The sequence below is a fragment of the Hemiscyllium ocellatum genome, chromosome 42, assembly GCF_020745735.1.
Source record: "Hemiscyllium ocellatum isolate sHemOce1 chromosome 42, sHemOce1.pat.X.cur, whole genome shotgun sequence".
NCBI lineage: Eukaryota > Metazoa > Chordata > Chondrichthyes > Orectolobiformes > Hemiscylliidae > Hemiscyllium > Hemiscyllium ocellatum.
The window spans coordinates 15233963-15355858 of NC_083442.1; the positions used below are offsets into that span (position 1 = coordinate 15233963).

The 121896-nt window shown below is 43.5% G+C and overlaps 3 protein-coding genes across 3 annotated transcripts; all 3 read right to left on the reverse strand.

Annotated features, from left to right (window-relative positions):
• Nucleotides 1-11461: 11461 nt before the first annotated feature.
• On the reverse strand, nt 11462-43804 carry kti12 (KTI12 chromatin associated homolog). Its single transcript, XM_060853654.1, has 9 exons — nt 43570-43804; nt 33200-33251; nt 27717-27769; nt 23113-23168; nt 20090-20169; nt 17229-17388; nt 14592-14654; nt 12627-12697; nt 11462-11665 (listed from the first exon to the last, which is right to left on the reverse strand). The coding sequence occupies exons 1-9, from the start codon at nt 43712-43714 to the stop codon at nt 11524-11526; spliced, it is 822 nt and encodes a 273-aa protein (XP_060709637.1). The 5' UTR covers nt 43715-43804; the 3' UTR covers nt 11462-11523.
• Nucleotides 43805-66997: 23193 nt separating this feature from the next.
• On the reverse strand, nt 66998-70560 carry nmba (neuromedin Ba). The gene is made up of 3 exons (XM_060853946.1): nt 70299-70560; nt 68143-68330; nt 66998-67097 (listed from the first exon to the last, which is right to left on the reverse strand). The coding sequence occupies exons 1-3, from the start codon at nt 70462-70464 to the stop codon at nt 67041-67043; spliced, it is 411 nt and encodes a 136-aa protein (XP_060709929.1). The 5' UTR covers nt 70465-70560; the 3' UTR covers nt 66998-67040.
• Nucleotides 70561-87965: 17405 nt separating this feature from the next.
• sec11a (SEC11 homolog A, signal peptidase complex subunit) lies at nt 87966-108852 on the reverse strand. The gene is made up of 6 exons (XM_060853703.1): nt 108682-108852; nt 104418-104527; nt 100885-101034; nt 98016-98135; nt 90427-90484; nt 87966-90342 (listed from the first exon to the last, which is right to left on the reverse strand). Exons 1-6 carry the CDS (start codon nt 108730-108732, stop codon nt 90292-90294), a joined length of 540 nt encoding a protein of 179 aa, XP_060709686.1. The 5' UTR covers nt 108733-108852; the 3' UTR covers nt 87966-90291.
• Nucleotides 108853-121896: the final 13044 nt, after the last annotated feature.

Consider the following 121896-nt stretch of genomic DNA (forward strand, 5'->3'; position numbering starts at 1 on the left):
TCATGTGCTAACAAGGCCAGGTTTGTGGGGTGGGGTAAGGAGATGGGAGAAGGTGCTTCAAGCCCTAAAACTGTTGAACTCGATTCTGAATCCAGAAGACTGTAGAGTTCCCAAGTGGAAGATGAGCTTCACTGGAGCACTGCAGCAAGGCTGAGACAGAGACATTGGCCAGGGAACAGGGTGGGGTGTTGAAGTGGCAGGCAACTGGAGGATTAGCATGTTTTTTTTTGCAGGCAGAACATAGATACTCTGGGAAGTGATCACTCAGTCTACACTTCATTTCCCCAAGGTACAGGACACCACATTGTGAGCAGTGAGTACAGCAGGTTAGATTGAGTGAAGTGCAGATAAATCACTGCTTCACCTGAAGGGCCTGTTTTTGGGCCATGGTCAGTGAGGAAGTAATGAGGAGATGATGTACCTTCTTCAATCACAGGGGAAGGTGCTGTAGGGGGGGTGTGTTGAGAGTGATGGAAGAGTGGACCACGGTGTCCTGGAAGGAATTATCTTTGCAGAAAGCTGACAAGGGAGGGGAGGGGAGGGGAGGGGAATATGTAACTGGTGGTGGAATCTCAATGGAGGTGGTGGAAATGGTGGCTAATGTGTTCTGGATGTAGATGCTGGTAGGATGGTAGGTAAGGACAAAGGGAACCCTAACACCCTAACACTGCTGCAAGAGGGAAGAGAGGGGGAGGGATAATGTGCAGATGGGTCAGACCTGGTCGAGGATCCTGTCGACAACAGTACTGGGGAATCCTTGTTTGAGGAAGGAGGTGGACACTTTGGACACTTCCCTTGTCGAACTTGACATCAGAACAAATGCGAGGGAGACGGAGGAACTGAGAGAATAGAATGGCGTCTTTACAGGAAGCAGGGTGCGAGGATGTATAGTCCAGGTAACTGTGGGAGCTGGTAGATTTACAGTGGGCATTGGTGGCCAGCCTATTCCCAGGAATGGAAACAGAGATGTGGGGAAGGGAAAGGAGGAGTCAGGTGATGGTGGGAGCGGGGTGGAAACTGGAAGCAAAATTGAAAATCTTTTCCAATTACTGAAGCAGCACTGATGATATATATCATTGACATACTGGAGGGAGAGTTGTGGGTGAGGGCTGGAGTAGGACTGAAACAAGGAATGTTCATGTATTCCACAAAGAGACTAGCATTGCTGGAGCCCATGGCCACACCTCTGACCTGAGGAAAGAGAGGGGTGTTAAAAGGGAAGTTATTCAGGGTGGGAATGAGCTCAGTCAGGAGGGTGGTGGTGGAGGGATAGTTCAGGCCTCTGCTCCAGGAAGAAGCAGAGAGTCCGGAGACCACCCTGTTTGGAGATGAGTGTGTAAAGGGATTGCACGTCCATGGGAAAGAGGAGGCAGCTGGAGCCTGCAAACTGGGAATTCCGAAACCAATGTAAAGTGTAGAACAAACAGAAACAATGGGCCTGCCCGGTCAGTCCTGTGGGTGGGTTTTGAGAAGGAGATAGGAGCGAGCTGTGTGTGGGGTTGGGACACTATGAACTTTGTCCTTTCAAGTTTTATCCTTTTGATTAAACACAAACCACTTTGGCCAAAGAATTTTCTTTACAGAAAGCCAATCTCTCCAGAGAAATCAGTTACTTTCCTCTGTTCCTGAAGAATAAATGTGTACTTTGGGACAATTATAGATTTAAGCACTTGTACTTCATACATTTTAACCAAATATTAACTCTTCATCGAGTCAGGTTTATTTTAATAATAAACATGGTTGACAGATCTTGTTTAAAATCCGATCTTGATAAGGTAGTAATGGTGATCTTGGTAACTGTCGGTCTTGGATTCAGGACGAAAAAAGTATTCCTCTTTAAATCAGAATTTTCTTTAGAAACTAAACTGAAAAGTAGAGAGAAGTGTTTTATAAGCTGTTTATTTTCTTTCCCACATTGGATGAGGTTTGAAACAATTGCTGCTCACACCCTGTGGTCTCAGCTGAAGTCTATCTTGGGACAATTACCTCTGAAAGTGCAGAACAATTGTCTAAAGTGTGATAAAATAATAACTCCCAAACAAACACTGCTGCTTCTGAAAGGCTCGGATCGCACGCAATTCCTGTCAGTCCCAGGAGGCAGTGACACTGATGGAGATTAAATGGACCATCAGATTGTGTTGAGCAGTCCCAGTAACAGAGCCGGGCTGTCTGAGATATCTGTCACCTATAAAGATGATAAAGTGCAAGACTGAAATAGTCTATCCCAGGAGACGTGGCTGGACAGCGGAAGGCAGAAGCTCCCGAGAATCTCAGAATCACAAAAGCAAAGTTGAAAATGACCTGCCAATAGAGACAGCCAGACAAACTGACACTTAGACCATTAACAGAACAGAAGGAGAAGGAAACTGAAAAATCCAGTATCCCTCTAGAGGCACTTCACGCAAACAATTTCAACAGCAAAGAACTGTATAGTAAAGGAACAGGCCTTTCGGCCTACCAAGACTACATCACCACTCAATGCCTTTCTAAATGAAAACCTTATTCCTCTATGGGCATCGTATCCCTCTAGTCCCAGCCTGTTTAGATATCTGTTAAGATGCCTCTTAAATGTATCTGCCTCTACCACCACCTCTGGCAGCCCATCACTCATGAAGTCAGAGAGTCATACAGCAGGGAAATAGACCCTTCGGTCCAACTTGTCTGTGCTGACCGGACATCCCAATCTGGCCTGGTCCCATTTGCCAGTATTTGGTCTCCACCTCACAGCTCGGTCCATACGCACACCACCCTCTGTGTGAAAATGTTACCCCTCAGGTCCTTTTTAAATAAGCGCATAAGACAGGAGCAGAAGTTAGGCCATTCAGCCCTCCAGTCTGCACACCACCCTCTGTGTGAAAATGTTACCCCTCAGGTCCTTTTTAAATAAGAGCATAAGACAGGAGCAGAAGTTAGGCCATTCAGCCCCTTCAGTCTGCTCCGTCATTCAATCATCGCTGATAAGTTTCTCAATCCCATAACCCTTGATGGCCTCAACAATCAAGAACCTATCTATCTCAGTATCAAATATACTCAATGACCTGGCCCCCACAGCCTTCTGTGACAATGGCTGAAGACGTTTCTCCTTATCTCCGTTCTAAAAAGTCTTCCCTTTATTCTAAAGCTGCGCCCATGGGTCCTAGTGTTCCCTACCAATGGAAACATCTTCCCCACATTAGGTGGCTCAGTGGTTAGCACTGTTGCCTCATAGTGCCAGGGACCCAAGTTCAATTCCAGTCTCGGGTGACTGTCTGTGTAGAGTTTGCACATTCTCCCCGTGTTTGGGTGCGTGTCCTCCCACAGTCCAAAGATGTACAAGTTAGATGAATTGGCCACGCTAAATGACCCAGTGTTCAAGGATGTGTTGGTTAGGTGCATTAGTCAGAGGAAATGTAGAATAATAGGGTAGGGGAATGGGAATGGATCTGGGTGGGTTACTCTTCAGAGGGTTGGCGTGGACTTGTTGGGCCGAAGGGCCTGTTTCCACACTGTAGAGATTTGATTCTATGATAGATTCCCTCTTCATCCTTCTAAACTCCATCTAGCACAGACCCAGAGTCCTCAAACGTTCGTTATATGTTAAGCTTTTCATTCCTGGGACCATTCTAGTGAGCCTCCTCTGAATCCCCTCTGAGGCCAGGACATCCTTCTAGAGATATGGGGCTCAAAACTGCATACAATCCTGCAAATGTGGACTAACCAGAGCCTTATAGCCTCAGAAGTATATCCCTGTTTTTATATTCAAGTCCTCTCAAAATAATGTCATTGTTCCATTTGCCTTCCTAACCACTGACTCAATCTGCAAGTTTACTTTGAGAGAATCATGGACTAGAACTCCCAGGTCTCTTTGCACTTCAGAATTCTGAATTTTCTCGCCATTTAGAAAATAGTCCATGCCTCTATTCTTCCTACCTCACACTTTCCCACGTTGTCCTCCATCTGCCACTTCTTGGCCCACTCTCCTAACCTGCCCAAATCCTTCTGCAGCCTCTCCACCTCCACAATACTACCTGCCCCTCCACCTATCTTTGTATCGTCTTCAACCGTAGTCAGAATGCCCTCAGTTCCTTCATCTAGATCGTTACTGTATGAAGTGAAAAATTGTGGTCCCAACACTGACCCTTGCCGAACACCACTTGTCACCAGCTGCCATCCTGAGAAGGACCCTTTTATCCCCACTCTCTGCTTTCTGCCAGACAGCCAAGTTCCTATCCATGCTAGTACCTTACGTCTTAACACCATAGGCCCAAACCTTATTCGGTAACCTCCTGTGCAGTATCTTGTCAAAGGCTTTCTTGAAGTCCAGATAGATAACATCCATTGGCTCTCCCTGGTCTAACCTGCTCGTTATTCCTCAAAGAAATCTAGCAGACTTTTCAGGCGTGACCTCCCCTTGATGAAACCAAGCTGACTTTGCCCAATTTTACTATACACTTCCAACTATTCAGAAATCGCATCCTTCACAATGGATTCCAGGATCTTACCCACGACTGAGGTTAGGCTAATCGGTCTGTAGTTTTCTGTTTTTTTGCCTTACTCCCTTTTGAAACAGAGGTGTCACGTTAGCAACTTTCCAGTCCTCTGGAGCCCTCCCTGATTCTAGCAATTTCTGAAACATCACCTCTAACGCCTCCACTATCTCTTCAGCTATCTCCCTTAGAACTCTGAGTGATTACTGGACCAGATGATTTATCCACCTTCAGGTCATTCAGTTTTTCCAGCACCTTGTCCTTGGTGATGGCTACCACACTCAGCTCTGCCCCCTCACTCACTTGAATTTTTTGGGGATATAACTTGTGTCTTCCACTGTGAAGACTGATGTGAAGTAATTACTCAGTTCCTCAGCCATTTCCTTGTTCCCCACTACTATCTATCCAGTGTTATTTTCCAGCAGCCACTTTTGCCTCTCTTTTGCCCTTCATATATCTGAAGAAACTCTTACAATCTTCCTTTATATTACTGGCTAGCTTATCCTCATATTTAATCTTCTCCCTCCTTATTTCTTTTTGTTGCTCTCTGTTGGTCTTTGTAAACTTCCCAATCCTCTGGCTTCCCATTGCCCTTCACCACATTATATGCTTTCTCTTTTGCTTTTATGCTATCCCTGACTTCCCTAGTCAGCCATGGTTGCCTCATCCTCCCTGTACCATGCATTTTTTTTTCCTCAGGATGAATCTCTGCTATGTTTCCTGAATTACTCCCAGAAACTCCCGCCATTGCTGTTCCACTGTCTTTCCTGCTCGGCTCCTCCCCCAGTCAATTCTACCCAGCTCCTCCCTCGTGCCTCTGTAGTTGCTTTTATTCAGCTGCAATATTGTTACTCTGATTCTATCTTCTCCCTCTCAAATTGCAGACCAAATTCAATCATGTTATGATCACTGCCTCCTCAGGGTTCCTTCACCGTAAACTCCTTTATCAAATCTGTCTGATGGCACAACACTAAATCCAGTATTGCTTGTTCCCTAGTGGGCGCCACCAAAAGCTGCTCCAAAAAGCCATCTCATAGACATTCCACAAATTCCTTTTCTTGTGAACTACTACTAACCTGATTTTCCCAGTCCACCTGCATATTGAAATCCTTCATGATCACTGTAACCTTCCCTTCTCATCTTTAAACCTATGTCCTCTACTTTGGAACTCCTCCATCCTTGAACACATTGGATGGATCAGCATTATGGGTGGAGTTCAGGAGGAGGAAAGGTGAAATAACCATGTTGGGAGTTTTCTATAGACCTCCCAACAGCCCACGGGAGCAGATATATACTCAGTTTCTGTAAAGATGTGAAAAAAGCAAGATAGTTATAGTGGGTGACTTCAACTTTTCTCTTCTTGACTGGGAGTCGCTTAGAGCCAGGGGCTGACATGAATGGCAATTTGTTAGGTATGTCCAGGAACACTTTTTAAGACAGTACATTGATAACCCAACCAGAGAGGGGGCCATACTACACTTGTTATTAGGGAATGAGCCAGGACAGGTGATCGATGTTTCAGTAGGAAAGCATTTTGGGCTTAGTGAACATAACTCCATAAGATTTTGAGCAGTAATGCAGTAGCCCTTGGGTGAGGGCACTTAATTGGGCAAGGGCCAATTACACCCAAATTAGACAGGAACTGGGGAATGTGGATTGGACGCAGTTATTTGAGAGGAAATCTACATCTGGCACGTGGAAGGCTTTTAAAGACCAGTTGATTGAAGTGCAGTACATGCATGTCCCAGCAAAACTGAAGAGTAGGAATGGCAGGATTCAGGAATGGTGGATGACAAGGAAAGTTGTAAGCTTAGTCAAAAGGGAAAAGGAAGCATACAATAGGTTTAGGCAACTACAAACTGATGAAGCCTTTGGGTATAGAAATTAGGAAGGAACTTAAAAAAGGAATTAGGAAGACTAACAGGAGCCATGAAATGTCTTCAGCAAATTGGGTCAAGGCTTTTAATGCATCTTTTAGAAGAAAAGGGTAGCAATGAAAAGAGTAGGCTCACTCAAGGACAAAGGAGGAAAGTTATGCATGGAGCCACAGGAAGTGGAGAGATCCTTAATGAGTACTTTGTATCGCTATTCACTGAGGAAAAGGACATGACTGAGGTGGAGATCAGGGATGAATGTGTGAACACTCTAGACAACATCAATATATTGAAGGAGGAAGTTTTAGGTAATTTAAATTGCGTTAAAGTAGACAAATCCCCAGGACCACATGGGATCTATCGGAGGTTACTGTGAAAGGGCAGGAATAGCTGGGGCTTTAGCAGATACCTTCACATCCTCTTTGACCACAGGTGAGATTGCAGAGGGTTGGAGATTAGCCAATGTTGTTCCCTTGTTAAAGAAAGGAAGTCAGAAAAATTCAGAAAATTATAGGCCAGCGAGCCTGATGTCTGTGGTGGGGAAGCTCTTGGAGAAGATACTGAATGACAAGATATATGCACACTTGGAAGAAAATGGTCAAGTCTCACCAACCTGATTGAATTTTTTTTTTGAAGAGGTGACAAAGATAATTGATGAGGGAAGGGCTGTGGTTGTGAATTATATGGTCTTTAGTAAGGCATTTGATAAAATCCCACATGACAGATTGGCACAAAAACTAAAATCACATGGGATTCAGGGTAGGCTGGTTGGATGGATCCAAAACTGGCTTGGTCATAGAAGACAGAGGTTAGCGGTGGAAGGATGTTTTTCAGAGTGGAGACCGGTAACTATTGGTGTTCCATAGGGATCAGTCTTCGGTCCTCTGTTGTTTGTAGTATAGATAAATGATCTGGGGGAAAAGAAATGGGTGGTCTGATTAATACATTTGCAGGTGACACAAAGGTTGGTGGAGTTGCTGATAGTGATGATGATTGTGATACAACAGGATGCAGACAGATTGGTGACTTGGGCACAGAAATGGCCGATGGAATTTGATCTAGACAAATGCAAAGCAATGCATTTTTGAGGATCAAATTTAGGTGTGAATCACACTGTAAACAGCAGCCATTAGGACCATGAACATACAGACGGATCTGGGCGTGCAAGTCCACAGTTCCCTAAAAGAGCCAACACAGGTGGGCAACGTGATTAAGGCAGCATATCACATGCTCGTCTTCATCGGCCAGGGCATGGAGTACAAGGATTGGCAAACCATTTTGCAGCAGAAAAAAAAACACCCTTGCAAGGTCACATTTGGAATACTGTGTGTAGTTTTGGTCACCACGCTACCAGGACATGGAAGCTTTGGAGAGAGTGCAGAGAAGGTTCGCCGGAATGTTGCCTGGTCTCGAGGGCATTGGCTATGGGGAAAGGTTAAAAAGACTAGGATTGTTTTCACTGGGCAGATAAATAAAAAATCTGCAGATGCTGGAAGCCAAAGTTGACAGACAGGAGGCTGTAAGAACACAGCAAGCCAGGCAGCATCAGGAGCTGGAGAAGTTGATGTTTCAGGTGTAACCCTTCTACTGGACAGGGGTTGCGGGGGGAGGGGGGAGAGGGGTTTGATTGTAAAGGGAACTGCAGATAAAGGGGGTGGAGGGGGCAGGGTAGTGAATGGGGACAGGTAGAAGGTATGACCTGGTTGGTCATACCTATTCTTTCCAAACTCAACCAACCATCCCCAATAATGGCATAACTTAAATTACAGACTTAGCCAGTAGAGGTTAGCACTGAAGTTCTTTGGAGGTTATGATCCGGCTGGTGACAGGGAGGAGTGGAAGGAGTGGGGAGGGACTGTGAAGGGAGGTTATTCGAAATTAGAGAATCTGGCCTTCTCCATTGCCACAACGAACCACATCGCAAATTGGAGGAACACCACCTCATATTTCGCCTGGGCAGCCTATAGTCTGGAGGACTCAACATAGAGCTCTCCAATTTCAAATATCCTCCGGTCTCATCCCCAGTCCCTCCCTTCCACTCTTCCCTACCAACTGGATTCATTCCTCCAGTTGACCAACCAGGTCATACCCTCCACCTATCTTCACCTCTCCCCACTTCACCCCCTCACCCCCTTTATCTGCAGCTCCCCCCACACCCACCCCCAGTCCTGAAGGGTCACACCAAAGCGTCAACTTCTCCACTTCCTGATGGTGCCTGGCTTGCTGTGTTCTTCCAGCCTCCTGACTGCCTGCACTGGAAGCACAGCAGCTGAGAGGAGACCTGATAGAGATCTACAAAATTATGACATATAGATAGGGTGGATAGTCAGAGGCTTTTTCCCAGGGGGATTACAAACAGGGGCAAAGATGGAAAGTGACAGGGGTAACGTTGAGGGGAGATGTGCAAGTTAAGTTTTTCCACACAGAGTGGTACAAGCCTGGAATGCCAAAGACATGGTAGAAGCAGATACATTGGTGACATTAAAGAGGCGTCTGGATGGTTACATGAATGGAGGGAATAGAGGGATATGGATTGAATAAGGGCAGGTGGTTTGATTTTTTATTTTAGTTAGGGCATAATGATTGGTACAGACCTGAAGGGCTGATGGGCTTTTTCCTGTGCTGTAAATCTTTGTTCTTTTGTTTGAAAAGGACTTTGGCTATTCACCCCATGTCTCTTTGTTCGGCAACACTCCCCAGGGCCCTACCATTAACTGCCCTGGTTTGCCTTACCAAGGATCGTTCCACATGCCCCATAAAAAGGCAGCATGCAGTCTAACTGGGACTGCATGTCTCTTTAGGGGGTATGCGGAACAATCCTTGTTCCAGTCTTACACAGGCCCCTCCCATTACATCAATTACTGCTTTGGTGCCATTTCATGCTCCTGCCAGGTCCTTGAAAACAATTTTGCCTCCATTTTCCATCCCTCTATGACTTCAATGTTTTTCAAAATACCTTTTTTGATATTGCCATGCCCTAGAATACCAACAATGAAGGGTACGTAGATTACTCTGATCTTAGAGGAGGAGAGAAGATTGGCACAACATCGAGGGCCGAAAGGCCTGTACTGTTCTATGTTCTATACCCTTCTCTTGACTCTCATTCCACCATATCTCCCCCTTGGAACATTGATGGAAAGTATTTAAGGACCGCAACCACATCCTTTGGCTCCATGTATAAATTCCTTTTGTGCTAGAGTGGACCTACCCTCACCCTAGCTACCCTCTTGCTCCCAATAGGTTTAAAACATTTGGGATTTTCCTTAATCCTATTTGCTAAGGTTATTCCATGGCCCCTTTAGCACTCTTTATACATTGTTTAAGTTCTTTGTTTTTTTTATTCTTCCAGGGCCCAGTCTTCAGTTTCCCAAACCTTACACTTGCTTCATTTTACTTTCTGGCTAAGTTTACAATCTCTCATCATCTAAGGTTCCTGAATCTTGCCATCCTTATCCTTCATTTTCATAAAAACATGGTGGTCCTGCACTCTAACCAACCAGACCTTTAACAGGGTCCCACATGACAGATATGAATGTTCCCTTAAGCAGCCGCTCCCAGTCTACATTACCCAGTTTCTGCCTAATATAGTCGTGGTTTGTCTTCCACCACTTTAGTATTTTCACCCGAAAACAACTTATGGAATTATGGTCACCGTTTTTGAAATGCTCCTCCACTGAAACTTTGATCACCTGACTGGGCTTATTCCCCAATACCAGATCTAGAGTGGCCCCTTCCCAAACTGGACTATATACATTTTGCTTCAAATAAAAATACCTGTCCTGGACACATCTAACAAATTCATCCCGTCCAAGCACTTGGCAATAAGGGAGTCCCAGTCAGTATACGAGATGTGGCCTGACATGGGCTCAGTGTGGACAATCAGTCTCGAGGGGACACCTTACTGATCCCACCATGGCTGCACTTAAACTGTAATATTTGAACTTTCAGATTTATTTCTTTATTTTCTACTTATAACTAAAAGTCTGCGAGGTGTAACTTTTAAACTTGTATGTTTTATACTATAATTACTGCAATGTTTGATTTTAACTTCCCTTTCTACCTCTTAAGATTCTATACCTAGATATTTGTACCAGAAATGGCACCTGGTGTAGCAACATTATACATTTTCCACTGCACTTCCGTACTGGAGTACAGGTGACAATAAAATCAAAATCCAGTTCAAATCACCCACTGCAACAACCCTGCTGTTTTCACATTTTTCCATGATCTGCCCATACCGGTTCCTCTATCTCTCACTGGCTGTCGGGGGACCTGTAGTAAAATCCCTAACTGATTGTACTTTTCCTATTCTTGAGCTCTACCCATACGATTTTGCTGGATGAACCCTTCGAGGTGTCCTCCTTTGTACAGTCGTGATATTCTCCCTAATGAGTAACAACTCCCCCACACTTTTTACATTCCTATCTCGCCTGAATTATCAAACTGCCGGTCTTCCGTCTCTCACAACCAAGTGTCTGCAATAGTTACAATATCATAGTTACTGCACTAATCCAACCTCTAAATTCATCTGCCTTTGATCCTTGAGGAGAAGTTGGGCCCATAATCACTGGAGCTTAGCCGAATGAAAGATGAACTTGTCAGAACACACAAGATTGTAAGGGGACTTCTAAGGATAGATGCAGGAAGGTCTTTTCCCCTTAGTGGGGAGAATCTAGGGCTAGAGGGTATAATCTCAGAATAATAACTCATTTAAGACAAATGGAGAAATCGTGTTCTCTCACAGGCTAGTGACCTTGTAGAATTCTTTCCTGTAGAGGGCGGTCAGGCTGGGTCTTAGTATATTCAAGGCAAAGGTAGACAGGTTTTTGAATCAGTATGGGAATGAGTTATTTGAAAAATGGAATGGAGGATTATCAGATCAGCCAAGTTCTCTGAATAGCAGAACAGATGGACTGAATGGCCTGCTCCCATGTCTTACAGTGTTTATCAAAACGTTAACAGTCTCTCTCTACAAAGATACTGCCAGAGCTGCTGAGTTTCTCCAACATTGTTTTTACTTCTTCACCCTCCAGTAAATAGTAAGAAGACCCTTGCGAGACAAAAGTGCCCTGGTTTGAAGCATCAATATTTTCAACTGGACAGGCAATCAAGAAAATGACCTTGGTCTAAAAACATTTTAATTATATTAAAGTAATCCATGTCACAATCTGCCACTTTGCTCGCTAGTGTAGGCTGCGGTTAATGTACTGTACAAACATATTTGCTATCTGTCCGATATTCTCGGTTGGGTGCATCTTGGTGTAGCTGATGAACTGCCGCCTCAGTTTACGAAGTTCAGCCATTTGCAGGTTTCGGGTCAGCTCAATGTGTCATCAAGATTAAGGAAAGAAATCGTTTCATTGAATAACCTGCTCCACCAAACAACATTTGAAACTTTCGGCAATTGCTATAGTGTCACAATTTGGGGAAAAAGCAAATATCTGTTGACTCAGAAGTAAATAAAATTTGCACTTCTGTCATGCCTTTGGACAGCTGTTACAGACTTTGTAGACAGTGGAAACATGTGAAGTGCAGCTTTCCCATTCCTCTCCAAATAGTGGCAGAACTTATAAATCCACCCAAGGAAATCTGACAAACTCCCTGTTTAAAGGTATCAGTACTGCACTAGAAGAGGCAGCTATGCAGATCTAGTCTCACCAACCCAGTCCTTAACTTAATCTTAAGCCCAAAAAAGGGCTCCCGTGACGGAGTGGTAGTATCCATATCTCTGGGCAAGGCAGCCCACGTTCAAGCCCCACCAGCTTCGAGGCTTTGCCATAACACGTCTGAACAAGCTGATGAAAATGTCTAAATCTGGTGAATTTTCTGCTGCAACACTTCCATTATAGTATTACATCTCGCCTAAAGTGCTGTTCCCAGAGCTGAAAGCTATATCCCACTCACAGCTGAGAAAGAATGTCACACAAAAACAGAACCCTTGAGATAATGGCGAGACTCCATTAGCTCTCTGTGTGTCTGCCTGGAGGCTTTTAGTGACTTCTGTATCTGGCACCTAAATCTCTCAGCTCCTGACAGCCCCCAGCTCCTCAGCCTTTAGAGGATGTGATCTGTTCTGCCAAAAGCCAACATAGATGACCTCACAGTTCACACAGTGAACTCTATCAAACAGTTTTCTTCCCACTCAATCAAGTGTTAGCGAGATGCTGTACTCGAGCCCCTCAAGTGTAGCTTCAGCACACACCTTCTGACTCAGAGGCAAGTGTGCTATCATTACAAAAGGATCCAAAATGATATTTTTAAAATTTAAAAGCATTTTATAAAGGATATCTTCACATTGGCTCCAGGCACCGTTATCAGGTCTCCAGGTACACTCGTCTTCTGTGTGTTTAATATGGTCTAAAAGTTTAAAGGAACAACATTTCAAAATGCATATTTTGACAATTAACATTAAAAAGTGAAGCAACAATGGTATGCTAATGGAAGACAGTGTAAACAGGGCGTAGTGGATTAGGTTCTGACCCATTAACGTGACCTGTATTTAAACCCAGCTCCCACTCTGTCCATTAGCTGGAAAGATCCTGTACGAAGGTAGTTTGGGTCATCTCTCAACCACTTTTATGGGATGTGTTTTTTAGATTAGATTAGACTTACAGTGTGGAAACAGGCCCTTCGGCCCAACAAGTCCACACCGACCCGCCGAAGCGCAACCCACCCATACCCCTACATTTACCCCCTACCTAACACTACGGGCAATTTAGCTTGGCCAATTCACCTGACCCGCACATCTTTGGACTGTGGGAGGAAACCGGAGCACCCGGAGGAAACCCACGCAGACACGGGGAGAACGTGCAAACTCCACACAGTCAGTCGCCTGAGTCAGGAATTGAACCCGGGTCTACAGGCGCTGTGAGGCAGCAGTGCTAACCACTGTGCCACCGTGTTTTCTCTGCACAAAACTGCCCCCAAAATTTGTCTCTAAATTCCCACCTTGCTCAGGCAGGCCTTTGGACAACAGCGACAGGAAAGAAAGTCCAGGGAAGTGGGTTAATGGGAATAACATCTTGGTACATGAGGAAGCAGTGTTGTGAAGGCGTGGGATTCAGGTTGACAGCTTGAATATTCATCCTACTCCCAGCTCATACACCATGAGGAGACAGACAGAGGAGGAGGAGGAGGACACCATCAAAGGAACAGTTTGATTATCCTTTTCCCACCCAACTTGAGCACAAAAAGAAAAGCAAAGTACTGAAAGGGCTGATAGCAATGATGGGTGACAATAATGCGCCGTCACCTCAATCAGCCAAAACTCCCTCAATTACAAGGTGGAAACAGTTTAGATCCAGCTCCCCAGTGAGGCATTGAATCAGTATCCACTCAGAACGGCTAGTGAGAGAAATGGAAGCAAGTGATTCATAAACTTAATAATGATGAATAGGGTCTAAACGATGACTGATGTGCAACATTATCCACCTGAAGTTTACTGAAAATAACTCTTTAAATATGTATTTATAAAACCCTTTCTTGTGACCACTGGACATCACAAAGCACTTAATGTAGGAAATACAGTAGCTAATTCATGTACAGCAAGCTCCCAAAGCCAGCAATATGATAACCTGTTTTTGTGACATTGGTTCAAGGTTAAATAGGGTCTGCAAAATAACAATAGAATGTTTAACATCCACTGCGAGGACCAGTTTAAGGTCTCAGCAAAAGGCAGCAACTCAATCAGTGGAGCAGAGAGAGAGACAGCGTTCAGTTTTGTGCTCAAACCTTGGAGTGTGACTCTACCTGGAAGGTGACTGACTCAGGTAAAAGAATATGACCTACTGAAGACAGCTCAATGTGTTTCAGAGTAAACAACACTTTTTTGAAGTTTGTTTTTAAATTATTTGATTCAAATGAGAGTTGCTGGCAACAGAATCATTAGCTGCCCATTCTTAATTACCTTTGAACTGAGTAGTTTGCTGGGCCATTTCAGAGTCAACCATGTTGCTGCAGGTCTGGAGTCACATATCGGTCAGACTACTAGGTAAGGATGGCAGATTTCCTCCCAAAGGAAATTCGTGAACCAGATGAGATTTTGTGTCAATTAATAAAAGCTTATTACTAAGCTATCTGTAGAACTAGCTTTCAATTCCAGATTTTAAAAAAAGTAATTGAATTTAAACTCCACCAGCTGCCAATGTCCTCAGCATTACTGGAGCAGTGACATTACTATTACCCTACTGTCTCTCCCTGAGGAATTACTTTTCCACCCAACACGAACAATTCCTCCCAAAACAAAACTCACCGTGACCATCTCCTGTGTAACTCGATCCAACTCATACAAGAAGTTTGTTGATGAAAGTGGTTGCTGAAAATGAACATTAAAAGGATAAACATTAATTGTGGCTTAATTATTGGAACTAAAGAACAGAAAGACAACAATCGCACATGCCCTACCCAGTACCTCTAGCCCATGCCTGATGATCTGTAAAAGGCCAACACTTCACACAATTCATGGAATTCAACTTTTAAGGGAGGCTGTTCAGTCCATTGAGCCCAGCTCTTTAAAGGAGCTTTTCAGTTAATCCTACACTGTTCAGTCCCTTATCCAGCATGCACTGAAGTTCCTTTTGACCTTTTCTGTTAAACCTGCTTTCAGCATTATTCTAGATGATAAACCCATGGGTGAAAAAAACCCTCATTTTCTCCCTGACCAATTATCTTAAATCTGGATCCTCTGGTTACCAGGTTTCCTGCTAATCAGATCAGCTTTTCTTCATTAATTCCATCAAAACTCCTCAAATCATACGGAACGGAAACAGACCCCTCGGTCCAACCTGTCCATGCCAGCCAGTTTCTAAAATGAACGTGTCCCATATCCCTCTAAACTTTTCCGATTCATGTACCTGTCCAAATGTGTTTTAAATGTTGTAACTGTACCTGCAACTACCACTTCCTCTGGTAGGTTATTCCACACACTAACCAACCTTTGAGAAAAAGCTGCCCCTCAGGTCCCTTTTAAAATCTTCCTTCTCTCACCTCAATGATATGCTCCCCCTGTTTTGAAATCCCCCATCCAAGGGAAAAGATCATTGCTATTCACCTTATCTTTGCCTCTCATGATTTTACAAATCTCTATAAAAGGTCTCCCCACAATCTCCTATCCTCCAGTGGAAAGAATCCCAGTCTCTCCTTATAACTCAAACCCTCCAGTCCCAGCAACGTTCTGGCCAATCTCGCAGGGCAATCAGCACTGTACACAGTACTCAAAAAGTGGCCTCACATGACATCTCAAGGCCTGTACTCAATGGTCTCAGTAATGAATATACTAAACGCTGCCTTAATGACCTGGTCTACCTGTGATGCAACTTTCATCTGTGCTCCATCAAATGCCAATTTAAAAACAAACCTTCAACCAATTCACAAGCAATATGCTAGATTGAGGCATTTAAGAGGCACTGGATGATTATTTGAATGAAAATAGTTTGCAAGGATGTGTGGAGAAAACTGAAGATTGACACTAGGTAATGATGTTGATTTGATGAGCTGCTGCAGGCATGATGGGTCCAATGGTTGTCTTCTATGATTCAACCTTTCATGAACATAGAGTCAGAGATATACAGCACGGAAACAGACCCCTTGGTCCAACTCATCCAGGGCAACCAGATACCCCAAATTAATCTAGTCCCATTTGCCAGCACTTGGACCATATCCCTTTCTATTCATATACCCATCCAGATGCATTTTAAATGTTGTAATTGTACCAGTCTCCACCACTTCCTCTGGCAGCTCATTCCATATACACACCACCATCTGTGTGAAAAAGTTACCCCTTAGGTCCTTTTTAAATCTGCCTGTATTCTATGTGATCTAATCTTGTAAACCAGTCTACCATGTATAACCTTGTCAAACGACGAAGGCAGTATATCTGCAGGTTTGTCCCTGCCCTGGTGCTCAGTTATCTGCTGACAACAATTGCCAGGACATTTCCTTCTGTAAAGGGTATTAGGAACAGAAGAAATTGGATCAGGAGGGAGCCATTTGGATCCTCAAACCCTCTCTGCCATTCAACTAAGCCATGGGTGGCCTTCTACCTCAATCCCACATTTTCCTGTACTACCTCCGTGTCCTTAGATATCGTTAGTATCTAGAAATGTAGAAATGTATTAATCTTTGAAAAGCATGGCCCTTTTTCTGATAATCGATGATAGTTCTTTGAAATGGAGACAGAGACCTGGTAACCACGTCCTAGCAACAATTGAAGGAGAAATCAGGGGTAAGAAGAGGGAGAAAAATTTTAAAAACCAGGTATAAAAACAACATTGAGTCATGGAACGAGGGAGGCTTGAAGAAAGCCAGGAGTAGAGGCTGTTCTACTATAACAGGATAGCTTCTTTCCTCTGCTACCCTGCACTATTGAAAATCGTGCTATGGAAAAGCTATTATATAAAATTGCATTGCACAAGATCATGATAGAAAATCGCTATACTCATTCAGCAGAAAATTTGCGTTATCCAAACACGGTTCACAATTTGTCAAATCGCATTACAGCCAATTGTGTTACCGAAACGCATCATACCAGAGTGACCTGTATGATGACGCAACAATCCCACAGGTCACAGTGACAAAAACAAATGAGGGTTCTGAAAGAGACATCACAAAACCACAAGCCTTCAACTGCTCTTTAAATTCTACGCTCAGTATTAATAGAATCCAACTTCCACCAGATGATGTGGTAGATTTTGACCTTGTGCCCTCAGCATTAGCTTGAACCTCTGGATTAATAGTCCAGGTACACTACCAATCTACAATCATCTCCCCTTGCTGACTTGACTCACAGCACTGCCCTGGAGGTGTGTCTCTAATCCCTGGATCAACCAGGCCATACTAGATTACTAGCAATTCTAAACACATACAGGCACCGCTCGCTGTCCTCACTCACATTCAGTGTTGACTGGTTGGGTGGTGGGGCTTTCCTATGGAAGACTGCATCATATATCGCTTCAAAGGGGAGGGCATCGTCTTTCTGGATGGTGAACAATGGACTATCCCACCGGTTCCGGGAATCTGGGGCCTCAAATCGCATCACCAGCTCATCGAAACTTAAGGAATTGCAAAAACAGAGAAAGAGAGAACTGTAATTAACCAACTCAAAAAAGGTTTAGAGAGCAAACAGTGCATGGACTGGGAGGGCTTTACAGAACAATGTAACATCGAATTCATACTGCACCTTCCATAAACTAGTAACACGTAACCAAACATAATTAGACAATGGGCCATATTAGAACGAGAAAGACTTTGACTATAGGGCATATCCAGTGTTCACATGAAGAGCCCTTAAGTTCTTTTGTATAGCTACCATTATAATAGCACAAAAGAACTGCAGATGCTGGAAATCCGAAAAATAAAAACAAAAACAAAAATTGCTGGAGAAACTCAGCAGGTCTGCAACATGCATAGAGGAAAAGCAGAGTTAATGTTACAAGTCCAGTGACAAAAAAAACAAAAGGTCACTGGACTCTAATGTTAATTCTGGTTACTGGCTGAAATGCTGTAATGTATAAAATGCAGCAGCCAATTCGTGTAATCAGACTTCCCACAATTATAATGACCAGACAAGTATTTTCTCCCTCATGTGGATCCAGGCATAAATACTGACCATGACACAGAAGATACTCCTCTTATTTTCTTCAAAGTAACGTCAAGAGAATGTTTGCACCCAGAGGGAGCAGGGTCAGAGGATATTAAACATTAACGGTGATTTTCTCTCCATAGATGCTGCCAGACCTGAGATTATCCAGCACTTTGTTTCAAATTCCCAACATCTGGAGTTTTTTATTTTAGTGAGACCATGTAGCATGCCTTCAAATAGGACTCAGATGGCCCACGCAACTACAAAGCAAGCAAAGAACGATGTGGAAGGGGACACTGTATAAAGTAAAAGTCAAAATGGCTGGGAAACAAGATTTTGAAACAAAAACTGAAATTGCTGGAGAACCTCTGTCCATCTGACAGCATCTGTGGTGGGAAAACAGTTTACTTTTCAGTGGCCCTTCTTGTGAAGGGGACACCTGTACAGCAAACACTAGCTTGACTGAATGGTCAGTTTCTGTGCTGTTAGTCCTACGATCCCATGACTGGTCGGCATAAAATGGAGGACATTAAATATCTGAACTCATCTTTAATTTCTAAAGAACCAGGTGGACTACAACTAATGGGTTATGAAAATCCACATTTTATACCAGGTTTAGAACCCCTTATTCATCAACTTATGGATTGGACTTTTGATTCTAATGGAGAGTAGAGAGTGTGTTGCTGGAAATGCACAGGTCAGGCAGCATTCGAACAGGAGAATCAATGTTTCAGATTCCTGATGAAGGGCTCTCGTCTGAGAGGTCGATTCTCCTGTTCCTCGGATGCTGCCTGACCTGCTGTCCTTTTCCAGCAACACACACAACTCTGATCTCCACCAGCTGCAGACCTCACTTTCCTCTAATGGAGAGAAGTTACAGATTCAGACCACACCATTCAGGTAGGCTTTGGGTAGCAGAAAAAGACAGTACACATCAGATAACCTGAAGCAATAACTATTCAACAAGGATCACAATGTCAGCATTTCTAGCACGTTATCAAGAAAGCAAATGCAAGTTGTGAATGGTGCTGAACATTGGACAATCATCAGCAAATATCCCCACTCTGACCTTATGGTGGAGGGAAATGCATTGATTAAGCAGCTGAAGGTGGTTGGGCCTAAGATACTACCCTGAGGAACTCCTGCAGAGATTCCTGGAGCTGAGATGACTGACCTCCAACTACCACGAATGCCTTCCTATGTGTCAGATATGATTCTGACCATTGGAGAGTTTGTCCCCAATACCCATTGATTCCAGTTTTCTAGGGTTTCTTGATGCCACACTCAGTCAAATGTAGCCTTGATGTTAAATGCTGTCACACTCACCTCACTTCTGTCCATGTCTGAACCAAAGTTGTAATTTAGGTCAGGAGCGGAGTGGCCTTTGCAGAACCCAAGAGCATCACTGAGCAAGTGCTACTTGATAGCACTGGTGATCACTTGACTGATGATTGAGGGTAGTCTGATGGGACAGTAATTGACAGCTTTGGAATTGTCCTGCTTTTTATGTACAGGATATACCTGGGCAATTTTCCACTGAAGCCAGTGCTGAACTAGAACATATTGGCTCGGGGAGCAAGTTCTGGAGCACATGTCGTCAGTACTATTGCCAGAATGTTGTCAGGACCTGTAGCTTTTGCAGTATCCAGCGTTTTCAACTGTTTCTTGACATCACGTGAAGTGAATTGAATTGGCTGAAGTTTGCTATCTGTAATGCTGGAGACCACTCTCTCGCCAGAAAGCAGTGGGAAATGGGTCATTTCAGATTTTTAAAGGCAAAGTTAGATTGATTCTTAATTGACAAGGAAATTGGAATTGCAGCACAACCAGATAAGCTATGATCTTAAAGAATGACAGAGAAGGCTGAGTGGAGCAAATAGGCTACTCACGCTCACAATTCATGTCTGTTAGAACAGTTATGATTCTAAGTAACATGCGAACGCACATGTTCACTGAAGAACCATCTAAATGATAGTCTCAGAATTTACTTGTGATCTCAAGATGGTTAAGAAAATGACATCTATCTAGCACTACAGGAGGCAAGAGTGACACCAAGTCAAATAGTGGCTTCCCAGCGGAGACCAATGCGCTGGTCCAGCTGTTGGATGTCACTAGATTGGTCAACATTGCTTTAACACTGAACAGGACAACAACAGCAGTAGCAAGCTCACATTTTCTGGGAGTACTGCTCCTCTGGCTCTCTGTTCCGGTTCCACAACGAACAGACATCGACAGCAGTGTCACAGTGAATCTAGAAACAAAAATAAAAATCCAATCTTATCCTTAACAGGAAATAGGCTTCACTAACAAAAGTACAGTACTCCAGATGCTGAAATTAAAAAGAACATGTCAGAAACACCCTGGTCAGAAGTTCTGTGGGAAGTTAGACAGTTAACATTTCAGATTGATGACATTTGATTGGAATTGGGAAAAAGTTATGAATGGAACAGATTTTAAAGAGGGAGACAGGAAGAACAGGGGAAGGGATGAAAGGAGCAAAAGATCAGTAATAGGTGGAAGTGTGGAGATAGTAAATGACAAATGGATAAGGATGCAAAGTGAACGTGGTGATAATGGGAAAACTAAAAGTTTGGGTCGACACAGGTATAAATGGAATGGCAGAATCAGGATTAACACCTGCTATCTGGAAAAGTGGGGCAAGAGTATGGAATCCAAATAAACTGAATTCAGTTATTAATCCCGAAGGAGGTTGAGACCAAAATCAAAAAACAAGATGGGGTTCCTTAAGCTCACCCTATTCTAATGAACATCTGCAAGGAAGTTATAGGTTAGGAGGGCTGCTTTCTAGTTATTGCTCATGAAGCGGTTTTCATGAAATTAGGAGGCCAAACCTTTTGGCGAATTTCCCCGTTCAGTTCGATCACTTGTGTCAATTCTCCTTTCCACTCTGATCTTTCTGTCACTTAGACAGACAAGAGCAGCAGGCACATGGAACATTACCACCTGCAACACAATCCTGAAAAGTATCTTTTTAAAAGAAAAATGCGCTATTATCCAAAGGGAGTGCTTGGGGCCCTGGACAGTGTGAACAGAGGAGATAAAAGGGTAGATGCAATATTTCTTGTGCTTTGTGGGTTCGTTAAAACAAAAGAAAATCATTCATGGGATGAGAGCGTTGCAGTACGACCCAATCCCAATTGTCCTACAGAAGGTAGTCGTGGGCCACTTTATTGAATCAAGATTACAGTGTTGCAGGGAAAGCACAGCAGGTCAGACAGCATCCGAGGAGCAGGGAAAAAAAAAAATCAACATTTCAGGCAGAAACCCTTCATCAGGAATGTTGATGAAGGGCTCCTGCCCGAAACGTCGATTCTCCTGCTCCTCGGATGCTGCCTGACCTGCTGCGCTTTTCAAGCACCAGCATCTGCAATCTTCACTTTCGCCACCTTCTTGAATTGTTGCAGTCTGCAATGTAAGTATTTAAATAGTGCTGTTAGGAAGGAAATTCCAGGCTTTTCATCCAGCAACAGTGAAGGAATTTGATATGTTTCAAAGAGCATAACTGGCTGCAAAGCTAGTGGTGAAAAGCACAATATAATTGCAAAATTTTTTTTAATATTTAAAAAAGCACCATATTTTGCACTTCAAATGTTTTCTCTTATTTCTCTTCTCAGTAATCACTGTAGTATTGTTCTTCCAGTGCCTGTTTCTATCACTTCACCCAGTGGCCAGGAGATAGTCTAGAAGGACAGGTCAGGAGAACATTGTCCCTCAGTAGCATTTTGGCTCAGCTCCAGCCCTTCATCTGAATTGCAATATGGTTTCAACGGAGACTCAGCAATCTGAGAAACACCCTCGGGCAGTAGAGGGAAGACTTCAAGAAGTTGGGATGGGGCAATGTCCCCCGCAATCTTTCTTTGTTGTGCATTGACTATTTAGTGCTTAACAGTCCCATTACAATTGCTGTACGGAGAGACAAAAAAAGGAAAACGGATTGCACGCAATCTGTGCATTGAGGTGAAGATTCTGTGCCACTGGCTGTGTGACTGCGTATGTGTGGAGCTCAGGGACAGCAGTGGCTGTGGTCAGAGAGGCAATGTTTCAATGAATGACTGACATTGAACATCACCATCACACTACCTCACCAACCTCCTTTAGGATAGAATAAGATAAGACAGACGTAATTAACTCCCTCTGAAATATGGAGGAGTTCGCCTGACGTTCACCAAAAGCCAGCGTCTGATGTTTGTGGGATCTTACTATGTACAAATTGGCTGCCATGTGTGTCTGTAGAACAGTGGTGGCTAAATTTTGTTGCTTGGTGATAGAGAATTTGAGTATTGCTTATAAAAGCAAAAGTCGCCAGAACTTTCCCAACTCATTCTCACATTCACAAGAACACCAAATGTCAAAGGGTACAACAGATGAGGAAAACAAAACTGTGCTGATTGATCAGCGAGTTACCAGGGACAACTCATAACAGAGCTACTGTCCTTCCTACTTTTGTTCAATTTAAAATGGAGCACAATGCATGTACAATTCCTTTTCCCTGCAGAGATTGTTGTGTGTCTTAAATTAAGTTCTCTCAAGTGTAATCAAGTTTGAATTAAACAAAAGCCTGGAGAAAATTAAATATAGGCAAGGTGCTATGGAGTTAATAAAGAGAAAGAAACTCACTGCTCATGAAACACTGATGCTCACATCTTGTAGATGGCAATGGCTTGAAATAAATAAAAAAATTCTTTCCACATGGGGTTACACTCGAAAGAGGAGGATGAGGAGACAAAAAGGATCTTTTTAAATTATAAAAAGCAACAATTCCTAAAGGGATTTTATTCAAAGTATGTCATTCCATTTACAAAATATTGTGAAGATACATCAGAAAACATAAGTGAATACAATTAGCTCCAATTCACATTTTCCAGTACAATTTGCTCAATTCAAAAAAAGTGTGGGTGGGAAGACGGACAATAATTCAAGGGTCTTGTATTCTGAAGGACAGTTACACCCAAAAGGTCAACTTCTCCACCTCCTGATGTTGCCTGACTTGCTGTGTTCTTCCAGCCTCCTGCCTGTCGGCTTTGGATTCCAGCATCTGCAGTTTTTTTTGTCTAGATCCTTGGATTCTACCATACTAGAACTAGCAGCTGTACAATAAATTCATTTTCATATTGTATAGATCTTTCAATACCTTTCACACGGGTTCCCAAAAAAAAAATTAATGACCCCTTACCAGACAGTGTGGAGTCTGAGCATGCTTTACCAGGCAGAAAAGTTCATATCTGTAGCCTATATTTAAGAAGAACAACAGTTACAGAGATGCATATCATTGGAACAAAATTAGGCACGGTGAGTCAATATTTTCACTTCAGAAGAAATGTTACATGCAAAGTCACTTTGGTCTGGACTTTTGTTTGACAGATCCCATTATCATCTCAGCTGCTAATTTACCACTGGTTCTCTGTCTGTCTGACTCAACAGTTTAGACAAATTTAATTGGTGGCTTCAACACACACATTCTTTGGATATTGTCCTCAGCTCCACAACCCCCTCACTACCCCCACTGTACCCAGTTGGAGTCTTCTCCTTGTATCAATGGCCACTGGCCCAGCAGAGATGGCAAGTTATAAACATATAAGAACATAGAAAACAAGAGTGAAAATATAAATTACTCTAAATTAAGGCTGTCTTTTTTTCCTGAGAAAATCCTCCTGTTAAGAGTTGGAGATTGAACACATGTACGAGACAAATTCTGTCCAGCAAATCACCAGTCGGATTGGATAACAGAACGTGGAGCGAGAGCAATCCTTTTTTTATTCCTGCTGAATACACGTGATTTCCATGACCTCCTTTTATATTCTTAAAAATTACTTTATTAGGTGGTGGAGTCATTTAGTAACATCACCTTCTGTATTTCATTAGTTTTTTTTAAAGAAAAAAAGGATTTCCTTTAGATGAGGTAGCTCAAACACTATGTACAAAGACTTTAATGTATTAAACTTTTTAACTTGGGAATCTGTAAAGATGACATTTTGTTAACTCACTGTAAATAAATCTACATTTAATCTCCAAATGAAAAGTCTAATTACTTGAGACAAGTTAACTTAGTGGCAACAAATCTCACATCTGTCCTTTCTAAAAATTAATTGCAAGCATTTAGCACTACTTGACTTTGCCCAGCCAAATCCAAGGGATTTTTTTTTCCCATCCCTTGATACTTCTGCATTAAATATGTACTTTAAAAAGCCCAGTTGGACCATGGGCTTCCAAATGGTCCAACTGCACAACAAGTGGAATACAGAGAAATTATTACTACCACTGCTTTAAGTGAAACTGTCGGAATTTTTTTCCAAGCTAATGCTTTTTTATTTGATCATGTCAGTTTTAATAAAGGCTCTTTTAAATCCTTTAACACAGAAGCATCTTACCTACCTTAAAAGAGACACACCACTCTTTATAGCTGGCTAAATCTAACTGGACATCCCCAATGCCATACTCTTTACTATGGACATCGAAAGTCTTTGGACAAACATTAAATCAGACAGGGTACAGGCTGTCAGAAGTATCTTTTTAAAACTTCTCCAGTTAGGCACACCAAGTGAAGCTATAACCCAGCTATTCCATTTAAGAAAATTTAATAATTAATCTTCAAATCAAAAGCACAACTACGTGTAGGATATTTGCTCATATAAACATATACATGGTGGTGGACCAGAAAGTTTGCTTTGAAAAAGCAGACTCCAAACATTATGAAGCTATGTGGATGACAGATGAGATGTCTGGGCTTTCACAAAAGCAGAATTGGAAGAATTCTGCAATATCCTCTGCAACCATCACCCATCAATGAAGCTTAAAGCCACAACATACGGGAAAGCATATATTGCTCAAGACACACACAACGTCATTTCCCTGAATCCCAGGTCTTTTTTTTTGGAGAATCTCATAAGGAACCTTTACTAACCAAGCCAAACTCGGGATATATATTGCCCTCAAATGCTGTACAAACTCAATGCTTTGAAAAAAAAAAATTCTTGGAGCTTTAAATAACTAAATTTATCTATTTTATCTACCATCAAATGTGAACCTCAAATGCAAACCTAGTCCCAATTTATTGCAGTTATCAGTGTCCAACAGCAGGAGCCATTTCTTATCTTTCATCAAACCTGCCTCCTCTCCACGTCACTAGTGATGGCCACAGCAGGAGCAGTCAGAATAACTGCTCCAGTTCCTCCTCGCACAAGTCCCCACACACCAGCCCTTGGCACTTTTCCAATCACACAGTGGGTCTCGAGGAGCAACAGCAGCAAACGTAGGGCAAACGAGTGAGTGGTGAAGCTGGAGCAGTTGGCACAGGAGAGCCAGAAACTAAAGTGGAGGAGTGTATTCCTCAGATTCTGTCTCACTCATACAGGGGAGCATTTTCGCTCACTTGCCACCCGTCAAAATTTCCTGTGGGCTTTTTAGGGCAAATTCACCTGCCGTCCATATTTTGAAACCTGATCAGGTCAGCCAAATTCCTTAGCTTCTCACGCCCAGCTCCAGAGAACCCTACATGGTTCAGAGAAGTCAGAAACAGCTTTACAGATGTGTGAAGGCAGACTGTATTTTTATTAAAAGACTCAGTTGCATTATCCCTGCTCACAACTGTCAAAGGAGACGAAGTCATGTTGGACCGGTCAACGTCTACCTACCCTTCACATCTTAATTGCATTTGCCCCTAAAAAGAGAAGATCCACAGAGTGTGACAGAGGACTATCTGAAGCCTGCAAGGATCATGGTAGCTGGTTTGGGAAACTTGTACTGTACTTGTATCATGGATAATCAGGATCCAGGAACAATCAAATTAAATTCACATCACCCTCATGAATCAGCAAGGTGTGAGCTACAAACTAAGAAACACTTGAGATTAGTAAATTGATGCTTCTATGTTTTTGCAGGTAAATTATCCTTCAGTAGAAGATAGGTACTAGAAATAAAATAGAACTCCTCTCCCCGACTTTCCTTTCATTGTGGTTCTTATATTTGAAGCTGTGGTTACCAGAAACCTGACAGCTTGTCTCACTTTGAGCAGAGTGGGTTACAATGGCACTGTTTATTTACAGCTTTATTATTGGAGATAGTCAATAACCAAGCAACTAACTTAATGGAATTTAACATATACTATTGATAAAATACACCAGCAGCAGACAGTGAATACATGGCACAGATCCTCCAGACAAATACCGAATCAATCTTTCTCAATGGGGGTGGGTTCAGAAGCAAAAGGCAGAGACCTAGAGTGCTGACGCTCCAATGCGACACAGACTGAATACTGTGCAGTTCCTTTGTTAAGATCAACCTTTAAATCAAAGGTCTACCTATTCCCTCAGCTGGGTGTAAAAACAATCCCATCACTGTTTTGAAAGAAATATGTTCAATTTCTCCTCAATATCACAGCTACTTTTTCTCTCAACTACTAAAGCAATACTACAATGGTGCTTTCAGAAACTTGCTGTGCTCCCCACCCTTATTCTTCAAATAGTGGCGGGAGATGTTTTGTGTTATTAAAGGTAACAGATGGGGACTCAGTTGAACATCTCATCCAATAGATGACATCTCCAGCAGGGCAGAACTCCCTCAGTACTGCAATAGTACTCAGATGTTTAGGCAAAGATACACAATACTCTGTCATAGGCATAAGCATGCTACAAACAAATCAAATTTAATATCTGAAATAGAACTGTTCTGTACCTTGAATTATAAAAGATAATTACTATAAATGGACATATTCTGAAAGCCAAGACACCTTTATGTTTATTCCAGACCAAGGTTTCATTGTAACTTGGCAGCTGCTTACAAAACCCCAATGTTAGAAATAAAAGCAAAAATGGTTAGCTCTCTTACTTTTAAATAAAATGCTTCAAGTTCAAAGATCCTTAGGCAGCTCCTTCCAAAACCTATGACCACTTCCACCTAGAAGGAGGAGGACAGCAGGTACATGGGAACACCACTCCCTCCATGACTTGGAAATATATCGCCATTCCTTCACTATTGCTGGGTCAAAATCCAGAACACTCACCCTATGGGCATTGCGAGTCAAACTACAGAATGAGGGACTACAACAGCTCAAGAAGGCAGCTCACCTCCACCTTCTCAAGGGTGACTAAATGCTGACCAGCCAACGACACGCGCATTCCACAAGTGCATTAAAAAAAAGACAAGTTTAGGGAGCATATTAGAGAGATATACATGTAATCTACATTATTACAGCATCATACATCATAAAATAAACCTGAAGTGCTTTCTGGTCAAGTATCTCATTGTCATTAATGCTTACAGGTAGTCACAGGAGTCCTATTCAAGCCCTTGATGAAATCATTTGCTATTTGATGGTGAACCTTCTCTTGCTCACCCCTTCTCACGCATAGGAACCCTGTTACATCAGTAACAGCCTGTACTACCACTTCGAAGCTGCAGCAAAATACCAGCTCAAGGACTCAATCGCAGAACTGACCTTCCATTCCCACTTCCCTCAACCTCTCCCAAATCAGCCGACAGCAGAAATACAAGGGTGGAGGTAGCTCCTTGCTGATGGGGCATATCACTGCACACAAACTTGGTTGAGCTATAGCATGCTCATCCCTGTGCGTGCAAATCTCACACTTGAAACCCAAGCTCAAAAACATGTAGGTTGATCTTGCAGTACTGAGGGAGTTCGGCCCTGTTGGAGGTACCATACTTTGGACGAGCTGTAGGTAAAATACCTCATCAGCAATGACCTATTCTACACTGTTCAGGAACTTAAAAAAAAATTAGGAATAAATCCAAACAAAGAATTAGATCAATTATTAGTCATACCTTTGATGTAATTTAGAGAATCCATAATTACTACATCATCTTTATTGATTTTCCTGAGGGAAAAAAAAGAATTGTACATAGTGACTGGGATGTGTGACATGAACATACACGTATTGTTTAAAATGTTCACTATTATTGGGCACATTATTCCAAATTCCATTTAAAGCAGCTGCAATCTAAAAATTACAATCAACTTTGCGAAAAACACAAGGATGTTGAACAGGATTAGGTTATTTAGCCCCTTATGCTACAGCTGATCTGATTGTAAATTCAACAACACATTCCCATTAATTATGGATGACCTTTCACCCCCTTGTTTAACAAGAATCCATTCATCTCGTCCTTAAAACTAGTCAAAGGTTCTGCTTCCAAATAGTTATAGGAACAGCAAGTTCTAAACACTCCTGGCCCTTTGAAAAAAGGGCCTTAACTCTTAAAAATAATGGGTTACCCATTTAAGAATGATTCTGCCACAAGAGGAAACACACGCTCTACATCTACCCTGTCAATACCCTGAAGATCTTACATATTTCAATTGAGTTGCCTCTTACTCTAAGCTCCAGTGGATACAAGCCTAGTCTGTTCAGGAAAGTCCTTTGCGACCGGTATTAGTGTGGTAAACCTTCTCTGAATTGCCTCCAATGTATTGGAATCCTTCCTTAAAAATAACATTTAGTACTGGAGACCAATACTAAACAGTGCTCCACATGTGGCCTTAACAATGCATAGACTCGCTACTTTTGCGTTCATTGTTCAAACTCCTTTTTCATTTCCATCCCAATCCAAAAAGGCTTGCTATGTTCTTCTCCATGACAATGGCCTCTTTCCAACTGTTCACCAATGGTATTTCAAGAATGTCTTTTCACACTTTGCTGTGAGCCAGGAGAAAAATGGCTGTTCTGCCTAGTGATTGCACTAAACGAGAATTAGTAACACGGGCAGGGGTCAAACCAAATTTCTATTGATATCCGTCCCATCTCCTCAATGACAAATGATTTGTTGATTCATGCATTAGTAGGGTATTGGGTGTGCCACTCAACAGCAATCTAGTATGGCAACTTGCATTCATAATCTAACAGCACTGCCATCCCACCCAAACGCAATTATCTCTCAGCCTCCTTGGGCCACCCCCTCATTCCTGATGACGAGCTTATGCTCGAAACATCGACTCTCCTGCTCCTCGGATGCTGCCTGACCGGCTGTGCTTTTCTAGCACCATACTCTTCGACTCCCACCCAATCATGAAAGGTTGAACTTTCTAAGTTTGGTAGAGCTGGGGGAAAAAAAACATGTCTGAGGGGGAGGTAAAGTAAAGTCGCCACTCAAATACATGCTGTTGGCAAATGATTGAATGCAGTCAGCAGACACAGACAGAAGTAATGTTTTTTGGTTTTTCGAGGAGTCAGTTCTGAAGCCAAACTCTGAGAAGTTTGTCTCCATTAGTCAGACTGAATCAATCATCAAAAAGAGTAATTTAACCGTTTATGGGACTGATGGATTTCAAACCCAACAATATATCCCAAGCCCGGAAGGTGCATTAGATTATATTTTTAGTGTCATACAGCCTGGAAACAGACCCTTTGGTTCCAATCAATCCATGCGAAACATAATCCCAAACTAAACTAGTCCCAACTGCCTGCTCCTGCCCCATATCACTCCAAATACTTCCTATTCATCCTTATCAAAATGTATTTTAAATGTTGTGATTGTACCCACATCCATCACTTCCTCAGGAAGTTCATTCCACAGGCGAACCACCCGCTGGGTATAAAAAAATCTGCCCATCATGCCTTTCTAAAATGTCTCTCCTCTCACCTTAAAAACATGCCTGCTAAACTCGAAATCCCCAATTCTACAGAAAAGACACCCATCACTAACCCCATCTATAGCCCTCATGATTTTATAAACTTGTAAAAGGTCATCTCTCAACCTCCCACGGCTCCAGCGAAAGACGCCCCAACCTCTCTTTATAACTTCTTGATTCGGTTTTGAATCTGGTTGAGATTAAAGTGAAAGAAAGACAATTTGCCCAAGATCCTTAAACACCGCGTTCCAAAACCATGATCATGTCCATCCAGAAGGACAAGGGTAGCAGATACATGGGTACATCACGACCTGCAAGCCCCCCTCCAATCCAGTCACCATCCTGACTTGGAAATAGATCACGGTTCCTTCACTGTCGCTGGACTAAAATCGTGGATGACAGCACTGTGGGTCGACTTGTGCAAATGGACTGTAGCAGTTCTAGAAGGCAGCTGACTGATCAATAAATGATACTAACAGCATGAATTCAAAGAAATCCCTCTGGTCTGTTTAGCCACCCTGCTTCCTGACCTCCTTTTTCAAATTTATCATCTGTATTGTACATTAAGTGCTAAATGTTCTGTTTTCATATTTCCTCCCAGATTTATTAGTTATTGAAGCTCCAGTCTTTCATTTTAGAAAAAATTGGAATTGATCATCTTTCATTTTTGATGAGATTAAATAAATTTAACTGAATTGTAATAGCTACGTACTAAAAAAACAAATATTTTTTGCGACTGTTGTAACTCAAATTATAAAAATAATTAGTTCTCAGTTTCCTTCCCTCTTCACACAAGCTTCAGTATTGACTACACAGTACAGCAAAACAGCATTCCTGCAAACTACACTTCAAGTACCAGTTGAAACTACGAGAGCAATTTACTTCATCAATTAGTGACAATAAATCTCAAGTGACTGATAAAGCACTGCCCTGATGGAAGAGTGGTACAGAGGATCTCCCTGATGACTATTTTACTTGTCTAACTGATGTTTGAATTGCAGAAATTTCTGCTTTGTTGCAAAATTGTCCCTTCCACTTGTCTGATTGCTTTGCAGTGGGGAGAAAAAAAGTATAAATTATGAATGATCTTTACTGAACCAGAAGCTGTTTATTGGATATTTTTAATCTTCTACTGTTCTTCTGGATTTTTAGACACTAGACTTGGGTTTAGGGGCCTCTTTTTCATTTTAACTAGCTCATTTAAAATCAGTAGACTTAAAGTACCTTCCGTATTGATGCTGATTATATCTTTAAATTTGCATCAGGGACAGTAGCACAAAATTCAAACTTCACAAGACAAATGACCAGTAGTGCATCTCTACCACTGCACTAGGGCATGAAGTCGGTTATTAAAGCCATCCACCTGCACCCAGAACTGGAAAACCAGCAACCCCTCTGCCCAGCAGTGCACTCAGTGTCTCAATCCCATCACTACCACCTTGAAGTGTGATCACTGACTTGCTTGTCACTGCAAAACAAAAAAATCACTGGATACAAAATATTGCAGAGTGCTTACTCACTGAATAACCAGAATTTTAGATTAGATTAGATTCCCTACAGCGTGGGGACAGGCCCTTTGGCCCAACCAACCCTCCAAAGAGTAACCCACCCAGATCCATTTCCCTCTGACTAATGCACCTAGCACTATGGGCAATTTAGCATGGCTAATTCATCTGACCTGCACACCTTTGGACGGAGAGGAAACCAGAGAACCTGGACGAAACCCTTTAGTTTATAATATAATAGTTTTAGCCATCACTAGGTTATGGATGGGGTGTCAATGGCAGTGAGATCACAGACACTGCAACTGTATGGGCAGGGAGTCCATTCCTTGCAGGTGTGAGACAGCAAACTCAGCCAATGAATTAAGCTGATCCATTTTTGTCACACTGAACTGTCCAGGAGACCGAGAAGAGCCTTGCTCTTTTACTTGAAAACAGCCCTGGGGTTGGAGGTTTGTGATTCAAGATCTTAAGAGAAAGACAAGTCTTAGAACTCCGAATGCTGAGAGAATTGTCAGTAAAGCACCAGCACAGATTATAAATTCAAGATTCTGGAATGAGATTTGTACAACCTTTTCAATCAGAGGGACACAGCTACCAGGAGCTTTCTCAGAATCCGAGTCAATAAAATGTGGAGCTGGAAAAAGCACAGCAGGTCAAGCAGCACCTGAGGAGCAGGACAGTCGACGTTTTGGGCAGAACCCTTCATCTCAGAGTCTATTCTCTGTCACAATTCATTACACTCTTCAATTATAGAGTCATACAGCACAGAAACAGACCATCCAGTCTAACTCATCCATGCTGACCAGACATCCTAAACTGATCTGGTCCCATTTGTCAGCATTTGTCCCACATCCCACTAAATCCTTCCTATTTATATGCCCATACAGACACCTTTTAAAACGTATTAATTGTACCAGCCTCCACCACTTCCTCTGACAGCTCATTCTATTCACTCACTACCCTCTGCATGAAAAAGCTGCCCGTTTAGGTCCCTTTTAAATCTTTCCTCCCCTCACCTTAAAACTATGTCCTCTAGCTTTGGACTCCCCATTCGGCAGTATCATAGTGGGGGAAATGGTGGTGTACACCACCAACCACAAGGGATGAACTTAGATTTGTCCAGTTTCCTCATTCCCCCTCCCCCCACTTGGTCTCAGTCAAATCCCTCGAACTCAGCACCGCCTTCCTAACCTGCAATCTTCTTCCTGACCTCTCCCCCAAGTCCCTCCTCCCTACCTTTCATTTTAGTCTGCTGGACACATTTTCCTCATTCCTGAAGAAGGGCTCATGCCCGAAATGTCAACTCTCCTGCTCCTTGGATGCTACCTGACCTGCTACCCTTTTCCAGCAACATATTTTCAGCTACACCCTATCTATGCCCCTTATGATTTTATAAACTTCTACAAAGGTCATCCCTCAGCCTCAAACTCCAGTGGGAAAATTCCCAGCCCATTCAGCCTTTCCCTACAGTTCAAACTCTCCAAACCCGCAACATCATGGTAAACCTGATATGGTTCAGAAAAAAAATTACACAACATCCCTCCTATAGCAGGGAGACCAGAACTGAATGCAGTATTCTAAAAAGTGGCCTCATCAATATCCTTTACAGCTGCAACATGACATGCAACTCCTATACTCCATGCACTGACTAATAAAAGGTAAGTATGCTAAACACCCTTTCATCACCCTCTCTTCTTGTGACCCCACTTCCAAGGAACTATGTACCTACATCTCTAGATCCCTTTGTTCAGGAACATTCTCCATTAACTGTACAAGACCTGCCATGATTTGCCTTACTAAAATGCAATACCTCACATTGACCTAAATTAAACTTGATCTGCCACTCCTTGGGCCATTGGCCTATCTGATCAAGGTCCCATTGGACTGGGGCTCTAGATCGCTACTCCAATAATATTACCTGTACACCACCATTTTCCCCACTATGATACTGCCGGGGGGGTGGGGGGAGATCAAATCGACAAAGGATTGGCATAGGTAGTAATTGTCTTCTGCTGCAAAGCAACAAACAAGGGACACAGCTGTCAGGCGAAGTACCAAAACACAAATGGACACTGTCTTTAAAAATACACAGTGTCAACTTAAGATTGCACCATATTTGTCTCCCAATAGCAATGACAAAGAAATAAGCTGCAGTTGTGTGCTGCATGTGGTACCTTTCCACTTCAGCTTTCAGTGCTCCTCGCAGATCCTTCTCCTTCCGAGAATCTATAATACATAAAACAACCAATAATTCGTGTTTAGTCTCATTCTTGTGAGACTAAATTCCAGACAAACATGAAGTTACATTAATTACGCTCTTTCAGCAATACATTAATCTCTCCTGTACAAAAGGTTTCATTAAGTAAAAACCAGGAAAGTCTATTAAGCAAAGCGGTTTCCAAATCACCCCTCCCACCAAATACTGCATTATTACATACAAAACCACCTAACATAAGATCCAACCAACAATGTCTCAACTCAGAAAAGTGCCACTATGTGCGAAATGAGACTTAAGATGAGCAAATTTTTCATTACTTATATTCTTAACTTTGACAGGGTCTGTTCACTTTTTTCCCTCCCAAACTTATTAATTTGTTTTGACTGAAAAGCTATCAAAATGTTTCAAATAACCATGTACTAAGGGATTGATGCATTGACACCATTTATCCATGAGCTGGTTCAGTGCTCGCATCTTCTGGGCATCTGATGTCCCCTCCTACCAATCCACACAAAAACAGGCCATTTGTTAATAAACAAGAAAACCTAGGAACTGGAGATTTTATTTCTCACTCTGTAGTGGTTACACAGCATTTTGTAATAAAAGAATACTGCATTATCGAAGAACATTGTCACCTGTCCACGAGAAATGTAGGAAAGGACGTTAGAAAACTCAAGTCACAAAAATCTTAATTCTCTCAAAAAAAAGTCACGCAAATTCTCAAGTACTGAAATTGTTTTGCCCCAGTTCAGAAGGAAATTTCAAAATTTTCAGCACCTACTTCATCTCTTTCCCTTCCCTGCTTTAATAAAAATAATCTCAGTATCTCACCAATCACTTCACAAGAACTGTATCCTCACAAGTGTACGTTGCACACAGTCTAATAGCCTGCATATGTTGTAGTGGTAAAAACTGCATATAATAGACAAATTGTGGCCAACCTATTACCTCAGACATATTGAACACTCTCTCAGCAGTCCTCCAATCTATGCCTTGACATATAAAACACTTCGTTATTCTGTGGCTTTTAACTCCTTCAAGTGCATGCTTAGTTTGGGTCGTTCAAGGTGTACATTAATTGGCTTGGTAACAACCAGTTAAAACCATTCAACAAATTGTTAACTGTATCAACAGCACCCATTACACTCCAAAATCTGTAATCCTCAGCCTGTATCGCCCCTTTGCTCCAACCAACTATATTCAGCAAGCGTTAGCGTTTAACTAAAATTAGAAAATGGAAATATTAAAATATGAAATAAACACATGGCAGTTTTTGGTAAATTACTCAATTTAAGATAAATAATAAAAAACGAGGCTCATGTGATGCACAATCATAATAGAGATGGCCAGAATTTTTTTTGTTTTGCAGAGATGAAGGAGGTGTTAACAATTAAGAAATCACAAAATTAAAGGGGGAAAAAAATACTATAAAATGGGTCATTAAGTCTACTTAGCTGTTGGGCTCAAAGCTGGGTGATAATATTTCTGCTGATCTTTTACTTAAGTCTTTGAGATATAGAGAGTTAGACTGATTCTAAAAATTCCATAGACTATAAGACAAAAATGTAGAGCTGCTTGAAACTGCAGGAGCAAAAAAAAAAGAAAGGACACAAAGTCACATATAGAAAAGGAAGCGTCAGTATTTCGACAGTTTGATCAGAGTTGAGAAGCTACAGAGATCTCTTCTAGAGGGCGAAGTGGGAGACTGTGGAAGGTGGTGGTTTGACTTGGGCGTTGCTGGGTGTGTGAAGATTGAATCAGACGGATGAATGTGGCCCCACATGTGATGATGCTGCTCCTTTAACAAGTTTATGTTGTCCTTGGTTCCTCCTCACCCCCTATTTTCTAAATGGGGAGAAAATTCAGAAATCTGAAGAAGTGCAAGGAGACTTGGGTGTTCTAGTCCAGGTTCTGAAGATAAACTTGCAGGTCAAGTCAGTAGTTAGGAAGGGAAATGCAGTGACGCCATTTATTTTGAAAAGACTTGAATGTAAAAGCAGGGATGTAGTGCTGAAACTCTAAGATTCTGGTCAGGCCACATTTGGAGTATTGTACGCAGTTGAGCCCAATAGCTCAGGAAGGGCATACTGGCCTTGGAGAGTGTTCAGAGGAGGTTCACGAGAATGGTCCCAGAAATGAAAAGCTTAGCATATGAGGAATGTTTGAGGTCTCTGGGTTTGTACTCAATGGAACTTAGAAGGATTGTGGTGGGGGGGGGGGGGGGGGGGGGGGGAAGAGAATCTAATTGAAAGTTGCAGAATACTGAACAGCCTGGACAGAGTAGATGTTAGGAAAATGTTTCCATTAGTAGGAGAGACTCGGACCTGAGGGCACAGCCTCAGAGTAAAGGGAAGACACTTTAGGACTTCGACACGGAGAAATGTCTTCAACCAAAGAGTGGTGAATCTTTGGAATTCACTGCCACAGAAAGCTATGGAGATCAGGTCATTGAGTACATTTAGATTAGATTCCCTACAATGTGGAAACAGGCCCTTGAACCCAACATGTCCACAACGACCCTCCAAAGGGTAACCCATTCCCCCACTGTATATTTACCCCTGACTAATGCACCTAACACTATGGGCTATTTAGCATGGCCAATTCACTTAACCTGCACATCTTTGGACTGTGGGAGGAAAGCAGAGCACCCGGAGGAAACCCACGCAGACACGGGGAGAATGTGCAAACACCATACAGACAGTCGCCCGAGGCAGGAGTCAAACCCGGGTCCCTGGCACTGAGAGACAACAGTGCTAACCACTGATAGATAGGTTCTTGAGTATGAAGGGTTACAGGGATAAAGTGGGAGAATGGGGCTGAGAAACTTATCAGCCATGATTGAAAGGTGGAGCAAAAGCGATGGGCTGAATGGTCTAATTTCTGATCATCTCTTTTAACCTTTTATTCTTAAACCACTCAAAATGGTGCTGGATTGTGGAAACAGTTGAGCCTTTTCATTGTACTTTACTGTATTATTCACTGTAAAATGCAAGTGGCAGTAAATCAATCCGTGAATTATAAATCTCTGCCAATTGTGCTGTATATTTTTATTTAATCATTATGGCAATTTGTCAATTTTGAGAAACTGGAGGAATTATGGGACTGGATGACACAAGAGTATTCAACAAACAGAGTCATTGGGGTTACATTAACCTCCCCAGATGGGACGACCACTGCATCAGACAAAGTGAGTTGCACTCCCCATCCTAACATTACTCAACAAATTTAATGGATGGTAAAAATTGAGCAAAGTGCAAAACCAACATTGCGCCAAATCTTACGAGATAGCTGACTGGCAATTTTGATTAAAATTGGGCACAGTATAAAAATCAATGTAATCAACATTCATTCAATAAACTAAACTCCGTGTTAATAAAACTAATGTGAAAAGGGTATTTTTTTCCCTTTTGTCTCCATCTCAAAACACTCAGTTATAGCAAAGCGGGAACCACTAAAATTCAAATATCAATTGCAGTTAAAACAAGTCATATCCTTCCTACCAAGACGTAGCTCAAATATGCTGCACCATTCTTACTGCAGTCTTCACAATTACACCATATTCATGGAGAAATGCAGATAGAGCACATTTAAGAGCCTGATCCACCACGTTTCTAAAAGAGCTGGAAATTTCCCAAGCCAAGTTAATGACTGAATCTAGCATCAAACATGTCAATGGATAAGAGACAAGCTAAAAGCCATTGGTTGTGTTACAGAAGGGTAATGAGATTGGGAAAAAGTACTACACAAGAATCCTCGTGGGCCAGTTTTGGGGCCCATTATATCCGAGTAATGACTCTGGATTCAGAGACTGAGTGTAAAGATCAAAATTACGTGATCAGCTTGCCCATAGGGAAAAGTTATAAAAAGGTGATGCAAGTAGCACCAGCATGATGGTAAAATAGGTTTAAGAGAAGGCAAAGTACAATCAACAGTGAATCTGAATAGTGCCTAGCAGAAACAAAGCAAGTTTAATTTTACAGAGATACAGTGGTCACATGAACAAATGCATTGACAGCAGGAGTAAGCAGTTTGGTCCCTTCAGCCTGTTCCTCCGTTCAATAGGAACGCAACTGCTTATGGCCTCAACTCCCCAGTTTTCCATCTGTCCCCATCATACTTGAGTTGACAGGTGTCCAGTCATTATTGTAACATAGGAAAGCAATAACTTTCCAAACATAGACTGGGACTGCCATAGTGTTAAAGGTTTAGATGGAGAGGAATTTGTTAAATGTGTACAAGACAATGTTCTGATTCAGTATGTGGATGTACCTACTGCAGAAGGTGCAAAGCTCGACGTTTTCTTGGGAAATAAGACAGGGCAGGTGACTGAGGTGTCAGTAGGGGAGCACTTTGGGGCCAGCTACCATAATCCTATTAGATTTAAAATAGTGATGGAAAAGGATAGACCAGATCGAAAAGTTGAAGTTCTAAATTGGAGAAAGGCCAATTTTGATGGTATTAGGCAAGAACTTTCAAAAGCTGATTGGGGGCAGATGTTCACAGGTAAAGGGATGGCTGAAAAATGGGAAGCCTTCAGAAATGAGATAACAAAAATCCAGAGAAAGTATATTCCTGTCAGGGTGAAAGGAAGGCTGATAGGTATAGGGAATGCTGGATGACTAAAGAAATTGAGGGTTTGGTTAAGAAAAAAAAAGGAAGCATATGTCAAGTATAGACAGCACAGATTGAGTGAATCCTTAGAAGAGTATAAAGGAAGTAGGAGTATACTTAAGAGGGAAATCAGGAGGGCAAAAAGGGGACATGAGATAGCTTTAGCAAATAGAATTAAGGAGAATCCAAAGGGTTTTTACAAATACATGAAGGACAAAAGGGTAACTAGGGAGAGAATAGGGCCCCTCAAAGATCAGCAAGGCGGCCTTTGTGTGGAGCCGCAGAAAAAGGAGGAGATACTAAATGAATATTTTGCATCAGTATTTACTGTGGAAAAGGATATGGAAGATATAGACTGTAGGGAAATAGATGGTGACATCTTGAAAAATGTCCAGATTACAGAGGAGGAAGTGCTGGATGTCTTGAAACGGGTAAAGGTGGATAAATCCACAGCACCTGATCAGGTGTACCCGAGAACTCTGTGGGAAGTTAGAGAAGTGGTTGCTGGGCCTCTTGCTAAGATATTTGGATCATCGATAGTCACAGATGAGGTGCTGGAGAACTGTAGGTTGGCAAACGTGATGCCACTGTTTAAGAAGGGCAGTAAGGACAAGCCAGGGAACTATAGATCAGTGAGCCTGACCTCGGTGGTGTGCAAGTTGTTGGAGGGAATCCTGAGGGACAGGATGTACATGTATTTGGAAAGGCAAGGACTGATTAGGGATAGTCAACATGGCTTCGCGCGTGGGAAATCATGTCTCACAAACTTGATTGAGTTTTTTGAGGAAGTAACAAAGAGGATTGATGAGGGCAGAGCGGTAGATGTGATCTATGTGGACTTCAGCAAGGCGTTCGACAAGGTTCCCCATGGGAGACTGATTAGCGAGGTTAGATCTCACGGAACACAGGGCGAACTAGCCATTTGGATACAGAACTGGCTCAAAAGGTAGAAGGCAGAAGTTGGTGGTGGAGGGTTGTTTATCAGACTGGAGGCCTGTGACCAGTGGAGTGCCACAAGGATCGGTACTGAGTCCTCTACTTTTTGTCGCATACATAAATGATTTGGATGTGAGCATAACAGGTACAGTAAGTAAGTGTGCAGATGACACCAAAATTGGAGATGTAGTGGACAGCGAAGAGGGTTACCTCAGATTACAACAGGATCTGGACCAGATGGGCCAATGGGCTGAGAAGTGGCAGATGGAGTTTAATTCAGATAAATGCGAGGTACTGCATTTTGGGAAAGCAAATCTTAGCAGGACTTGTGCACTTAATAGTAAGGTCCTAGGGAGTGTTGCTGAACAAAGAGACCTTGGAGTGCAGGTTCATAGCTGCTTGAAAGTGGAGTAGCAGGTAGATAGGATAGTGAAGGCGGCGTTTGGTATGCTTTCCTTTGTTGGTCAGAGTATTGAGTACAGGAGTTGGGAGGTCATGTTGCGGCTGTACAGGATATTGGTTAGGCCGCTGTTGGAATATTGCGTGCAATTCTGGTCTCCTTCCTATTGGAAAGATGTTGTGAAACTTGAAAGGGTTCAGAAAAGATTTACAAGGATGTTGCCAGGGTTGGAGGATTTGAGCTACAGGGAGAGGCTGAACAGGCTTGGGTTGTTTTCCCCCTTCAAAGAAGGCAGTCTGTCCAGTTCCTCCCTTCCCATAGTCCTTATTATATCTGATATTTTACATACCCCCTTTATCTAGAATGCCTGCATCATTGTTCTCTTTTGTGAAGTCAAAAACAAAATACTCATTAAGAACCTTGCCCACAAATTCTGCATCCACACAAAAGTTATCCTGTACATCACAGACAGACTTATCCTTTTCTTTTAGTAATCCTCTTATTCAAATGTACTGAAAAAAACACTGTCAATTTTCCTTCGTTTGACAATTTTTTTGTGTACCCTCTAATTGTTTTTATAATTTCTTTTTTCACCTCACCCCTGTACTTTCTGTACTCTTCAAAAGCTTCCTAAAGTATTATCATTTTTGAGATTCTCATAAGCTGTATTGTTCTGTTTTATCTCACTCCATACATTTCTGGGTAACTAGGGGGAGACTCCAGATTTAGCAGCAGCAGCAAACTATAGCAACTGCATGCGGTAGTCTAGTTGGACCACTTCAACTCTGTGGTAGGATCTTTCTATCAGGCAGGACGCTGCAATTAACTCTCTTGCTCACTCGCTCAAAGCAGAACATAGGTCCAACTCAGAGATTGGATGATAAAATCCAGGCTGATGCTCCAGGGGAACACCGAGGGGATCAGATCTATCACTTTCAGCTCAGATGTTTAATTCAAGGCTCTGCCTGCTCCAGCAAGTAGGGGTGAAAGATTCTGTCTTATTGGTTCAAGAGCAGTTGTGCCTGCAAATGCTTAAACTTCAACATGGTCATAATGATATTGCTGATTTCTTTGGAGCCTTGCTTTGGCTGGCAGCTACATTTCCCGCAACACTGACGTACTTAAAATATTTTATTGGTAATAAAGTACTTGGAACATTCCAAGGCTGTGAAATGCACTCTGAAAAATGCAAGATGGATGAATGAGCCGAGAGGGGCCAGACTGCTTCAACAAAAGCAAAACCTCAGATGATGGAGGTCAGAGATAAAAATCGAAGTGCTAGAGAACCTCAGCAGGTCTGAAAGCATTCGGGTGTTGAGAGAAACAGAATTAATGCCGAACTGAATCAAGACTCTTCTTTGGAGCAGAGGCTCAGAATGCTTACACTTCTTTCTCTCTCGCAGATGCTACCAGATCAGAGGGGGTCTCCAGCATTTTCTCGTTGTATTTGAGCCCCAAGAGCTCTCCTGATTTCTGTCTGTCTATCTTGCTCAGTGTATGCACCACTAACAGGCATATTAGACTGTAGAGTAGGCATCTTTCTCTTTAAAATGCATTCTTGGAATGAAATTTTTTTTCTGCGCAAGTCAAGAGTTTTTTGCTCATCCCAAGAGTCCATGTGGTGCATTGGCATGTGTAATAAGGTCTCTGAACAGGTTGGTTAGAATTTTTTGTTGCCCATGCTACTCATTCCTGATAGTATGGTGTAGGCCTTTCTGAAACCGTACTGCGAATCCTCTTGCAAGGATGCCTGCCTTGAAGAAGATTTCCTCCTCTCTCTACAAGAATCTCAGGGAGTCCCTCTCCCACTGCAACTCCCAGGTCATTTCCTCTGCCCTGAAGCTCTTCGACCATGTCGTGAAACACTTGTCCGGACTTGTCCGACCCGCCTATCTTGTTTTCCACCTATCCACTCCACCCTCTCCTCCCTGACCTATCACCTTCATCTCCTCCCCCACTCACCCATAAAACTCTATGCTACTCTCTCCCCACCCCCACCCTCCTCTAGCTTATCTCTCCATGCTTCCAGCTCACTCCTTTATTCCTGATGAAGGGCTTTTGCCTGAAACGTCGATTTCGCTGCTCGTTGGATGCTGCCTGAACTGCTGTGCTCTTCCAGCACCACTGATCCAGAATTCTTTCTGAATTACTGCATGTCTTGAAGCTCCCACTGAGTTGCTTAAGGGAAATCCAAGATTGTGTCCTTACAATCACAAAGGAATCATAATATATTTCCAACTTGGAACAATGTAGAACTTGAAAGAGTTCAGAAAAGATTCACAAGGATGTTGCCAAGGTGGAGAACTTGAGTTATAGGGAGGTGCTGAATAGGCTGGAGCTGTTTTCCCTGGAGTGTCGGAGGCTGAGGGGTGACTTTATAGAGGTTTATAAAATCATGGGGGGCTTGGAGAAGATAAACAGACAAGGTCTTTTCCCTGCGGTAGGGGAGTCCAGAACTAGAGGGCGTAGGTTTAGGGTGAGAGGGAAAACAAATGAAAGGGGCAACTTTTTTCACGTAGAGTGGTGTGTGCATGGAATGAGCTGCCAGAGAAAGTGGTGGAGGCTAGTACAATTACAGCATTTAAAAGGCATCTGGATGGGTACATGAATAGGAAGGGTATAAAGGGAAGTGGACCAAATGCTGGCAAATGGGACTCAATCAGGTTAGGATATTTGATCAACATGGACGAAAGGGTCTATTTCCGTGCTGTACATCTCTATGACTGTTACTACTCTGGAGTCAGAAAGGGGAAGAGAAAAGTAATGTAAATAAAAAGGTTACATCCTAGAAGTTGGGCCAGGACTACCTTAAACAGACTCATGACAGCAAATTAACCATCTAACTCATTACCTTCAAAGTTATTACTAAAAGTTCAATTTCTAACTTCCGAATGTGAAGTTAACATACAACCAGTTAGGAAGACCGGGAACAACTGCAAGTAATTTTACTATTGTGGATTTCTACAGTCAGCGCATCTCACTAAGATACCGGAGATGAACTTTGAAGAAACAAAATCCCTGAGAAAGATAGAAAGCTTTGTGGCCTTCCTTTCTGAAAGGATTCCTACGAAAGATACTAACCTTCAAACAAATTACCCCAGCTGAACCTGCACAACTGCCTGCAGCCAGAGGGGAATGTAAACAATCTGAAATTTTTCATTACCTGACAGTGAAATTTGAACGCACACCATTCTCTCAAACATATCTCTTTCAAGTTACTGGGAATACAGTTAAAGCTGCAGCTCCAACAAACTTCTGAACTCCCCACTGGATTGCCTCAAGCAACTTTTCACTTCACACGTTTTAGCCTTGTTACCAATCATGCTCAAAAACATCAACGAAAAACTGACAACTTCACCTCCATTACACTTCCAGCTGCATTAAGGTGTGTAGTAGCTCAGCGGGTAGCACGCAAGCCTGTAAATTAGGTGGCAGTAGGTTGAAGACCCACTAGTTCAACAAAGATCACGATCACACTGTCGTGGGGTGCCATCATTTTGGCATCAAGGCTCCTATCACCCTTCTCTCCCACCCCCCCGCCCCCATACCACCTCACCCCCTTTCTCCACCCCCATCCCATTTTCCCACAGACACCCTCACCCTCTTTTCCCACAACCCCCACCCCACCCCCCCGAACCAGTGCTTCCCCCCAACTCCTTTCCCACTCCCCCCACACCCTCTCCCCTGTACCCCCTCTCCCCACCTATCCCATCTCCCTTTTCCAGCACCCCCCCACTCACAACTTTTTCCCACACCCCCTGCACCCCATTCCCATGCCCCCAACCCCCTTTGCCACACCCTCATACCCCACTCCCCACCCCCCAGTAGCCCCTCTTCCCACCACCACTCCCTGCACCCCTCACTCACCCCTCCCCCCCCCCCCCCCCCTCCCTCCCCCCCCCCACCCCCTCCCTCCCCCCCCCCACCCACTCTCACCCCTCCACCCCCTCACTCCCCCCTCCCCCCACTCCCCCCTCACTCCCCCCAAATCCCCTCACACACCCCTCCCCCTCCTTTACCCCTCACTCCCCCCCTCCCCCCTTTACCCCTCACTCCCCCCCTTTACCCCTCACTCCCCCCCTTTACCCCTCACTTCCCCCCTCCCCCCCCTTTACCCCTCACTCCCCCCCTTTACCCCTCACTCCCCCCCTCCCCCCCTTTACCCCTCACTTCCCCCCCTCCCCCCCTTTACCCCTCACTTCCCCCCTCCCCCCCTTTACCCCTCACTTCCCCCCCTTTACCCCTCACTTCCCCCCCTTTACCCCTCACTTCCCCCCTTACCCCTCACTCCCCCCTTTACCCCTCACTCCCCCCTTTACCCCTCACTCCCCCCCTTTACCCCTCACTCCCCCCCTTTACCCCTCACTCCCCCCCCTTACCTCCATACACCGAGTTTCTCCCCGCCCCCAGGTTCTCTTCCACCGCCGTCACCTTCCGCCGCCTCTCGCGGAAGAACTCGCTCAGCTCCGCCGCCCGGCGGCTTTTGCCGCTGCACGGAAACCCGCACACGACCACCAGCGGCATCGGGGCCCGCGGGGCGCTGGGGAAAGGAGGCCTGAGGCCTGGGCCCCGGGGTCAGAGACAGGCCGAGGCCGAGGCCCGCCCCTTAAAGGGTCCGCGGACTCATTTTCTGTCGGTTCATTAAAGGGGAGACGCTGGCGACACCGCCATCCGCCGGGCAGGAGGCGCCATTGCAGGGCCCAGGTCACGTGGTCTCCCTCAGCAGCCTCCTCTGCTGCCAACTTCCAACTCATGGTAGATCATGCTGGGGACATTTCATTAGAATCCCTACAGTGTGGAAGCAGGCCATTCGGCCCATGAAGGTCATGCCAACACTCCAAAAGGAATCCCCCCCAGACCCACACCCGTAACTGTACTTCCCGTAACTAATCCACCTAGCCTGCACATCCCTGGACACTGTGGGGTAATTTAGCATGGTCAATCCACCAAACCTGCACACCGTTTCAGTGTGGGAGAAGACTAGAGTACCTGGAGGAAACCCATGCAGAGACGGGGAGAATGTGCAAACTGCACACAGACAGTCGCCCATGGGTGGAATCAAACCTGGATCCCTGGCACAGTGAGGAAGCAGTTCTAACTACTAAGCAATCATGCTGCCCCGAACATCATTTAACTATTAAACATCATTGCAAAGACAAAACAGACCTGTCACCCTCTCATCTGATATTGTGCTTTATTAGGAGACAGTGAGGTCTGCAGATGCTGGAGGTCAGAGTTGAGATTGTGTTGCTGGAAAAGCACAGCAGATCAAGCAGCATCCGAAGAGCAGGAAAATCGACCTTTCAGGCCAGAGCCCTTCATCAGGAATGACACTGGGAGCCTCAGGGGTGGAGAGATAAATCAGAGGTGAGGGGAGGGGTGTTGCTGGGGAGAAGGAGAAGGTAGCTGAGAGTGCAATAGGTGGATGGAGTTGGGGGTGAAGGTGCAGGTCCACAGTTCCCTTCACCAGTTTCTTAATTTCCCCTTCCTCCATCTTACCCCAGTTCCAACCTTCCAGCTCAGCACCACCTTCATGATCTGATCCACTTGTCAATCTGCCTTCCTACCTATTTGCTCCACCCTCCTCTCCAACCTATCACCATTAACCCCACCTCCATCCATCTGATCCATACACACAACCACCTGATGAAGGAGTGGCACTCCAAAAGCTAGTGCTTCCAATTAACCTGTTGGACTATAACCTGGTGTTGTGTGATTTTTAACTTTGTATTCCCCAGTCCAACACTGGCATCTCCAAATCCATCCACCTATCACACTCTCAGCTACCTTCTTCCCAGCCTCACCCTTCTCCCATTTATCTCTCCACCCCAAGGCTTCCAGCCTCATTCCTGATGAAGGGTTCCAGTCCAAAATGTAAATTTTCCTTCTCCTCAAATGCTGCCTGATCTGCTGTGCTTTTCCAGCAACACACTCTCAATTCTGCATTATTAAACTAGTCCACTTGGTAGTAGAGAGCATTGGGAATTGCTGCTAAAGAAAGACCAGTTTATTAATTCAATTTAAATTCCACCAGTAGCCATGGTGTCATTTGAAACAAAAAAAAACAGATATTGCTGGAGAAACTCAGCAGGTCTGGTGCAGCTGTGGAGAGAAAGCAGAGTTAATGAATAAAAACTGAAGAAGTCACCAGACCCAAATGTTAAGTTTCTTTTGGTCTCCAAAGATGCTGCCAGAGTTTCTCCAGCAAATTCTGATTTGTGTCAGAATTCCAGCATCCGCAGTTCTTTATTTTATTTTGTTATTATGGTGGGATTAGTCTGCAGAGAGTCAACCTTGACCTCTGAATGACTAGTTGAGTCACTTTACAACCACATCACCCTGAGTGGGGTACAGCTTTCAGTATCCTGAATCAAACATTGCTCAAACTTGAATTTGGTTTCAAAACTCATGGATGAGACATTTAAAAATTATGTTCATCCACTCATTTTCAGCACTTTAAGTGATAGTGGTACAGCAGTTGGAAGAATTTTTTGTTCAACTCTTCTGTATGCAGAAGTTTCATCTTGTGCAGGCATGATTTCCTGCAACATATTTGACTCATGGAAACTGTTATGTTGCTACGTATTCCACCTGTCTGTACATACAATTAATACATTCCTGCAGGATAACATCAGAGAATAAAATATTATTATCTGGAGCTTCAAACCCTATTTAAATGTATCAAATGGATAATTGCTGAGCTGAGAGGTTCCGACTCTGCTACTGATCTGATTAACAAAACGGTATTGGTTCCAAAGTATGCGACATTCTGATGCACAAGTTGACCTTTCTGAATGAGCAGTAGGAAAGTCCTTCCAATTATTGTTGTCAATTCTGTTGCATTTCAAAGAGAGCATCAGATTGCATGAGCAATTTGTCCTTGCTGTGGTGGCAGTGTCGAGAGTTGAGAGGACTGGATTTGGCCAAGATGATTATTTCCGTCCATTTGGACACAGCATTCAATCTATCGAAACTGATTGTACAGTTTTGCCTGAATGCTTATGGAGCTAGCTTCAAAAAGAGCACCAGCATCTGTTTATTGGTCCTCCCATTGATTCGGAAGGATGCAGTACAGTAAGTGCTGGTAAAATTTCTCTTGCATCCTTATGTGTCACTGGTACACAGTCCAGGCGTCACTACAGTACAGAAGCTTGGTGACAACGTTCTGCCTCTTAACCAATGGTATTATAAAACAGTGATGAATTAACCATCAAACCAATTCTGGCATGCTGTCTTTCACTGCATGCAAACTAATTGCTTTGTTTGTCAAAATTAAACAGATTAGATTACAAAGTAATTCATTATGTCTGAGATTTGTGAAAATGTGCTGCATTGTAACATAATTACAACAAATATCAGCTCTATCTAGTGTCTTTATTGTAGTAATACATCAAGATGCTTGGTGTACACACAAGATACACACCTTCAGGCGACTGTCTGTGTGAAATTTGCACGTTCTCCCCATGTCTGCGTTGGTTTCTGCAAGGTGCTCCGATTTCCTCCCACAGTCTAAAGACGTGCAGGTTAGGTGGATTGGCCATGCTAAGTTACCCACAGTGTCCAAGGATATACCCGCACCAACCAACCCCACCACCCTGTGGCCGAACACTTCACTTCCCCCTTCCACTCTGCCAAGGCCATGCAGATCCTGGGCCTCCTCCATTGCCACTCTCTAACCACCCGACGCCTGGAGAAAGAAGACCTCATCTTCCGCCTCAGGATCCTTCAACCCCATGGCATCAATGTGGATTTCACCAGTTTCCTCATTTCCCCTCCACCCCCCATCTTATCACAGTTCCAAACTTCCAACTCGTCACCACCCCATGACCTGTCCTACCTGTCCATCTTCCTTCCCACTTACCCACTCCACCCTTCTCTCCGACCTATCACTATTATCCCCACCTCCATCTACCTATCGCACTCTCAGCCAATTTACCCTAGCCCCACCCCCTTCATATTTATCTCACCACCCCTCCAGCTCACAGGTACCTGACCTGCTGTGCTTTTCCAGCACCACCATCTTGATTCTAGCCATGGGAAATGCAGAGTTAAAGGGATGGGGGGGGGGGGACGTAATTGGCTGGAATGTTCTTTGGAGGGTTGTGGTGGACTTGATGGGCTGAATGGCCTACTTCTACAGTTTTTCATTGGACTGTGGGAGGAAATCAGAGGACCTTGCAGAAACCCACGCAGACATGGGCAGAACATGCAAACTCCACACAGACAGTCTTATGATTCTACATGTCCAATGAGCAAATAAATCTGAGACTAAACTACATCAAGGAGATATTAGGATGGGTGACCAGAAACTTAGTGAAAGCATTCAGTTTTATAGACTATCTTAAAGGAGGAAGGAGAGATATCGAGAGAAGTGTAGAGAGGTTCAAACACAGAACTGAAGAGTTTTGAACTGAGGTAGCTGAATGCATGGACACATGGTTGAGCAATTGAAATCAAGGATGTCCAAAACTTATAAGTGCAGAGCCCTCAAAGGGTTGTTAGAGATTGGGAGGGGAGAGGCCATGGAGAGGTTCGAAAAATGAGGATTGCAGAAATCAGGCTTGATGAAACTGTACATGGGCCTTTGAACTATACTGTCATATACAAAGAACAAAGAACAAAGGAAATTGCAGCACAGGAACAGGCCCTTTGGCCGTCCAAGCCCACGCTGATCCAAATTCTCTATCTAAACCTGTCGCCTATTTTCTAAGGATCTATATCCCTCTGCTCCCTGCCCATTCATGTATCTGTCTAGATACATCTTAAATTACACTATTATGCCTCTACCCTCTCTCCTGACAACACATTCCAGGCACCCACCACACTCTGTGTAGAGAACTTTCCACACATATCCCCCTTAAACATTTCCCTTCCCACCTTGATCATGTGACCCCTAGTATTTGAGTCCCCCACTCTGGGAAAAAGCTTCTTGCTATCCATCCTGTCTATCCCTCTCATGATTTTATACACCTCAGTCAGGTCCCTCCTCAACCTCCGTCTTACTAATGAAAACAATCCTAATCTACTCAACCTCTCGTCATAGCTAGCGCCCTCCATACCAGGCAACATCATGGTAAACGTCCTCTGCACCCTCTCCAAAGTATCCACATCCTTTTGGTAATGTGGCAACCTGAACTGTACGCAGTATTCCAAATGTGGCCGAACCGAAGTCCTGTACAACTGTAACATGATCTGCCAACCCTGTACTCGATACCCCGTCTGATGAAGGAAAGCATGCTGTATGTCTACTTGAGCACTCAATGTTTGTTTGTTGTGCTTGCTACCATCAGCATCTTCCAAGTGCCTGATATTTGAGCAGTTTGTGTGTCTTTTTGGTCTAATGAGTAGTGTCTTGCAGAGTAAACACGATGTAGTTTATCACTTCTCCAGGTTATAAGACTGGGCTCTACACTACTATGAAGCACCTTAGAATAAAGTCATAGAGATGTACAGCATGGAAACAGACCCTTCAGTCCAATCCATCCATGCCGACCAGATATCCCAACCCAATCTAGTCCCACCTACCACCACCTGGCCCCTATCCCGCCAAACCCTTCCTATTCATATACCCATCCAAACGCCTCTTAAATGTTGAATGTCTCACAGCCAAGTAAATACTTTTAAAATGTACTCATTGTTGCAATGTAGGAAGCATTTTAGTCAATTCTTACATTGCAAGCTCCCACAAGAGTAATGCAGTAATGTTCAGAGCATGTATTTAACTGGTAACGGCTGAGGCTTGTATATAATGCAAAATAGTGGAACAAGATCCTATACTCGTCTCACAAATAGTGGCATGAATTTTTTTCAGAATTACACGTAAAATTTCATTTGTAATGCTTTGACAGAGCAGCAACTACTCATTACTGACTCTCTGATGGTGCAACACTCCCCCGCCACTGTCACTTCGATTCTGCAGCATGCATTCAGCGCTGGCCCTCTGGCAATGCAGCACTTCCTCAGTACGGACCCTCTGACAGTGTTGCACTCTCTCAGTACTGACTCTCCAACAGAGTGGCACTCCCTCAGTACTGACCCTCTGACAGTGAAGCATTCCCTCAGTCCTGACCCTCTAACAGTGCAGCACTCCCCTCATTACTGACCCTATGACAGTGTGGAACTCACTCAGTACTGACCCTCTGATAGTACAGGACTCCTTCAGTACTGACCCTCTGACAGTGCAGCACTCCCCTCAGGGGATACCCTCTGACAGTTTGGCACTCCTTCAGTACCGACCCTCTGATACTGCAACACTCCCCACATTACTGACCCTCCAACAGTGCAGCACTCCTCAGTAATGACCCTCTGACAGTGCAGCACACAGTAAGGCACAGAATTTATAGCAAAAATTTACAATGTGATGTAACTGAAATTATACATTGAAAAATACCTTGATTGTCTGAAAAAACAATCTGAAACAGGCTGAAAAATTGCGCCATGTTCTTCATGACCTGCAACTCATTATCAATGAGGATGAGCACCTCACCAATACCTTCCCCACACCTCCACTACTTGCCTTTAAACAACCACCAAACCTCAAACAGATCATTGTTCGTAGCAAACTACCTGGCTCTCAGGACAACTCCATACAACCGTGTCACTGTAGACGCTGCAAGACGCGTCAGAGTGTGGACATGGATGCCAACATTATGCGTGGGGACACCTCCCACTTTGTATGTGGCAGATACTCATGTGACTCAGCCAACGTTGTCTATCTTATACGTTGCAGGCAAGGATGCCCTGAGGCATGGTACATTGGGGAAACCGAGCAAAGGCTATGGCAACGGATGAATGGGCACCGCAAAACAATCAACAGACAGGAGTGTTCCCTTCCAGTTGGGGAACACTTCAGCGGTCCAGGATATTCGACCTCGGACCTTCGGGTGACCATCCTCTAAAGCAGACTTCGGGACAGGCAGCAGCGAAAAGTGGCCAAGCAGAGGCTGATAGCTCAGTTCATACCCATAGGGAGGGCCTCAACCAGGACCTTGGGTTCATGTCACACTACAGGTGACTCCATTGCACTATATACACACACACAGACACTCCTACACACACACACACACACACACACACACACACACACACACACACGTTCTCCTATACACACGGACACATATTCACAGACACACACACAGACACTCACACACATCCTTACAGATGTACACACTCCCACACTCACACATGCATCCTCTCAGAGACTTAGACCACTCTACACTCACGCACACACATAAACACTCTCTCTCACAGATACTCACAACCCCCCACCCAGACACACACATACACACTCCCACACTCACACATGCACCCCCTCACAGATGTAAGACACTCTACACTCACATACACATACACTCTCGCTCACACTCACAACTTCCCAACCCAGACAGACGGATAGACACACACACACACATGCTCACATATACATATATTTTTGGGAGTGAATTTGTACTTGCAGAGTTACATTGTACTTTGCTCAAAAACTGCATGAATTCATGTTAAACTCTGTTATCTCACTTTTTAGATTATAATCAATCCAAACATCATGGCATTGACAGAGAACACAGGGGGGCAACACCTTCAACATATTGTCTAGCTAACACCAATTGTTACAGTTAACCTGAGAATGCAACTTATTTTAAAAAGTTTTGTGATTTACACATGAAAGAAGTGAAACTATCATGGTATTCGAACAGATGAAAGACTCAATAGATAATCAAGGTATTTTTCAATGTATAATTTCAGTTACATCACACTGTAAATTTTTGCTATAAATTCTGTGCCTTACAATTTTGTCCTCAGTAACCACCTGATGGAGGAATGCCGCTCTGAAAGCTAGTGCTTCCAATTAAACCCTGTTGGACTATAACCTGGTGTTGTGTGATTCTTAACGTTATATACCCCAGTCCAACACCGGCATCTCCAAAACATTTGGTTCAGGTCACTTTGAACCAAAAGAGATGGTTATCCTGGCAAATCACACAATTTACACAATGTGACAGTCCAGAGAAACATTTACAAAGGTCTCAAAACTGATTGCCTTCTCTGTCAAGGAATGAATGAGTGTTGATTGAATGAGTGAGAGTGTGTCAGTTTGAGAGAGATTGTGTGAACAACTTTTGCCAATGTGGATCCAAGCAAGTAAGAAAGAGAAAATCACGTCACCTTCCTTTGTTGATCGAGTTATAGAGTCATAGAGTCATAGAGATGTACAGCATGGAAACAGACCCTTCGGTCCAACCCGTCCATGCTGACCAAATATCCCAACCCAATCTAGTCCCACTTGCCCGCACCCAACCCATATCCCTCCAAACCCTTCCCATTCATATACCCATCCAAATGCCTCTTAAATCCATGCCTTTTTCCAAGTATGGAGTCAGATATTACGAGGGGGCATAGCTTTAAATTAAGGGGTGGTAGGTATAGGACTGATGTTAGGGGTAGATTCTTTACTCAGCGAGTCATGAGTACATGGAATGCCCTGCCAGTAACAGTGGTGGACTCTCCCTCTTTACGGGCATTTAAACGGGCATTGGATAGACATATGGAGGAAAGTGGGCTAGTGTAGGCTAGGTGGGCTTGGTTCGGCGCAACATCGAGGGCCGAAGGGCCTGTACTGCGCTGTATTTTTCTATGTTCTATGTTCTAAATGTTGCAATTGTACCAGCCTCCACCATTTCCTTTGGCAGCTCATTCCACCCTCTGTGTGAAAAAGTTGCCCCATAGGTCTCTTTTATATTTTTCCCCTCTCACCCTAAAGCTATACCCTCTATTTCTGGTCACCCCGACCCCAGGGAAAAGACTTTGCCTATTTACACTATCCATGCCCTTCCTAATTTTGAAAACCTCGATAAGGTCACCCCTCAGCCTCCAATGCTCCAGGGAAAACAGCCCCAGCCTGTTCAGCCTCTCCCTATAGCTCAAATCCTCCAACCCTGGCAACATCATTGTAAATCTTTTCTGAACTCTTTCAAATTTCACAACATCTTTCCGATAGGAAGGAGACCAGAATTGCACGCAATATTCCAACAATGGCCTAACCAATGTAGAGCCACAACATGACCTCCCAACTCCTGTACTCAATACTCTGACCAATAAAGAAAAGCATACCAAATGCCGCCTTTACTATCCTATCTACCTGCTATGAACTTGCACTCCAAGGTCTCTTTGTTCAGCAACACTCCCTAGGGCCTTACCATTAAGTGTATAAGTCCTGCTAAGATTTGCTTTCCCAAAATGCAGTACCTCGCATTTATCTGAATTAAACTCCATCTGCCATTTCTCAGCCCATTGGCCCATCTGGTCCAGATCCTGTTGTAATCTGAGGTAACCTCCTTTGCTGTCCACTACGTTTCCAATTTTGGTGTCATCTGCAAACTTACTTACTGTACCTCTTATGCTCACACCCAAATCATTTATATATGTGACAAAAAGTAGAGGACCCAGCACTGATCCTTGTGGCATTCCACTGGTCACAGGTCTCCAGTCTGAAAACAACCCTACACCACCACCCTCTGTCTTCTACCTTTGAGCCAGTTCTGTATCCAAATGGCTAGTTCTCCCTGTATTCCATAAGATCTAACCTTGCTAATCAGTCTCCCATGGGGAATCTTGTCGAATGCCTTACTGAAGTCCATATAGATCACATCTACTGCTCTGTCCTCATCAACCCTCTTTGTTACTTCTTCAATAAACTCAATCAAGTTTGTGAGACATGATTTCCCACACACAAAGTCATGTTGACTATCCCTAATCAGTCCTTGCCTTTCCAAATACATGTACATCCTGTCCCTCAGGATTCCCTCCAACAATTTGCCCACCACCGCCGTCAGGCTCACTTTATTGACCACTCAGTCTTACAGCTCCTTCCACACATCAGTGCTATAGGTGCTCTGTACATCTGTCCTCAAAAGTTGCAACCTGTTTTTTACCTTCAGCTCAAATAAAGATATTAAAAATGTAAGAACGTGATTAAAAAACATCAATTTAAACTTTGAGTAACAATCTCTCCAAATCTAATGAAAGAAATGAAATGCGTTTTTCTTCTTCTGTGTCACATATCATAATACAACCAATAATTAACAAGTTATCTGTTCCCATTCTTTTAAAAACAAACATTTTTTCAACATGTAGATAGTATTTAGAAGGAATTTAAGAAAGATTTGTTATGCATATGTTTACAACACAATGTTCTTAACATAACACATTATACCCCACTTTGAGGACACCTCATAACTTTTTAAGGCATTATAAAACAAACATTTGTATTTATAAAGTAGTCTAATGTGACAATTCTGTCACATTAAAAGTATATTTTATCCTTTTTTTAAGAGAGGTTGTAAGGCAGAAGTGATATTCTGGATTGTTAATATCACATGTAAATACCTTGGGTTATGTTTAACAGCCTGAATTGGTATGACCAGCTCTCACAGAGTAGGATATCTGGCTTTTGGTTTTTCAGTAACATCAGAAGCTATTGGGGTCTCAACAGAGTTGGAAGCTTCAGTGAATGTCTCCTGGCTGTTATTCTCTCTAAATTTTCTCTTGATGGTTTTTTTTTCTCCTCCTGGATTGGAGAACTGCATGAGAGAATCTGTATCTGAATTCTCCTCTGTTGCCAAGTGATGTGTTTATGGGATGTTACTATATTGGAACAGTTAATTAGTAATAATTACTGTATTTATTATTCTGTCAAGTTTTCCAATAATGTTAAGTTATTCGAAATTCCTCTTTTTTTGGTTGTATTTGAACTACAATGTTTAAATAAATTGTGTTTTGCTTATTTGCTAGTCGTATCACTGTTTTGCCTTTAAAATAAGAAAGAGTTAGAGTCTCAGTTGTCTTCTTAAAATATTTTGAGAGGATCTGGCCTGGTCCATAATACTGACAACCGGTGACTTAACATCAACCAATTTTGTTTCAGAGATTTCTTTTATTTCCAACATTTCCTGTACAATGTCAATTCTCAACCTTTCCTTTGCTGAATAAAGATTGTCCTGAAGCAAGCTAACACCACAGAACAATCCATGGACAATTTTACCTCAGATTGCTCTTTGTACAAAATATCCTTCAGGGTACTGAACACTGAATTCCTTCAAGCCCTCCAACTCTCTGTTTGGCAATCTTTAACAAATGCAACTTTGTAATTTGTTTGTAGCCACCAAAAGTTCTCAGTCATAAGAAATTCTATGTCCTGTCGTGCTTCCAGCTTGTTCCATGATGCTTATTGTAGTCAGACTATAACTCAATTTAGCAAAAGTGAGGACTACAGATACTAGAGATCAGAGTCAAGATTAGAGTGGTGCTGGAAAAGCACAGCAGGTCAGGCAGCATCCGAGGAGCGGGAAAATCGACGTTTCAGGCAAAAGCACGTCATCAGGAATATAACTCAACTTACCCTCCAATCTTGTTCTGGACTACAACTGCAAGATCTCTCCCTCATGAGACCAACATTTCTTTCATAAATCATACCATGAAATCATAAGAAATAGGGACAAAAGTAGACCATTCGGCCCCTCGGGTTTGCTCTGCCATTCAGTGGAATCATGGCTGATCCAACACCTTCATATTCACTTTCCTGCCCTTTCCCAATAATCCTTAATCCCCTAACTGATCAAGAATCCATCTACCTCAGCCTTGAGTATAGGTAAGGTCTCTGTCCCACTGCTCTCTGTGGGAAGGAATCCTAAAATCTCAACCCCCTAAGAAAAGAAATTCCTCCCTGTCTCAGTCTTATATCAACACCTCTTTATTCCGGCACTCTGCCCTCTGGTCCTAGACTCTCCAATGAGGGGAAACATCCTCACATTGACCCCTTTAAGAATCTTACATGAATCCTATGATTTGCAATCTTTTCCTAGGGCCATATTCAGTTTCCAAACTTGGACTATGTTTTCTGGCCTGCCATATCTTTAACTTCACTGTGCCAATCCATGGGCTCTATTTCTCATCATACACATTTAGCAAATCTTTGTATTTTATGTTGGTTTTCTCTGCTCTCTCAATATTGCCAACATCCCTCCATTTATGACCCCTATCCTGTGTGTACAGGTATGTTACTTTGTTGCCAAATCCTGGTTTTTGCACTCTGGGGGCAAATAGCCTTCTCAGTTGTCTCTATAATCACCCTAGTCCACATTCCCTCAGCTCTGCATATGTCACAAGCTGAGCCTGAGAAACTGGCCAATACACATGGATGTGAAATACATGCTGCGTCATCAAAATGAGATTCTCAAATCATCGAATCCCTACAGTGTGCAAGCAGCCCACCAAATCCACACTGAATCCCTGAAGAGTGTCCCAGCCTGACCTTTCCCCCACCCTAACCTTTAACCCTGCATTTCCAATGGCTAATCCACCTAACCTGCACATCTTTAGACTGTGGGACAAAACCAGAGCACCCAGAGGAAACCTACGCAGACACAGGAAGAACGTGCAACTCCACACGGACAGTCATCCAAGGGTCGAATTGAACCCAGGTCCCTGGCGCTGTGAGGCAGCAGTGCATTTGATTTGATTTATTTATTCCCTTTGATTTATTTATTCCCTTGTGTATTTTGTTACAAAATACAATGAAAAGTGTTGTATAGAGTCACCATTCTCCAGTGCCATGTTAAAACTGGGAAAACAGTCTGAATCCCATGCTGTAAGATTACTGTCCCTCCATCACTACCTATTACCTGCCCAATCCTTTGCACAATTTCTGCCTTCTCTTTTGACTATGTTCCCGGAATTAAAATCTATTTCTGATTACCTTACACAATGCTGTAATGCTCACTGAATTTCATCTGAAACCGCAGCCATAACGAATGCCTATCTCACTGCAGGTAGGGCATTAGAGCTCAAAACAAGTGATGCTAATTGTAATCCCTTCCCAGACTGGAGGATGGTCACTCATTACTTCAGAAATCTTTGGTTCTCTCCTCAAAGCCAATTGATATGGACTGCTCATGTCAGTACAGATACGAGAACATAGAACAGTACAGCATAGTACAGGCCCTTCGGCCCTTAATGTTGTGCCTACCTTTTATCCTACTTTAAGATAAAACTACATGCCCTTCATTTTACTATCTTCTATGTGCCTATCCAAGAGTCACTTAAATGTCCCTAATGTACCTGACTCTACTACCAATGCTGGCAGTGCATTCCACACACCCACCATTCTCTGTGTAAAGAACCTACCTCTGACATTTCCCCTAAACCTTCCTCCAATCTCCTTAAAAATATGCCCCCAGGTGATACCATGGAAAAAAGTCTTTGACTATTCACTCTATCTATGCCTCTCATCATCCTGTATATCTCTATCAAGTTGCTTCTCACACTTCTTCGCTCCAGTGAGAAAAGCCTTACCTCCCTCAACCTTTCTTCATAAGACATGCCATCCAGACCAGTCCTGGTAAATCTCCTCTGCACCTTTTTAAAGCTTCCAAATCCTTTCTATAATGAGGCAACCAGAACTGAACACAATAGTCCAAGTGTGGTCGAACCAGGGTTTTTTAGAGCTGCAGCATCACCTCACAGCTCTTAAACTCAATCCCGCTGCTAATGAAAGCCAACAAACCAGACATCTTCTTAACAACCCTATCAACTTGACATCTTTGAGGGACCTATGGACATGTACCCCAAGATCCCTCTGTTTCTCCACACTGTCAAGAATCCTGCCTTTAACCCTGTCATCTGCAATCAAATTCAATCTTCCAAACTGAATCACTTCATACTTTTCCAGGTTGAACTCCACCTGCCACTTCTCAGCCCAGCTCTGCATCCTGTCAATGTCCCACTGCAACCTACAACAGCCCTCCACACTTTCCACCACTCCACCAACCTTCGTGTGATCGGCAAACTTCCCAACTCATCCTTTCACTTCCTCATCCAAGTCATTTATAAAAATCACATAGAGCAGAAATCCCAGAACAAATCTCTGTGGAATACCACTGGTCACTGAGCTCCAGGCTGAATAATTTCCATCTACTACCACCCTCTGTCTTCTATTGGCCAGCCAATTCTGTATCCAGACAGATGTTAATGCACAATTTTGTTTCTCCACTAGAATTTTATGAACCATCTCATCAATACCATGTGGTTTCTTTCATAAACACAGTCACTAAAGGGAACTTTCCACTGCTTTTGTTCATGACCACAATGCGCATAGTTTTACCCATGTTTCCAAATCATCATTGCTAATTGCTCACGGCAATTGCCCCAGAATGTTCCTTATCCATTCCACCACTACTTTGTCCACTATTACTCTCTGGGATGTTTTTCACTACGGGTGTAACAGGTTGAGGGGGTGACCTTATTGAGGTTTGTAAAATCATGAGGGCACAGATGGGTGACCCTAGGGTGGGGGAGTTCAAAACTCGGGGGCATATTTTTAAGATGAGAGGAGAGGATTCAAAAAGGACATGAGGGACAATGTTTTTACACTCAGGGTGGTTTGTCTGCCACTGCCAGAGGAAGTGGTGGATGCAGAGACAATTACAACATTTAAAAGTCATTTGGATAAGTTCACGAATTGGAAGGGTTTGGAGGGATATGGGCCGAATGCGGGCAGGTGAGCCTAGTTTAGTTTGAGAACTTGGTTGGCATCACCTGAGTGGACCGAAGGGTCTGGTTCCGTGCTGTATGACTCTATGCTGAAAAATGTAGTTGTCATGTCTACAAAGTGCAAGATGAAACAGTTTTTCCCCCTTATCCCATACTTATAAACCCATTGCTACAATTTGGTTAAAATCTCTCACTAATGCAGGGCAGCATGGTGGCTCAGTGGTTAGCACTGCTGCCTCACAGTACCAGGAACCTGGGTTCGATTCCAGCCTCAGGCAACTGTCTGTGTGGGGGTTGCGTATTCTCGCTATGTGGATGTGCTCTGGTTTCCTCCCACAGTCCAAAGATGTGCAGGTTAGGTCAATTGGCCATGCTAAATTGCCCTGTAGTGTTCAGGGGAGTGGGTCTGGGTGAGATACACTTTGAAGAGTTGGTGTGGACTTGTTGGGTCAAAGGGCCTGTTTCCACACTCTAATGGTGACCTCGTGTGTGTGTGTATATATATATTTCTTGTTTCTGTCACTTTTATCACTAATTTATTGTGCCCATCATCCCTTATTCCTGTATCCTTTAGTAGGATTTTAAATCTGTAAGAGGATGAATGCAGGTGCAATTTTAAGATAAATAGCCTATTTTTCTCTTTAAACTCCCATCTCCAGAGGCCAATAAAAACTATTTAAAATTTCACTTTTAGACAAGTTAGGTGCTGTCAAGGGGATATAATTATGTCCAGGTTGTGTAATCTGGATATCCACTGGCTTTTCAAATACATTTGCCTCGCATTTGATTTTGAGCTTTTGTTCACAATCAGTTTTCTCAACAGGAAAGGTATTTCACTTGTCAGTGTCAGAGCTGATAACAAAGTATACTCCAGTTATATTACAGGGAATCATCACTAATTCGACCAGCATGCTGTCATCCCCAAAGCTGAATTAGGTAGAACTCTTAAATTCCTTGACCTTACTTTGGAGGTCCTTATCTGAAGAATTTAAATAACATTTTAACCAATCAATGTCTAAAACAGCACAATTTAATGAGTCTGTCACTGAAGCATGCAGTACCTAGCTGAAGCTTCCCGTAATTATTACAATTCCTTCTGACTGTTCAATATCATCATCCACCCTTCTGTGTTGGTGTGATATTGACAACCATGTTATTCCATTTCAGACAATTTATTGCACAAGGGTATATCATATCACATCTAAAACATCTAATTATCATACCCCAGTCATTCCTGGGGTTCATTGCTCAGTTATAGTTTCCCACTTTCTGCCCAACATTATAATTGTCAAAGGTATCGCTATTCTCGATCCTTCTAGTTTGGCTTTCCTTTCATATTGATACTTCCATCTTCTGTACTGGAGGGTCTCATATTACCTCTATTGATGAATTCTCCATTCTTTGTATTACTGCTAATGACTCGCTTGAGTCACAAATGATGCTGAGAATGAATCTGTACTCAGGAATTTGTTGAAGGCTCTAAAATCTTTATTTCTGAAAATCCAACTCCAGTTTGACATCTTTGGACAATCCAACAATTTAAAGACAATCCATGTGTTAGGGATCCCCAAGCAGAGCGTTTGGGATCCTGCATGTAGTTTGTTCAGTTCCATTATCACAGAATGACAGAAGTGTTATGGTCCATTACGAGCCCATTGAACCCATCATGTCTGCACTGGTTTGTTAAATGAGCTACCAATCTCCTGCTCTATCTCCATTATTTTTTTCCAGATAAACATCCAATGCCCTCCCTTTTTGATTTTCACAAAAACCTTCTCTGCTTTTGATTGCACTTCAGTCTCATTCTCCTGATGTTTGGGCACCCGGTATGGAGGGGGAAGGGCAGGCCAGGAGATCTCCTCGTGGGTCTGCTCCTGGGTTTGGCCAATCAGACCAGGTCCAGACAGCGGGCGGTGGAGAGGGTCGTTATGGTTGATTGCCTGCCCCTCTTCCACAGTTAGGTTAGAGCCCAGGTGTTTCTGGACAGGGAGCAGATGGTGTCTATCAACTCCCTCGAGCTGTTCAGGGAGAGGCGGGCACCACAGGGAGTGGAGTGTCTTATTTCCCCCGTAACTCTATTTTGATTTAATCCCTGCCCTCCCCTTCACCTTTTGATTACACAACATTGCCCTTTGATGAGAAGGATTTTGCTTGTCACTGGCCACTTGGGTGTTTCCTGTCTTCCTGATGGTGGGAAATGAACAAAGATTTGTACACCTTGTGTCTTTCACTATGTCTCACACCTGCACACACACAACATGGATGCTGGGGAAGATATAAGCACTACCGCAGTTAGGCGCTAGTGTGGGGGTAAAGTTATTTTGGTGATTTAGAAAAAAACGAATATTAACAGGAGATTTAGAATCTCCTCAGTTCATGGACTGACAGCAAGCTGGCTGACCACAGCCTGTGTACTGTGCATAAGTAAATAAAAATAAACATTCAATGCACTCTTCAATATCTCAGTTGAATCTACCTCCATCACACTTGTATGGAGGCACCTCCATCATCACCTCCAGGCCCTCATTATTCACTGAGTGAAAAAGATTTCCCTTACTTAATCCTTGCATTTTTTTTGCAAATCCCTTTAACATTATATATTCTTTTACAGAATATCCATCCCGCTTTCTGATTTCATTAAAATCTGACCACGCCTCCCGCAAATCTAATAGGTCATCTCTCCTGTATCTTTTTTCCATAAATTTTAATAACTTAACTAAACCTTTCTCAGTGTTTAAACCTCAAATTTCTAGCTCTGAGAGTATTTGACACCTGATCCTGCTTCAGGTAAGGAGGCCAGATCTTGCCAGTTTTTACCTTTTGGTAAGGATACCATCCATATCTGTACATCCACTTCTTGTTTTCATTGCTCATAAGGTTCCGTTTCACAGAATATCAGTAGGAAGTCAGATCCCAATGCTGCACTTAGTATCAGCCATTCAGCTCAAACTGAGCTCCAATTACAACTTTTTGAGCTCTATATTTCCAATCTTCATCTTTTAACAACCATCCTCTGATATCAGGTTCAATCTAGATCCGAGCCAAGCACTGAGACAGAAGCCAAAATGTATTCTCTTATGGATCAAGTTTATTAACTACTCAGTCTTACAGCTCCTTCAGTGTTTCAGCTTCTCTGCATGTAAATTATTTTAAATCAACCTGTTCAGAAATATTATGAGATTCAAACCGAGACCTTCTGGACCAGATGTAGAGACTCTATTACTACACCACAAAGCCTTTATCTTCATGCATATATGTGCTTAGGCAATTACTAGCTGCTACCCATTCCTGTGTAACCTTAAATAATGTCTTAACAATGTGATTAACTGGACAGTCACATGAGCATGAGAGAGAAAGATGTATGAGAGAGAGAGAGCGAGTGTGGTTATGGGAACAGCAGTACACTTATGTAGATTTTTACAGCACTGAAACAGGTGATTTAACCCGAGATCCAGCTCAGTATTTATGCTGCACACAACCTACTTCTTTCACTCTATCTGGATACTTAAATACTGACTTCAAGAGGATACAGGAGGTAGAGCTGAGTGTAGTGGCCATCACTGAGGACACATTCCTGGGGAAGCTGTAAGGTCTGAAGGTGGGTAAACTAGCTGGACCAGATGGACTACATGCCAGACCTCTGAAGGAGAGAGCTGAAGAGATTGTAGAGGCATTGGTGGTGATTTTTCAGGAATCAATAGAGTTAAGGAGGTTACCAGAAGATTGGAAATGGTTAATATAACACCCCTGTTTAAGAAGGGAGGGAGGAAGGAGACAGGGAAATTATAGGCCGGTTAGCCTTGAGGTTCACAAGGGGGAGGTGTTAGCAATTCTGGAAAGTATGAAAATAGCTAAGCCCCTGGGCTGGATGGGATTTATCCTGGGATTCTCTGGGAAGCCAGGGAGGAGATTACAGAGCCTTTGGCTTTGATCTTTATGTCGTCATTGTCTCCAGGAATAGTGCCAGAAAACTGAAGGATAGCAAATATCCTCTTGTTCAAGAAGGGGAATAGAGACGACGCTGACAATTATAGACCAGGAAGCCATACTTTGGTTGTGGGTAAAGTGTTGGAAAAAGTTATAAGAGATAGCATTTATAATCATCTAGAGAGGAATAAGTTGATTTGGGATAGTCAGCATGGTTTTGTGAAGAGTAGATCGTGCCTCACAAACCTTATTGAGTTGTTTGAGATGGTGACCAATCAGGTGGATGAGGGTAACGTGGTTGATGTGGTGTGTATGTATTTCAGTAAGGCATTTGATAAGGTTCCCCATGGTAGGCTATTGCATAAAATACAAAGGCATGGAATTGAGAGTGATTTAGCAGTTTGGATCAGACATTGATTCGCTGAAAGAAGGCAGAGGGTGGTTCTTGATGGGAAATGTTCATCCTGGAGTTCAGTTACTAGTGTTGTACTGCAAGGATCTGTTTTGGAACCACTGCTGTATCTTTATAAATGACCTAGATGAGGGTGTAGAAGGATGGGTCAATTTTGAGGATGACACTCAGGTCGGTGGAGTTGTGGTTAGTGCTGAAGGATGTTGTAGGTTACAGAGGGACAGCTGCGCTGAGAGGTGGCAAATGGGCTTTAATGCGGAAAAGTGGGAGGTGATTCACTTTCGAAGGAGTAAAGGATTGCAGAGTACTGGGCTAATGGTAAGATTCTTGGTAGTGTAGATGAGCAGAGAGATCTCTGTGTCCATGTACATAGATCCCTGAAAGTTATCACCCAGATTGATAGTGTTGTTAAGAAGGCATGTGGTGTGTTAGCTTTTATTGGTGGAGGGACTGAGTTTCAGAGCCACGAGTTTCAGGTCATGCTGCAGCTGTACAAAACTCTGGTGCGGCCACACTTGGAGTATTGTGTACAGTTCTGGTCACCGCATTATAGAAAGAATGTGTTAGCTTTGGAAAGGGTTCAGAGAAAATTTACTAGGATGTTGCATGGTATGGAGGGAAGGTCTTATGAGGAAAGGCTGAGGGACTTGAGGCTGTTTTTGTTAGACAGAAGAAGGTTGAGAGGTGACTTGAGACATGTAAGGTACTCAGAGAGTTAGACAGGGTGAACAGTGAAAGTCTTTTTCCTCGGATGGTGATGGCTAGCATGAGGGGACATAGCTTTAAATTGAGGGGTGATAGATATAGGATAGATGTCTGAGGTAGTTTCTTTACTCAGAGAGTAGTAGGGGCATGGAATGCATTGCCTGCAACAATAGTGGACTCATAAATTTTAAGGGCATTTAAATGTTCATTGGATAAAGATATTGATGAAAATGGAATAGTGCAGGATAGATAGGCTTCAGATTGGTTCCACAGGTTGGCGCAATATCGAGGGCCAAAGATCCTATACAGTGCTATAATGTTCTATGTTCCATTAGTCTGACCTTGGTCATTGGTAATACTTTAGAGATAAGGATAAGATTACAGAGTAGTTGGAAGTGGATGGTAAAATAGGGCTAAGTCAGCATAACTTCATCAAGAGAAGGTCATGCCTAACAAATCTGTTATGAATTCTTTGAGGAGGTAAAGAGGAGGTTAGATAAAAGAGAGCCAGTGGATGTGATCGATTTGGATTTCCAAAAGGTCTTTGACATGGTGCCACACAGGAGGCTGCTCAGTAAGATAAGAGACCATGGTGTTAGGGGCAAGGTACTGGTGTGGATAGAGGATTGGCTGACTGACAGAAGGCAGATTTTAAAATGGTATTTTTTTCAGGATGGTAGCCGGTGACTAGTGGAGTTGGGCAGACAACTATTCACATGATACATAAACGATCTGGACAAAGGAACTGAGGGCATTGTTGCTATGTTTTCAGTTGACATGAAGATAGGTTGAGGGACAAGTAGTGTTGAGGAAGCAAGGAGGCTGCAGAAGGTCTTGGACAGGTTGGAAGAGTGGGCAAAGAAGTAGCAGATGGAACACAATGTGGGAGTATGTGCAGATCTGTATTTTGGTTGGAAGAATAGAGGCATAGATTATTTTCTAAATGTGGAATTATTGCTGCAGAATGCTGTGGAGGCCAAGTCATTGAGTTTATTTAAAACAGAGACAGATAGGTTTGTAATTGGTCAGGGGATCAAGGTTTACAGGGAGGAGGCAGGAGAATGGGGTGAAGAAACATATCAGCCATGATCGAATGGTGGAGAAGGCTTGATGGACCAAATGGCCTAATTTTGCTCCTATGTCTTCTGGTCTTACTGCCTTATATTCTTCAATTAACATTTTCCCACCAGTGATTTATTTCTTAGTTACAAAAGCTATAATTAATGATGTTGAGTTTTTGTCTCTCCCCAGTCCAAAAAATACCCTCCACACACCACCCCCCCCATCCCCCATAAAATCCTTTCGTAATTAAAGGCCCATCTTAGAGAACCCCTCAGCCTTGCCTTTTCCAGATTATGGATTAGTGGCGCTGGAAAAGCACGGCAGTTCAGGCGGCATCCGAGGAGCAGTAAAATCGACGTTTCGGGCAAAAGCCCTTCTTCAGGAATGATGGGAGTTAAAAGATGAAGAGGAGTAGTTTGTCTTTCTTTCAACTTGGGAAGACACTGATGAAATAATAATGTCATTGAACTAATAATCTGAAGGAGGATGTTGGTCCAAATCCCAGCAGGACTACTGGTGGAACTAATATGCAATCAACAAAATCTGGCACTGAACGCTACAGTCAGTAACTGCAAAATAAACATTAATTACATTAAAACTCCATCTGGTTCACCAATTACCATTAGGGAAGGAAATCTGCCATCCTTACCCAGTCTGGCCTACATGTGACTCATGACCCTCAGTAATAGAGTTGTCTCTGAAGCTGTCAAGGACAAAGATAGGAGCTATGAGCAGGAATAGGTCATTCAGGCCTCATTTACCATTCAGTAAGGTCTTAGCCGGTCTGGGTTGTGGTCCTCAGCTTCACATTTCTGGATCCTATCTCCGTCTCCAACCTCACCGCCCATAACCCTTGCCAGGTAAAGGTCTCAGCCTCAAAAAAATTCATGATGTGGAGGAGCTGGTGTTGGACTGGGGTGGACAAAGTTAAACACCACACAATGCCAGATTATAGCCCAACAGGTTTATTTGGAAGTACAAGCTTTCAGAGCACTGTCTCACAGCTACCTGCTGAAGGAGCAGTGATCCGCAGGCTAGTGCTTCAGGGATATAACCTGGTGTTGTATGACTTTTAACTCAAAGAAGGTCAACAGGGCATCTTCCACCAATGCTCACAGTGCTCGGGGGAGATAGTCAAATCAGTCTCCAATAGCTGCCATACTTCCAGGAAAATTCCAACACAGAGAAAACCAATTAGGGAATAGTCACCCCCTTAACTCGGATCACTGAGGGGCTTCTGCTCCAATCAGAAGTGGGTTCTCCCTCATGTTTAATGTTGATAGATTCGCTATGGACCAATCATCAGCAAACATGGGAGAGAGACGGCTTGGAGCAGCAGGAAGAGGGGGCATGGCAACAGGCAGTAAGACTGGAGGAAATGCCTGAGGGAGGGCAGGGGGATGGGAAATGGGGCAGCTGGGATGGCTTAGTGCTCCAAAGGGTGGGGGGTTAGAATGGGAAGCAAGGCTGGCATGTCTGGGAGCCAGGAATAGCAACCCCTGGGGACCGGGGTGGGGGACACAGAATGTGAGGAGAGTGACTGCAAAGCTGCAGAGCTACACTGTCAATGGGGCGAGGGACTGCAGAATTGAGATGGGGGCTGGAAGGGGAGAGTGTGGCTGCAGGTGGGACAAAGGGTTGGAGAGGGAGTCAGGGATGCAAAGGGGAGAGAGCTGTTTTAATCCTTTCGTTAAATAAACAGTCAGCTAACTGAGAATCAGGGAGTCTGAGGGAATGATTACTTTGCGCATGACTTGCCAGCTTAAGGTTACAGGAGTTATGGGGCTACTATACCAGGGAAAATGCAATAGATGCTGTTGTGATGAACACTATATCAACTGGATAATTTTGCATATTCTGCTTCATAATGATTTATATTTAAACATTATTACATCCTAAAGGTGTGAATTATGAGAGGTGCAATGACTGTGTGAGAGACAAATGTGAAGCCGTTCAGTTGTGAATTCATCAATTTACAGCAAATTCAGGATGGTTTCTTTGGCGTATAGCAATCTATTTTTTTTTAAAAAAGCATTAACTTCAAATTCACACCTCTTGCCTTGGCAATTAGACATAGGCAACAAAAGCTGGTCCAGCCAATGGCCCCCATATCCCATGAAAGAACAAAGAAATAAACGCAGAGCTCTTGAGCTGATAATATGAGATAGTATTGGATACACTGTGGGAGTGTAGTGTGTGTGGGGAGGAAGGTAATTGACATTCTTGTCAGTAGGGACTAGCGTAGGGGAAGAGGCTTTTGTGGCAACTCTGTGATAGTGTCAACTCTGAGAAAGTGAGGACTGCAGATGCTGGAGGTCAAAGTTGAGAGTGTGATGCTGGAAAAGCACAGATGGTCGGGCAGCATCCGAGGAGCAGGAGAGTGAATGTTTCGGGCAAAAGCCCTTCATCAGGAAATTGCCTGAAACGTTGCTTCTCCTGCTCCTCGGATGCTGCCTGACCTGCTGTGCTTTTCCAGCACCATCCTAATCTTGACGCTGGAAAGGCACAGCCAGTCAGGCGGCATCCGAGGAGCAGGAGAGCGGACGTTTCGAATGTCATTCCTGACGAAGGCTGATGCTCAAAACGTCCGCTCTCCTACTCCTTGGATGCTGCCTGACCTGCTGTGCTTTTCCAGCACCAGAATTTTTGACGGTGGGTAATGTCCCTTCCTCTGGGCCAGGAGATCTAGGTTCAAGACCCATTTACCCAGAGCTGTGTCATAACTGTCTAATCGGTTTGGAATAATGTCTACGAATGATCTGCACCCTGTTGTCAGCTATAAAAACCTCAATCCCAAGTCTATAAATTGCAGAGAGTGGTTGGAGGAAAGGGGAAACTCACTCTCGAAATGGAAATCCAGTCTCCACTTGTACACCCTAGCCACCGGAATGTGTTCATGGGATTAAACTGGAAATACCAGCTGCTTAAACAATATATTCTTTATTCACCACAAATAACCTCCAGGTTACATTAAAATGGTATAACAATGCAAAAACATCAGAAAAATATAGAATAGTCCTTGCTGCCTCTTTAATATACCAATAAGACAATGTACAAGTAACAATACATGAAATACAGGAGATGAAAACACACTATTGTTACATTAAAATAACCACATTCCCCACTCCTTCCTTCCAAACACAGACCATCTCACTCACATCTGCAAATATTGATTTCCCTTACAAGAGTTCAGGATGTTTGTCACTTCTCACTATTTTTCACGTATCTCTCAATAATCTTCATTAATAATCCCGTACCCTAGGGGAGGAAAGATAATACAAACATGTCACATACAGTTTACAATCTCCATCTGGAGCTAAGTATATAAAGCTCAGACAGAACACTGTGTTATTTGTCACGGATAATCCTCTCCTTGTTACAAAACCGATCGATATCCTTGTACAAATTCATCAGGTTTAGCAACTTTCAGATGCGATTTCCTCCAGGTCTTTCATAAAGTGTGAATGATGCTAAGTGCTTTGAATAGACCAATGCCCTGACTGGCAATTACTTTGTTGAACATCTTACAGTCAGCTCTGTGGCCAATTACTAATCTCATGTACTTTGGTGACAGTATCCAGATAAGGTGGGTACAGATTATCCAGAATGCAATGATTTCTTCATACTTAGGGGAGACATCAGTCAAGACTAATTAGACTGGGTCAGCCACTGAGATATCTGAAGGGGCTGAATGGACTGGGATGGCCTGAAGGGACTGAATGGTCATTGGGATAGTCTGAAGGGGCTGAATAGCATGGGTTAGTCACTGGTATAGCTTGAAGGGGCTGAATGGCTGGGTTAGTCACAGTGATAGCCTGAAGGGGATGAATGGCCTGGGTCAGTCACTGGGATAGTGTGAGCGAGCTGAATAGGCTGGGTTAATCATTGGGATAGTCTGAAGGGGCTGAATAGCCTGAGTCAGCTACTGGGGTAGTCTGAATGGGCTGAATGGCCTGGGTCAGTTACTGGGATAGTCTGAAAATGCTGAATGGCCTGGGCAAGTCTCTGGGATAGTCTGAGCAGGCTGAATGGCCTGGGTCAGACCCTGGGATAGTCTGAAGGGGCTGGATCTGGCAGGTGTGGAGATAGGAGCCAAGACACTGACTCGGGGTTGATGGTGTGGGTGTGAATTTATTAGGCAGGCTGCCTTGACCAATGACCCAGAGAAACTGGAAGCTGTCGGTTTTGGAAATAAAAAGCAGACACAGGAACTGGAGAAGAGGTGCTCCAGGCTCTGGGTACCAGCTCTCTCAGTTTCTCTGGGTTTAAATAACCCCCCTCCCCCACACCGCCTGTTTCCTACCTCAGTGACAGTGTTGGGGATGAGCTGGCTTCCTCCTTGTTCTTGGGGCAGGCCGCTGTCCAGCATCTTCAAGATGAGCAGATTCTGCAAATCCCTGGCAACATCAGAGGGCTCCAGGGAGAGTCTCGCCGGAGAGGCATTGTATCCCTCTGGGTAGTCAAAAAGGCTTTTCTTGCCCATAAAGTGTCCTAAAAACGTAGCAAGAAATAAATGTAACGTGTACAGCTGTGGTGGCCACTGTAGACAAGATGTAACCTCGCCCCTCATCACTCCACACCACCAGACTGAACCTGCCTTCAGAGAACAGGTCGCCAGTATTTCCCCCCGCCATTTCTCCTACCCTCCTGCAATTTTTTCCACATCTTTATCAGATCCCTCTGTCTTTGGCCGTGCAAGCCTAGCTGCTTTTATTTGGTGGGGGGTGGGGAGGAGGAGGACAGGTGAAGCTATCAGAATACAACACCCTCTCCCATTCACTGTGAGAATGGAGACTCCTTGCACTAAATAGGTAATAATGAAAACCCCAGACCCAGAGAAAAGTCACCGGCTGAATTAAAATCCAAAACTTGTTTTCCAACTAATTTGAGTTTTAGAAACAAAGACAGAAGTTGCTGGGAAAGCACAGCAGGTCTGGCAGCATCTGTGGAGAGAAATCAGAGGTGATGTTTCGGGTTTGGTGACCTTACCTCAGAACTGCTGGCAGTCAGGAAAATGTTGGATTTTATGCAGAAGATAACGTGTCTGTTCAACTGTTCTACTCTCTCTTTGGGCTCTATCACCACCCATCGTTTACCCCTTACCTCCCCTCCCCCCTATCTCCAGAAATCCTGCCAGAGCTACTGAGCTTTTCCAGCAATTTCTGTTTTTGTTTCTGACTTACAGCATCCACAGTTCTTTCAGTTTTTATTCTTTTAGTTTGAGTTTCAATTGAAATGAACGTTTCTACATTTACAAAATCCCTGAGGACCACCCTGACCTCAGATTTGGTCCCATTCCAGTTACATACACTCCTTTCCCCCAATTTCAAGCCTCACTCCCAGTTCTAGGCAGGATTTGTCCTTTGGGTCTCCTGTCAGTATCCCCGTTCTCTGAAGCCTGTCTCAAATGGGCACAGCTGAGGAAGGAGCCCTTCTGAAGTCGTCACTAGGTCAGTGTGGTGGAATTCCCTCCCTAACAGTGCACGGAACTCAAGAAGGCAGTTCATCACCATCACCTTCTCCAGGGCAACTAGGGATGGACAATAAATGCTGACCCAGTCGGCGATGCCCACATCTCAGGAATTAATAAAAAGGTCTGAGACCAGGACACAGTGAGAGCACATACAGACAGACAGACAGACAGACACACACACACACACACACACAGAGAAAAAACACTCATACAAACAGACACACAAACACAGAAACCCATGCACAGAAACACCGAGATACTCAGGCAGACAGCAATGCAGTCACAAAGACAAAGCACAGATAGACATAGACAGAAAGCATGGGCACGAACACAAACAGACTCACTGACAGGAACCACAGGTACTAACACAGACACATACACACAGGAACCATGGGCACTAAGAGATGAACTTACACACAGACAGGAACCACAGACACACACAAACATAAATACACAGATACATACAGAGAGAAACCACACAGACAGACACATATATACACACACCCACAGGAAAACCAGACAGATACATAGATATATACACTTAGATAAACCACAGACACACAGAAACCACGGAGAGACACAGATATATACACACACACACACACACACAGATATGACACACTTAGACATATACACAAAGATAAACACACAGGTACACACAGAGAGAAACCACATAGTCAGACACATACATAGACACAGAGAGTAACATAGACCCACTCAGAACATACAGACACAGAACATAAAGGTCTGCCAGCTTCCTACCTGTCGCCCACAGAGAGAAACCACATAGTCAGACACATACATAGACACAGAGAGTAACATAGACCCACTCAGAACATACAGACACAGAACATAAAAGTCTGCCAGCTTCCTACCTGTCGCCCACAGAGAGAAACCACAGTCAGACACATACATAGACACAGAGAGTAACATAGACCCACTCAGAACATACAGACACAGAACATAAAGGTCTGCCAGCTTCTTACCTGTCGCCCACAGATTCCCCCTGGGGTTGACTTTGATTTTGGAAACTTTGTTCCTGAGTTCGGTGAGGTCCAGGCTGACTGAGGCGGTGACAGACAACCAAGAGAACACGACCAGGTACAGCAGCAGACTGAGGTGCCCCATACTGTGGACAGAGGGTGTAGCCATGGGGAGGGAGAGCGCCGGTCCTGTTCCTCTGCCTCTGTGTGTCTGTGTGTGTGGGGTGGTGTGTGTGGGGTGGTATGTGGGTGCCTTGTCTGTGTCTCTCCCGGGTACTCCAGCCTCTGACTGGTCGCTTCATGGCCCGGGAGCTGGGTTTTATACCCTGGGGCAGCTGACGGCGGCGGTGGGCGGTGCTGAGGGGGGCAGGGGCGGGGGAAATGAGTTGAACGGGGGGGAAGGGGAGGGGGAAGAGGGGAACACATTGACAGAAAGCCACAGACAGAGAGAGAGAATCAGAGAGAGAGAGAGAGAGTGAAAGGAGCAAAGTGAGGATCGAGGAGAGAGGGTAACTGGGGGATTGAAATACCCCGGAGTAGCTCAGCCCTCTCCCCCCAAAACAGAGTGAACTCCAGCTCCTAGAACCTGCCTGGGTTAGAGCCCGTTCCTAAACACTGGTGTAACCTGGTCGTGAATGGGCCAAATGTGCCGCTATGTCGCTGCAATGGACTTCCCCCTGGGCTGGGGGGGATGAGATAAAGGCTGGGATTCAAGGTGTAATGTGGGGAGCGAGCCGGGGAGTTCTTCCTCCGGGCTAGCAGGGAGACGCGGGCCGAATAGCTCCATTCTGTGCTTGGAGCTGCCTGGAGCAAAGAAAAATAACAGATTGATTCAAACCATTTCAGTGAGGCGCCTGTCTCTCCTAAAGGAAGAACCCCCATTAATGGGCATTTCTATTTTTTCCCTGAACAGTATGTAAATAGATAGTGACATATTAGCAGACAACTCTCTCTCTCTCTCTCGAGTGAATTACATCCAGAACAAAGACTCTGTAAAACAAGAAACTCAACAGAATCCCCAAGCCTTTCCTTTTCTCAGCCAGCTACTATTCCCATGAAGTCCTTGCTGGTTAATTCTTACCGTTCAATTTCGAGATCTCTTACTAAACTCAGCTCCCCCCAAAACTCTGCTTCCACATTCTCATCATCCCTGTACACAGCCCACTCAGCTCCCGCTCCAACACATTTTGCAAATTAAATTGGTATTATTTTCTGGTGCTAGGGATCTGAGATCTGGGGATTTATTATCGAAATATAATAATAGTTAAAATTATGTGGAAAGGAATAGCTAAAAGTATTTTAAAAGTCTTACAGTGTTGTTATTCATATCGGTTAGAATTGGACTCAACTGTTCTGGAGAATAATCCAAAACATTAACCCTATTGCTCTCTCCACAGATGCTGCTAGACCTGATTTCCGATTTCCAGCATCCTCTGTATTTTGTTTTTAAAAAGCCAAGTAACGGATTCTGTCCTTTGGCCGTTTAATGCTCTCATTTCATCCTCTCCCTTTTCAGTAATCCTAAACATTTTCTAACTGTTCCTTTGAAATGTAAAGACAAATTTGTATTCAGACCCCAAAACACGAGTAATTAGCTACTTTAGTATTGCTGAGAAACAACAAATTTTGTTGAAGCTTTTCATCAGTACAAGAAATACCAAGTTAAGGGGAAACATTTATTTTTTTTATATAATTAACCCCCACACTACCGCCTAACTGCGGTAGTGCTTATTTTTCCCCAGCACCCATGGTGTGTGTGTGTTTGCAGGTGTGAGACACAGTGAGAGACACAGGAAACATTTATTTATTTTTTCTTTTTTTCTTCTTAATGATGCACTCCACTCCCTGCGGTGCCCACCTCTCCCTGAACAACTCCAGGGTGTTGGTGGACACCGCGTGCTCCTTCTCCAAGGACACTCAGGCCTAACGTAACCGCGGAAAGAGACACCATGTTATTTATTTTTTCTTTTTTTATTTTTTTCTTTTTTATTCTACTTTTTCTTTTTTTTTCTTATTAACCCCCACACTACCGCCTAACTGCGGTAGTGCTTATTTTTCCCCAGCACCCATGGTGTGTGTGTGTTTGCAGGTGTGAGACACAGTGAGAGACACGGGAAACATTTATACTGCATCAGAGTAGAGCACTGATTGGTTACAATTGCACTGATTGCTGAAGGCATCGTCATTGAGAATGCACCAACTCATGATAATTGACAGTTAACTGCCAGTATTTGTTTAAACTTTTTCTCTGTGGTAAGTCACTTCAATCATCCCAAGGCTGACTCAGTTGGCTTTGGAATTAGTTTGGAATTTGGGTTCAAATGCTGTTCTAAGGGGCTCGAGCACAAAAATGGAGGCTGTCTCTCCACTTGACTATAGAGAGAGTGCCACACTGTCTCCTGGGTGAGACTTTAATTGGAATTTGTCTAACTGAACCTGGCTGGACTAGCTTCAGAGAATGAGCTGCTGTAACTATATCAAAGACACTACTCTGAAGAAAAGCCAGTAAATTCTCCTTGGGGACTTGGCTGATACTTATCCCTCAATCAGAAGGAAACAGATTACCTGGTCATTATTGCATTTCTTGCATTACAAACAGTAACAACACTTCAAAAGTTTCTCTTTGACTGTAAAGTGTTTTGATATCTAGTAATTTTGACGGGGCTGTATAATTGCAAGTCTTTTATTCATACGGTGGCACTGACTAGGCCTAGCATTTATTATCCATTCCTAGTTGCCTTTGAGAAGGTAGTGGTGAGCTGCCTTCTTGAACTGTTGCAGTCCTTGGAATGAAGAAACACCCTCAGTGTTGACTTCCAGGGTTTTGACCCAGTGATAGCGAAAGAACTGTGATATATTTCCAAATCAGGATGGTAAGTGGCTCAGAGGTGATCTTGTAGGTAGTGCTGTTCCCATGTATCAGCTACCTGGTCATAATACCAGAGGTTTGGAGGGTGCTGTCTGAGGATCTTTGGGGAATTTCTGCAGTGCATGTTGTAGATTGTACACACTGCTGCTGCTGCTGAGCATGGTGGTGGAGGGAGTGGATGCAGTGCCAATCAAGTGGGCTGCTTTGTCCTGGGTGGTGTTGATCTTACACCCATTCAGGCAAGTAAGGAGTATTCCATCACATTCCTGACTTATGCCTTGTAGATGGTGAAAAGGCTTTGGGGGAAATCAGGAGATGAGTTACTTACAGCAGTATTCCTAGCCTCTGATTGCTCTTGTAGATACAGTTTTGGTATGGCTGCAGTTAGTATGCAGAGAATAATCGCCTATTTAGCAGGGAACACAAATCCTAGCATCTAACCGGTCTGTATGCAAAACGATTTACATCAGGAAGTTTGACAGGTCAAAGCAGGTCAGCGCTATTGGTCTGAGTACTGGTCTTTCATTGTGACTTACGAAATATTCCTGGCCCACATTTATAATAGCTGAAAATGTGTTGCTGGTTAAAGCACAGCAGGTTAGGCAGCATCCAAGGAACAGGAAATTCGACGTTTCGGGCCAGAGCCCTTCAGCCAAAGGCTTGCTTGGTGGTCTGGTTTGTGCTTACGTTAACGGCAGCTGTGATTTGAGAATCAAAGGCTTTGAGGTTTAATTCTGAATCAGTGACAACTTATTAAACTGATCTCCTTAGTTCAGGACCCACCCAGTATAGGGCTTTTGTAATGCAGTGGTAGTGTTCCTACCTCAGAGTCAAAAGACCAGAGTTCAAGTCTCAGAGATGTGCAATAACATCTCTGATCAGGTTATTTAGGTAAATATCAACAACATTTGACTGGATATCAGATCCTTCTAAAAAGTGCCAACCAAAGCCCATCTGTCCTAGCCGGGATTTTAATGGGATTGTGTGTGTGTGTCTGGTGATGAATGCTAACACTCCACCACTGGGTTCCTATGAGAGAGTCGTTGCAGATTTAATCCACTTGCCTAGAGCTGAGAGATTGCAGATCATAACAGAAATGAAATACTCATAGTTCCAGCCAGTAACGTGCCACTTAGTACCAGCTTTGATCACAGGGTTATAGGGAGAGATGATGTGTTTTTAAAACAAAACAAAAAGATGCCCAGAAAGTGGGCAGATAGCCATTGAAAGACGAACAGGAAGGAGACGATCAAGGCAACAGTTAAAGTAAGGACAGCATCACTTTTCTCGTCTGGTATTTGTTGAGGAGTTCGATGCTGCTTGGCTGACTGGAAGCTGTTAACAGCGTTTATGGTGTGAAGAGAATAGCACAGACTGAGGAACCTCTCATCACACCCTGGGATATCAGTGAAAGACCCACATTAAGTTCTCAGCTTGATAGTGCCCCTTCCTCAGGGACAGGAGGTCCCATGGAGTCCTCACAGATTGATTTAAAAGGATCCCGTAGTTTGCCAACAGGATTGAAGCTTGTCAAGGCCTCACAGACAGCTCTCTGCTCTTCCTGAGCAATCTTTAAGGACATCTTTCTGTCTTAAATATTTCCTTGTGGGAAATTAACATTGCATTTAACATTCACACTGAGCCTTCAGTGTCAGCTTTGAAGGTGGGAGTGATTTCTTTAAGGGATAATCCCATGGGCAGAGAAACAGTGACTATGTGGGGAAAGACAGGGGAAACACGAGTCTGGGATGATGGTTGACACTAGTATTCTCCAGGAGCTGTTATCAGGAACACTGCTCTCTCTCACTACATTTATGATCTTGTCTTGCATGTATTTCTCTCCATCAGCTCTCTACCCAGAGGTAGACTTGACAACAGCACCACAGGGTAAAAGTGCCACATTCTTACCAGACCACAGGGCTGCTCACTCATTACAGAGAGAGAGATGATTGGTGGTGTTTTAACCTGAGGATCACCATACCTCAGGTGAGGAGAGAGGTTGAGGAGTTGACCTTCCTGGTTACCTCAGCTAGTGCAACAATTGAACCCATGCCATTGATATCACAAACCAGCCATCAAGCCAACTGCATGTAGGCAGGTCCAGAATTCACCTTAGCCGAAACAAGGAATCAAACCCTGTGCTGTTGGTACTAACCTGATCCAGCCGATCAAGCCTACAATTCCCCCAGGTTGCTGTGGCAGTAATGTTTCAGCCTGGTGCCGTGGACAGTCATGGTAGAGGCTTCAGTTTCTTTTCATCCTGTGATTACCTGATCAAAATCCTCTCTCACTTTTACCACCTGCATTGGTGCATGGTGGGATGATTTAACAAGTCAATCCTCAACTTCTCTGGCCAAGGAAGATGTGTTCGTACCATGGCCACCAGGGAGTCAACCTCAGAGCTTCTGTCTCAAAGGAAGGAAACCTGCACACTGCGCCAGGTTCCAAATCAGTCCTTATGAAAACAAGTTGAAGGCTCCACCATCACTACACATAGCTCAAATCTTTCAGCATATTGTCATAGCAATTCAAACTTGGAGTGACACAGCACCACTGCCACAATTGACAGATATTTTATGCATTTAGTTCTTTTCACATCCTTGGAAATGCACAGACCATTTTATAGCCAAATTCATTCTCTTGAAGTGTGGTTGGTTTTGTTCTTAGTGTTACCAATTTGTGCATAGAAGGCTCCAATAAATATTGTTATGTTGATTGAGGAATGATTCTGTTTTTCTTAGAGATAATCCCATGGGATGGTTTACAACCACATTTGTGGAGCAGGACTTACTGCAACACATTGAAACCCTCCACTTACCTTTGATACCACAGTCAGTACTACTCTCAATTCATTTGGTCTTTTCCTTTGTCTTTAATTTTTGGCCTAATAGATTTCTCATTCTTAAAGTTTATAGCACAGAGAAGGACTACGGAATAGCATAATGTCCAAATGATCCTCTATTCTGATCTCTGCTCAGCCACTTCCTCTACCTCAACTAGGGCTTTTGCTTTTTCAAATGCAGGCTGTCCTCTTGCTTCTTTCCCATGAGAGAATACTGACACAGTGAGTGTTATTTTCTTCATTTCGAGTGTGTGGTGCTGGAAAAACACAGCCGGTCAGGCAGCATCAGAGGAGCAGGAGAATCGTTCTTTCGGGCAGATTCCTGATGAAGGGCTTCTGCCCAAAACGTCGACTCTCCTGCTCCTCGGATGCTGCCTGACATGCTGTGCTTTTCCAGCACCACACCCTCGACTCTGATCTCCAGCATCTGCTGTCCCCACCTTCTTCTATTTATTTCCCTTGTGCCTCTTCACAAAATTGCAACAAAGTGCAAAGGTCCCAAATTCCACAGATGCTTTCAAAGCTGACCACAATTGAGAGCAAGGAGTGTGGAGTAGTGTTCAACCTACTGCAGAGCAAAATGGGTAATAGGAAATGGAAACTAGTGGCTGCATGGTTTTTATTTTATCAAAGTGCTGCAAGTACGCAGAAGATCAAGCAGAGAGAAATAATTATTGTTTCAGAACAATAACCTTTCTTAGATGCCACCTATTTGAGTTTTACTTTAATTTCCAGCATTGACAGAATTTAGGTTTTGTATTACTGTGCAAATTTGCACAGTTAATTGAACAAAACATTAGGTTAACAAAGATCAGTACTGTACCAAAGTGAGAGCCGCATATGTGACACCTGCTCACAAATCCAAGCAATTGCCAAATACATACTAGCTCATAAGAGGCTTCTGAGGTTAAAATCTTCCACTTTCAAGTATCCACAATTGCTATTTTATGACAAGTATAATAAATATCTTGTTTCCAAGTCGTGGCCCAATCCCTCAGATCCCTATATTTCTGAACTAGTTTGGTTTCTAAAATCTTGTAAAGATTGCTTTTAAGTGCAATCTGTACATTTTAACTGCTCACATTTTACAGAAAAAAGTATTAAGTTATCTGTCGGATGCTTATCAAATAGAGTGCTCATCACTACATGGCTACAAATAGGTACAAGCCCTGAATTTATTGCCAGTCTCTGATAGGATCGGTTATTTCATTGCATTTTACATGACTCACCAACTCCCTTGAAATAAATCATTACCTTTTCTTCAATTCACCTTGTACATTTCAAGGCAGCGTATATTCCTCATGGAGCCATCTCCTTCCTCAACCATCAGATCAAACAGCCAAAAGAGACAAGCACATTGTCAAAAGGTTACATTTACCACGCCTTAAAAAGATCAAATTACTTTGACTTTTGTTTTCAATAGGTTTCAGTTCCATGTCAAAAGCAAGACAGCGCTCACCTCCAGCTGAAAATTGTTCACTCCCTCCCTACAGATGGCTAACCTAATACTAAAAGTGCTTCAAATATCAGAATCAGAATTGACATTTCAGGGAGTCAGCCTGATCCTACTTTAGCTTGGTGAGATAAAGGCAGTTTCAAAGGGTTTCAATTACATACAAGTCCATTTCAATTTAAAATGATGGGACCTGATCAGTTGTACCTTACAACTCTGTGGGAAGTTAGGGAAGTGATGGCTGGGCCTCTTGCTGAGACATTTGCATCATCGATAACCACAGGGGAGGTGCCGGAAGACTGGAAGTTGACTAACGTGGTGCCACTATCTCAAAGGTGGTAAGAAAAAGCCAGGGAACTACAGACTGGTGAGCATGACATCAGTGTTGGGCACATTGTTGGAGGGGATCCTGAGGGACAGGATTTACATGGATTTGGAAAGGCAAAGGCTGATTAGGGATGGTCAACATGGCTTTGTGCATGGTAAATAGTGTCTCACTAAACTTGGTTGAGTTTTTTGAAGTAATGAAGAGGATTGATGAAGTGGTGGACGTGATCGAGATGGACTTCATTAAAGCATTCGACAAGGTTCCACATGGTTAGAAAGGTTTGATCATATGGAATATAGGGAGAATTAACCATTTGGAATCAGAACTGGCTTGAAGGTAGGATACAGAAAGTGATGGTGAAGGGCAGGATTTATACACTTAATGGCCTGGGACATAGAGGCCTGGGACCAGCGGTGTGCCAGAAGGATCAGTGCTAGATCCACTGCTTTTCATCATTAACATAAATGATTTGGATGTGAACCTCAGAGGTTCTGGATGAAGGGACTGGGGGCATTCTAGCGAAGTTTGCCGATGATACGAAGTTAGGTGGACAGGCAGGTAGTACTGAGGGAGTGGGGAGGCTGCAGAAGGATCTAGACAGTTTGGGAGAGTGGTCCAGGAAATGGCTGATGGAATTCAATGTGAGCAAATGCGAGGTCTTGCACTTTGGAAAAAAGAATAAAAGCATAGACAACTTTCTAAACGGTGAGAAAATTCATAAAGCCAAAGTTCAAAGGGATCTGGGAGTGCTAGTCGAGGATTCTCTAAAGGTAAACATGCAGGTTGAGTCCGTGATTAAGAAAGCGAATGCAATGTTGTCACTTATCTCAAGAGGGTTGGAATATAAAAGCACCGTTGTGCTACTGAGACTTTATAAAGCTCTGGTTAGGCCCCATTTGGAGTTTTGGTCCCCACACCTCAGGAAGGACATACTGGCACTTGAACGTGTCCAGCGGAGATTCACACGGATGATCCCTGGAATGGTTGGTCTACCATACGAGGAACGGCTAAGGATGCTGGGATTGTATTCATTGGAGTTTAGAAGATTAAGGGGAGACTTAATAGAAACTTACAAGATAATACATGGCTTGGAAAGGGTGGACGCTAGGAAAGTTTTTCCGTTAGGCGAGGAGACTAGGACCCGTGGACACAGCCTTAAAATTAGAGGGGGTCAATTCAGAACAGAAATGCGGAGACATTTCTTCAGCCAGAGTGTGGTGGACCTGTGGAATTCATTGCCGCAGAATGCAGTGGAGGCCGGGACGCTAAATGTCTTCAAGGCAGAGATTGATAGATTCTTGATGTCTCAAGGAATTAAGGGCTACAGGGAGAATGCGGGTAAGTGGAGTTGAAATGCCCATCAGCCATGATTGAATGGCGGAGTGGACTCGATGGGCCGAATGGCTTTACTTCCACTCCTATGTCTTATGGTATGATTAGTACATTTGCAGATGACACCAATTTAGATAAATGAGGTGCTGCCTTTTGGTCAGACAAATCAGGGCAGGACTTATACACTTAATGGTAAGGTTCTGGAGAGTATTGCTGAACAAAGAGTTTATAGTTCCTTGAAAGTGGAGTTGCAGGCAGACAGCAGAGTGAAGGCGGTATTTGGTGTGCTTGCTTTTATTGGTCAGTGCATTGAGTATAGGAGTTGGAAGATCATGTTGCGGCTGTACAGGATATCGATTAGATCACTTTTGGAATACTGCAATTAATTCTGGTCTCTCTACTATAGAAAGGATGCTGTGGAACTTGAAAGGTTTCAGAAAAGATTTACAAGGATGTTGCCAGGATTAGAGAGCTTGAGCTATACGGAGAGGCTGAATAGGCTGGGGCTATTTTCCTTTGAGTTGTGACTTTACAAAATAATGAGGGGCATGGATAGGGTGAATGGACAAGGTCCTTTCCCAGGATAGGGGAATTCATAACAGGAGGGTATAGGTTTAAGGTCAAAGGGGAAAGATTTAAAAAGGACCTAAGGGACGTTTTCATGCAGAGGGTAGTGTGTGAATGGAATGAGCTGCCCGAAGAAGTGGTGGAGGCTGCTACAATTACAATGTTTAAAAGGAATCTGGGTGGGTATATGAATAGCAAGGATACAGGCCAAGTACTGGGACTAGATTAATTTAGGATATCTAGTTGGCATCGACAAGTTGGACTAAAGGGTCAATTTCCGTGCTGTACATCTCTATGACTATGGCTCTATAAACACGCAAAAGAGACAGTTTCTTTAGTAGATTTGCTGTATTTTAAAAAATGCACACCAAATGAAGCAAAACATAAATAAACCCAGTTTTTAGACTTACTGAATGCTTTAATCCTGTATAAGACCTAGGAGCAGAATTAGGCCATTCAGTCCATTAAGTCTGTTCCAGCATTCAATCGTGGCTGATGTTTTCTAATCCTGTTCTCCTACCTTCACCCCTTACTAATCAAGAACTATCTCCATTTTACATCAGCAATGAATTCCACAGATTAACCACCCCCCAACTGAAGAAATTTCTCCTCATCTCAGTCCTAAAAGGGTCATCCATTCATTTGGAGGCTGTGCCCTCAGGGCCTAGTCTCTGCTACTAGTGGAAACATCTCCATGTTTACTCTATTCAGACTTCTCAGTAATCTGTAAGGGATCAGTCAAAGAAAACCCTCTCGAGCCCCCCTTCAAAGCCAGCACACCCTTCCCTAAAAATGGGGTCCAAAGCTGTTCATAATATCCCAAATGTGGACTGACCAGAGCCTTATACAGCCCAGGCAGTACATACCTGTTCTTGTATTCTAGCTCTCTTGAAATGAATATTGGCATTGTATCTGCCTTCCTAACTGCCAAATTGAACCTGCGTGTTAACTCTCACAGAAACCCGAACAGGAATCCCAAGTCCCTTTGTGCTTCAGATTTCTGAAACCTTTCCCCCTTTTCAAAAAGTCTATGCCTCTATTCTTCCTACAAAGTGCTCAAGCTCACAATTTCCAACACTATACCCCATCTGGAACTTTTGTCTACTCAACTAACCTGCCCACATCTTTCCCATGGAGAAAGTGAGGACTGCAGATGCTGGAGATCAGAGCTGAAAATGTGTTGCTGGAAAAGCGCAGCAGGTCAGGCAGCATCCAAGGAGCAGGAGAATCGACGTTTGGGCATGAGCCCTTCTTCAGGAATGAGGAAAGTGTGTCCAACAGGCTAAGATAAAAGATAGGGAGGAGGGACTTGGGGGAGGAGTGTTTGAAATGCGATAGGTGGAAGGAGGTCAAGGTGATAGGCCAGAGTGGGGGTGGGGGTGGAGAGGTCAGGAAAAAATTGCAGGTTAGGAAGGTGGTACTGAGTTCGAGGGATTTGACTGAGACAAGGTGGGGAGAGGGGAAAATGAGGAAACTGGAGAAATCTGAGTTCATTTCTTGTGGTTGGAGGGTTCCTAGGCGGATGATGAGGCGCTCTTCCTCCAGCCGTCATGTTGCTCTGGTCTGGCGATGGAGGAATCCAAGGACCTGCATGTCCTTGGTGGAGTGGGAGTGGGAGTTGAATTGTTGGGCCACGGGGTGGTTGGGTTGGTTGATCCAAGTGTCCCAAAGGTGTTTTCTGAAATGTTCCGCAAGTAGGCGGCCTGTCTCCCCAATATAGAGGAGGCCACATTGGGTGCAGCGGATGCAATAGATGATGTGTGTGGAGGTACAGGTGAATTTATGGTGCATATGGAAGGATCCCTAGGGGCCTTGGAGGAAGGTGAGGGGGGAGGTGTGGGCACAAGTTTTGCGTTTCTTGCGGTTGCAGGGGAAGGTGCCGGGAGTGGAGGTTGGGTTGGTGGGGGGTGTGGACCTGACGAGGGAGTCAAGGAGAGAGTGTCTTTTCGGAATGCTGATAGGGGAGGGGAGGGAAATATATCTTTGGTGGTGGGGTCCGTTTGGAGGTAGCGGAAATGACAACGGATGATACGATGTATATAGACGTTGGTGGGGTGGTAGGTGAGGACCAGTGGGGTTCTGTCCTGGTGGCGGTTGGAGGGGCAGGGCTCAATGCCAGAGGAGTGGGAAGTGGAGGAGATGCGGTGGAGGGCATCGTTGATCACGTGTGGGGGGATATTGCGGTCTTTGAAGAAAGAGGCCATCCCATATTCCCAATTCCTTCATCGCCGCTGCATCTGCTCCCAGGAGAACCAGTTCCAAGACTGTACAACCCAGATGGCCACCTTCTTTAAAGACTGCAATTTCCCCCAGACGTGATCGACGATGCCCTCCACTGCACCTCCTCCACTTCCTGCTCCTCCGCCCTTGAGCCCCGCCCCTCCAATCGTCACCAGGACAGAACCCCACTGCTCCTCACCTACCACCCCACCAACCTCCATATACATCGTATCATCCGTCGTCATTTCTGCCACCTCCAAACAGACCCCACCACCAGGGATATATTTCCCTCCCCTCCCCTATCAGCGTTCCGAAAAGACCACTCCCTCCGTGACTCCCTCGTCAGGTCCACACCCCACCCCCCACCAACCCAACCTCCACTCCCGGCACCTTCCCCTGCAACAGCAAGAAACGCAAAACTTGCGCCCACAACTGCCCCCTTACTTCCCTCCAAGGCCACAAGGGATCCTTCCCTATCCACTACAAATTCACCTGTACCTCCACACACATCAGTTACTGCATCCACTGCACCCAATGTGGCCTCCTCTATGTTGCGTAACATTTCACAGAACACCTCTGGGACACCTGGACCAACCAAATCATAGCTCAACACTTCAACTCCCCCTCCCACTCCACCAATGCATGTCCTTGGACTCGTCCATCACCAGACCATAGCAACACGACGGCTGGAGGAAGAGCGCCTCATCTTCCGCCTAGGAACCCTCCAACCACAAGGGATGAACTCAGATTTCTCCAGTTTCCTCATTTCCCCTCCCCCCACCTTGTCTCAGTCAAATCCCTCGAACTCAGCACCGCCTTCCTAACCTGCAATCTTCTTCCTGACCTCTCCGCGCCCACCCCCAGTCCGGCCTATCACCCTCACCTTGACCTCCTTCCACCTATCGCATTTCAAACACCCCTCCCCCAAGTCCCTCCTCCCTACCTTTCATCTTAGCCTATTGGACACATTTTCATCATTCCTGAAGGGCTCATGCCCGAAACGTCAATTCTCCTGCTCTTTGGATGCTGCCTGACCTGCTGCGCTTTTCCAGCAACACATTTTCAACACATCTTTCCCATATCAACACTACCAGTCCTCCTACCTTTGCGCAATGTGCAAACTTAACAACAATGCCACATTTCTTCATCCAGATTGTTAATGTGAATAGCTATGGCATAAAACTGATGCATGTGGAGCTCCAGTCACAGGCTGCCATCCTGAGAAAAGATCCACCTAATCCCACTCTCTACCTTCTGCCAGCCAATCCTCTATCTCCACCAGTACACTGCTGCTAAAATCAAGGAAACTTACCTTAATTAGCAACCTTCTGTGCAGCAATTTTTTGAAAGCCTTATGGAAATCCAAATAGACCACATCCACTGGCTCTCCTTTGTCTGACATGCTCATTACCTCCTCAGAGTTCCAACAGATTTGTCAGGTATGATTTGCCTTGACAATAGTGCTGACTCAGCCCTATTTAACCATGCAGTTCTAAGTACTCTCTAATTCCATTTTAGGTCAGGCTAACTGGCCTATAATTTCCCATATCTGCCTCCCTCCATTCTTAAATACAGGGGTGCTATATTTACCAATTGTCTAGGACTCTCCCAGAACGCCAGCAATTCCTGAGGAATGCCTGCACAATCTCCTCAGCTATCCCCTTCAGAACTCTGGGTGCAGTCCATCTGGTCCAGGCAATTGATCCACCTTCAGATCTTTCAGCTTCCTCAGCACCTTCTCCTTAGTGGTAGCTACTATGCTCATCTCTGCCTGAATATCTTGAATAGTGGTCAAATTTCCCATTCTGCAAGCTAATTCATGTTAGCAATATTATATTCCTATAAAAGGATGAACTTATTGGGGAGGCGATGGCTTAACATATTATTGCTGGACTATTAATCATGAGACCCTGAAAACATTCTGGGGATGTGGTCAGAATCCTGCCACAGCAGATGGTGGGATCTGAATTCAATTTTAAAAATCTGGAATTAGGAGTCTAATGTTAACCACACAAAAAAAGTCAATTGTCAGAAAAATCCATCTCGTACACTAATGTGCTTTAGGAAAGGAAACTGCCTAGAGGGTAGTCAAGAGTAAACCACATTGCTGTGGGTCTGACCTACATGAGACTCCAGACCCACAGAATGTGGTTGACTTTTGACTACCCTCTGGGCAATTAGGGATGGGCAATAAATGCTGGTCGAGCCAGTGATATTCACATCCCAGCGCCACATTTTTAAGTTTAAAAAAAAAGGTTTTGCAGCACTGTGGTACTGTCCCTACCTCAAGGTTCAAGCCCCAGAGGTGTGTCACATGTCAAAACAGATCAATATCTTGTCCTCGCAGCTGTTCAGCTTATTGGAGGATATGGCCATGTAAATTAGTTTATCATTCTCCTAAAACAGTAATCTATCAGGCTAACATTGGGGCATCTCGACTCAAGACATTAGCTTATTCTCTTTCCATGGATGCTGTCTGACCCGCTGTGATCTCCAGCATTTGTTGTTTTGTAGATTCCAGCATCTGCAGTAATTTGCTCCTACAGTGATCTATCAGGGGTGCTTTATGTGTACACAAGTTCCCTTCCTTTTTCTGGTGGAAACTGGGTCAGAACAACATGATCACATGACCCTACATGACATTTGCTATTCTCCACCAAGTGAGCAGCAAAATCTGTCTGCTAATGCATTCGCCACTCAGCCTGACCAAAATCCTGGTTGATGGATTTTAGGAATTTTTAAAAAGGCACAATATTTCAATCAAGTTATTTTGAAAAGAAGTACACATCAACTGATGATGGAAACAAAGTTCCTATTTCTCAGAATGTAATGGCTACAGCGTGCCTAAGTACATACAACATATAGAGCTTAGTGAACGTTTAATGGCACTACATTTAAAAGAAAACTGTGCACAGCAGGCAATTCAGCCCCTCAAGCAAGATCTCCTATTCAATCAGACTAATTCCTCTTAACTGCTCCATGGATCTTATTCTGTAGAAGCACAGAAATGGAAAGCAAACTGAAAACAGGACAACGAGCACAAAGATCCAGGTTGGTATCAAGCGTTTTGCAACTGAACTGACAGAAACAGGGTGAAACTTTGTTAGTTTTGGACACTATTTGGATGAAAAACAAAAAATATAATACATTCACAGTTAAAATTGAGACCACTCAAAATAACAGCATGAGATTTATGACGGAGGGACCACATAAGTGGTAAAGGGAAAAAGACAAGGGCTTGTGAACTTGCTTGCTGAGTGGGTAAGTTTGTTCACAGACGATTCATCACCATGCTAGGGTAAATCATCAGTGTACCTCTGGTGAAGCACTGGCTCACTTGTTGTGTGTCTGGCTCTGCTGAGATTGGTGGTGTAATTTCCAGTTTTGTTGTTTTTCTTAGTGGTTAGTATATGGGATCCAAATCTACATATTTGTTAATGGATTTCTGGGTTGAATGCCAGGCTTCCAGGAATTCCCGCACGTCTCTGCTTGCCCCAGGATGGATATGCTGTCCCAGTCAAATTGGTGTCCCTCATTGTCTGTGTGGTGACTAGCGATAGCTGGTTATGTCTTTAGATTAGATTACTTACAGTGTGGAAACAGGCCCTTCAGCTCAACAAGTCCACACCAGCCCTCCGAAGAGTAACCCACTCAGACCCATTCCCCTACATTTACCCCTTCACCTAACACTACGGGCAATTTAACATGGCCAATTCACCTGACCTGCACATCTTTGGACTGTGGGAGGAAACCGGAGCACCCAGAGAAAACCCACGCAGACACGGGGAGAATGTGCAAACTCCACACAGAGTTGGCTGAGGCGGGAATTGAACCCAGGTCTCTGGCGCTGAGGCAGCAGTGCTAACCACTGTGGCGGCTAGTTGGTGTTCGTAACCTTGTGGCTAATTTTCTTCCTGTTTGCTCTATGTAGTATTTTTGGCAGTTTTTACACAGTATTTTGTTATAACACTGGTCCTGTTGGATGTAGGTTTGGGATCCTTTATACTTGTTAGTAGTTGTAATAGTGTGGTAGTTGGTTCGTGGACTACCATGATACCAATGCACCAAAGTATCCTGGTGGCAATTTCTGGTATGTTCTTAATGCCCAGATACACTGCCATACATTTTGCATTTTCCTGGTGTGGTCTGTTGTGTAGGCATTGTCAGACCAAGCATTTTGGGTATCCGTTGCTTCTAAAGATGTTGCGTATGTGTTGTTGCTCTCTTTGCAGTGGGTTGTGGCTTGCTTGAATAATGTTCTGCTGTAGCTTTGTTTGTGGGTGTTGGGCTGTTTGTTGTTTTGTACTTGGTCTGTGTGGGTGGCCTTGAATTGAAGTCAGTTGCTTTCTCCCTTGGCGAACTTGATGCTGGTACGGTTGTTGTTTAGGAGTTGATGGGTTTCCTCTAGCTGTGGGCATTTGGTAATTACAAAGGTGCCATATACAGGTTAGCACAGTGACTCAGTGGTTAGCACTGCTGCCTCTCAGCACTAAGGACCTGGGTTCGATTCCAACCTTGGGCAACTGTGTAGAGTTTGCACATTCTCCCAGTGTCTGTGTGGGTTTCCTCCAGGTGCTCAGGTTTCCTCCTACAGTTCAAAGATGTGCAGGTTAGGTGAATTGGTCGTGCTAAATTGTCCATAGTGTTCAAGGATGTATACGTTAGGTAAATTAGTCAGGGGGAAATGTGGAGTATTTGGGTAGGGGTATGGGTGGGATAATCTTCAGAGGATTGGTGTGGACTTATTGGACCAAATAGCCAGTTTGCCACATTGTTGATTCAGAGTTTTGGCTGAGTAGTGGACAGTACTGTCCATTCTAGTCTTTGCACAACCACTTCTACTGTTAGTCCTGATATCAGTGATCCCATGGGTGCACTGTATACCTGACCGTTGAAGATGAAGTGGATCGTGAGGCACAGATCTAGTAGCTGGAGGGTGCTGTCCCTGCTGACAGCGTTACAGGCTGTCTGCATTCCTGGTTCCTCGAGTAGCGAGGCTATTGTTTCCTTGGTTAGGGAGTTGTCCATAGAGGTGAACTGCACTGTCACATCGAAAGGAGACCATAATCTCATCCTCGTCTAGAGCTGTGCAAAGCAGAACATCTACATAACATCTTCAGAAGCAACGGGTACCCATAAAGTGCAGTCTGCCGATACATAAATGACAGACCACAACACACCAAGATACACTGGTCACACTGTCATTCATTAAAGACATGTCAGAAATGACCACCAGATGGCTATTACTACCACAAAATAACGTGTAAAGACTGTCAAAAACTCTACATTGGGGAAACAGGAAGGACGTTGGCCTCCAGGGTCCATAAACACCAACTAGCCACCAAGAGACACTTGTATCACATCACACAGACAATGAAGGACACCAATTTGACTGGGATGATATGTCCATTCTCGGATAGGGCAATCAGAGACAGCGTGGGAATTCCTGCAAGCCTGGCACTCCATTAACAAATGTAGATTTGGACCCCATGTACCAATCACTAAGAAACAGAAACAAAAGCAGAATAACACCACCAACCCCAGCAGAACCAGACACAGACACAGACACAGCATACAGGACAGAACACCAATGCTTCACTTGAGGCACACTGATGACGTTACCTAGCATGGTGATGACTCACCTGTGAATGAGTTTACCAGCTCAGCAAGTTAACAACCTCACCTACAACCTGGGCTACAAATCTTCTCGAACACAGAGGGAAAAGACTAGCTCAAGCCAGCTTTAACCTGATCACATTAAAAGTGTTCTCCCAGTGCAGCAACTAGAAACGAATGAATGGGAAACATTTCAATGGATTCCAAATTTCAGAAAGGGAAAATCAGTGCTGGACATTAAAAGCAAAACACTGAAAAGCACTTTGTAGCCTGCAATGTTTCACATTATTCCCACCACATTCACGCAATCTTTAAAACTTCAATATTAAACACGGTGAAAGCCAAAGAGTTAAAGCACAGCTAGTTTATCAACACCAAATGCCATCCTAAAGCCACTAACTTCCATCATATCATACAAAATGAACAAATACACATGACCGCAGTAAATTTTAGAAATTTTATTCAAATGCAGAATTCCCACGACTCCCAGATCATGAGGAAAAGGATTCTGTGGGGGTACTGGGCCAAGTACTTCACAATGTAACCACACATGGCAGATTGGATCTAACCCACCATGAAAACAAAGGAGGCAAAAGGCAAATACTGTGGGCGCAGGAAATCTGAAATTAACACAATGCTGGAGAAAAATCATCAGGCCTGGCGGCATTGGCGGAGAGAGAGTGAGGAAGAGCATCAACATTTCAAGACTGGTACAAATCTTTCAGAACTGGAGTCCTTCTCAACAGTCATACCAGACTTGAAATGTTAACTCTCTTTCTCTCTCCACTGGTGCTGCCAGAGTTTCACTAACCTTGTGATGGTTTCATGAAAACAAAGGGATTCTCCTCCCTGAACGGTGTGCTGGAAATACCTGATGGCACTTCAAAAGTAGAACTTGAGTTTTATTTCGACAGTAAATGAACAAAAAGTGTGGAAGTTTGTGTTTACTGGGGATATGTTATGGGATAAAATTATCAAAAAGTCTTAGAACTGACTAATTTTAAAATTCGAATTACTTAAAATTATTCCACATCCACTTCAAGAAAAAAAGATGGACAATTTTCACAATCGGTGCTTTAAAACAACAGAAGTTAACAGTGGAAGGGTGGGGAATGAGGGTGCTGTATCAAATGAAGAAAAGATGAGCAGGCACTTTGTACAACATCAAACGCACAAAGAAAACTACTAAACATACCTGAACAAGCTGGGTCTGTCCACAATGTTTAACACGAGAAAAGTACTGATGGGATTGTTCATTACTAAACACCACCAAGAAAAGCAGCCACAAAGGGCAGTATGAGGATTTCTCAGTAAGACTTTATTGGAAAGTAGAGTCTTTCAGAGATGGAGAGGAGGGTTCCTGCAATTTACTTGGTTACAACGTACCAATGTCACCTTCACCTCTTAACTACACTGATTCATCCAGTCCAGGTGCCAGCATTTCAATACAAATGCACTTTGCATACAGTGCTCACATTTTATAAAGTTAAAAAATCACAACACCAGGTTACGATCCAACAGGTGTATTTGGAAGCACTAGCTTTCAGAGTGCTGCTCCGTCATCAGGTGGTTGATTAGTATATGCCACAAACACCTGAAGGAGCGGCACTCCAAAAGCTTGTGCTTCCAAATAAACCTGTTGGACTATAACCTGGTGTTGAGAGATTTTTAACTTTGTCTACCCCAGTCCAACACCGGCATCTCCAAATCATGACTCACATTTTACATTTGTGAATAATTTGCAAGTTGTGATGGACACAATGGTTACTGATAATCAGGACCATCTCTGGATGAAGGCTCTCACTAATCTCACCAAATCTTTTCACAACCAAGTACTGGACATTGTTCTGATGTCAAATGGTTGGATGTGGTTTGAAGAGTACAACATTTCCACCAATCTGTCACAACATACAGAGGGTTACACGTATTCTACGATCATCTTATTTAAAGTAAGGTGATCGAATAAATAAAGATAGCAGGTGAACTGGAAAAGAAGTGACTCCCAACTGTACAATATGTCATGGTTTAAGTATCTGCGTAACTGTCCAATATTTGGTATTTCACATTTTCAATCTGCAATAAAGGTTGAGAATCTAGGAAAGCTTCAACTTCCCTTCCAAATGGGTTCCATGTAGGATTCTATACTTGGCTCCATTTTTAAAGACAGACACAGTTCACTGGCCCATTCATCGATGTTTGTGGTCTTTGGGTTTCAACTGCTGCTGCCAGCTATTTACTGTATCATGTATGCTTTGGTCAGAGGTACTTGAGGTTTCCAAACAAGTCAGGGGACACCATGTTTCTTGGATATGCTGATAAAGTGTACTGGGAGGTGGCCTGCTTCCTGACCAATACCAGCAAACCCACAATGCACTCCCAATTTGTATTCAGACTGAAACAGTGGCAGCACACCAAAATAAGCGCCAAGCTATAAAAGGTGCAAACTGGCATCGACCCACCTGGCTTCAAACCCCCCTACCCCACCCTCCATCCCAACCAAATGCCTGACCAACTCCAGGCTGCAGTAAAAATTTAGATTCACAAAACAAAAAATAATGGGGAACGTGTGTGTGTGTGTGTAAGGTGACATCTTTCAGTCCATCACTTGTGAACATTCCTACAGTACTGATCTTCATTAAAAACACAATCACCATGTGGCAGAAAGCAGAAATCCATGGAAATAGCTGCAAAATCGCACGCCTGCCAGTAATTTTCTTCATTTTAAACATTTGGTTTGACTAATATCCTTGGACAAACTCCACCCAATCTTCACTCTCGATGCACAAGGACAAAGAGCCCCAGCAGAACAAGTACCGCATACTGAAAAAGAAATTAATAAAAGCATTAATAAAACAAAACATTCACAAAAGATTATTGGTGGAAACAAGATTCAATCAAGCTTACCTTAAATTTTGGATAGTCATTCATCAAAATGGTCACTATACCTATGTAAGGTACAAACCTGGAAAAGTAAGATTTTTGAAATCTGTTAGACAATAATCAAACAAATAACAGGAATACCTAGCATCATGATACTGTTATCAAAATAACCTACGGTTTAAGATGTAGCCTCAGGAATAAGGGGACTGGTACCAAAGTGAGACTGACTGCAATTAACAGTTGGGTCACCCTGAGGAAGAGACAGCTGAATAGACAGTGACAAACAGACTGGTTGGCAGAGTCCATAAATACTGTGGGGATTAATGGGAGATCATACTACTGTCAAATATGTTCGCTTACTAGAAAAAAGTAGTTTTACTCTAGATCCCACTGAAGGCATTCTGGGATTTTAGCAACTTGGATCTTAAACTAGCCAGTGATTAATTCTCATCTGGTTACAACAGTCAACAGTGTGCATTTGTCGAGCTTATGTAATAAAACATGGAAGGTTTTTCACTCTACTTTGAAAACTATAATTCCTATAAAGATAATTAGAAAAAAAAACAGAATACTTGCAATCCAAAAATCTGTGTGGACAGAACTGAATATGCACAATTTCAAGTCAATTAATTATCAAGGTGGGATAGCAGTCATTTGGTATAAGTTTCATACCGATGAGATTGTTGATGTAATCAAATGCTCATCACTTCACTACAAATGATATGTGATGTAAAACAAGTACAAAAATGGGCTGGAAAATTATGTTCAGGAGCAGGCACTGCATCACTATTTAAGCTTTCAAGATTTTAGGGTACAAAACATTCACCAAAATGGACCAGAAAATTTAGATTCTCTCTCATCCTTCTGTACAAGTACTCTGCAAACTGTACAAGCCAACTTTAAAACGATCTGCCTCAGTTGTTTGCCACTTTGCTAAATTTAAACCCTCACGAATCTGCAAACTATCATTTTAGAATTATCGTGCAAAGGATATCACTCAACTAGATTTGACATGTTTCAGGTGGTTATTTTGTAATCGGTAGCTGGCAGCTTAATACTTTATGATACTTCCCTGTATTTTCTAAAACCAAGTTTCACATTAACATATACAAAGGAATTTTAAAAATCACAAATACCCATCTATATTTATATTAATCCCTCATACTTCAATTTAGTGATATCACCTATGCATTTCTCTAGAATATTTTACCACTCAAAATTGTTAACAGCCCACATATTTTTATTTAAGCGAAGAATGAAACTAAACCTTTTGGAGATCAGGTATACACCAGTATTGAGAATAAGCACAATAAGGCATACACTTAACATGGAGATTTCTTAAACCGAACGTCATTTGTTGGTGCAGCACAAGTAAACAGATCTGAATGGTTTAGAAAATGGAGTTCCAGGTACGAGGCAACAATTTTATTTTCCAGGCACGGAATCCAACATTTGTCACATCAAAATTATATTTAAAAAGGAGGAATATTGTGTGCATTTTGCCTTTCAGTACTCTGGGAGCAACGACACTGCTCACGTAGTTTCACTGTGAACCCTTCCCATCTACGTACCGAGTCCAAACTTGCAAAACAACAAACAACCACCGCCCTGGTGACCAGTTCAGATAGCACTCATTCAGCCAAGGCCTGAGATGTGGTAGCAGCCAATAGCACTGCTTACTTCTGCAATTTTCTTAGCGGTAGGTAAAATTCCGTTCAACTGGTAGTAACAAATCATTTGTATTACACACTGACAGCAACTCCAGGGTGCGTTGTAAAACCCATGCAACACTCAAGTACCTTTCAGTATTGTGTTATGCGAGTTACAGGGCAGTTAATATAACACATAACAAAGACTCTCCCCACACCACTGGAATTGTACTGCTAAAGAGTATATTCATAATCATTGCCGAGTATAATTGATCAAGGTTTCTGTGACTGTTACAGTCAATGATAATGTAATGCAGCTCAGTTTTTGATGCATCATCCATGTATAAAAAAACTACAGCTTTGGTGTATTGGTAAGTGCATGAAGCAAGTTATTATTGTTCTCAGCTTCTGTTCAATCAATTCAAGTTTATAGGAACAAGAGTTGTAATAAAGGGCTGATTACAAGTTTGTTTGCTGTTGTACTGGCACACATGCAATACACATTACCTCTGGTGTTTCCATTCCATTCCATTCCAAACAGAAACCTAATAGTACGTTCACAATTCAACAGTTCCACACTCCGTGATTCAGATGGCAACATAAGGAAGTAGTTTCACTGCATTTTTTATCTCTTTAATTTTGATCAAAGTGGGTTATTAAATATAGAAAACATGGGGAGGTGGTGGTATGGAGTAACAAAGGAAAAGAGAAACGGCAAAATGCGTTTCCTACTCCTACTTCCCGTGCATTGCTGAACTGCTGCTTTTAAAATCGAAGTTCAGTGTTATACAGTTAGGAGCAGAGTAATTTACTCCCCTGACACTCAGTGTATTCTGTGATAATAACTCCCCATTTAGCAAGACAGTCATGTTATTGCTACAAGAGGCAGAAATGAAATTTTACAAGTGAGCCTCCAGTTAACAGCTCAGGTTTCCACTAAGTTTTTCTCCCTGACTCAATATGGCACTTCCACCTAGTTATTTCTTCTTTTCATATAAAAAAGGTGTAATTACAGAGGAGGAAAGCACTTTTAACTAAAGTGCTTGTCTAAAAAAAAGTGCAGAAACTTCATGCGTGCCATGCATGATAAAGTCACGGCTTCTCTCTCCACATTTGGGTTAAAAAAAAAGGGGACAAATCAGACATTTGTCAGATAGATCTTATCCAGTAGGTTTCCTTGCCTATCAGATGCTGTAATGCTAGGCAGCTATGGACCACCCACCCCAGACCTGGATGCCAATCACTGGGATCCAATTCAATTAAAGGCCAAAGAGGTCAGGAATCAAGTGAAGTTGTCATTCCAACAGTCACCATGTTAACTGAAGACAAAGACAGTTAAGGTAAAACAGAACAGTATGTTATTCTACAAGTTAATCTATCACCTCAAACATGCCGCACTGTGAATATCAAAAATAACTTTGTTGAAAACACACCACCACCATTTTCGGCACAGTGGTTCAGCATTTACCACTGGTGCCTCACAGCACCAGGGACCCGGATTCAGTTCCAGCTTTGGCAACTGTGTGGGTTTCCTCTAGGTGCTCCAATTTCCTCCCACAGTCATAAGATGTGCAGGTCAGGTGAATTGGCCATGCTAAGTTGCCCATCGTGTTCGGGGATGTGTAGGTTAGGTGCATTACATAGGACATAGAACACAGAACATAGAAAATACAGCGCAGTACAGGCCCTTCGGCCCTCGATGTTGCGCCGATCGAAGCCTACCTAACCTACACTAGCCCAATAACCTCCATATGCTTATCCAATGCCTGCTTAAATGACCATAAAGAGGGAGAGTCCACCACTGCTACTGGCAGGGCATTCCATGAACTCTCAACCCGCTGAGTAAAGAATCTACCCCTAACATCTGTCCTATACCTACCATCCCTTAATTTAAAGCTGTGTCCCCTAGTAACAGCTGACTCCATTAGCAGAAAAAGGTTCTCACTGTCAACCCTATCTAAACCCCTAATCATCTTGTACACCTCTATCAAATCTCCCCTAAACCTCCTTTTCTCCAATGAGAACAGCCCCAAGTGCCTCAGCCTTTCCTCATACGATCTTCCTACCATGCCAGGCAACATTAGTTAAGGATAAATCTAGGGTAGTAAGGGAATAGGTCTGGGTGGGTTACCTTTCAGAGGGTTGGTGTGGACATGTAGGGCTGAATGGCCCATTTCCATACTGTAGGCATTCTATCAAATGATCAGTGCTACAAACAAAAACCCCTTGGACCAATCTGAGTTATCAATTTGCCTCTGTTCTAGAACAATGCTCTGATTATAGTATACTCATGATTTTGCTGCAAAGGTGGCTCTGAATAAAGTTCAAACTATTGAATAATTCCAATTAAGTAGCATAAATAACAGTCTTATTTTAGATATAAAGTTTGTTTCCAATGTTAGCTGTGACAACAGACAGCTAATGGACAGTTAAAGATTAGCTGGCACCTTGTTCAGAGTCAGATATTCCTGATGATTATGACCATTGTAACCGCACAAGAGTAATTTAAGTCACATCTAAACATTACAACAATAATTAGGTCGTGAATATACAGATTGACCTTGTGTGAAAACTTGTGGTCCTTCCTACCTACTGGCACACATGACAGACTCTGGAAGGTTACATGGCCTTTGACATTTGCTCAAACCAGTCCTTGTTTGGGAACCATTTAGCCACCAGCTAGTGACAAAGGGGCCTATTAATAAGCATCTTCAACCATGACAGGTAACACTGTCTCTTTTAATCCACCATTGATTGCCATGTTTGTGTTGCAACTTACTCTTCAGCTGTCAGAATTTTAACAAATCGCATGCAACCGAATTTACGAAACTAAGGGAGTTTTAACAAACTGAACTACTAACAGTCCTGTTCATTTAATTTTGAAAAAAAACACCTTAAAAATATAAGATGTTGTAAGAGTGCCTTTAGATGGAATGCAAGCAGTCCAAAGACTTCATAGAAGCATAAAAAAAATGACTACAGTTAGCCACATCTTAACATAGGGCAGATGGTCAAAGGCTTGGCCAAAAAGGTTATTTTTTAAATAGCAAAGGAGGAAAGTGAGACGTGACAGGGAGGTTTAGGGAAGATAATTTAAGAGTTAGGGGCTAAAGTAGCTGAAAGCACAGCCATCAACAGTGGAACAATTAAAATTAGGGACACTGGAGGCTGAACTACAGGACTACATTTCGAGAACTGTTGGCATGCAAGAGATTCCAGACATTGGCCAGGATACTGGGACACCCGTTGGAATACTGTCATGGGATATGTTATGTTCACCTAAAAAGGGTTGAACTTTAGCATCTCATTCGAAAGACGACAGCTTAAACAACACAACACTCCTGTAATACTATAGGGAGGTGTCGGTCTTGACTTTTGCGTACATATCTTGGAGTGAGGCCAACAGCAGAAAATGCTCGAATTATTTGGCAGGGAAGGCTGTGGAAATATAAACACTGATCATTGACCCAAACATCACCTGGGGCTGCTCTGAGCCTATGCCCAAGTCTTCAAATAACAGGAAATTAAAGGGCAATTCGTTTTTACACTGAATAACCCACACTAAGGATTTGGTAAGCAGTGAAACATTAGCAATATATTGGAACACCTTCATTACAACTGACTCCTGGATGCAAAATAATTAACTCAAAGCCTCAGATGGGTCTTGTGAGACCATGAGGTTAACCTATCCATCCTCCATGTTTGCAGCCTTTGACAACTGATTGCACAAGCTTAAAGCTAGTTACACAGTTCCACCACAATCCTCCTGTTGACTGGGGTCAACATTCATCTGACTACTTTGACCATCTGACTGCAGCCAGGGAACTGCATTAATTGCTTCACGTCCCATTTATGCATTTACCTTTGATGTCTCCCAAGGATTTATCTTTGGATGTCCACAGCTCATCCACAGCTGGCTCTTGGAAATGTCAAAACACAATTTCCCCATCACAAGCTGACAACACTCAGTTCTGCTTCACCAGCACCTCTTTTGACTTGCCTGCTGTCTACAAGGTGTCAGACTGTTTATTTGACATTCAGCTATGGACGAGCAGAAATTTCCTACGATTAAATATCAACCTTTAATCCACGTCACAAACCTCAGCATTAACTCCATCCCTCTCGCTGCCATGCAACTCAAGCTCAATTGAAGTATTCACAATCTGTGGTGTTCTCGACTTTGGTGGAAACACCGTGCCACATAGCAATACGATCACCGAAACTGCAATTCCTCACCTCTAGTGGCACCCATTCCTGTCCATCTCAGCCCATCTGCCACTGAACCCCTCATCCATGCTTTGCTCAAAATAAAACCCTCCCTTATTCTACCCTCTGTAAACCTGAGGTAATTCAAAACTCCTGTGTTCACTGACCTACACTGGCTCAGAATTAAATAATGTCTTGATTCCAAAATTCTAATCCTTATTTTCAAGCAGCTCTCCAGATTCTCCTATCCAATCAGCAAAGGAAATGTTGCCTAGAATTCACCAATGGCTATTTGAGAAAGTCTGGCAAATGAAGGTTATTGTACTGGATATAATTTAAAATAGCTAGAGATAAAAAAACACTCTTCTTTTTCACTGAGGTTCAAGGAGGGCAGGAGTCTGATTGCCTACAGGAAGTGGGCAAGGCAACAACAGGTATATGGAAATTCATGGAGGTTTTTTCTAAGATAATTTGTTTCAATGTAAAGTTGAGTTGTACATCTCCAAGGTATTAGTCCTGTCACAACTATCAGTAACATGTACAATAGTGTTGATATATTATAAACACCCGCTCAGGTATTTGCCTTTAGAAGCTACCTGGTAGAACTCTACTACACTCTGGGATTTTTCCATTTGGCTAAATTTGAATTGTGATCATGAAGCAGCTAAATGCTCTCACCTCATTGTTTTCAGATGAGACTTTAAACGAGCACACACACTGCCTGCTTGGGTAGATGTAACAGATTCCAAGAGGAATGGAGGAGTTATCCCTGATCTTTTGGTCAGTGGGCAGCATCAGGAGATCTGATGTTCACACTACAAAGAAAGAGGCACTATTCCGAAGTTGTGAAGTAAGTAGCTTTTTGTTTTAAATTAAAAGGCTACATGCCATTTCATCACCATGAGATATGTAGAGGGGTCACATGGACCCAGTTCTTTGCCTTGTTAGCAGATATCTGTTTTATAACATAATTCCAATCTTTGTCTTGCCTTGGGGTGCACCCACTATTTGCTTGTTTTATAAAAGCCTAAGCTGCTACACAATTTCTCCATCTGAACTATCAGCCAGTCTTTCTTTCTACCAAACAGACTTGACTTATGCCACATAATATTAGAAATATTTGCCCATGTTCTGCCGGAGGACATCATCTTACATCTTCAGAAAAAGCACAAAGGATTGCTGAGAAAATGCCATTTTGGGGAACTTTTCATCTAACACAAATCTTGGAAGGAATAGAGAAGCTTGAAGAAGAGAGGTGCAGGTCTAAATGTAGACATTCGTAGATGGAAGCAGCATGCAAACACATTGTGTCAGTTTCAACTAAACAAACCAGGTAACATACATTCTCTGGTTCATTCCTTAGGACAATGCCTCAAATAATCAGTCAACCTCCCAGAGTTAAATTTAAACAGAAAATGGCAATTAACCGTCAGTCATCCTCCAACTGCATCTTTGATGACAACACACTTACAAGAGTTCACATGCCAATCAACATACTGTTCTCATAGCACATTTCCTCTTAACACTGACATTCTGGAGAATTGTCCTGATGAGTGCAACAAACCTTTTTTCACCAATACTCAGCTCTGTACTTTCAAACGATTTGTAAGCACAAAAAGGTTTTTTTAAAATTTTATTCTGAGGTCTGTAAAATAAATGGTGGTATACCGATTCACATTCCCTCTTCCATTGGATGAAGTCTCAGTGCTACAGGACACCTACAGGACAAGCAGACCACAAAACAAATCTGAAACTCACCCACGTGCACGTCCCACTACATCTTTCTTCTCTAGCCAGTGTTGTCCTTGTTTGTACAAGCCTCGGTCATCAACAGAATTGTTGTCACCTTTCGTCAGAAATTTGATGTCTCCATTTTCCCTAATACAATAGTACATACAAGTTTTACCACATGGTTTTCACAAACTGCAAATTACAAAAAAACTAGGAGATGTGTGATGTATGAAACAGAACTTTTTAAATCAGTAGGTTGGGCTAAAGAGCTTACATTTTTAATGGGATGATTAATGCTCCAACGCACTTTACAAGGGCGTTATCAAACAAACTCTGCTACCAAACCACAGAAGAGATTTTGGTTCAGTGTCAGTTTTACCGATGTCTTAAAGGAGCATGGAGAAATAGAAAGGCAGTGAGACTCAGGAAAAGAATTCCAGAGTTAGGGCCACAGCAGCTGAAGTAAGGTGATGGAAATCAGTGACATACAAGAGTTGGAGGCCCGAAGTAATCAAAGCTGTATAGGACTTTATAGAGGTCATAAAAATAGAAAAGGTATTTAAAAAAAGACACAAGTGATGTTTTATGAAAAACTTAAAATTTTTGTTTCAAATTAGCACATCAAGTAACAAAGAAACATATAAACTAAAATCGCAAAAAAGCTAGTCTAAGGACTTTAGCCAAAGAGACTCCAATAGAAAATTGGAACAGTACAGATAAAAAGATATTGCCACAATACATACAAACTCTCAAACACAGAATGTTTGAGAAACAACAACTATGGACAGAGAAAAAGTTAAACTTTGAGTCCATAATGACTCTTCCTCAGAACTGAAAGGTGTTGGGAATTTTTTTTTAATACTTTTGACAGAGGCAAAGGTGGAGCAAGGGGACAGATGGTGTCAAGGCCCACTGCAAAAAGATAAAGGTTTTGTTAATTATGGTGAAAAAGATAAATAGCCATATATTAAGATGGGAAGGGACAGAATAGGTTCTCTTCACTAACAGCAAAGTAAAGATGATACAAACAAGGCAATGGAGGGGATAGGAAGTAAAATGGAGAATAGACATCTGCAATCAGTTGCTGAAGTTATAGAATTAAACAGTTACCTCAAGGCTGGAAAGTGCAAGTGGTGACTGAGGCGTTATTCCTGGAGCTTGCATTGTGCTTTGTTGGAAGACTGCAGCAAACCCAGGACAGAAATGTTAGCATGCGAGTAAGGTGGTTTACAGAAATGGGAAGCAACTGGGAAGTCTGGGTCATTTTTCCTACAGATGTAGCAGAGATAGACTCTAAAGTGTCAAATAGTCTGCCTTTGGTCTTGAAAGAAACAAAACATGGCTTCACTTGGAAGATGTGTACGTGGCCTTGGACAGTGAGGAGACAAGTTGTACACCTTCTGAAACTGCATGGTCATGTATCATGGGGGAGTGGATCATGGGGAACTGCCCCTGTAGTATGCTGACAGTCCAGGGGACAGGATGATGTTTGGTGGGGACATGCTCCTGGAGGTGGTGGAAATGATGGAGGATGATCTTTTTAATGCAGAGACTAGTAGATGGAATGGAAGGAGAATGGAAATCCTATTGTTGTCTGGGAATGGCAGGGAAAGAGTAGGGGCCCTGTCAACTACAATGGGTGGGGAATACTTAGCTGAGGAGAAAGGCAATGTTACAGGCAACCTGGTGAAAAGTGGCATAAGAACAGAGGAACCTAGGGGTACAGGTACATCATTCTTCAAAGTTTGCATCAAATATAGACAGGGTGGTTAAAATGCTATTTGGCACACTTGTCTTCATTACTCAGGAAGAGTATAGGAGTTGGGAAGTCATGTTGAGGTTGTACAGGACATTGGTGAGGCATCTTCTGGGATACTGTGTTCAATTCTGGGTAGCCCCGTTATAGGAAGGATATTAAGCTGGAGAGGGTTTAGAAGAGATTGACCAGGCTGTTGCTTTTATAGCAGGTTTGAGTTATAAAGAAAGGCTGGGACTTTTTTTCACTGGAGTGTAGGGGTTTGAGAGATGACCTGATAGAAGTTTATAAACAAATGACAGGAATAGATAGAGTTAACGATAGTTGTCTTTTCCCTAGGATGGGGGATTTCAAGAAGGGGGGCATATTTTTAAGTTGAGAAGAGAGAGATTAAAATAAAAACACACGAGGTGCATTTTTTTTTAAAACAGAGTGTGGTTTGTGTGTGAAATGAAATTTGAGGAAGTGGAGGATGTGGGTACAATTACAACGTTTAAGACATTTGGATAAGTACGCAAATAGGAAAAGGTTTGGAGGGATATGGGGCAGGAGCAGGCAGACGGGACTAGTTTAGTTTGGGATTATGTTCGGCATGGATTGGTTGGACTGAAGGGTCTAGTTCCGTGCTGTATGACTGTGTGTGACAGTGACCAAGAACCTGGGAGAATGAAATGGAAACCTTGCAGGAAGCAGGATGTGAGGTGGTGTAGCTGAGGTACCTGTGAGGGATGTGGACTTGGGTGGCTATTAGTTGGCAGCCTACTCTCAGAAATGGAAACAATGAAGTCAAGAAAGGGAAGAGTCAGAGGTGGACCAGGTGAAGAGGAGAGAAGAATGGAAATTGGAAGCAAAACTGATGAAATCTTTCTAATTCTGGACATGAACAGGTAGCAGCATTAAAGACAACGTATTGGAGAAAGTAGGAAGAGAAAGGGGTAAAGGTCTCCAATCAGTTATCATGCCCATGAACATTACACAGGAAAAGTCCTTTGGATGGGCAGGAAGGATAACTAACTTACCCACAGTTATTCTATCCTGCTCTGCAATGCACTAAGCAATCTAGAGGTGGTAGCTCAAGTAAAGCAATACTTTAAACAACGACATCCAGTTTACAAGCCATCCTGCTATAGAAACACGTACTTCTCGTGAATTTTCAGCACTCTGTGTACTATTGGAATTTCTCGTCCTTCAATTCTGAAAACCACAATCTCGCCAACTCGGATGGGATCTTCTATGCGGTTGGTCAGGAACAGAAGGTCACCTCTGTGGAAGGCAGGTTCCATACTCCCACTGAAATGAGAGAGATAATATCAGATTATCAGTTAGTGCTTTTCAGTTGAGAAAGGCAAGGGACATTTCACAGAATACGGAGATGAAATCAAAGTTTCAAAGATTGCTTTCAACCCACATGACAAGGGAACACCCATCACATCAGTATTAGCTGCGCTTTGCTGCCTTGTCAGATTAGTATGTTAATTCCTCGAATGGATCATCACTAACTCTCACATTTAATAAATGTCAGTGGATTACAATGAGCAAATCCACTGGCCCAGAATCCATTTGCCAGTCTGTTGTCAAATAATACTGTGGAATCATAATGAGTTAATTAGGATTGGTGGTTTATTCAAAGATGACGGTTTCTACAATGCTGACCACTTAGCATGAATTATACATTAGTCACTCAAACAGCTTGCACATTGAGTCAAACATATTTAACAACTGAAAATGCTGGAGAAACAGCAGGTTAGAAAACAGTTGTCAAGTCAGCATTTCACATTGATGATCTTTACTCATTGACCTGAAACATTAACACTGGCTCCATCTTTCCACAGAGGCTGCCTATTATACTGAATACTGCCTGCATTTTGCTTTACTATTTATTCTGTGCTTATTTGGGTTCATTATACCCCTCTATAAGCTGAGATCAGATACACGCACCTGGCTTATTAACACCAGCAAATGAATCAGAGACTTCAGTCCCTATGCTTTAGGACAACACTGAACATTACTCTGCTGTTTTCATCCTGACAAGGATCTACACACTCAACAACTTCCCTTGCCACTGCAAGAGGTGCAAAACCTGCACCCACACCTCCCTCTCACCTCCATCCAAGGACCCAAAGGATCCTTTCACATCCGGCAAAGATTAGATTAGATTACTTACAGTGTGGAAACAGGCCCTTCAGCCCAACAAGTCCACACCGACCCGCCGAAGCGCAACCCACCCATACCCCTACATATGCCCCTTACCTAATTCACCTGACCCACACATCTTTGGACTGTGGGAGGAAACCGGAGCACCCGGAGGAAACCCACGCAGACATGGGGAGAACGTGCAAACTCCACACAGTCAGTTGCCTGAGGCGGGAATTGAACCCAGGTCCCTGGCGCTGTGAGGCAGCAGTGCTAACCACTGTGCCACCGTGCCGCCCTAATGTTCTGCACATCATCTAAACACCTCATCTACTGTGTCTGTTGCTCTTAATGTTGTCTCCTCTACACTGGGGAGACAGGGAACATCTCTGGGATACACACACCAAACAACCCTCCTGCCGTGGCGGACTAGTTCAACTCCCTCTCCCACTCCACCAAGGACACACAAGTCCTAGGCTGCCTCCATCACCAAATTCTAGCCACCCAATACCTGGAGGAAGAACATCTCACCTTCTGCCTTAGGACCACATGGCATCAATGTCGATTTCACCAGTTTCCTCATTTCCACCACACCTCCCCTCACCTCAACCCAGATCCAACTCTGCACTGCTGCTTTGAACTGTCCCACCTGTCCATCTTCCTTCCCATGTATCCACTCCACCCTCTGCTCTGACTGACGTTTCACCATCACCCCCCCACAGCTACATCTACCTATCGCCTTCCCATCTACCTTTCCCCCCCAGCCCCAGCCATTTATTTATCTCTCACCACCCCCCGCCCACCCCCCCACATTCCTGATGAAAGGCTTATGCCCAAAACGTCAACTTCCCTGCTCCTCTGATGATGCCTGACCTGCTATGCTTTTCCAGTGCCACCCTTTTCGACTCTGATCTCCAGCATCAGCAGTCCTCACATTCTCCTACATTAAAATATGTAGGTTTACACTCTGTAAGTGAAACAGTACTTAACTGCAACCTGAAATTATTCACAAAAAACTGGAAGAACTCCAAGAACACACTCTATAACTACTAACCTGGGAAGAAAAAGACACTGGTTTCAAAATTGTAGTTCCACACTGAATAACGGCGCAATACAGTTAAATTTTCAAGAAAGAGATAATTTACTATTAATTTCCTGGCTAATTATCAAGGGAAATGATATATATCTACTGTGTTAAGACATCACTGTAGGAAATAAATGTGACAGTTCATTATTTCCAGGTTTATTACAGCCATTGTCAATTTATAGATTCTGTTTAGTAGATACATTAAGTAGTCTGATTTGGAGGTGCTGGTGTTGGACTGGGTTGGACAAAGTTAAAAATCACAACACCAGGTTATACTCCAGCAAGTTTATTTGGAAGCACTAGCTTTCGGAGCGCTGCTCCTCCTCCACAACCACTTAATGAAGGAGCAGCGCTCCGAAGGATAGTGTTTCCAAATAAATCTGCTGGACTATAACCTGGTGTTGTGCGATTTTTAACTAAGTCGTCTGAGACATTCAGTACTGACAATCATTGTACTGCAACAGTTACTGCTGCATATATACAGAATTTAAAATAAAGTAGCAGAAAATGTGGACTGCAGATGCCGGAGATCAGTCACAAAGCGTGGTGCTGGAAAAGTACAGCCAGTCAGGCAGCATCTGAGGAGCAGGACAGTCAATGTTTCGAGCATAAGCTCTTCATCAGGAATGTCTTCATTCCTGATGAAGAGCTTATGCTTGAAACGTCAGCTCTCCTGCTCCTCGGATGCTGCCTGACCGGCTGTGCTTTTCCAGGGACGCTGTTTGACTTTAAAATAAAGTAGTAGAGCCTCAGCCGAGAAGGGAAAGGAACTCGTATTTATACAGGACCATATCACCTCTGGGCTTTGCAACTAACATTTTGAATTACAGGCGGTAACTTAATAGCAGAATTCCACGAATTATGCAACATCTCAAGCAGAAGATGCCAGAACATTGATGAAAGCATCGAAAATGTCGAAACGATCTGCCCACAGTGAGGTTTACAACCACAACGTTCTGACCCAAGGGCACTATCGATCAAGCCAAGATGGAACAGGATTTGAAGCACATCGGGATATGAACGGACTGTCTGCAAACGTGGACTTTTTTTTAAAAAGAAAGGAACACTTCACTCTTGGTTGTTAAAACACAGCAATGTCTCAGCCTATAGATCAATGAGATATCACAGTATCTTCCTGCTTAGTGGGCAGCCAATCAATTGGCAGTGACGACCTTTTGGAAGCTGTTCAACTGAACCCCCCTCCATCTGAAAAACAATAGTACTAGAATTCTATTCATAATTGATGTCTGAATTTTTATATCTGTCCTCCTGTAACCTAGCAGAATCTGTTGATCATCAAGAATGCGGAAGTCAGGCTGGATTCTGTAGGCATGTTACAGCGGTGACTGCATGTTGAGAAGGATGTTCAGACTATCTCTTTTGACAGATTTGGAGATCCGAAGAATCATTTACAATTCAAACATGAAAGGAAGAACAACCGATGTTCACTTACCTGAGCACAACTACGATTGGACTTTCACTCCCAGTCAGAACCATCAATCCTTTCCAGATCATCAGTGCGGAAGACACAATCATACCAAAATTCAAGACCTGATAGTATAACTGGAACAAGAATCACTTAATTAGGCAACCCAATATTTCTGTAATGGTCATTCACATTTCACGATAGTTATAATAATGCAAACAGGGAGAGCAAAATCTCAGCTGCAATGGGAACATCAAACTCACCGAATTTTCACACTTAACATAGCTGGAAAAGCTGCTTTTGTCACTAACCCTATCCTTCCAAGAGAACAGACGACTATGACAGTGGAAACTTGAAAGGATACAGCACCAATAGTTAGTGCACGACTAATTTTGAAGAGCAGAGATAAAAATAATGAGAACTAAAAAAACCCAAATTAATTATGGTCAAATTAGATTTACATAATAACCAGAAAAAACTTAAAACCCATGATAATTGTTTGTTAAAAGTTAGACATGTAATTGAATGTTAAATTTCAAAGCACAGTCTCCAAGACTTTGTCCAAAGGCACATTAACTGTCGGCAGAGCTGGTCTTGGACTCCAAAGTCAAACTCCATTGCGCAGCAAGGTAGTACAGGACAGCAACGCAGTAATGACACATTTCTTAGTTTCTCCCATTGAGGATACTGAATTTTCCAAAGTAAATGATCAATAACGTACTGAAATAGCATCACATCACATGGTAAATTAACTGGTGTTCACACATATCACTGCTTCCAAATCATCTTTAATTTAAAACAATTTACTACATGTGTCACCTGGACAGTGTTAAATCATATGATTGATACAATACTTTGTTTGGGGGGGGGAAGAACACAAGCTTAGTACGCTGGTTCAAGTGCTATTAAAGTGGAAATGCTCAGGAAGACTTCCCTATCAAAAACGTCACTCAGTAGATGCAGGTCAGGATTCCCTTCTTATGGAAAACTTTTAATAGCTCTGCCTTAGTTTGAAGCAGCAGAGACAAGCAAGGAAATTATGGATCACAGGGAGACACTACCTCCTGAGCTAGAAACAGAGCTAATTAATACAATGGAACCATGTCTCACTGAGCCAGCAAGCGGAGATGAAATTTGAAGAAATCCAGTCAAAAAACAGTCGAAAAATAAACTATGGCTAGATTTTCTGTGATCAAACAAACAGCAACCCAGTGGTTCGAGAATGGCTGCAGAATTCTATGGTTATTTGCTCAGTTACAGATGAATGACACACCACCCTATAGGACACTGGGACCTGTGTGAACAGCGCAAGCAAGTGTACATTCCTTTAACCAGACTAAAGAAATATTAAGGAGCAGTGCAGAGCCTGCACCAGAGACTGCAGGAAAGAATCAGAATTCAACCTCAAATCAGATGGAGGCTGTCCCTTTTCTCTTGATTCAACAAAAACATTTTATTAAAGACATTTTCATTGATAATTAAAAGTTGAAATCAGATTTCACACTGGTTAATGTTAATTCTCAGTCCCAGAGAGGTTGTCAGAGTAATTAAGACTGATAGTGCTGTTAAAAAGATTTTGGACCGAATGCTCTGATGTACAGTTTGTTCTGATATAACACGATAGTTCTGTTCCTGTGTAATCACGCGTTATAAGAAGATCAGGTGATAGCACCACCGTTTAAACTAATGGGAACCAAAATTATGTTATAGCCAAGACAGGTGAGGAAAGTTGACATACTACAAATAACAGTCTAAATTCTTCAATTCTGTTATAGCCAATTCATGCAGAAGAAACGCACAGTCTTACAGAACTGACTGTAACTGATGCGGTGAGTTAAGTCCAACCATGATGCCAGGACAGGGATTTCACACCATCTCATATTTGAACAGTCAGGGGGAAGATGTGATTTTTGTGCAGTGAATGGGAACAAAAATCTTGGGACTAGATTTTTACATTCAACTGCACACGTACATTCAATAGTAATTGCAGTCCAGTTTTGCATAAATAATAAGATGGCTATTAGCCTTACTAATGTACATCAAAAACTGGCCTTGATATATAAAAGTCTAATTTAAGCTAGTAGGTGGGCTATCAGAAGGAAAATACTGATAAAGCAGCTGGATTGTCGTAAAGATTAATCTGGTTCACTAATAACCTTCAGGAAAGGGAACCTGGCACTCTTAAGCAGCCTGGTTTGCACCTGACATCGATCAACATAACGTGGTTGGATCAGAGCCCTGAACTGTGCACTAAATGAACTGTGCAACTCGAAGCAACTACAGGCATAAACACTCAGTAACTTGGGACAGGCAAAACATGTGACCATTTCACCCTTACCAAAAAAAAATTTTAAAATCAGCTGTCACTTGTACAAATACATTTTGTTAAGCATTTGAATGATTCCTAGCTTCTTTTCAAAGCCTGCACTCATACAGCTGCTAACAGAAATTTCCCTTGATAATTCAGCCAGGCGGCACTCAAAATATAAATACTTCTAATTTTCACTCAAACAAGGAATTCAATACACAGATTTATTTTAGCAGCAGATATCTTTCTCTATACTTTAGACTACCCATGTATAACTATGCAATAGAACAATAAAATTTGTGCAGGGAGACATTTGTCTGTGTCTAGGGCCAGAAACAGTGGTCAGCAGGCAGGGGGAAATGAGAAGATCTTGCTGTGTTTCTGTGCACAGAAAGAATGCAATAGCCAACACTGCTATAGATTAAAACCTATTTGTCCACTTAGGTGATGGAGTCTGCACTGGTTGAAAACAATGGGCCAGAGATCTGTGCTGCAGATCTCTATAACTCTTATGAGTATGACCTTTGTATTTAATATGCAGCAGAGTGGTGAGGTGACCAGTAATCCAGAGGTCCAGGGTAATGCTTTGGGGACTTAATTCAAAACCCCCACACCAGTTAGTAGAATGTGAATTTAGCTAATAAATCTGGAATTGAAAACTGAGCTCAATAATGGCAAATGAGAATTACTCTACTGTTGTAAAGACATCTGGTTCACAGATGCTCTCGAGAGAAGGAAATCTGACATCTCTACGTAATCTAGTCTACATGCAATTCCAGAGCAACATCATCATTGACTCATAACTGCCTTGTGAAATGACCAAGCAAGTCACCCAATTTGAGGGATACTGGAGCTAGGCAACAAACACTGAACTTGCCAGGAATGAAGTGTGGTGCTGGAAAAGCATAGTCAGTCAGGCAGCATCTGAGGAGCAGGAGAATTGATGTTTTGGGCATAAGCAGTTTTTTGATGAAGGGCTTATACCCAAAATGTCGATTCTCCTGCTCTTTGGATGCTTTTAACCGGCTGTGCTTTCCCCGCACCACACTCTTCGACTCTGAACTCCAGTATCTGCAGTCCTCACTTTCTCCTTGCCAGAGGGGCCTTCAATCAATGCAAAGAAAATTCTTCAAAACTCAGTTGATTTATGGTCAGATGAGAGCATCAGAACAAGTTCACTCAGCATTGCATTTTGACAACCGAGAACCAAATGAGGAAGCCATCCAGCCAGTCAAGTCCACACTAGCGAAACTATGCTCAGAACTTGTAACAATTGACCTGCTAACATCACCTCCCTTGGGAGGAATACAAAGCTTATTCCAACTCTCGAAGGACCAGATCAATCAAAACTCCAAAATATAAATCAAACATCCACCTCCCCATTGTTACGGCCACTCGAGGGTGAGATTTGTTAGGAGCAATTGCAATACAATATGTAGGACACTAAAAGGGTTGCATAGAGAGTTGGACCAAGGAGTTTGGTGATTGGCAGCAAAGGCACTAAATACATGGTATTGAATCAGGGGCCGGTGGGAGTGTCCCAGAAGGTAAAGTCACTATATAAATGCAGAGGTAACCCCAGAAGCCTATGGACGTGTGGAGGACAGTAAAGTTGCTATACAAATGCAGATATCATCCAGTGAGTGTATGCAGGTCCGCAAAGCTGCCATGCAAATGCAGAGGTCGTCCAGTGAGTGTATGCAGGTCCGCAAAGCTGCTATACAAATGCAGAGGTCGCCCCGAGAGCCTGTGGGAGTGTGCAGATCCGTAAAGTCGCTATACAAATGCAGATGTCTGCCCAGAAGCCAGTGGGAGCGTGGAGTACACTGAAATCTCTGTGTAAATGCAGTGGTCGCCCTGCCCTGGGAGCTGATGGGAGTGTGGGTCCGGGTCGAGCAGGGGCCTGGTTTAAGCGGAGCGGAGCCGCGCGGGGCCGGGGCCGGGGCCGGGGCCGGGGCCGAGGCGGGCCCCGGGGAGACGCACCTGCCGCTTGTTCATCCGCCGGACATCGTTGAGAAAATCTAGCGACATCATCCTGAGCACCGGGTCCGCTCTCGATCATGGGCGAGCGGCGGGAAAGGGGGGGGAGGGAGAAACACCAAGCCTCCAACCGCCGACACTCGAGCTACCGGAAGCTCAGGCTCCACCGGAAGTCTAGGCCTCACCAGGAAGGCGGCGCGCTGCCCTCTGGGAGATTTAAAGGGACACTCCCCTCCAGCAGCCAGCTCCTTGTCCAATGAGTGACTGCCAGGTTTTCTGGTCCAGAGCTGCCAAGTAGCCTTAGGTCACTCATTCATTAAAATGGGCTCAGAGTCATAGAGATGTATAGCATAGAAACAGACCCTTCGGTCAACCTTCTCCATGCCGACAGGATATCCTAAATTTAATCTAGTCCCACTTGCCAGCACTTGGCCCATATCCCTCTCAACCCTTCCTATTCATATACCCATCCAGATGCCTTTTAAATGCTCAAATTGTACCAGCCTCCATCACTTCCTCTGGCAGCTCGTTTCATACACGTACCACCCTTTGCGTTAAGATGTTGCCCTTAGGTCCCTTTTAAATCTTTCCCCTCTCACCCTAAACCTATGTCCTCCAGTTCTGGACTCCCCCACTCTGGGGAAAAGCTCACCCCTCAGCCTCCGACACTCCAAGGAAAACAGCCACAGCCTATTCAGCCTCTCTCTGCAGCTGAAACCCCCCATCCCTGGCAACATTCTTGTAAATAGCTTCTGAACCTTTTCAAGTTTCACAATATCCTTCCTATAGGAGGGAGACCACAATAATGCACACAGTATTTCAAAAGTGGCCCAACCAATGTCCTGTACAGCTGCAACATGACCTGCCAACTCCTATATGCAACGTTCTGACCAATAAAGGAAAGCATACCAAACGCCTTCTTCACTATCCTATCTACGTGTAACTCCACTTCCAAGGAACTATGAACCTGCACTCCAAGGTCTCTTTGTTCAGCAACACTCTTCAGAACCCTACCATTAAGTGTATAAGTTCTGCCCTGCTTCGCCTTTCCAAAATGCAGCACCTCACATTTATCTAAATTAAACTTCATTTGCCACTCGTTCGCCCTTTGGCCCATCTGATCAAGATCCTATTGTTACTCTGAGATAACCTTCTCCACTGTCCACTACATCTCCAATTTTGGTGTCATCTGCAAACTTACTAATTATACCTCCTATGCTCATGTCCAAATCATTTATATAAATGATGAAAAGCAGTAGACCCAGCATTGATCCTTGTGGCACACCACTGGTCCCAGGCCTCCAGTCTGAAAAACAACCCTCCACCACCCTCTGTCTTCTACCTTTGAGCCAGTTCTGTATCCAATGGCTAGTAGTTCTGCTAAAACGCGGTTGTTCTGTTCTCATGCAATCCCATGTTAGAAGAAAATCATGTAACAGCAGCACCAATTAAACTAGTGGGGCCGGAATCACGTTATAACCAATACATGTTTAAAACTTTGTGCTTTAGAAAACAGTGTCCCCAATTCATCAATTGTGTCATGGTGAATTTGTGTTAACAGAACACGCAAGATAGCAGAATGACCTGTACTCCATGTGAATAACCTTGCTAATAGATCTACCATGGCGAACCTTTTCGAATGCCTTACTGAAGTCCATATCGATCATGTCCACCACTCTGTCCTTATCAATCCTCCGCATTACTTCTTCAAAAAAACTCAATCAAGTTAGTAAGACATAATGTCCTACACACAAATGAGATTATTTTGTTTAGAAGTTACAAGTTGCCACTTAAAATCCCCCTTTTTTATTTGAAAAAGAAATACTTTTCATTTTCCTCAGCTTGCATTTTGATATAAAGTTCAAAACATCTCTCACCGGATTAGTAATAAAAACCTGGAGTAATAAAGAGTTTTTCATGAACAGCCCCTTTGCATCTTGTAGGAACAAATTACTGCAGATGCTGGAATCTGTACTAAAAACTACAAATGCTGGAGAGCACAGTGAGTCAGGCAACATCCGTGCAATCTTTTACCCCTAATCTCAAGTAACTCTTTGATGTTTAGTCACTATCCTAAGGCAGGAGAACCACCAGTCACTATTGAGCAAGCTCCCTCCAGCAACAATGTGCTGACTCTTTATTTGTGATGCTGACTGAGTATAATACTGGACTGGACACTATGGGTAACACCAGGCAGACTGTATAAACACAGTCAAGAACAAAAACTGCTGGAGAATCTCAGCAGATCTGGCAGCATCTATGGAGAGAGATCAGAGTTAATGTTTCGGATCCAGTAACCCTTCCTCAAGAGAGAGTACAGAATGTTCTGTTTTTTTGAAGGACATCAAATTGTTAGTGACTTTCACAACCCCCTTTGCTGATCCATTTGTTTAATTCAATTTTGCGCCTTGCATATGGATTTCAGTTGAGATGACCTGCAGTTTCCTGCTGTAACCAATCGGCATCTCAGTATTTTATCAAAAAGAAACACATACAATCTGAAATGAAAGTAGAAAATGCTGGATAGACCATGCAGGTCCAGACCACATCTGAGCAGAGAGGGAACAAGTTGTAGAGTTTGCCTGTTGCTGCTGTACTGAGGGATCTGGGTGCACGTGAATCACAAAACATTAGTATGTGCATACAGCAAGTAATCAGGAAGGCTAAGGGAGTCTTTATTGCAAGCGGGGGCGGGGGGGGGGGGTGTAGTATTAAAGTCAGGAATTCTGGCTCTGGTAAGATCACTGCTAGATTAATAGAATCCCTACAGTTTGGCCCAACAAGTTCACACCAACCCTCCGGAGAGTAACCCACCCAGCCCCGTTCCCCTACCCTATTATCATATCTTTACTCCTGACTAATGCACCTAACCTACACATCCTTGAACAGTATGGGCAATTTAGCATGGCCAATTCACCTGACCTTGGATTGTGGGAGGAAACCAGTGCACCAGGATGAAACCCACGCAGACACGGGGAGAATGTGCAAACTCCGCACGGTCGCCCGAGGCTGGAATCGAACCCGGGTCCCCTGGCACTGTGAGGCAGCAGTGCTAACTGCTGAGCCACCGTGCCCCCACACCCCCCCCCCGTTGTGTCCTGTTCTGGTCTCCTTACTTAAGGAGACAGATACATCCATAGAAAGCAGCTCAGAGAAGTTTCAAGAGATGGTTTCAGATTGGGCTCGTATTTACTGGTTTAGAAGAATGAGAGGTGATCTGTTTGGAAATATGTAAGATTCTGAGGACAATTAACAGATTGGAAGCTGAGGGGATGGTTGCTTCTTGTCTGGGAGTCTGGAATTGTTCAAAAATAAAGGACTCTATGACTCTCATTTAAGACAGAGCTGAGGCCAGTTTTTCCTTCAGTCTGTGGAGGTCCCTCTCCCCGAGGACAAGAGAGGCCATCACTGAACTTATTCGAAGCTGAGTTTGATGGTCTTTAATTGACAAGAGAATCAATGGTTAAGAAGGCAGGAAAGTGGGACTGACAGCACAACCAGGTCAGCCATGACCTTATTGACAAAGGGCCAAAAGGTCCATTGCTGCTTCTAATTCCTAACATCATCTACTTTTAGGATTCATCAGCCATGGTCGGGCGAGGGGTGGAGTTGGGGTGGTGTTGACCGGTGATATCAACTCCACTTTCCTGCCTTTTCCCCATAACCTCTGATCCCCGTACTGATTAAATACTCGAATATACTGAATGGCCCGGCCTCGACAGGCCTCTGGATTAAAGAATTCCACAGATTCACCATCATCTGAGAGAAGAAATTCCTTCCCATTGCTGTAATAAGTGGGTGACTACCTATTCTGAGATGGTGCCATCTGGTCCTAGACACTTGCCCAAGGACAAAGGGCCTTTCCACATCAACCTAAGAATCTCGTATGTTTTAATAAGGTCACCTGTCATTCTTCTAAACTCCATTGAGTACAGACCCAAGTTACTTAACCTCTTCTCATAAGATAGTCCCTGCTTACTCGGGATCAATTGGGTGAACTTTCTCCTGACCGTTTCTAATGCCGGTACATCGTTCATTCAGTAAGGGGACAAAACTGCTCATAGTACATGGCCTGACCAGTGTCTTGTCTAGATTTAGCAAAACCTCCCTTCTGTATCACAGATCAGATTGTCTAACAGCTCTTGGAGGTGAAATAGAGGCTCGAGTGAGAGGTAAGACCCCTGTCTCCAGCCAACGAACCCTTCCTCAGAGAACTGAGTGGGTGTGGGGCAGCTGGAGGGAGCAGGAATGCATTCCCTCCTGATTCCTCAGGGACTGAAGACCCCACCCTCTGAGAGACCCTCACCCAGGAGGTGCTAGGATTTCTTTCCTTGGGTTTGGAGCTCACAATCCATTTTCTGTCAAGACTCCGACTTCTCACTTCATTGGAATGTGATCAATAATGCGCCTCTTAGCAAAATGTCGTCGTGTTTGGTGAAGACTCTTCATTACCTGAGTGATGATTTATAAATGAACAACTGATGATTTATTATCACTTGTACTCTACAATGAGCAACATAGTAAGATACAGTGAAGAGCTTCAACCATCATCATAATCTGGCACCATTTGACTATTTCAAGAAAAAAAAGATAAAGCTGAAAGAAAGTCCATCTTTGTTCTGCATCTCCACCATGAGTCCTGAGCGGGCTGACCAATGACACCTGCATCACCATCCCTTTATCTCAAGGTTTGGATTTAAAGTGATTAGCAAACGAAGCAAGATTGATGTGAGGGCAAACCTTTTCACTCAGTGAGGAGTTAGGCTAATAAATACACTGCCTGGAAATGTGGTGGCGGCGGCAAATTCAAGAGAGGCATTGGACAATTCGAGACTAGGCTGGTGTAGTAACTTGGGATTTCTTTTTGGTGGTGTCTGCATTGGTGAGGTCTAGTGAGGGCTCAGAGTGGCAAGGGTATTGGTGGAGGTGAGATGGTGCTGAAGAGCGGGCGACTTTCTTCCAGCAGCAAAGGGGACTTATGCCTGGCCATGGGCCCATGACCGAGCACTGAACAAGAGGGACTAGCCATTTGGATACAGAACTGGCTCAAAGGTAGAAGACAGAGGGTTGTGGTGGAGGGTTGTTTTTCTGACTGGGGACCTGTGACCAGTGGAGTGCCACAAGGATCGGTGCTGGGTCCTCTACTTTTCGTCATTTATATAAATGCTTTGGATGCGAACATGAGAGGTACAGTTAGTAAGTTTGCAGATGACACCAAAATTGGAGGTGTAGTGGACAGCGAAGAGGGTTACCTCAGATTACAACAGGATCTTGACCAGATGGGCCAATGGGCTGAGAAGTGGCAGATGGAGTTGAGAGGACATAGAACATAGAACAGTACAGCACAAAACAGGCCCTTCAGCCTGCAATGTTATGCCAACCATTGATCCTCATGTAAGGTAAACCTAATGTACGATCTCTCAAATTTCTGTGACCATATGCATGTCCAGCAGTCTCTTAAATGTCCCCAATGACCTCGCTTCCACAACTGCTGCTGGCAACACATTCCATGCTCTCACAGCTCTCTGTGTAAAGAACCCGCCTCTGACATCCCCTCTATACTTTCCGCCAAACAGCTTAAAACTATGACCTCTCGTGTTCCCTTCTGCCCTGGGAAAAAGTCTCTGGCTATCAACTTATCTATGCCTCTTATTATCTTAAAAATCACAAAACACCAGGTTATAGTCCAACAGGTTTAATTGGAAGCACACTACCTTTCGGAGCGTCGCTCCTTCATCAGGTGATTGTGGAGGGTTCGATCATAACACAGAATTTATAGCAAAAATTTACAGTGTGATGTAACTGAAATTATTTCATTGAAAAATTGATTGTCTGTTAAGCCTTTCATCTGTTAGAATGCAGAGGTAGTTTCACTTCTTTCATGTGTAAATCACAAAACTTTTTTTAAAGTTGCATTCTCGGGTTAGCTGTTAACAATGGTGATAACTAGACAATATGTTGAAGGTGTTGGCCCCCTGTGTTCTCTGTCTATGCCATGATGTTTAGATTGATTCTAATCTAAAAAGTGAGATAACAGAGTTTCACATAAATTCATGCAGTTTTTGAGCTCAGAGTTCTACATGAATGCATGCAGTTTTTGAGCAAAGTACAATGTAACTCTGCAAGTACAAATTCACCCCACAAAATATATGTGTGCATGTGGGTCTTTGTCTGTGTGTGTGTATGTCTGTCTGGGGTGGGGGTTGTGAATGTGAGAAAGTGTATGTGTAGTGAGTGCAGAGTGTCTTAAGTCTGTGAGGGGGTGGGAGTGTGTGTGTCAAAAAGGATGTGTGTGGTGTCTGTGTGTACCTGTGTCTGTGTGTATGTGAGAGTGTGTATGTGTGTAGGAATATCTGTGTGTGTGTAGTGCAAAGGTGATCACCTGTAATGTGACATGAACCCAAGCTCCCGGTTGAGGCCCTCCCTATGGGTACCGAACTTAGCTATCAGCCTCTGCTCGGCCACGTTCCTCTGCTGCCTGTCCCGAAGTCCACCTTGGAGGATGGTCACCCGAAGGTCCGAGGCTGAATGTCCTGGACCACTGAAGTGTTCCCCAACTGGGAGGGAACCCTCCTGTCTATTGATTGTTGTGCATTCGTTATCGTAGCCGTTGCTCGGTTTCCCCAATGTACCATGCCTCCGGGCATCCTTGTCTGCAACGTATAAGATAGACAATGTTCACTGAGTCACATGAGTACCTCCATGTACAAGGTGGGAGGTGTTCCCACACATAATCGTGGTATCTATGTCCACAATCTGACACGTCTTGCAGCGTCCACCGTGGCAGGGTTGTATGGAGTTGTCCTGAGAGCCGGGCAGTTTGCTACGAACAATGATCTGTTTGAGGTTTGGCGGCTGTTTAAAGGCAAGTAGTGGAGGTGTGGGGAAGGTCTTGGTGAGGTGCTCATCCTCATTGATAATGTGTTGCAGGTCACGAAGAACATGGCGTAATTTTTCAGCCCCTGGGAAGTACTAAACAACGAAGGGTACCCTGTCAGTTGCAGCACCTTACTATCTTATTATCTTGTATACCTCAATTAGATCCTCTCTCTTCCTTCTTTTTTCCAATGAAAAAAGTCCGAGCTCAGTCAACCTCTCTTCTCCATTCCAGGCGGCATCCTGGTAAACCTCCTCTGAATCCTCTCCAAAGCATCTACATCTTTCCTATAATAGGGCGACCAGAACCAGACACAGTATTCCAAAAGTGCAGTCTAACCAAAGTTTTATAGCGCTGTAACAAGATCTCACGGCTCTGAAACTCAATCCCCCTGTTAATGAAAGCCAAAACACCATATGCTTTCTTAACAACCCTGTCCCCTTGGGTGGCCATTTTAAGGGATCTATGTACCTGCACCCCAAGATCCCTCTGTTCCTCCAGACTGCCAAGAATCCTATCCTTAATCCTGTACTCAGCTTTGCATTTATCCAGGTTGAACTCCATCTACCACCTCTCAGCTCATCTCTGCATCCTGTCAATGTCATGCTGCAGCCTACAACAGCCCTCTATACTGTCAATGACACCTCCAATCTTTGTGTCGTCTGCAAACTTGCTAACCCATCCCTCAATCTCCTCATCCAAGTCATTAATAAAACTTACAAACAGTAGAGGCCAAGAACAGAGCCCTGTGGAACACCACTCACCGCTGACTTCCAGGCAGAATACTTTCCTTCCACTGCTACTCGCTGTCTTCTGTCAACCAGCCAATTCTGTATCCAGACAGCTAACTGTCACTGTATCCCATTCCTTCTGACCTTCTGAACGAGCCTACCATGGGGAACCTTATCAAATGACTTGCTGAAGTCCATATACACAACATCCACTGCTCGACCCTCATCAACTTGTCTAGTAACATCTTCAAAGAACTCAATAAGATTTGTGAGGCATGACCTGCCCCTCACAAAGCTGTGCTGACTGCATTTAATCATGCCATGCTCTTCCAGATGGTCATAAATCCTATCCCTCAGAATCCTTCCTAACATCTTGCAGACGACAGACGTGAGACTGACTGGTCTATAATTGCTGGGGATTTCCCTATTTCCTTTCTTGAAGAGAGGAATTACATTTGCCTCTCTCCAGTCCTCAGGTACGACTCCAGTGGAGAGCGAGGATGCAAAGATCTTCGCAAGCAGCGAAGCAATCCCATTTCTCGCTTCCCAAAGCAGCCGAGGACAAATCTGGTCTGGCCCTGGCGACTTGTCAATCTTAATGTTTGACAAAACTTTCAGCACATCAGCTTCCTCAGTCTCTATCTGTTCCAGCGTGCTTACCTGCTCCGCAATGGTTTCATTCACTACAAGGTCTGTTTCTTTAGTAAAGACAGAAGCAAAAAACTCATTTTGAGCTTCCCCTACCTCCTCAGACTCTATACACAAGTTCCCTATGCTATCCCTGATCGGTCCTACTCTTTCTTTGATCATTCTCTTATTCCTCACATACGTATAAAATGTATCATACATTTAATTCAGATAAATGTGAGGTGCTGCATTTTGGGAAAGCAAATCTTAGCAGGACTTATACACTTAATGGTAAGGTCCTGGGGAGTGTTGCTGAACAAAGAGACCTTGGGGTGCAGGTTCATAGCTCCTTGAAAGTGGAGTCGCAGGTAGATAGGATAGTGAAGGTGGCATTTGGTCTGCTTTCCTTTATTGGTCAGAATATTGAGTACAGGAGTTGGGAGGTCATGTTGTGGCTGTACAGGACATTGATTAGGCGACTGTTGCAATATTGTGTGCAATTCTGGTCTCCTTCCTATCGGAATGATGTTGCGAAACTTGAAAGGGTTCAGAAAGATTTACAAGGATGTTGCCAGGGTTGGAGGATTTGAGCTACAGGGAGAGGCTGAACAGGCTGGGGTTGCTTTCCCTGGAGCATCTGAGGCTGAGGTTTGCAAAATTATGAGGGGCCTGGATAGGGTAAATAGGCAAAGTTTTTTCCCTGGGGTCCAGAACTAGAGGGCATAGTTTAGGGTGAGAGGGGAAAGATATAAAAGAGATCTCAGGAGCAATATTTTCACACAGAAGGTGGTACGGGTATGGAATGAGCTGCCAGAGGAAGTGATGGAGGCTGGCGCAATTGCAACATTTAAGAGGCATTTGGATGGGTATATGAATAGAAAGTGTTTGGAGGGATATGAGCTGAGTGCTGGCAGGTGGGACTAGATTGGGTTGGGATAACTGGTCGGCATGTACGGGTTGGACCGAAGGGTCTGTTTCCATGCTGTAAATCTCTATGACTCTAAGTGCACGACGGCTCAGTGGTTAGCACTGCTGCCTCACAGCACCAGGGACCCGGGTTCGATTCCAGCTTTGGGTAACTGTCGGTGTGGAGTTTGCACATTCTCCCCGTGATTGCATGGGTTTGCTCTGGTTTCCTCCCACTATCCAAAGATGTGCAGGTGAATTGGCCATCCTAAATTTCCCACTGTTCAGGGATGTGTGAGTTAGGTGCATTAATCGGGGGTAATGTAGGGGAATAGGTCTGGGTGGGATACTCTTTGGTGTGGACTTAACATAGAACATTACAGCGCAGTACAGGCCCTTCAGCCCTCAATGTTGCGCTGCCCTGTCATACTAATCTGAAGCCCATCCCACCTACACTATTCCATGTATGTCCATATGCCTGTCCAATGACGACTGAAATGCAATTAAACTTGGCGAATCTACTACCATTGCAGGCAAAGCATTCCATACCCTTACTACTCTCTGAGTAAAGAAACTACCTCTGACATCTGTCTTATACCTATCTCCCCTCACTTAAAAGTTGTGTCCCCTTGTGTTTGCTGTCCCCATACTTGGAAAAAGGCTCTCTCTGTCCACCCTATCTAACCCTTGTATGTCTCTATTAAGTCACCTCTCAACCTTCTTCTCTCCAACGAGAACAGTCTCAAGGCCCTCAGCCTTTCCTCATAAGACATTCCTTCCATACCAGGCAACATCCTAGTAAATGTCCTCTGCACCCTTTCCAAAGCCTCCACATCCTTCTTATAATGCGGTGACCAGAACTGTACACAATACTCCAAGTGTGGCCGTACCAGAGCTTTGTATAGCTGCAGCATAACCTCCTGGTTCCGGAACTCAATCCCTCTATTAATAAAGGCCAAAACACTGTATGCCTTCTTAACAATCTTGGTGGCAACTTTCAGGGATCTGTGTACATGGACACCGAGATCTCTCTGCTCATCTGCACTCCCAAGAATCTTACCATTAGCCCGGTACTTTGCATTCCGGTTACTCCGACCAAAGTGTATCACCTCACACTTGTCCATATTAAACTCCATTTGCCACCACTCAGCCCAACTCTGCATCCTACTGACTTGTTGGGCTGAATGACCTGTTTCCACACTGTAGAGATTCTGTGGAATATCAAGCAACCTGTGCTAAGAAACTCAGATCATAACACCTAATGTTAAATCTCATTCTGCAACTGGACAGGGATGTATATGTTAGGTGTATTAGTCAGGGGGAAACGTAGAGTAATAGGGTAGGGAATAGATCTGGGTGGGATACTCTTTGGCGGGTCAGAGTGGACTTATTGGGCCAAATGGCCTGTTTCCACTCTATAGGGATTCTAAAAAAAATGATTAATTGGTTAAAACTACCATGTAAGGGGAAGGGCAACAGAAGGGGATTATCACCAGGTAGTGATGCCTATTAAGTGAACAGCTTCCTGCTGCACCATTACACCTCTGTGATTCTGTGGATTTACAAGTTGAGACTGAACTTGTTTGGCCGCTAAATGAATGCACCAGCTTTGGATGTCACAGTCTCAAGTGAGAGCTTGAGGCTGGGAGGCAGGGATGGTATCGACTGGGCAATGAGTCTCTCCTCTTCCGCATATCATCCTCTGTTCACACAGAAAACAAGCGCTGGATTTAGAAACGACACATGGGAGGTGACAAATGGGGATATATTTCTGAACAAGGATCGGGAGTCGTTATCTCCCTGCAGGAATTATGTACTTGAGCATTTTCTGATAACGTTGGAACCCAATGTCATTCCGATTTATGAAACAAAGAATAACTCCAGCTGGAAGGGGTTGGGTCAGTTTCCGCCACTTAAGGGTTAAATTTCCAGTCATTTTGTAAAAGCAAACGGGAACCGATGAATCTAAAACCTAATCTAAATCTAAACAAAATGTGCCGTGGCAGATTCAGGGTGCAGGGTTATCAGTGAGGGTGCACTGAATCGGGGCAAATTGGAGCAAAAGTAAACCACTCAGACAATGGCTGTGAAAACTGTGGGAGACCAGCAGAGAATGTAACACACCTGGGACATTGTTATCCCATTGTTCGAGGGCATTGTTATCTGTGTGTTGTAATTTTTTTTGGAAGTGTCTGTAACCCACCAGAATCGCTTTTACACTTCAGTGATCTGACTGGCTCTCCTTGCATATACTTGGAAATAAATTATTGATGATTGATTCTTCTTTCTTATCAAGTTTTTACAGAACCTTGCAGTACTGTGTGGAGCCCTGGTCAGCATGCTATAGGAAGGATGTGATTGCATTGGAAGGGGTGCAGAGGAGGTTCACCAGGATGTTGTCTGGTATGTTGCACTCTAGCTCAGGAGAGAGGTTGGATAAACTCAGGCTGTTTTCTTTGGAGCAGAGAGGCTTTAGGGGATAACGTAATAGAGGTGGACAAGAATATGAGGGGAATGGATAGGGTGAACAGAAAGCAGCCCCCCTTAGTTGAAGGATCGATAACAAGGTGGGGGGGGGGGCAGAATTTTATGGTGAAAGTCAGGAGGTTGAGAGAGGATTTGAGGAAATATACTGTCACCCAGAGGGTGGTGATACTGCCTGGGAGGTAAACGAGTGGGAAACCTCACAACCTTTAAAAACTACTTGGAAGAACAGTTGAAATGTCATAACATGCTCAGTGTTTAGCACCGCTGCCTCACAGCGGCAGGGACCTAGGTTCAATTCCAGCCTCGGGGGACTGTCTGTGTGGAGTTTGCACATCCTCCCCGTGTCTGTGTGGGTTTCCTCCGGGTGCTCCGGGTTCCTCCCACAGTCCAAAGATGTGCAGGTTAAGTGAATTAGTCATGCTAAATTTCCTGTAGAGTTAGGTGCATTAGTTAGGGGGAATGGATCTAGGTGGGTTACTCTTCGGAGGGTTGGTGTGGACTAGTTGGGCCGAATGGCCTGCTTCCACACTGTAGGGAATCATTCCAGGCTTTGGGTCAAATATGGGTTAATGAGATTGTGTAGATTTAGTGTAGCTTTGGCAGTACAGACTCAAAGGGCTGAAGGGCCTCTTTTGGACTCTAAGACTTAAATTTGAGACTAAAATATTTGTAAGATCTTAATTTATTTTTAACCTGTGGAATAACTCCTTCTGGAGGTCTCAGCGGTGCAGCCGACATTTATTCCCAATTTGAGTTCCTGAGGGTGGGACTTGAGCCTGATCCTTGAATCGTTAAAACAGCAGAATCCAAGCAAACAGCTGGCTTGGGGCAGGAGTCACATAGAGGCTCAGAAGGGGTCAGGATTGTGGGTCTTTTTCCTCAAAAGATATCAGTTAACGCATTGGGGTTATTTTTAAAAGATTTCATTGCTTTCTTTGGTCACTTTCCATTTTGAGGTGTCAGTTTCTCTGGAAATTGAGTCTTTTCGTCAATTTCTGAAATGGGAAAGATTATAACGAACCTATCTGATAACCCCAAGCCCCTAACGTTCTCTGGGTCAATATCTACTCTTGGCAGCTATGTTTTACCTATGAACAAGGAGACACAAATGTTCAGGCCCTGAATGAAATATTTTTTGCGGCTATGCAGAGAAGGGAGATAGAAAGGGCTGAATCTCTGATCAGTTTTCCAATCTTCTGTGGGTACATACAGGAAGGATGCTGGCAGTGGGTGAGAGTCTAGAACCAGGATAGATAGTCTCTGAATAAGGGATGGGTCATTTAGCACTGAGTTGAGGAGGAATTTCTTCACTGAGAGGATGAATCTTTGAAATTCTCTGTCGCAGTGACTGTGGATGCTCAGTCTTTGAGTATGTTCAAGACTGGGATCTATAGCTTTCTACTGATTAGAAATACCAAGGGACATGGGAATACTGCAGAGAAATCTGCAAGGAACTCACTCCCTCAGGGCATTGTGGTTCTAGCTACAGCACATGGACTGCAGCGATTCAAGAAGGCAGCTCACCACCTCCTTCTCAAGGGCAAATAGGGATGGGCAATAGATGCTGGTTCAGCCAGTGACACCAACATC

What these genes read in the sequence shown, in the direction of transcription:
- kti12 (XM_060853654.1), bottom strand. Translation starts at nt 43,714, where the DNA reads ATGCCGCTGGTGGTCGTGTGCGGGTTTCCGTGCAGCGGCAAAAGCCGC. An exon ending in GAGCAGTACTCCCAGAAAAT is followed by an intron (nt 17,389 to 20,089) that starts GTGAGCTTGCTA and finishes CAATTCCTTAAG; the next exon opens with TTTCGATGAGCTGGTGATGC. An exon ending in TTACACAGGAGATGGTCACG is followed by an intron (nt 12,698 to 14,591) that starts GTGAGTTTTGTT and finishes TTAAACTTTTAG; the next exon opens with ACCATATTAAACACACAGAA.
- nmba (XM_060853946.1), bottom strand. Translation starts at nt 70,464, where the DNA reads ATGGCTACACCCTCTGTCCACAGTATGGGGCACCTCAGTCTGCTGCTG. An exon ending in GGGGAATCTGTGGGCGACAG is followed by an intron (nt 68,331 to 70,298) that starts GTAAGAAGCTGG and finishes CTACGTTTTTAG; the next exon opens with GACACTTTATGGGCAAGAAA. An exon ending in TCCCCAACACTGTCACTGAG is followed by an intron (nt 67,098 to 68,142) that starts GTAGGAAACAGG and finishes TTCCTCCCCTAG; the next exon opens with GGTACGGGATTATTAATGAA.
- sec11a (XM_060853703.1), bottom strand. Translation starts at nt 108,732, where the DNA reads ATGATGTCGCTAGATTTTCTCAACGATGTCCGGCGGATGAACAAGCGG. An exon ending in GGCGGATGAACAAGCGGCAG is followed by an intron (nt 104,528 to 108,681) that starts GTGCGTCTCCCC and finishes TTCTTGTTCCAG; the next exon opens with TTATACTATCAGGTCTTGAA. An exon ending in ATGACTATCCAAAATTTAAG is followed by an intron (nt 90,343 to 90,426) that starts GTAAGCTTGATT and finishes TTTCTTTTTCAG; the next exon opens with TATGCGGTACTTGTTCTGCT.